This window comes from Lacerta agilis, chromosome 6 (assembly GCF_009819535.1).
Source record: "Lacerta agilis isolate rLacAgi1 chromosome 6, rLacAgi1.pri, whole genome shotgun sequence".
Taxonomy (NCBI): domain Eukaryota; kingdom Metazoa; phylum Chordata; class Lepidosauria; order Squamata; family Lacertidae; genus Lacerta; species Lacerta agilis.
In genome coordinates, this window is record NC_046317.1 from 89,857,990 (window position 1) to 90,001,855 (window position 143,866).

The 143,866-nt window shown below is 44.9% G+C and overlaps 3 protein-coding genes and 1 long non-coding RNA gene across 7 annotated transcripts; 2 read left to right on the forward strand and 2 right to left on the reverse strand.

The window, feature by feature from the left end:
• Positions 1–2,681: 2,681 nt before the first annotated feature.
• ZBTB46 (zinc finger and BTB domain containing 46) lies at positions 2,682–58,213 on the forward strand. 3 transcript variants are annotated; one of them, XM_033153790.1, is made up of 7 exons: positions 2,682–2,792; positions 3,967–4,216; positions 19,787–20,757; positions 32,581–32,862; positions 37,765–37,937; positions 40,050–40,101; positions 40,187–41,019. In XM_033153790.1, exons 3-7 carry the CDS (start codon positions 19,821–19,823, stop codon positions 40,747–40,749), a joined length of 2,007 nt encoding a protein of 668 aa, XP_033009681.1. In that variant the 5' UTR covers positions 2,682–2,792; positions 3,967–4,216; positions 19,787–19,820; the 3' UTR covers positions 40,750–41,019. The 3 variants fall into 3 exon arrangements, with proteins under 3 accessions (XP_033009681.1, XP_033009684.1, XP_033009682.1); XM_033153793.1 differs by lacking the exons at positions 37,765–37,937; positions 40,050–40,101; positions 40,187–41,019 and adding exons at positions 54,807–54,982; positions 57,395–58,213; XM_033153791.1 differs by lacking the exon at positions 3,967–4,216.
• Positions 47,505–47,731, forward strand: LOC117049118. The gene is made up of 2 exons (XR_004426915.1): positions 47,505–47,562; positions 47,610–47,731. It is a non-coding gene; the product is annotated as an uncharacterized LOC117049118 (long non-coding RNA).
• Positions 58,214–76,626: 18,413 nt separating the features above from the next.
• On the reverse strand, positions 76,627–118,420 carry SLC2A4RG (SLC2A4 regulator). Of its 2 annotated transcripts, XM_033153794.1 has the most exons (9): positions 117,914–118,420; positions 108,706–108,884; positions 88,423–88,532; positions 84,675–84,913; positions 84,177–84,277; positions 81,546–81,843; positions 80,687–80,812; positions 78,198–78,322; positions 76,627–76,791 (listed from the first exon to the last, which is right to left on the reverse strand). In XM_033153794.1, the coding sequence occupies exons 1-9, from the start codon at positions 118,250–118,252 to the stop codon at positions 76,680–76,682; spliced, it is 1,629 nt and encodes a 542-aa protein (XP_033009685.1). In that variant the 5' UTR covers positions 118,253–118,420; the 3' UTR covers positions 76,627–76,679. The 2 variants fall into 2 exon arrangements, with proteins under 2 accessions (XP_033009685.1, XP_033009686.1); XM_033153795.1 differs by lacking the exon at positions 80,687–80,812 and having other exon boundaries at positions 117,914–118,418.
• A 19,148-nt stretch (positions 118,421–137,568) lies between these two features.
• Positions 137,569–141,149, reverse strand: LOC117049254. Its single transcript, XM_033153995.1, has 3 exons — positions 140,996–141,149; positions 138,742–139,163; positions 137,569–138,171 (listed from the first exon to the last, which is right to left on the reverse strand). The coding sequence occupies exons 1-3, from the start codon at positions 141,147–141,149 to the stop codon at positions 137,758–137,760; spliced, it is 990 nt and encodes a 329-aa protein (XP_033009886.1). The 3' UTR covers positions 137,569–137,757.
• Between the last annotated feature and the right edge of the window lie 2,717 nt (positions 141,150–143,866).

Consider the following 143,866-nt stretch of genomic DNA (forward strand, 5'->3'; position numbering starts at 1 on the left):
CTACCACCCCAGTTTTCAACCAATTCCCCGGACTTTCACTCAGGATTCCCCCATGCCCACTGAGCATGCTCAGCTTTTATTGGCAGTTTCTGGGGTGTCATCCCATTAGTTTATTTTCCTCTATAGTGTGTGTGTGTGTGTGTGTGTGTGTGAGAGAGAGAGAGAGAGAGAGAGAGAGAGAGAGAACTTCTGCAAACCTCTGGGTTCCCCTGAGCATGCCTGGCACCTCCCTCTTCTGTTTTGGCTATGTAAGGGCTGGCACTCAGAAAACTGAGATCACTATTGGCATAAACAAGTGGGCCCTGTAACAAAATGTTGCTGTGCATCCCAGATGTGCATGTATTATTATTACCAGAGCTCTGTGGCTGAGGGGCTTAATCAGCATGAATGGCAGGAGTCTAGGCCAGGGGTCAGCAAACTTTTTCAGCAGGGGGCTGGTCCACTGTCCCTCAGACCTTGTGGGGGGCCGGACTATATTTTGGAAAAAAAAAAATGAACGAATTCCTATGCCCCACAAATAACCCAGAGATGCATGTTAAATAAAAGCACACATTCTACTCATGTAAAAACACGCTGATTCCCAGACCATCCGCGGGCTGGATTTAGAAGGCGATTGGGTTGCATCCGGCCCCCGTGCCTTAGTTTGGGGACCCCTGGTCTAGGCTTTGACTCCATGTGTGAAATTTAGCTTCTGAACATTTTAAAACTACCGGTAACTGCATGCATGTCAAATGAGCACGAGGCTTCTGAATGCAACTGGACTGCATGATTTGGAGGAAGTCTGATGAGGCAATTTGAGTAAATTGACCTTTTCTGCAACCCACAGAAACCTCCACCCTGCAGTTTGGACAATAAACTGCATTTGTTTTAGAATTTGCTGCAGCAGGTTTATAGGGAGCTAGAAAGTTAGAACTAAGTTAGAAAGAGCAGGAACAATTATCTCTTGTGGCTAGTTTTAGGGGTTGTGTAGCTGTAGCAGGATTTGGCACCAGTATATCCACTCTTCCATTCCTGACACTCTTAACCACAGTGGCATAAATTAGCGTATAGATATGAAAGGTGAACATTTTAAAAAAAGGTAATGGAAAGACTGAAGCATATTTTATTAAACTTCAGAATTCTATTATATGCTTATTCTCTGATGTATTTGCACAGAAAGAAAGCCATATTACTGTACTACTTTTTGCACTTCTTTTTAAAATCCAAAACTTGATTTCCCCTCCTGTAGGCGGGTGTTTTAGCCATCTCAGTATATGGAGTACTCTTCTTGAGTGTGTAAGTTTGGCTTTTATCAGGCCAGCTGTTTGACTTCAGCATTTTGGTTCAGCATGGACTGAATTTTGAAATTAAAAAACAAAACACAGCTAGGATCTGGGGGGGATACCAAAATTATTTTATTTGGCAAACACACGCACTTTATAGATCAGGAAGTTTTCAAAGTCGCACAAACAGGGTTTTTTTTCTTTTTTGAAGTTAGGAGAGGCTGAGAGTTGGTGCTCCTTGGAATATGTTGACTCGCGTTGATATACCTATATCAGTTCTGAACTTCTCGGCTGTTAATTTAAAGCTAAAAATTATTTTGTTTCGTGACACGTCAGGTATTTCTGCCATGTCGTGGAATTTATGTGCACAAGTTATTAGACAGCTTTGAAGAACTCACATTAGGGGGGGGGATTCCCCCCAATTTATTTATTTATTTGTTATATAAATTACATGTGCATTTGCTCGGGTGGGTGAATTCTACGAAACACAGTTGGCTTCCAAATTGTTATTTTAAACAGGCAGTTGCTAATATATCCAGATAATCTCTTCTCAACTCTGATTTTTGTGGCGGCTTGTGAGTTACTGAGCATCTGTTGGATCCCTTCTTACAACGCGCGTTTAAACACCATGGCATGATGCGTTTCATTTTTATTTCGCAAAGCCCCTCACGGCGAGGAGGAAAGCAGCTACGTGTGCGAATCCACCCTCACTTCGCTTAACTGTCCCCCTACATTAAGCCCTCGCCGCAATGTTAGAGGGCGTGAAGGACAGCGGTAGCAGGAGGGGAGGAAAGGCCCTGACCGTTGCCAGGGAGACAGAAGCCCCAACTTGCCCTTGGCAACAGTCTTGTCAGGCTCGGCTGTGTCCCATGATGCTCAGCGGCCTCCTTCTCTTCCCCCCCCCCCGCCCGCGCGCAACCAACCCTCGTGTCCGGCAAGCTTGACAGTTGCGCTCCCACCTCGCGCTCTCTCTCTCAATCCCCTGCCGGCGCGAGGGAGGCCGGGTGGGCGGGGCCGCAACCGACAGAAAGAAAGAGGAGAGGGGAGGGAAGAAAAAAAAAGACTTCGCGTGGGTGTGGCTTAGGGAGGCCTGTGCTCAGCTACACCCAATCAGCGACGCGGCTGCTGTACTTCTCCTTCCCCTCCGCTCTTCCTTTTCCACAGGAGCCCCGCCCACCCTTCGCTTGGTCACGCCCACTTCTAGTATTATTATTTTTTTGCCGGCTCGAGCGCGGCGGCCCCTCCCCCCTCCCCTTCTTGGGCCAAGTTGTGAGGGGGAAGTGGAGCGCGCGCGCCTCCTTTCCCTCAGGAGGGAGGGGGAGGGAAGAAAGCGAGGCGGGAGCGCGCACCAGCCCTCTCTCTTTCCCTCCCCACATATATCTCTCCCCCCCACACACAATCGTCCCCCCTCTCTCTTTCTCTTCGCCGACCCCCCCCTTTCCCACCCCCTTCACACAACTCATGAAGAGAAAGACGCGGAGTGTGACCGTGTGGAGCCAGCGCTCCGGCCGCGCTCCTCATGAAGCGCAGGTAAGAGAGAGAGAGAGAGAGAGAGAGAGAGAGATGGGCAGGCGGGCAGAATAAACAAACAAAACAATTAAAAAAAAATTCGCTTTCCATTTATACATTTTACAAGGTTATCAATGATATCATCATCACCCCTTTATTTCCTTCTTCCCCTGTGATCGACGGCGAAGACTTTCTCTTCCCTGAGGCGATGGTGGTTGTAATTGGGGGTGGGGGGGTAGGTTGTTGTTGTTTCCTAATAGCCTTAAGCGCTCTGCAAAAAACTTCCTTTTTATTTTTTATTTTCTTTTAAAAAACGCGCCGTTCCTACTTCTTAACCGCATTGGGTTGCGCTCCCGCTCGCGATACTTTTTTCTTCTCCTCTTTATTTCTAGGAAAAGTATGTTTTAAAAGACCTGGCAACTCGCTCCCTTCGGATCTCTGTATGTATTTATTTACGGCGCGCAGCAGCGCATGTTAAAAGTCTCCCATTAACCTAGTTCCCTGTAGGGAGATTTTTGCGTTTTTCTTGGTGGGGGGGGGGAACTTGTCCCCCCCACCACTACCACACACCCCTTCTCTACAGATAGTGCGGGGTGGGCGATACACGCACACACACACACACACACATATACTATGGATGGGTTTCCTTTGGGGGACAGCAGAAAAGAGAAATTGACCTTTGGGGGGCAGTTGAATGAGGGCGTCGGGTTCCCTCCTCCCCCACCTCCCCCCGCATCCTGCCCCTAATTGAAGGCAAAGGATACTCGTTTCGCCCTCCTCCCTCTCTGTCATGGATTTTAGCCCCCTCCACCGCCCCCCTACCCCTCGCTCGCCTGCCCAATGGGAGGTTCGTGGGGGCTGCGCGTCCTCCTTGCGCGCGGCGCACGCACGCTGTGCCTGTTCCCTGAGATATGGTGGTAGGGCAGCTGGGTAAAATCCCAGCTGGAGGGTGGGACATGGTTGGGGGGGGCGGTTTGCTGAGATGACTTTCCCACCCCCCTGTGTGTGGAAGGGGCATGGAGCTCCTCTGATCTTCCTTCACCTCGGGACATGATGCCTTATTTGGGGCTAGGTGGGTGGATAGATGGGGACAGCTCTGTGACTGGCAGGGTTTAACCCCCCTCCCTGCTTCTCTCCCACCCCCTCTCTCCTCCTCTTCTCCCCCCACCCCACCCCTCCCTCTAACCTCCAAAAGGGGAATTTTCCAGCTGGTAATTTCTGCTGCGTCAACACCCAGCTCAAGGGAGTGGAGAGGAGACAAGGGGGCATTTTAACAGCAGCTCCACTTCGTGAAATAGCAAGCCTTTCCATTCTGGTTTGATAATTTTATTTGAAAAGCAAACAAAAACCACCCCACAGCGTTTAAAAATAAGCATCTGTGCAAGTTGGACCCAAGAGCTTGTCAAGAGAGAGTGGCTCAAAACTGCTTGGAAGAAAGGGATGAGGTAATAATACTGGTGAAACATGTTGTATATTTCTCTTTCTCTTGCTTTCTCTTTCTGCCTCTCTAAAGCCAGGCCTGTTTGGGGTTATTTCTCCCCCTGAAGTCAGGCACCGATCGACTGGCCTTTCCTCCATTTTAATTACAAGCTGGAATATTGGTAGTGACCCTGTATATTTTTAAAACCCCTGTCTTCAGAATAATGCTTTCCCTGCCTAAAGCTGGAGGACTACATAATATGCTTGTGATAAGTAAGGGAATTTATTTGAAAATGTTGCATACAGGTAGGGAACATTTTATGAAGGGGGTGTCAACACCTCACAAGAATAATTTGTAGGGAGAGTAAAAGGTCTCCTTAAAAAAAAAAAAACCAGAAGTGATGGTAGAAGTTTTAAAGTTGTAGATTGCCTTTTTGTGTCTGTAAATAGGTTGTCAGTTCCGTAAAAGTCACGCAAGTAGCATCTGATAACTCAATCCCAGGCGACAAGGAATGAACCAGATTTCCAGGACAGTTAACAGTGGGAGGATTCCTTCAATTTAAAGACAGCTCCTTATTGCTTACTGTACTGCTGGAGAGCCAGAAATAGATATAAAAGAACGATTGTGTGCGGTAATGTATTTTGATGTGTCAAGAAATATAGAAACAAAGGGCAGTTTTACTAGGAGATATTTCTTAAAATTAGCTTTCTCTGTATTCAGTCAATGTATTTATTTAGCATGGATTAGAGACAAGGTTATTATCAGCAGTGTTTATATATATGCTAATAAGGAAGTGTGTTTAGCAAACAGTGTTTTGCAGGCACCTGTACTGAAGTGATTGTATGCATTTTAATACTTGAGTCATTTCAAATGTTTAGTTGCATTTTCTAAATATATGTTGTACACTAGCATTTTAAGTACATATACTGTAACTTGGTTCCCTACTTTTACTGCTTCTATTTTAAGGGGTTTTCTTCCAGAAGAGTATTCTATTTTGGTAAAAGGGAAAGCTAGACACGGCTTTCTTGCCACGAGACAGACAAAAGCTGCAGTTTTACACAAACTTTGGAAATTGCATGATATTCCCCACCCCACCCCATCCTGCCAGCTTGGTGAACTAAAGTTTGGCAGTTCATACTGTGTCACTTTAAATACAGTAGTATTTCAAGAATAAAAGGAAGCACTCTTAACATTTGATAGCCAATTCTGTTTTATTGATTGGCTGTGCTGAACTGAATTAATAGCAGTTGAATGCAGCTATTACTTGTCGAGTTCTCAGTCTTGTAGTCCTTTCATGATATGGGGTGTGTATGCATTTGGATTCTTAGACTTTAGAGCTTACTGTTAACCACAGTTTTCCACATAGTGAAAAATTATCCTCTGGTGTATTACATGTTAACAAAGGAGAGTCTTATGGGACAGGCTGGATCTACAAAACAGTATTCAGGTCTTGATTAACTAGAACTTGCATTTCTCCATCCTGAAAATAATGAGCAAACCTGACAGTGAAATCCTAATGCATGTTTATTTGGAAGTAAGTTTTGCTGTGTTCAGTTAAGCTTACTTCCTAGTAAGTGTGTTTAGGCTTGCAGTATGAGATACTAGTGTTGATTGTTATTTAAATGGATGATGAAAAGCTAATTTTGCTGTTGGTAGACTACTTAATGAAATCATATTGTTACGGCTATGATGTCCCATTTACCCCATGAAGCCATATCTAAATAAGTGAGAATGATATAATTATGCATTGTAAAGTAATTGGAGCTGTTTCTTCTCTTTCATATGCCATTATTTGCTAATTAAACAGACATAATAACTATTTTAATTAATGATATATGGCAACATACAGGTCAGAGTTTGGAATTTCAGAGAATAGAGGAAATGGGCCACATTGTCCCTATGGCTTGTGTTTTCTAGGACATCCATACAGTGGAGCCTATGTCCTTCTCTTCCAGGTTGTATATTAGAAAAGCTTTCTGAGTAGCTTACAGAAACAACCTTGGCATACTTTATTGGGTGGATAGCCTAAGCAAAGTGAGGCTTCAAACCTAACCTACTTACCTAAGTACCTGTGAGTAATCCTCATTGAATTGAATGAGACTTACTTTTGAGTAGACACTGCTAGGATTGCAGCCTTAATTACAAACTGTAGGTGCCTGCTTGGTCTGGTACTGTTTTGATATTGGCTGGACATACTCTAAAATACATTTCTTCTTGCCTTTACTTCCTCATGAAAGCTTTTGCTTTTTATTGCAATATTCACATTCCTTCAATGTTTTATTAATACAAGTATGCATAGTTTTTGATTCATAACTTTTTGCCTTTCTAGCTTCTTAAATCAAAATTATTTTCATGAACAACCCACATCTCCTGAGTAGTGATTCTTTTTTCAACGTGAGTTCTGTTTGCATCCTTTAGCAACATGGCTTTCCTGCATTATTTGTAGTGTGAACTAATCCTTGTTACTATATTCTTAATTTAATTGGTAAATAAAAGGATAAAAGGGGCTTAGTTTAAATCTCAAAAGGCTCCCTGAAATTCAAATAGTTATCCTTTACACTTATAATTCCCTGAACTCTGAAGCTTTGTACCTATGCCAGAAAACTTTGACACCCTACACAAGAGGATTAGCTGAATATTTGTTGTGTACTCAAATGGATGGTGTCTTACCTTAAACTAGGGAGTTTAAAGGTAAGACATAGTCCCAATCAATTGATCAAATTTTTCCCCAAATGGAAACAATGCAAATTAAAATTTTAAAGAAAGTATGTAGTAATTCACAGAAGCTAGCATAATGGATTTGCCAATAATAAATCCCACCAAACTAATATTATCTCTATCTTGTATCACTTTACCAGAAAACTTAGCAGACTGTGGGGATTATGTGGATGCAGTTTAGCTTGATTTCAGCAAAGCACTCGACAAAAGTTCTCTGTGATATTTTGGTTAGCACATTGGTTCAGTGAAAGCTGCACGATGGTACTGTCAGATTCACAGCTGGTTGCAAAACAGTATTTGAAGTGGAAAGGGATCTCAACATAACTGTTCCCAAGTGCCTTCTCAGACAGAGTCTATGGAGCTTAAAGATCTCCATAGTCTTCTGGGGAGTTGGGGGCAATGAAACAGGATGGACTATGGTGTAGCACAAGTTGGGTAAATCCTGAAACAAATATGGCTGAACACAGTTATGAGCATACAGTTGTGCTTACTATGTGGCAGTGGTTCACCTCTGCCACCATTGCAGCTTGCAGTAGGCATGCAAGAGCTTATACACACAGTGAAGGGGCTATTTGTATCTGTCCCGGAGAAGGAGATGATTGGAGACATTCTGTGACAAATTCGCTAAGCATTTTGGAGATAAATTAGCTTGAATCCATACAGAATTAGATGCTGCAGTTAGGACTAGTCTTGTGGATGTGTCCAGAACACCATCTGGTTAAGTTTTATTGAATCAGTTTCAGTTATTATGACCTGAGGATGTGGGCAAGCTTAAAGGGATTCAGCCTACTGTATGCTACCATTCAGTGGATTTGTAACTGGCTGACTGACCGAACCCAAAGGGTGCTCATCAATGGCTCCTCTTCATCCTGGAGGAAGTGACTAGTGGGGTGCCACAGGATTCTGTCTTGGGCCCAGTCTTATTCAACATCTTCATCAATGACTTGGATGATGGGCTCGAAGGCATCCTGATCAAGTTTGCAGATGACACCAAATTGGGAGGGGTGGCTAATACCCCAGAGGACAGGATCACACTTCAAAATGACCTTAACAGATTAGACAACTGGGCCAAAGCAAACAAGATGAATTTTAACAAGGAGAAATGTAAAGTACTACACTTGGACAAAATAAAAATAAAAAATGAAAGGCACAAATACAGGATGGGTGACACCTGGCTTGAGAGCAGTACATGTGAAAAGGATCTAGGAGTCTTGGTAGACCACAAACTTGACATGAGTCAACAGTGTGATGCAGCAGCTAAAAAAGCCGATGCAATTCTGGGCTGCATCAATAAGAGTATTGCGTCTAGATCAAGGGAGGTAATAGTACCACTATATTCTGCTCTGGTCAGACCTCACCTGGAATACTGTGTCCAGTTCTGGGCACCACAGTTCAAGAAGGATACTGACAAGCTGGAACATGTCCAGAAGAGGGCAACCAAAATGGTCAAAGGCCTGGAAACGATGCCTTATGAGGAACGGCTTAGGGAGCTGGGTATATTTAGCCTGGAGAAGAGAAGGTTAAGGGGTGATAGGATAGCCATGTTCAAATATACAAAAGGATGTCATATAGAGGAGGGTGAAAGGTTGTTTTCTGCTGCTCCAGAGAAGCGGACACAGAGCAATGGATTCAAACTACAAGAAAGAAGATTCCACCTAAACATTAGGAAGAACTTCCTGACAGTGAGAGCTGTTCGGCAGTGGAATTTGCTACCAAGGAGTGTGGTGGAGTCTCCTCCTTTGGAGGTCTTTAAGCAGAGGCTTGACAGCCATCTGTCAGGAATGCTTTGATGGTGTTTCCTGCTTGGCAGGGGGTTGGACTGGATGGCCCTTGTGGTCTCTTCCAACTCTATGATTCTATGGTCCGCAGTGTAGGTGCTTGTGGCAGGACATTCTCTGAAGTGGATCCACACCTATAGAATGAACTATCCTTCCATACCTCACCCTTACTTGCTTTCCACTGGTAGTTGAAGATGTACTTCTTTGTCTAGTGGGGCAGGGGTAGTGTTGAGATTTACTGTAGAAGTGGGTATAGGGTTTTGTTTTTGTTTTTTGCTGTTGCTGCTGCCTGCAATTTTTACTGTAAATTTAACTGATGGATTTTATTTTGTTTCTACAATGTTAAGTTTTGGGTTACCGGTAATTTTTTTCTTATATATATTCTGTTCTGGCATCTTTGAGTGAAGGAGGTATATAAATTATATATTGTTAGAATAAGTTTAAAATAAATAGTATTATTAGATAAGTACAATTAAGGGGCAGGATTCTCCTACAAGCCTCATCAGGGAAGTGTGATGCAAGGACTTCCACAAAAGTTCTTTCCCCCTGTCCCCCACATCAGAATTAGCTCGGGGAGGGGCATCGGGAGAACCTTCAGAACAGTTCATGGGAGGAGGATCATTCTGTCTGCTAAGCTGAATTACTTGTGCAGATGGAATGTTTGTCATAATGCAATGTTGAGTTCCACTAAGGCTTTTTTTGACTCAACACCAGCATTCACTTCCATATCCACATGGAAGTACTGTCTAGCAAAAATATTTTGATTGGTGTGTGGCATGATAAATCCAGGCTGCTACCATCAGGAGCCATAAATATTCTTAGATCTGCAGTAATTAGTTGTCTACTCATGGGCAAGTTTGTTGGTGTTTGACATGTCTGCTGGAGGTTTATACAGTACACATCTTTCTTTTATGTGGTCTTGGGTGCCACAGAGACACAAATTGTATATTGGGCAATCAGCAAGAAGCTGGTCCTGACTGTTGAAACTCCCGGCTGGGGGCCAGTGGGATCTGAGAAATCACAGGCTGATTAGCTAAACATCTGTTCCATAAAACTTGGTGGAAAACGTAATTAAAGAAGCATATAGAGGAAGAAGCCTTGCTGCATAAGGACCAGTGTGGCTTCCACAAGGGCACATAGTGACTAACCTTTTAGAGTTCTTGGAGACTCTTAATAAGTACAGTAGTTAATTTCATTCTCATCTGACCCATGCCTGATCTATTGGCCTTTACAGTCTCTGGCCATGGTTGAGGCAGAACTTGGGGACATCAGTTAAAGCTCAGTTTAACTAAGGCAGAGGATAGTTGGTTGGTAGGCCATTTTGGATAGGAGAAACTTGCTAGTTACCGTTGAAGTTGGATCTCCTGTGGTCATGCACTCTTGGGTTGCATCTCTGGCATTTTAATCTTCAGGTTGTAGTTTAGAGCAGCCGCAGACTTTCAAACAACTTTTGTGAGAAGGCTGAGACCTCTTTCAGATTGCTGCATCTCAATGGTTACTACAGTAGCAAACATGGTTTTTTGGATACACATCTGGTGGTGGAAGTTGATGTAGAATGTGGTGGCTGAGGTTTGCTGTCAGGGTCAGCTTCCATGACTCCATTCCTCTACATGCCAAAACTTAAGATTTGTTTTATCTCCCATTTCTGTCCTCTAATGCTTTCTATTCCATTTGCTTGGAGTACCATTCTCCCCCAACAGCTTCATGGGCCTTTTCTGTCTGATTAATCTCTTGCATTCACCTACCATTTTGTGTCAAATTTCATTTCCATAATTGTGTTGAAGTCAATGATGTCTTATACAGACAACTACCGGTAAGTGCGGCAATTTGCAAGCCAACTATAAAGAAGTTGACACACTGGGACCTGAATGCATTATGAACTGCTATCTACTTTTTCTTGCACTGCCAAAGAAATAATCTTTGTGTGACTGTGCTCTCTATGAACCAAAAGCTCACAGCAAAAGTATGTAGGATGAAGCACTGAAACTTCTGCTATCAGAATTTTACCAATGCTTTCTGGAAACAATATAAAATTGTAGGTGGACTAGGTATTTAATGAGTAGGGATGATACCAGAACTCTTTTGCTGGTTTTGTAGTATCTTAACTTTTTTTTCTTTATGGTAATATTCTTTATTAAAGTGCAAGGAATATAAGAAATCCAAATACTTCCCATTTTAAGTTTCATTTCTGTGAAGTGTAGGAATGTGGGAAGCTGCGTTACATCAAGTCAGATCCTTAATCCATCTGGCTTAGTATTGTTGACAGTGACTGGCAGCCATTCTCCAGAGTTTCAGACAGGAGCCCTTCCCAGTCCTATCTGAAGACATGAGGGGGTTGAACTTGGAAGCTTTTGCGTGCAATGTTAGTTCCTCTGCTGCAAACCTAACCACACTCACTTTGATGAAGTGCATACTGCCAAATAATCACATAGCTTAAAGTAAGCTAGTATCTTTGGCTAGCTTCTATTTTTAATTTTTAGTAATGGTTTAACAAATCTAATTCATCTCAAATATCAGGGGGGAGGTGGGGAAGAAAGGAGCATTGACTTCCATAATTGAATGTTGTTGTGCTTTGTCCAGATGTCTAATGGAACTTAGAGGACGTGGGTTGACTCTTATCTGGACATCTTGTGATCTCTCTTTCTCCCCCCACTTCTCTTTCTGAAGGACTGTTGCAGAATAGCTTTTGCACATAAATTCATTAACAAAATTCACTGTTAGTTTTATTGTGTGATCTCCATCCAACCATCCAGGGGTCTGCCTGCTTTTTACATATCCAGAAACTGTAGAAGGTACACTGGTAGTGGATAGAGAAAAATGAAAAATCAAACCAGAGCTGTAGAAATTTTCTGACTACAGACACCCATACTGCAGTTATATCATGCTCTATTGTTGCTCTGGCTTTAAAAATTTCACACATTGCCAATTGATCTGTTTAAACATATCATATTTCTACTAGAGATAAATTTGATTTGTGATGAAAAACAAAGTTGTGTTTCTAAAACTGGAATATACAAAATGGAATAATTGAACGTGAAATAAATTTTGATGAACTATTGCTAGCTTGGCCAGGCAAATGATGTTACTGCAGCAAACATTTGTGTCAGAATCCAATAACTGATTTCCCTGTAGGGGTGTTGAAAGTAAAGCATGGGTGGGGGAATAGTGCTGAAACTTCCACCCGTGTTTTGTTCTCCATGCTCACAGTATGGTTCTTTGAAGAGAACTAACACCCACCTGTAGGGGAGGAAGTAATTTTTTTAGGGGTGGGGGAGGGAGTATATATGTTGAAAGGGTTCAGGACACCCCCTTTCTGTTGGCATGCTTGCTTGCTTTAAATTGTATCCTTCACTCTAGGAAATTCATACAACCCACTTTATTAGACATACTGGTACTTTTGCCATCATAATCCCCTTAAAGGTGCATATCCACTTTAAATCCATAGATACATTGTTAAGTTCTTGGTTTGTGATGCAGTTAATCACTGTCAGCGTTTTAATACGAAATAATAAATAATTCTATGGAGTTTCCTAATTGTGTTTTTAACCGTATGAGTAACAACTGTACTGTACCTTGTTCCTCCTTGTGATATCAGCTAGTATTAAGATTAGATGTACTAAAAGTAAGATGCCTCTTTCATGTTAGGGGTAAGAACCAGAAAATTTGACCTGCAGAAGTTGATAGTCCATGCCTGAGGAAATTTTTTGGATTGCATTTTTCAAGACCTGTTCTTTCTCTTCATTAATTTAATTGCAGAACTGTAATCAAATTGTAACTGTATCTCTTCAGTTATATAGAGCTGAAGTTGTTTCTCATGTTTGATAGACTCTTTGTAGTTCTTTTGCGTGCACCGCACTGCACAATTCAGTAGTTCTGTTATTATGGCATTTTGTAGCATGGAGTGAAGCTTATTGAAGAGAAAGGAATTCATAAAAAAGATGAGCTGTGTTTGAATAGAATGTTGGGATGAAGTGGAAGTCCTACATTCTCTCATTACCACACTGGAAGGCATTGCTGTGGATTCTGATTTCACAAAAAGCCTGACTCTTGATGTACATTTGGCTACTGATATCAGCAAATACTATTGAATGGGACACAGAACTCCTGTTAAAACATTTCTCTTTTTCAGCTGGCCCTCTGTTTTTCTCATACAGTATTTAGAAACTTCTGCTAAGTGGTGGCAGTCTAGACTTCTGTTTGGTATTCCCACACAGATTACGTTCTTAATTGTGGTGAGAGATATGTTTTGTTTTCAGTTGCATTTTTACACTTTTCTGCAGTTTTGCAGAAAATGGGACAATTCACTTAAACTTGAAGGCAACTATCTTTCCATTATCACTGTAAAACAGATAACATGCAGTTCATTAAGGTCTCACCATGAGAAGTGTGCTTAGTTTCCAAGCATAGTAAAAAGCTCATTTGCTGAACCTCATTTCTTTGGATGCTCCAAAGTTCTGAAAAATCAGTGGTCATTTATGGGTAGATGTTTTCCTTTAGGACTTCCTCTGTCTGGGAAGCAATAGTATGAAAAACAGTGTGCTGCTACTGTGTATGAAGATGTCATTGGGACATATTTAAGTTTTAGTCTGCAGATTAAAAATTGCTGTCTAATCTGTCGGTTGAAACTAAGCAAAAACTCAGGGATTCCGGATTCTGGAAGGTCTGCCACCTTTGTAGCTGCACAGAAATGCTTGCTTCCTCATCCCTGAATCACATTTAACTGTGCTCATTTGTAATCTATGTATATACAGTTTGTAAAATCTGGACCGTCCACTGTACTGATGGAATTTGAATTTATTCCTTTGTGAAGTGATTGTAGTTGGAAATATTCTATACATTAGATTACTAAATTGATATTTTTCTAATGGGTGTTTACTTAAAAAGTTAATAGATAGATTGATAGAAGTTATCTCATGTTGCTTAAATACCTTCAAAGGCATTTATGAAATAAAATGTACACATTTATTTAATGTGAAGAAGTGTATCTGAAGAAGTGTGCATGCACACGAAAGCTCATACCAGGAACAAACTCAGTTGGTCTCTAAGGTGCTACTAGAAAGAATTTTCGATTTTGTTTTGACATTTATTTAAATTCAATTAAAAGCCAGGTTATCAAAAATACTGTTTTTATTACTAAAATGAAGGATGTAAATTAAGTTTATAGTATTGTGTCATTTGCATAAATTATTCCCTTTTGCAGATATTGAGCTACTTTGGTGCAATATTTGAGTTTTTAGCATAGAATCAAAGAACCTGGCCCTAATCCAAGGAAATTTAGTGACACAAGTCTCAGTAGGGATGCGGGTGGCACTGTGGGTTAAACCACAGAGCCTAGGGCTTGCTGATCAGAAGGTCAGTAGTTCGAATCCCCGCGACGGGGTGAGCTCCCGTTGCTCAGTCCTTGCTCCTGCCAACATAGCAGTTCGAAAGCACGCCAAAGTGCAAGTAGATAAATAGGTACCTTTCCGGCGGGAAGGTAAACGGCATTTCCATGCGCTGCTCTGGTTTGCCAGAAGCGGCTCAGTCATGCTGGCCACATGACCCGGAAGCTGTACGCCGGCTCCCTCAGCCAGTAAAGCGAGATGAGGACCGCAACCCCAGAGTCAGACACAACTGTACCTAATGGTCAGGGGTCCCTTTACCTTTAAGTCTCAGTCAGCCAACCTAGCAATGACTCATCTCTTAGTTTTCTTTTGCATGTTGGCTAAATGGGAAAGGAATAATTATTATAGAAGAGGACTAAATATAACCAAATGTAGAGTAGATACCTGAAGCAGCCAACACATACTGATACTGTATACACTTTCTCAGCTAAAGGACATTCAATTATGCTTACCAGTAACTCTGAGCCAGATGTGGTTAAGGCTGGTAAATACCTGGGGGTGGGTGATTGCATTGTATGATTAGCTGACTTTGTGTTTCCAAGAGAAATTATCTAGCACTAGGGAAGGAGAGGGAGACTAAGATAATGTGAATAATGTCAACAAAGAATTATCTGAAGACATTGGAAGGACACTTCTCGCATGGAAGCTGAATTAATAACAAGCTTAACTCATGACAGTGTAATAGAAAAATAAATTGGATCATAAAGTCATATTGTGTGGAAGCTACTTAACTGCATTCACATGTGTGATTAGGTGTTGGAAAGTTGGCAGCAATTTGCTGCTTGTGCATGTACTCTTATTCCTAAGAAGCATACAGAATAGATAATAACTTCAGCAGATAATGCATTTTAGTCAGACTTTCTTATACAGTGGTCCACCAGTGGGGTTCTGCTATTGAGGTGGAATTTCTGTTTCCTGTGTTCCCCCTGTGTGCCCCTAAAATCTCCTCATCTGATTTTGAGAGCATGTGGGAACCGAAGTTCTGTTGCATGAATGGGAGTCTGTTGTGCCAGTGGAGCTGCTTCATTGGAATATAGCCCACTTTATTTATTTATTTGTTTGGCTAGAGATTTCTGTAGACAGTTTATCCAAAAGTTTAAAATCTACAAGGCATAGTACAGGTAGGAAAAGGAGAATGTAAAATTTCATTGAAGGAAATTCATTTTAATGCGTGCATTTTAGTAGCTTTTTTAAAACAACGGAAAAGTATAAACAGCAGATATCAACTGAGCACAGAAAGTACATGGTATAAAATGGTTCTGTAAGTAACTTGATGATGAATTTAAAAGAAAATTGAATGACTAGTGTCTTACAAAGCTATAATTAATCTGTACACTCCAACCTTTTGGGGCTGATGAACACATCTGGAATTTTGAAGTGCTGTGGGCACCAGTCAGAAATGGCAGCTATGAGTGCATGGCACAACACAAAATGGCTACCACATCTAAAAGTGTAGAAAAAGAGGATCACAAAAAGTGGGCCTACTTCCATCAGCCCCCCCCCCCAAATCAATGGAGAAAAGGCATCTGTATCAGCCACCACAACATTTGCTCACAGAGAAAAGCAATTTGTACCTTTCCTCAGTTCAAAATGGAAGGGCAATGGTAGTGTTTGAAGGGGCGTGTTCAACAGGAACTGAGTGAGAAGAGCAAATACTGTTGTGCATTGTCGATTTTTTTGTGGGGATGACTATATTAAGACCTTCTATGGATGTGGCAGGAACACAGGAACCCATAGATAACACTTTGGTGACCACTGCTGTCAGATTTGGATTCGAAGAACTGGAAGTTTCTGAGATATACTTTTATTTGAAATGTAGTGCATTATCTCTAGTTCAGTAGCAACAAAACAAATACAATTTAGTGTTTGTCTGTTACTTTATGACTTGTTTTAATGGTTTGAACCATGAAACCTCTGAGAGTTTGTATATACAGTTAAATTTGAGAATGATAGTTTACCCTGAAAAAGGTATTTCATGGTATTTTGTGCCATGGGCACCTGCTAACTATTTCAGGGCACTTCCACATGATGGCATTGCTCTTCCATGTAGGCTTTTTTTACAACATGATAACAGTGTTATCAAAATGCCACAAAATATTTACTCCTTTATTCTGTATTTATCTTTTTTTTTAACAGAATTTATTGGCATTTTCACAAAACAACATAAACCCAACCCCCACACCTACAAATATCAAAACAAACACAAATACAAATACACATACACATAATGTCAGGATTCTTCTTCTTATCTGTATATCTTGCTATAGAAAAAAAAAAAAAATTCTAGTTCCGAATCTTGACACTTGACTTCCCCCGCCTATACACCTTCGGTTTTAATACAATACACTTTCTCCTTAACATCTTTTCTCCATAAAAGTTTAACTTATCTTGATATAGAAAGAAAAAACACCTTTGTCTTATCTTTTGCATTATAACCTAAAACTTAACCAAATATTCTTAGAGCTAAACTTATTTCTTCTATCATTTAGCATGCTGCTTTTAACTTAAATTCAATATCTCCTTACTTATTTAAAATAAACTTATTTAACAAACTTCACACTCCGATTTCGGATACCATGGCAGACCATCTATGTTATACAATGATTAATTCAACCCACTCCCCTTTTGTCCATTGTCTTCTCCTGTCTTTCACCAGAACCGAATCCCCTATTGTATGCTTCTGAATGTCCACAGATCCAGGTTACAACCACTACAAACCCTGCATCGAGCTCCAAGATGTTCATCCTCTGCATTCTGAGCTTCTCCGTAGCTTTGTACCAAAATTCTTCTTCTTGTAGAAATCTTAATTCTCTGTCCCTCGACCCCGAGCTGCCACCTCGGAATCTAGATATTAAAAAACTTTCCGTTTCAGGGTTTCTGCCACCCCCTGAAAACAGTCCCTGTTCCAATCGGATTTGCTCTGCCATCTCAGACCATCCTTCCAGCACATCTTCCAGCTCTTTGCAAAAGTCTGTTTCCATTGAGTAGATTTTTTGGAAAGCCTCCTCTGTGGAATACAGATTATTTCCATTTATAATCCCACACAAGACTCTTAATTTTCGATTAGCCAGCTCCAATTGAAAGACAGTGAGCTTTTCCTCTACCTCCCAGTCCTTCTGTGCCAGCATGAGCGCAAAGTCCAACATCTTCGGGGAAGGGAGGTGGGTATCAAATTACATTTCCTGTCTTTTTCCTCCTTTGTCTCAATTTTCTCCTGCGCAATTCCAAATCGCCGCCATTTCTTCCGAAGCCAGAGTATAAAGACCAAAACTTCAAATGGAGATATTTTTCCTCAATTAACCCCTGAGAGGGAATCTCTACAGAGTCAGTTTTCAAATTCCAAGCACTTTCAAGTGATTAGTGTAGCAGCAGTCACTTAAAGAGTTAATTCCTTCCAACCCCCGAAGGGAGAGAGGCGGGCTGCCTTTTCTTTTGATCCCAGAGCTTTTCCCGAAGTACAAAGAGTCAGTCAATTACTCACAGCTTCTGGTTTCTTAGCAACTTCTTAATGACAGGTAGAACAGAGACGCTCCTCACGGACTTTGCCGCCGCATGTAAACATCCCGGTTGGGGCATGTCCCCTGAAGCCCGACTCCGTGGTCCCTTCACCCCCACTCCCCCCTTACAGGGGGCGCGGGGGAAGGGTTCGGAGCACAACGGGCATAGCCGGGGAGCCCAGGGCGCGGGACGCTCTTCCCGCGCCCCAACCAGAGCCCTGCATGCGGCTGCAGGGCTCCTAACCCCCGGGATGAACTGGGTGCCTCGCCACCGAAGCAACCCAGGACCATCCGCAATGGCGGATATTCTGTATTTATCATTGCTTTGGAAATTGGTTTTTTTTTTTTACCTATTGCAAAGTAAATCCTGATGCTGCATAAAAAACTTGGATGCATGACCGATACAGAGTCCACAATAAACTACCAAATGGAAGCTTCCTTAAATCGTTCACACATTACTCTGCTTACAGGAAGGATGTCATTCTTATTCACTTGGCATCCCAGTAAAGAATCATCTATACACAAACCTTCAGGCCTTTCAGAAACCTTAAGGACTTATTGATTCAGAAGAATTACATGTTTGTATTACCTTTTCTTTATTCAGAAAATGGTAAATTATATTTACTTAAACAGTGTTTTACTGTCTTTAGCTTCCCCACCTTTATATAAAATCTGTTAATAATAGTGGAAAGTACCTTTGAGACACCTAAGTGCATGTGTGGTCTAAACTTGAAATAAGTAATACTATGGGACCTGCAACAGAACATTGCATCATGTGTAGCAGTTGCGGAACTGCATTTTTGAGGCCCTGAAGCTTGTCATGGGGGCCCCTTTGCAACCAGCAAAGCATAGCTGTTCCATGACAGACCACCATACCTTTACAACATCTCTGCTATTGACTCTCAAACTGTGGATTGTTGAAGTGTATCCCACAAAAAATATTACGACTCAAATTGGGTCTTCTAGACCCATTTTTTTAAAGCAATGTGGACAAAAGTCCTTTCTGGGGCCCCTCTGGGATTAGTTTCATAGCAGATCTGCCTCTGGTGTGGAGTGCTACTGTTCAGTGTTACTGTGTACCGTATTCTGTGGGCACTGACCACCCTTAGTCCTCCTTGGGGAGGATTTTTCTTAGGGTTTCCCCTAAAGATCTGTTGTACTTCTGTAAACCTTGGGGTTTCTTTAAGCTTGCTGACACCTCTTGTGTGCACATGGTGCCATTTTTTGCTGAACAAGCAACAGTTTTCATGCCTGGAAACTGGAAATAGATGTGAATGTTGTTGGCTTATTGGGGGATGAAAGATGCAAAGGGGAGTTGGCTGCTTTCCTTAGCTATTGTGGATATGTACCTCCTACTAGTCTCATCTTAAATATGTAAACTAGCTGAGGATGACGTGAATTCAGCTGTTTGTCTTGCAGGATCTAGTAACTTCTTTCCTGAGGAGTTTCTGCTATAGGATGCTTTGCCTCTGCAAACATAATTATCAACACTAGCTTGCTAGGATCTTAAACTTTGATACCTTAACACAGGGAACTTATCTCAGTCTCTTTCTCTGTAGTTGTGGTAAATACATCATACTTTCTCTTGATTAGTTTTGAAAGGTTAATATCCTGGCATGCTATCTCCAAAGCTTCAGGAATATTCAAAGCTATTGAATATTGATGGTCCAAGTTTACATATTCAGTGCAGGCTATTCTCTTGGGCCAAGCCAGATATGACCTCAAGTGCTTCTTTATATTTAATGTGCAGGTTTTTAAAAGCACAAATAGCATTAGTTGAAGGGGTAATAATTATTGTGTTTACAGCAAGCTGGTAGGGGGAATTTAACTCTTTATTCCCTTGCTGTGTGCCTAAGAAAATCCATTATCTGTAGTTGGTATTTGCATGGCCAGAAAATCCCCCATTGCTGCTAAAATGGGGGATTTTCTTCAGGATTTCAGCATTGGAAGAATGGGTTAAATTATTCCTCCCAGCTGCTGTAATCCCAGTAATTACCAACTCCCCCCACCTGACATTAGCATTTCTAAAAACCTGCCTATTAAATGCAAATCCAATATTCAAGTCAAGCAATGGACTCTCTGTTCTAAGTATAATGCCTTAATTATTGTTGTCTTCAAACTTGGAAAGATAGCTAAATGCCTCTCTGAAATTTTGTGGTGATTTAAATAGTATGACAGCCCCTTTAATGTGGTAATGCCTCTATTTCTCCCTTTACAGACCTGTGTGGAAGCAGTAGCACAAATATTTCTAAATGAATAATCGAAAGGAAGACATGGAAATTGCCTCCCATTATCGTCACCTGCTTCAAGAACTCAATGAACAAAGACAGCATGGCATCCTCTGTGATGTTTGCATTATAGTAGAGGGAAAGATTTTCAAGGCTCACAAAAACATTTTACTTGGGAGCAGTCGCTACTTCAAGACACTGTACTGCCAGGTGCAGAAGACTTCTGACCAGGCAACGGTCACTCATTTAGATATTGTAACAGCCCAGGGGTTTAAAGCAATCATTGACTTCATGTACTCTGCGCACCTTGCATTGACCAGCAGGAATGTTATTGAGGTGATGTCAGCTGCTAGCTATCTCCAGATGACTGATATTGTTCAAGCTTGTCACAATTTCATAAAGGCTGCTCTTGACATAAGCATTAAGTCTGATGCATCAGATGATTTTATTGATTATGAACTTGGAGCAACCTCCAGCAGTAGTACAGATGCTTTGATTTCAGCAGTGGTAGCTGGTAGGAGCATATCTCCCTGGCTGGCTCGGCGGACAAGTCCTGCAAACTCCTCTGGTGATTCAGCCATTGCTAGTTGTCATGAAGGAGGAAGCACATATGGAAAAGAGGATCAAGAACAAAAAATGGATAGCCATGATGACGTTTCATCCCAATCTCTGTGGTCTAGTGATATGGGGTATGGATCCTTGCGTATCAAAGAGGAACAGAGCTCTCCATCTCATTATGGAGGAAATGAGTTGCAGTCTGCCAAAGATAGTACAATGCAGAATACTTTTTCAGAACAAGGCGCTGCAGATGGATGGCAGCCTACTGGGCGCAGAAAGAACAGAAAAAACAAAGATACTGTGCGCCATATTACACAGCAACTGGGAGATGACAGCAGAACAAGCTCTCCAGTACCTCCTTTTCTATCTGCCCCAGGGTGGCCATACAGTAGTCGTGAAGCAAGTAAGATTTTTCTTTCTGTCTGTCTCTGTAGAATCATATGTGATATGTATAATCATTCATGTGAATGGATAATCATTTGTGGCATACTAGTTAAAAGGCCATAAACTTTAATGGTCCAATTAAGTGTATAGTAGGGTAAAGGATATGTCTTGTTTTTCACTTGAGATCCAGCTCTGAAGGCCTTGTGGCAGTTCCCTTATTGCAAGAAGTGAGATTACAGGGAACCAGACAGGGGGCCTTCTCGGTAGCCACACCCGCCCTGTGGAATGCTCTCCCATCAGATGCTAAGTAAATAACAACTATTTTACTTTTAGAAGACATCTGAATGCAGCCCCTCCTAAGCTGCTATATATCTCAGTGTGCTAATAACTGAATTTATTAATGAAAACTTGTGAAAAATAATTATATTAGGCCTTAAATGGATAAATTAACAAGAGAAACACAAATATTTCTGTACCAGAAAAAAACTTTTAAAAGCTGCATACAGTCATAACTCTTTTTGTGGCTGGGATACATTCCGGAGCCCCGGCCACTAGCCAGAAAGGATGCAGGGCAAAGTGCCATGGTCTGCGCACGTGCACAGAGTGGTTTGTGCTTCTGTGCATGCGTGAAGTGCGATTTAGCACTTTTGTGCATGTCTGAGCGGCAAACCCGGAAGTAACCCATTCCGGTGCTTCCAGGTTTGCCACGGACATTCACCGGAGTGGACATTAGACAAGGCGGACATTCGCGGAGGTATTACTGTGTCATGTTCTCTAAAGCTGTAGCAGTGGTACAAAGTATCTTTGAAAATGGAAATCCATTTATCATTTATGTAAAATAATGAACACATTTCCTGTTATATAATAGTCAACATCTCAATTTCTTGAAGATTTTATTCAGATTCTGTGTATTGTACTTGTGTCTTTTTATGCAGCAGTGTCATCTTGGGAAACTTTCAAGCTTAATAATGTTGTTTCATATACACGTCCAACAGGTAGATCACTGGACATCTGTGGTAGATCACTGGTACATCACTGGCTCCCCTCAACAGCTTTTGCTCCCCTATTAAAAGCTCAACAACTTTGACCTGAACCCCCCAAAAAGGGCTTTCCTTCCTAAGGAAGCACAGCAACTTTTACCCGAACGCCTAAAAAATGGGGCTTTCCTCCTCCCTAAAAAAGCTCAATAACTTTGACCCGAACCACCCAAAAGGGGGTAGATCACTGCCAGTTTTTAACTCTGTGAGTAGATCACAGTCTCTTGGGAGTTGGCCACCCCTGATATACAACATGAAGCATAACCATGTAAATTATGTGATAAATGTTTTCCTGTGGCTTTACACTGGCTCTTAGAAAATAAAATGGTTACTTACCGGAATGCTTTCTTCCAGTCTGAATTTTGAAGAAGGTTGATGTAACCCCTTTGGTAATTGTCCAGGGTAGTGTGTAGTCAGTGTAACATGGTTTTATTTTTTTTTATGATGAATGAGTTGGTGCTTCAAACAGGAGTGGAGCAAGGGGGTGGGGGGTGGGCCGCCCTGGGTACCACCCGGGGGGGGGGGGTTGACACTCGGGGCGGTGCCCCGCCCCCACGATCGGTGCTGCCAGCACTCATGGGGCGCGGCTAGTTTTAAGGCCTTAAAACTTGCTGCGCTGCCGCACAGTTGGAAGGGGTGCCGCTGTTGGCCGCTCACGCCTGCCATCTTGGGTGGACTGCGCATGTCCGCACATGCACAGTCCACACGGAATGCTGCACGCATGCCGTGACGTCACAGCACATGCGCGCTAGGGAGCGGTGCCGTGCCCCCAGGGGGGTGCCCCCGCCTTTGCCGCCCTGGGCAGCAAAGCGGCTCCCTATGCCCCTGGCTTCAAAGACATAATGATAATGACGCAGCCAGGAAGGTGTAATTTAAATTTTTAAAAGTGCATGCAAGTTTTTATCTTGAACATTCTGTTCCTTCTGATAATAGCTGTATGTGTGTAAATCCATTACCACAACAATTCAGCTCCTCTTCCTCTGAATTTATTACTTTAATCATGATTGAAGCTTTTCAAAATCTTCCTCATCTTTTCATCACAGAAAATATTCTAGATGTTTCTCCTCGTAAATTGGTTAGAATAGTACCTTTAAAATAGCATGAGTTTTCATGTGCATGCACACTTCTTAAGATTCTGAAGATGTGTGCATGCACACGAGAGCTCATACCAATAACAAACTTAGTTGGTCTCTAAGGTGCTACTGGAAGGAAACAAATTTTTCCTTTACATATAATGCTCCTCTTCCTCCTCTCTTCCTGTTTGGTCTATTGCTTTTGAATAGGTTATGCCCCTCAGTTACTGCATCCCAGTCATGAGTCTCATTCCACCACGTTTCAACAATGCCTTTTATAGCATATTTATCAAGTTCATCTTATTTCCCATGCTCTGTGCTCAGTGCATTTTTTTTTTGAATTGCTGAAAGAGTAGCATTATTATTTTCCTATTGGGTCATTCACATATATTAGGGATATAGTTTTATTTGTTGTTGTTCAGTCGTTCAGTCGTGTCTGACTCTTCGTGACCCCATGGACCAGAGCACGCCAGGCACGCCTATCCTTCACTGCCTCTCGCAGTTTGGCCAAACTCATGTTAGTAGCTTCAAGAACACTGTCCAACCATCTCATCCTCTGTTTTATAGGATTACATAAATAATAAACCACAGGGCTGTAGGATTTTGTGGTATTTAAGTTTGGCACTGTAGAGGTCAATTACCTTCACAGGAAGAATGGGAACAGTTGAAATCTGAAGAAGTGTGCATGCACACGTAAGCTTATACCCAGAACATAGTTGGTATCTAAGGTGCTACTGGACAATTTTTTATTTATTTCAACTGTGTCAGACCAACACGGCTACCTACCTGAAAGTTGAAATAAAGTTTTGTGTTACATAGTCTGCTTTTTTCTGGCATGTTCCTTTCTTTCCTTTCCTTTGAATACTCAAACATTACCTAATACAATGGTACCTCGCAAGGCGAATGCCTCGCGCAACGAAAAACTCGCTAGACGAAAGGGTTTTGCGATTTTTTTAGGTGACTCGCAAGACGTAATTTCCTGTGGCCATGACTCACAAAACGAAGGCGTTATGTTCCGTGAGGCATTCGTCCGCGAGGCATTTGTCTTGCGCAGTACCACTGTGAGAAGCAGCGCGGGAGCCTGAACCCCGCTGCAAGGAGAGCGGTGGCGGTGGCAGCGGGAGAGCGGGGAGAGCGAGCGGGGAGAGTGGGCAGCGGGAGAGCGAGGAGAGCAGCCTGCCTAGCAACAACACCTCCTCCTCCTGCTTGCAGCCTGCCCGACAACAACACTCTGTGAGGAGAGCTGCAGCGGGAGAGCTGGGAGAGCGAGCGGGGAGAGCGGGCGGTTGGGGAGCTGCGAGGAAAGCGGTTGTGGCGGCGGGAGAGCAGGGAGAGCAGCGTGCCTGACAACAACACTCCTCCTGCTGCTTCCCCTCAGGCACAGCTTGAGCCCAGTCAGGACGACAGTGCTGGGCAGCCCGGCAGAGGTGGAGTTGGGAGTCGCTGCTGCTGCTGCTGCCAACAACAGGCCCCGACCTTTTTTTGCCCATTGTTGTTGTTCAGTCGTTCAGTCGTGTCCGACTCTTCGTGACCCCATGGACCAGAGCACGCCAGGCACGCCTATCATTCACTGCCTCCCGCAGTTTGGCCAAATTCATGTTAGTAGCTTCGAGAATACTGTCCGACCATCTCATCCTTTGTCGTCCCCTTCTCCTTGTGCCCTCCATCTTTCCCAACATCAGGGTCTTTTCCAGGGAGTCTTCTCTTCTCATGAGGTGGCCAAAGTACTGGAGCCTCAACTTCAGGATCTGTCCTTCTAGTGAGCACTCAGGGCCGATTTCCTTGAGAATGGATAGGTTTGATCTTCTTGCAGTCCATGGGACTCTCAAGAGTCTCCTCCAGCACCATAATTCAAAAGCATCAATTCTTTGGCGATCAGCCTTCTTGATGGTCCAGCTCTCACTTCCGTACATTACTACTGGGAAAACCATAGCTTTAACTATACGGACCTTTGTTGGCAAGGTGATGTCTTTGCTTTTTAAGATGCTGTCTAGGTTTGTCATTGCTTTTCTCCCAAGAAGCAGGCGTCTTCTAATTTCGTGACTGCTGTCACCATCTGCAGTGATCATGGAACCCAAGAAAGTGAAATCTCTCACTGCCTCCATTTCTTCCCCTTCTATTTGCCAGGAGGTGATGGGACCAGTGGCCATGATCTTAGTTTTTTTGATGTTGAGCTTCAGACCATATTTTGCGCTTTCCTCTTTCACCCTCATTAAAAGGTTCTTCAATTCCTCCTCACTTTCTGCCATCAAGGTTGTATCATCAGCATATCTGAGGTTGTTGATATTTTTTCCGGCAATCTTAATTCCGATTTGGGATTCATCCAGCCCAGCCTTTCGCATGATGAATTCTGCATATAAGTTAAATAAGCAGGGAGACAATATACAGCCTTGTCGTACTCCTTTCCCAATTTTGAACCAATCAGTTATTCCATATCCAGTTCTAACTGTAGCTTCTTGTCCCAAATAGAGATTTCTCAGGAGACAGATGAGGTGATCCGGCACTCCCATTTCTTTAAGAACTTTCCATAGTTTGCTGTGGTCGACACAGTCAAATGCTTTTGCGTAGTCAATGAAGCAGAAGTAGATGTTTTTCTGGAACTCTCTAGCTTTCTCCATAATCCAGCGCATGTTTGCAATTTGGTCTCTGGTTCCTCTGCCCCTTCGAAATCCAGCTTGCACTTCTGGGAGTTCTCGGTCCACGTACTGCTTAAGTCTGCCTTGTAGAATTTTAAGCATAACCTTGCTAGAGTGTGAAATGAGTGCAATTGTGCGGTAGTTAGAGCATTCTTTGGCACTGCCCTTCTTTGGGATTGGGATGTAAACTGATCTTCTCCAATCCTCTGGCCACTGCTGAGTTTTCCAAACTTGTTGGCATATTGAGTGTAGCACCTTAACAGCATCATCTTTTAGGATTTTAAATAGTTCAGCTGGAATATCATCACTTCCACTGGCCTTGTTGTTAGCAAGGCTTTCTAAGGCCCATTTGACTTCACTCTCCAGGATGTCTGGCTCAAGGTCAGCAACCACACTACCTGGGGTGCATGAGACCTCTATATCTTTCTGGTATAGTTCCTCTGTGTATTCTTTCCACCTCTTCTTGATGTCTTCTGCTTCTGTTAGGTCCTTTCCACTTTTGTCCTTAATTGTGGTAATCTTTGTACGAAATGTTCCTTTCATATCTCCAATTTTCTTGAACAGATCTCTGGTTTTTCCCATTCTGTTATTTTCCTCTATTTCTTTGCATTGCTCGTTTAGAAAGGCCCTCTTGTCTCTCCTTGCTATTCTTTGGAAATCTGCATTCAATTTCCTGTATCTTTCACTATCTCCCTCGCATTTTGCTTGCCTTCTCTCCCCCGCTATTTTTAAGGCCTCATTGGACAGCCACTTTGCTTTCTTGCATTTCTTTTTCATTGGGATGGTTTTCGTTGCTGCCTCCTGTATAATGTTACGAGCCTCCATCCACAGTTCTTCAGGCACTCTATCCACCAAATCTAAGTCCTTAAACCTGTTTTTCACTTCAACTGTGTATTCATAAGGAATTTGATTTAGATTGTATCTTACTGGCCCCGTGGTTTTTCCTACTTTCTTCAGTTTAAGCTGGAATTTTGCTATTAGAAGCTGATGATCAGAGCCACAGTCAGCTCCAGGTCTTGTTTTTGCTGAGTGTATAGAGCTTCTCCATCTTTGGCTGCAGAGAATATAATCAATCTGATTTCGATGTCGCCCATCTGGTGATGTCCATGTGTAGAGTCGTCTCTTGTGTTGTTGGAAAAGAGTGTTTGTGATGACCAGCTTGTTCTCCTGACAGAACTCTATTAGCCTTTGCCCTGCTTCATTTTGAACTCCAAGGCCAAACTTGCCAGTTGTTCCTTTTATCTCTTGACTCCCTACTTTAGCATTCCAATCCCCTATAATGAGAAGAACATCCTTCTTTGGTGTCATTTCTATAAGGTGTTGTAAGTCTTCATAGAATTGGTCAATTTCAGTTTCTTCAGCACTGGAAGTTGGTGCATAAACTTGGATTACTGTGATGTTAAAAGGACTGCCTTGGATTCGTATCGAGATCAATCTATCATTTTTGAAATTGCATCCCAGTACAGCTTTCGCCACTCTTTTGTTGACTATGAGGGCCACTCCATTTCTTTTACGGGATTCCTGCCCGCAGTAGTAGATATGATAGTCATCTGAACTGAATTCGCCCATTCCCGTCCATTTTAGTTCACTGATGCCTAGGATGTCAATGTTTATTCTTGCCATCTCATTTTTGACCACATCCAGCTTACCAAGGTTCATGGTTCTTACATTCCAGGTTCCTATGCAATACTTTTCTTTACAGCATTGGACTTTCCTTTCGCTTCCAGGCATATCCGCAACTGAGTGTCCTTTCGGCTTTGGCCCAGCCGCTTCATCAGCTTTGGATCTACTTGTACTTGTCCTCCGCTCTTCCCCAGTAGCATGTTGGACGCCTTCCGACCTGAGGGGCTCATCTTCCAGCGTCATATCTTTTATATGCCTGTTGTCTTTGTCCATGGAGTTTTCTTGGCAGGGATACTGGAGTGGGTTGCCAGTTCCTCCTCCAGGTGGATCACGTTTGGTCCAAACTCTCCACTATGACCTGTCCATCTTGGGTGGCCCTGCACGGCATAGCTCATAGCTTCCCTGAGTAATTCAAGCCCCTTCGCCACGACAAGGCAGTGATCCATGAAGGGGTTTTTGCCCATAGGAACGCATTAATTAAATTTCAATTCATTCCTATGGGAAACCGTGCTTTGCAAGACGAAATTATCGCAAAACGAAAGGACTCGCGGAATGAATTAATTTCGTCTTGTGAGGCACCACTGTATATGTATTATTGAAAAGAAAGTAGATTGCTTTGGGAATTGACATCTACAAACACTCCCACCTGCACCTTTTTTGAAATGTTTTTGTACCTATAAGCTTATGCAATATTGATTTTCAGTTGACATTAGATGGTATCTGACTAAGTCATCACAGATCTACTGAAATCAGAGGACGTCACTTGATTTCAATGCCCTGTTCAGCATATGACTTACCGGTAGTTAAACATCACCCAGGAAGTCTTTGATTTTTAATCCACAAAAAGGAAGACCCTACTTTGGTGTGCCTATAGATGGAAGTTCATACACACGCTGTGTTCCTAGCTGGGCTTCCTTGGCAGATTTTAATGTGGATGCAGATGTTCAATTGAGCAAGAATTGTGGCTTTACTTTGTTGTCCTGTCACTCTGTTAGTATTGAAGGAAGAGTAATGTGAGCTGGGCTCTAAAGGAAACAAAAATGTAGTAGTACTAGTCAGGACAGAAAACATGGTACTTTATTTCAGATAATAAGGTTTATTGAAGTAAACATTTTGTTAATTTAAAAAAAATCAAGCGCTGCACAGGGCTGTATTTTAGTATAATACAGTTGGCTAAGTCTTACCACACAAACAGAATGCTCCTCTGAATGCCCTTGTCATAGGGATGATACATTGGTGATATTATCAAGGGAACATTCTTGGGGCTGATTCGGATGTTCTTTAAAGGTTTATTAACCCACTACATGGCTGTCCCTTCCACATATCGAGGCAAATGTGCAAAGCAACATTCTGCCTCTCTCGAACCCGCTGCACACATAGGCCAGAGTGAAATCTCTTGTATATTACACTATTCTCTTTTTAGTTTAAGTTTAAGTTTATATTACAGTATTACCGGTAATTTTTGTTTTTAATTTGATGGCACTAAGCAGAAATATAATTTTCAGAATGGCCCATCTTAAAAAGAGAGCTTTATTTTAAGGTTATTAAATCTGAGTTTCCAGTTAATAACTGCCCTGACTCTTTACAGTACCAGATGGAGGAGGGTTTTCAATTCGTATTCCTGCCATGTCTCAGGTACAGCTCCCACAATTTAATTAAGTTTTTCATTTATCTGTGTCAACTTCTATCAGCATTGTATCATAGTTCATGGACTTGCCCTTCTTCATATTGCAGCAGTAAATTTAATCTTGGACAGTACAGTTCTTGGTTCATCAGCTCCATGATGTGGGTGTGGAAGAAGAATGCTGAGGCAGGATAACTAAAAACAATTTTTCTGCCCAACCACCATGATAGGTTGCTGTTTACTATGTACTTGAAAACTGTTTGCCTTCCACCTGCTAAGTAAGGAGGTTGGGAGAATAGTAGTGGGGTGGTTCAGGGATTATTGAATGAAACTGATTTCCTAGATCTGGAATGTGGAATCTCAGGCCTAGAGGCCTCTCTGTTTTGCCCTCAGGACTCTCCTTAGGCTATGACCCTCTATAGGCCACACTTTGATTGAGTGCTTTTGTCTGGTTCAGTATGTTTGTGAACTGTGATAATGCCTCTTGCATACCTGGAAGGAGGGTGGAGATGTGGTATATGTGTATGTGTAGAAGCCTCAAACTTTTACATAGCTGGAATGGAAGCTCTCAGCCCATTTTTGCATCTGACCCTGCCTACCACTGCTATGTGGGTCTTAGAAGATAGGCCATGATAGAATATGGATCCTGTGCTGAACAAGGTTCCGCTTCCCTAACCTAGATCCTTTAAAAAAATCTGGGTCTGGATTCAGTTAGCCTGGTGCACTAGTGGCAACCAGTACAAGGACTCCTGCTAGTGCAGGGGGACTCTTCCCCCCCCCCCCATACACCCCCACAGCTCCAAATCCATTCTGGGTAGTCAGGAGACTCAGAACTGTGCTTGGAGGTAGGAGGGGAATTGTACCATCTGGCAAGTAGAAATGCATTCATTAACAGAACAATCAGAAGACCATGATGTGATGTTGGATTCCTCCCGTTTCCCAGCCTGGTTCTAGGGCTGAGGTGGCCTTGCTTTCCTGCTGAATGACTGTCACCTCTTGGAACCAGAGCAGGCAAGAGTTTTGTTAGACCTCAGTGACTTTTGGTAAAATTGAACATGATGTTATTCTGGTCTGTCTGATAGATATGGGACTTGCCAACAATGTTTTATGTTGGTTCTGATCAATTTTTTAGGATACAGTGGTGCTGACAAGCTGCTTCTTGTCTCCATGGCATGCAGCTTGCAGGGTTCCAATTTGTTCCAATGCTGTTATAATCTACATGGAAACACTAGGAAAATTTGTCTGGAGATTTGAGCTGGGCAGTCATTAGGTGTGCTGATTACATCTAGCTTCTTCTGATTCTAGGAAAGCTGTTGAGATCCTGACTCATTTTCTAGGTGATTGTAGGATGAGACCTGACGATAGTTCAGTTGGTAGATCATGCGACTCTTAATCTCAGGTTTTGGGGTTTGAGCCCCAAGTTGGCCAAAAGATTCCTGCACTGCAGGGGGTTAAACCAGATGACCCTCATTGTCCCTTCCAACTCTACAATTCTATGATTCTGTGAAACTAATAAAGTGAAACATAAATCGGATGATATGGATATTCTGTTGGTTAGCAAATTTGATGATGTCAAAATTGTTGCCCAGGCTCTTCTGAATGAGATTGTGCTGAATGAGGTGTGTGTGTAGCTTGGGAGTGCTTCCAAATCTGACATTGCTCCTGGATATCTCTAAGGTGACTGTGGCCAGGATTGTAGGCAAAGCTTTGACTACATCCAGGGTATAATCTTACAAAATCACAATTGTACAACTTCACTGTCTCACAGTTTGTTTCCAGGCTCAGTTCTCACAGTACTATCTTTGACCTTGAAGCTGTTTGGGGCTAAACTAACATTTCTAAAAGATCACCTCCTCCCATTTGAGCCTACCCACCTTCACAGTTATCAGGGGAGACTTGTTTTTTGTTCCTTCTATATCTGATGTGTGACCAGTGGTAGGTAGCAGCACCCAAACTGCCCAGGAGACTTGATTAATTTCCACTCTATCTGCAAGGCTAAAACAATTATGTGGGTGTATATTTTGCATTAAAACAATTGTGTGGGTGTACTGGTTCTTGGGGGAATCTGATCAGTATCTGCTCTGGTATCTTACAACTGTTTAGAAGATTGCTTTTGTTTTTTCTTTTAGATTATTTTGGTGGTGATTTTTTATTTTTGTTTTGTTTTTCAGAGAGAAGTAGTGTATAGATATTTAAATAATATAAATGAATAGGGCAAGATGGGTCTAAAACAAGATTTCTGTGTTGAGACATGCATACCGTTTGAAGCATGTACTAGTCCATTATTTTGGTCCAAAAATATCAGCCTTTTATGATAATTGAAGAATATCTTAAAATATGCTTTTACAGAATCATCTGATTTGGACTTGGTGTTCTAAATTGGTAACAGCTTCAGGTTTTCTGGAAATGAGTAAATGTGGCATTATTTCCCCCCTGAAATGTCTAATTACAGTATTTCTTAAACCTGCACCCACAGTTAGTTTTGCTACCATTTTGTGAACTATATAGGTTGTATCCTAAGTTACTCCTTTGTTCATGTTAAGGGAGTGGTTATTTTCACCAACTCCTCCCTGCTTCATCAGCAGCCCTTGTGTCATATCTCACTCACACCATTCCACCAATCCCAAGAAGCAAATTTTCAGGGGGCAGCAAAAAGAAGGAAGGAGCGAAAGCCCTGTGACCATGAACTGTGTTTATGAATAATATTTTTAAAAATGCAGTGTAAAAAACTTAATCGTTTATGTAATACTTAACATTCTTTATTTTAACAATGGACCCAAAGTGGCAGCTCAGATAAGAAAGGCCTTAATTCGGTTATAGAAGATAATCAGAAACTCCCTTTGGACCTTGAAGGGAAGGGAATTCATAACTATGCTGGCTTGAATAAATACAGGAATTGTGCAAGTGAACATTTTCTTGACTTGTCAAATGAGCTGCCTTGCACAGAACTGGTTATTATACCTATAAATATGGGAAGTAGTCAACTTACCTATTTCACTTATTTTCTCTATGGTTTTGGATGAATTTTAAAGTTTTGTGGACATGATTAATCTGCATACTTTGCCATTCAAGAATCATGTGTAGTATATAACAACTTGTTCTGGAAACTGTCAACATCTGCACTTAACAATTGGACAAACAATCTTTAACATTTTGATACTTGGTTTTTGAAAGTTGTTGCAAGATCCTGGAAACTGTCAACATCTACACTTAACAATTGGACAAACAATCTTCAACATTTTGATACTTGGTTTTTGATAGTTGTTGCAAGACCCAAGACATGTTGCCATTCTATGTAATTGTAATCCTTATGTGAAAGAATGGAGTTACAAACTTGTGGTTATAGCTTGACCTCTTTCTGTAGAGATGCATGTAATTGGGAAAAGATTAATATATTCAAAGGACAATATTCATAATGTTGTGAAGTTGCAATATGTTGTTTGAATAAATTGCAACTGAGCAAGTGTAAAGGGGGCATTAAGGTTCTGTTTGTCCATAATGATATTGCACTATTGAGTGCTGGTATAGAGTGTCTTCAGCAGCAGCCATATTTCCCTAGATGTTACTGCTGCTGTTTTAGCAGCAAGAGTGTATATTCTGCAAAATGAGTGCATAACTTTGCAAAAGTGTGTACTGCACAAATATAGCAACAGTTGTATTATAGCATCAGATGAAGGCATCATAAAACTGGGGGGGAAAGACAAAGTAATCTTAGCTCCTTCATTTTAAGCAGGCATATTGATTCTGATGCTGTGGAATGATGGACGGAGGATGTGCTACAAGTGTACATGTGGCTGAGAGGACTCTATTCTGATATGTTTACTAATGTTGGGTTTTTCTTCCACTTAGGTGTGGATCTGACAGGGGCAGAATCCAGCAACTCTGACAGCCGAATAGAGAGAGTGGACCTTTATGCAAATGTCGAGGAAGCACTCCTAGGAGGTGAAGCTGGTTATCTCTCTCAGCCTCTTACTCCAGAGAAGGAAGATGCACTCCAGGCTGTAGCAGTTGCTAATCTGCGGGCAGCCCTTATGAGCAAGAACAGCTTGTTGTCCCTGAAAGCTGACATGCTGGGAGAGGAAAGTTCTCTGCTCTTCGAATACTTGCCCAAAGGCACACATTCACTGTCTTGTAAGTTGCTGTTCCTTTGTACACTACTTAAAAGTTAAAAACATTCATAAAGGAGTTATTTAAAAAAAAAAAACAGTTCTAGGCACTCTTATTTTGTATCCTTGTATGCATCCCAGAGTAATGCAACCTTAATTATTTTGAGTGCTATGTATGTAGAGTCTTAACAAGGTGATGCTTGGGCCTAGTTCCCACAAACAGCAGATAAGTGGAATACCTATGCCTTAATTATACCATTTCATATTGCAGACGATGGGCTTGCACAATTAAGTGATGCTCCATACAGAAAAATACCCTGCACGTAGAAGAGTTATAGCCTTGCCTTCCTCCTGAAATGTTAGCTTTCTGTGCTTAGGTATCTTTTTCATGTGAGGCAGAGTAATTCAGTCATGCAAGATCCTGATCTGAAAAGGTAGCTAGACACAGGTTTTTACTATATTACCAGCAAATTTGTGACAGATGGCCCTTGGTCTGTTGGAAGTTGCTGGTCAGATAGTGGCATTCGTAAGTAGATGATAATTGGAATCTGCTCCCTATCAGCCTCATGAAGGGTAATATATATACACATGATTCGTAAGCATATATACACATGATTCATAGAGGGGTGAGGTGAGAGGAAAGTGAAATGCAAGAAGAAAAAGAAAGCAGAACAGTTAAAAGCAGAACAGACAATAAGGCAACATTGGTGAAGAATTGGTAAGCTAATTCACACATCCCACTGGAATTTTCTTTAGTTCCCTTATTGAAGTATGGCCACCTTAAGATCACTTACAGAGTGCTCTGATTGGTTGAAATGTTCTCCTATTAATTTTGGGATATTAACATTCTAAGCACAGAGTTTTGTCTATTTATTTGTTTTGTGTAGCCACTGATCTACATAGAATGCAGAAGGGCAGTGCTGACAAAAAATGACATATTAAAGCTTGTGTCTTAATAAATTTGTAGTGGTTAATGTGCCACAAGACTATTTGTTTTTACTTAATAATGTGAATCCATAATCTAGTCTATGAATCTAGGATGGTTGGCAGTTTTTTATTGGTGTGTTGCTGCTCATTTTGTTAGCTAATCAAATGCATACTTGTTTACCAAGCAGATAGGAAAAGGCATCCCTTTTTAAAGCCTTGCTCCATAATAAATCCTCTTGATATAGGATCAAAAACTAACAGATGGGGCTAAAGACACAATTAAGATGATTGTGTGTTCAGTATTTCCTAAATGACAGAAACATCATTTAATTTCTTTCACTATGGTACAAGTTTGGAGGTGGCAAAGAAGACAGTATGTGTGGGCCAAAAACACAGGGTGTTTGTTATCCAGCTAAGTCACACTCAGTCATGGAACAACTTCACTGTATTGATTGTATAGTTGTGCTCCCTGAATTTCACTTCTACTGAATAGCATGTTCTGCCGTTACCTTGGGGAATGGGGAGAGATATGAGGTAACCTAAATGGGATATCAAATGCAACTAAGCAACTAAGCCCCCCCACTAATATATATTCAACTGTTGCCTAGCACAAATAGGGTAAAACTGTCAGTTTTGTAGCTTTGAGACTACCTTGTGGCAGGCAGAATAACACTGTGATTTCCTCGTGTCATTTGAAATGTTTCTCAAGTGTTTATTGCATCATAGATTCAGCGAGTATGCTGAACGACTTTATATTTGTATTTCTCTTGCAATCCTAACATTTTAAATGTTTCCTGCTGCTTTGATATGATCACCCAGGGACTTGATGTGGAAGGGATGCCATGGCCATGCCATGTTGCACTCATGTCTTGCATGTGGGTTTTCTGTAGACATCTGATTGGCCACTGTGAGCACAGACTTCTAGAATAGATAGATAGGCCCTTGGCCTGATCTAGCAGGGTTCTCTGTATATTCTTGAAAACAGGTACAACTTAACACAATGTAGCTTTGGGTGATATCTTGAGTAAAGTTTGATTTTTGCTTATTTGCTCAAATTTAATATGCTGAAATTGAATTGTATATATTTATAATTTAATCCACTGGAACACATTAAGGTTGCAATCACAAGTAACTAGGAGTAACTCAGTGAAACCTGCTTCCAAGTACATATGCGGTAAATCCAAGCTCATCTCTTGTATTTTTTAGATTTATTTTTATTTATGTATTTTATAGAAACTTTCCAAAATTTGAAACGGTAAATTAGCACCCCCACTACCCAAAAATCTGATTTTTTTAATGGTCCTTATAAGAGGGCAATAGAGAGGAGGCTTTGAACTATTTCAAAAATACTTTGCTATTTATCAGTTAAGGTAGTCTTTGGAGAATCCTCTCTAGATGTGTCCACCAATTGAGGTACAGTGGGTGGTGACCAGGGAGAGCCTTCTCAGGGATAGCACCTTGACGGAGTAAGGCTTACATTGCACCTGCACCTATTTATTGTCAGTTTAATTTCCCAGACTTAAAAAACTATTTCATCCCTAACTGATTTGCTCTGATGTTGCCATTACCGCCTGCATTCAATTTTGCTGTATTGTGTATTTTTGTAAGTCAGATTCTGTTTGGAAGGTAGTTGTTGTTGTTGTTTAGTCGTTTAGTTGTGTCTGACTCTTCATGACCCCATGGACCAGAGCACGCTAGGCACTCCTGTCTTGTTGGTTGCTTCAAGAACACTGTCCAACCATCTCGTCCTCTGTCATCCCCTTCTCCTTGTGCCCTCAATTTTTCCCAACACCAGGGTCTTTTCCAGGGACTCATGAGGTGGCCAAAGTATTTGAGCCTCAGCTTCAGGATCTTCCCTTCCAGTGAGCACTCAGGGCTGATTTCCTTAAGAATGGATAGGTTTGATCTTCTTGTGGTCCATGCACTTGGAGGCGGTCCAACAGTTTTGGGGCTTTTGCAACAAAAGGCTTGTATTTAGAATAGGTTTATAATAACTAGGGCAATTAAACACTTGAGGGACTTCAAAATATTAAACTTTAATGGTGTCATTGTTTTATTTTTTGGTGGAATCTGTGTAATGATATTTAGGTATTTATCCTTTTAATAATAATAAAAATCATTGGGACTTTATGGGAAGTCAGCAGTGGGCCTAGTATTTGATAACATGACATAAAAATCATTATTAAAATAAGCAAATAAATTGAAAGCACCAAAATAAGTTCTTTATATGAGGCTGAAAGTGAGATGCGTCAAATTGCTTTCAAATCAATGTATTTGCAATATACTATTCAAGATTAAAACGTGGAAATTACATGTCTGGAAACTTTTTGAAATAATATATATAATCTGCTGTGAACCCAAGGAATAGCGTGTAAGACTTGAAACTTTTGTTACTTCATCCTTGCTGAGTGGCTTTTCAGTGGACTGAATAATCTCATGTATAAATTGGGTGTTTGGATGAATGTGATATGGAAACACTGTTGTTAATCCTTTGGCTCAGATGTGCTCTTAAGCATTTTTGCTCTTATTATTTATGATAGCTTTGTGATATGAAGTTTAGTGCCTCATGTTATTTTTTATGTCATCTCAAACTATTTATAGTGGCATTTTATGCATCAGGTTACATGTACATTTGACCTTAGGTTTTATAAATCAAGTGACAGTCAATGCATAACAACCTTCAATAGCTAAAGAAAAATGTTCGTGTTGTGGTCATTTTACAAAAGTACTTTTCGTATAACGTTTCTTGCTATACATTAATTTTAACAAGATTCAGAACATATATATTCTTTTGCTATGACACTGCTTTTTCATTCTATGCCTTCAATAGGATTGTACTTCTTTCTTGCTTTTGCAGTTCAGGATAAAAGTTCTTTATAACCATTTATAATCAGAATTTAAATAGTTTTGTGGTGTGTGTATAATGCTATCTGATAGCTTAATCATCACACAACAATTTATTTTGATACAAACATAGTTTTCTAAATACATTATTAGTAAGAAAATGTTCAATTAACTAGTTAATCATAGTACTGGTCTGGTAGCCTAACACAGGTTCAGAGTGTGCCTAACACAGATTCCTCTGTGTTACTCACCTTATTGCTACCATTTCAAGTCTTGGGATTAGGCTGTTAAGTCTAGTATTAAATAATAATCAGTGTTCTGTCATGTATGCTTAACTTAAATTCTGCAAATTTTTGAAAATAAATCGCTACACTTACTTCACTTTTGTGAATAGTGATGTCTTGTGTCCCCAGCATATTGTACTACAGTGCCCTCAACACAAAAATATACAGTATTTGTACCTTGCGTATTTGATTGTGAGATTACTGGTTATGTTTGAGGCTGTATTTCATTAGCGGTCCCAGAACTCTGTGAATTAACTCAGAAAAAATAAGACTTTTTGTACCATAATGCATTATTTTTGTGGGCTATGTTTAAGCTTGATGTGTGTTGTTTTTGTATTACTTTCCCTAACAGCAACAATGCTATTTATAACTAACTTAAACATGCTAGTCATTATTAGAGTCTGGTGTGTGCATGCATGGGTCTCCCACTGCTGGCTGCAGCAGAGCTCCATAGATTCCTTTTCCGATTGCATAATTGCTAATGAGATAACTGTTATGACAGTAAGAACAACCTAGTCCTTTTTATGTTTAAAAGAATTTTTTGAAGTTTTAAAGAAATGGCAATGAATTAGTCACATACAAATATCGGATCATTGTATCTTTTGAAAGTTGCTCTCATTTTTGTGCTGCCTTGTGTTCTTTTCTTGTTTTGACTTCCTTTAGTGACCATTATGCTGCTGTGTGATATAATTCCCACCACACTTTTGGGTGGGGAGGCTATTTAAAACAGTCAATGGGCCTGGAAACTCTGTGGCACTTCGTTCACTCCCACTGACAGAAGATTAAGCTACAGCTGTTCATTCCCTGCCTTTTGTAAAACCACCAGCTGGTGCTAGTTCATGTGGGTGAGACTCGTTTCCTGTGTTCCTCAGGGTCTGGCACCAACTTGAATCGTTCAAGGGGTGAATGTGATGGCAAAGTGGAAACATCAACTCCTCCTCCTCTGCCTTCATCACACCTTGCCACTCAGAGCCCCACTACCATCATCCCCTCTTCTGGTGAAATATCACCAGATACTGTGAAAAGAGCGATGCCTTCAACTCAGGTAATATTATAGTTATCTGGGGGGTAATGCTAGTTTTTAAGTGTTATAAAACTTACAACTGAAATTGTGTCGTCATGCTCCGTTTGCTATTCTTAATGTATCTTAGAATTTGGAATTATTCAAATTTGTAACAGACCTAGGCTATTTGTATTGTCCATAATGTGGTATTCTCCTTTACCTTTTCTGCTTTGTGAAATTCTATCAAAATACAAAAAATGCCCACAGTAATTTGTTCCTTCTGTTCCAAACAGCAGTGTGTTTACTGAAATATGTAATGCTAACTCTTGAAACACACTTAATGGTTTTGATCTTCAGATCCCTATATTATAGAAATACTTTCCTGAACTTCTTAAAGGAAACATAAAGGCCGGACTAGAAAAATACTTCAGAGTCCTAGCAACCAGAATCAAGCATGTACAGAATTGAGAGCTTCCTAAGGACCATTTATCCACTGTTTAAAAACTTGGGCAATAATTATTCTAAATATCAAAGAGCGTGGCAGGAATAATTTTTCTTCCTGTATCTGGTCTTGTAAAATGTATCATATATTCTTATTATTTTTAGTTAAACAACTGTTTCCCTGATTTTAAAAAAATGAAAGAAAACTTCATCATAACAGACAACTTGATGGAAGTATTCAGTGGTGATTACATCTCTACACCACCTGAACTAAATCACCCATTATGTCTCATAGGGAAGTACTGTGTAGCATACAAGAGTCTATTATACACCACCTTGCGTTCCTTAGAGGAATTGTGAGATATACTGTAAATCGATAAGTGAAATTGAGCAAATGATGGTAACCATTTGGCCTAGTCGGCAACTGCTTTTTAGTGCTTAAGATAACTATTCACCTTTCATGTCCCCCTGTTTTGTGTAAAATGAGATTTCCAGGCTGCTTGACATGATTTTCCTACACTGAACACTTTATATGAAATTGTAGTGTACAGTGTTATCTCGTAACATATCATGGCCTACTTCTTGGCTTCATAGCCTTTCCTTCATGGAGGTGCTTCGAAACAGAAAAGTATATGTTTGCCTGGCACCATAATTCTATATCATTAAGCACCAAGCAGTAACTTTCCTCTTTAACCAGGTCTTTGGCCTCTAACTATCTTTGGCCTCTTAGGTGTTTTAAATGTATTATTTTAATGCTTTTTTGTGCATCTAAGTGGGTTTTTGTTTGTAATTATTATTATTTTATTATTTGTACCCCGCCCATCTGGCTAGGTCCCCCAAGCCACTCTGGGCGGCTTCCAACATTAAAATACATTAAAATGTCACAGATTAAAAACTTCCCTAAATAGGGCTGCCTTCAGGTATTTTCTGAATGTCAAGTAGTTGCTTATCTCTTTGACCTCTGATGGGAGGGCATTCCACAGGATAGGTGCCACTACTGAGAAGGCCCTCTGCCTGGTTCCCTGTAGCTTTGTTTCTCGCAGTGAGGGAACCGGCAGAAGGCCCTCAGCGTTGGATCTCAGTGTCCGGGCTGAACGATGGGGGTGGAGATGCTCCTTCAGGTATACAGGACCGAGGCCGTTTAGGGCTTTAAAGGTCAGCACCAACACTTTGAATTGTGCTCAGAAACGTACTGGGAGCCAATGTAGATCTCTCAGGAGCCGTGTTATGTGGTCCTGGCAGCCACTCTCAGTCACCAGTCTAGCTGCCGCATTCTGGATTAGTTGCAGTTTCCGTGTCACCTTCAAAGGTAGCCCCACGTAGAGTGCATTGCAGTAGTCCAATTGGTAAATTGCTTTGAGTTGCCTTTGGCAAGAAAAAGCAACCAATAAATTTAATAAATAATGATGATGATGACATGGCATGCTTGTGAAGCTCTCATTTCTGTACAGAATCTACTGAACACAGATATTTTAAGATCACAAAATGAACAAATATACAGATACTTAGCAGTTTGGGTATATATTGGTTATATATTTTGAGCATACTTCTAGGTACCCAAATGAAACATTGATTTGAGTAACTAAATATTTGTAATGAAAATTTGCAGAAGGAGCAGAATTACAGCCAGATTTAGTCCTTTACACATGTTAAAGTAGAGATATTTTATGTTATCTGAGTGATCATTAACATAATTGCACTTCTCTTTTGCAGGTCACCTATGATGGATTTCTAACACTGTGGCAGTTAGATAGCTCTGAAACAGGTAAATGGAAAGACGGAAGACTGTATATTAATGATTCAAAGTATAAAACTTAAAATTTAATTTTTTTTGCATTTTCTTTTTTTAGATATAAATGTGTCACAATCTGAAGATGTGGACTTAGTCCACGAGGGTTTGTTCTTGGATTCTTCTGGCCACAAGAAGCTGAGCTGTGCTTTCTGCAGAAGATTTTTTGAATGTGTGGAAAAGCTGAAGGAACACATTAAGGAACACACTTTCCCCATGATTGTCCCTTTTGATGTAGTGGACTACTCCAGGCCAATACTGGCTAGCCTTTCTGAGCACATATCTCCAGGGCAATTTGCCCGTTTCCAGTGTCCAAAGTGTCCTGCTAGCTTCACACTAAAATCCAACATGGATCGTCATGAAAAAACAATCCACTTCAACAGGAAGAAGATGCAATGCCCTCGCTGCCTGAAATTGTTCCGAGACAAGACAGACTTAAACCGGCATCTTATGTCTGTGCACTCCAGCGAACGTTCGTTTATGTGTCTTTTTTGTGGCAAGGGCTTTGGTACCCAGAAAAACCTCAGTACTCATTTAAAAGTTTGCTATCTGGGTTCTACACCGCCAGTAGCTGAAGGGTTTCTGAATCGTATTGATCAAAATCAGGAATCTGATGATGAGTAAGAAAACTGTTGGGCAATGGAGAGAGTGAGACTAAACTCTTAGAAGTGTATTTCTTAGCTACTTGACTGGGTAGTGCATTCTGCTTTGTCAGCAGTCGCAGTGCTTGGTACAGTGTGAATGCTGAATCAATGGCCAGGTAATGAAATAAAGTTGTAAACCTCTTCCCCAGGTTCTATGGTCAGGATTCAGAGAGACATAAATATAGGAGATGCTTCAGACTTCAAGAACAAATATAATTTTGTTATTCAGCAATAATAATCTTAAGAGAAAATGCTAATGCTAAAGAAAACATTTTTGTAGTCTAAACAAGATTATTCTTACAGACAGCATCCCATAGTCCCAGGGTAGTTCTGTCTGAGTTGCAGTGTCTTCTGGGTAGATATTCACTTTTATATTTTAACAGTAGGTTCAAAGGATCAAAAGGTTTTCCATTCATTTTCTCAGCACATTATTTATTAAAAACATTTCTCTACCTCCTCCCCACATTATCTGAATGCAGTATACAGCAATATTAAAATATATATCAAAAATACAGGGAGAAAATGCAACTGAATTAGTAGGACAGAGTTATAATGTACTTGGATCAACCACCAGCAGAGTTCTGGCAGCACAGATGTGGTAGAACATCTGCCTTGCATGCAGAAGGCCCCTGGTTCAATCTGCAGTATCTCTGGCTAGGGCTGGATGAAACCCCTGCCTTAGACCCTGGAGAACTGCTGCTAGTCCATTTAGACAACATTGAGCTAGATGGACCAAAGATGTGACAATGTGAGGCACTTTCCTATGTTTTTAAAAGGCATATTTTAAATAGCTTTTTTAAAAAGCAGGATTGAAGTCACCTGCTGTTGAAGCCTGCTGGATTGGTTGCACAATTCAAATATCGGCAAATGAATGCAGTGGTACCTTGCTAGACGAATGCCTCGCTAGACGAAAAACTCGCTAGACGAAAGGCATTTGCTAGCGAAAGGGTGCTTTGCAAGACGAAGTTTCCTATGGCCGCGACTCGCAAAACGAAAACGTTTTGCTGTCCTCCCCCCGTAAAGATGCGCTTCCTCCGACCGTGCTTCGCAAGATGAAATTTCCACTATACGATAGCGGAATGAATTAATTTCATCTTGCGAGGCACCACTGTATCACATTCAAATGATGTGTCATGCAGTGATCAAGAGTAAATGTTTAGTGATATGCAAATGTCATGTTTATTGTAGCTGATTAAGAATGCATTATGCCTTTAAAAAAACAACCCAGTTATCTCATTTGCATAACTTATTGAAGCAGGACTTAAAGGAGCATCCCTTTTCTTGACTCCTAGCTTCACACCTGTATATATGAGGGGTGGAATGCTAGAAAGAGTAAAGTGGGGAAACCCAAATCAAAGAACAGCATCCCCTGAAATTAATTGTGATGTCAGGTGATTGATAGGTGTCATCTTTGGCCTGCCAGGGGTCAAGAAGATAGTGATCTGGCCCACTAGCCAAAAGAGGTTCCCCACCCCTGTACTAAATGGGCCACAATATTTTCAAATATCTTCACCCTCTGCAAATTGTGTGCAGCTGTAATGAGTGTTATGAATGTTGTAATACATCTAGATGAAAGTGGATTTGGACAGTTAGGTCCCATAGAATTACTTCAAAAATGTAAAAACAACAACAACAACCCAATTTCTCTAAAATCTGTTGTTCTTCAGTTGGGTAGGTTACACTTTTTTTGAATCCTAGAAATTAGGACAGTATGAATGAGAGACAGCCATGAATATACTAACTTGTTTTTGGTGTAGCTAAAAGATGGACCTGGCTACAGAACCGCCTTGTGATAACAAGCAAAAATCTTTGGCCATCTAGAGCACACCTAAAACTGAAAACTTGCCGGCAGGTGTTATGATTCAAGGAGAAATGTTTCCCATTAATAGCTGCTTGAGAGGAATATTATGTAGAAGCTTGGAGGGGGTGTCCAGAGAAGGCCCGAAGGCTAATAGTGAATAACTGGTGGATAGAAAAGGGAAGCCTCCAAAGGAAAAAAATGATTTTGAACATTACTTATCTATATACTCCCATTCTCCTTGTGGAAAAGAACTACAACTTGCTCCACAATGTCAGATTTTTAGCCTTCAGGCCAAAGGTATTTAGAATTTATTAAACTAGTTTCCCATCTTTGTGTATTGTTGCAAGCAGTTCTCCTTTAATGGCTGTATAAAAATATTTCAAGGTGCTTCAAAAAAAAATTTTGTTCAGTGTTCAAAAGGGAGGCAGGCATTCATTTCTCATGATAATAAGAATCATATCCTCCTTAGGCTATGTTATTTCCAATTACAATTCTGGAAATTTTTTCACTTAAAATTATTGCCTCTTCTCTGCTTGATTATTAGCTTACTGACTTTGCTTTGAACAACTGTAGAGACCTCTCCCCCTTAATGCTTTTTGTTATGATGTTGTTGTTGTTGTTGTTGGTTTTGCTTTTAATTTTTTGTTGGTCCTGTAAAAATGTCCTCTAGTAAAATCATTTTAAAAGTACTTTCCACACCCTAGTCTTGTTAGGAAGTCCTGCTCTTGGGGAAAGTCATCATTTTCTTTCTTGCTGCCTGTCAGCCCATGTCTTCCTCTTTTGCTTCTCCTCTAGGACTACAGACCTACAGATATGTTAAGCACCAAATCCCTATCATTTGTAGAATAGAATGTTGAGCAAAAGTATGTGATATGTGCATAGAAGCCCCAGTAATTGGTAGAAGTGACTTCTAGTTTCACCTACCTTAGTCTTAGCTTCAGGTGCAAACTGACTACCAAGGAGATAAGTTACTACTGATTCCTCAAAATTGGTTTCTAGAGGTTCCTTAATCTCTTCAAGTTGGGTGACACTAGAAATACAATTTCTTGCTGGGGGTGGGGGGCAGAATCCAAAGCCAGTTGGGGGAAAAACTGTATTTGGACCTTTCACCTTTTGAATAACAAAACCCTTCTAAACTCTCTTACCATCTCATTCTTGACTACCAAAAATTTGTGTTTGGCAGGGCATGAGCGTGCAAGCAAATACTTTTTCTCTTCCAATTAGCACAACTAGCCTGCCATTTTACCGTCTGGCAACTGCTGAATAATTTACTTTGCTCTTTGACAAACAGTAGGTCATGAGAGAAGAAAGCACAGCAGGGCAGACAGAGATCAGCACACAGGAGTTGAGAGGGAGAAAAGGGAAAGCTCTGAAGGAATAGCTCTTTTTTATTTGCTTGCATGATTCTTATTTTTTGCTAGTAAGGAGACAACGGATAAGGTGTTGAGGCTAAAACAGAATAGCTATCCATGAATATCTCCTGTGTGTATCCCACTGAATGCAGCACATCTTGGGTGTGTGTAAAATGTTCCTAATGGGTAGTTCCTACTAGGATTTAGTGTCCTCAAAAGACTGTGGCCGTTCCATGTACTCAATCCAGACAGGAGCAGTATAGTAATATTTGCATTATAACCACCACCATTAAAAAAAAATCATAAATCCGTGAGCTGGCTTTCTGTGGTTCAGTGTTAAACAATATTAAACAAAACAAAGATATAGAAATGGCAGGTTGCTGCCTAAAGATTCAGCATAGTCTTTACCCAGAATAAAAGACTTCAGGTGGCATCAAAACATAGACAAGATGATGTTTGCCACTTTCCAAAAGTTTCTAACAGTGCCCTGATTGATTCAGACGCTACATACTGGATTATGACCCCCTAACAGCCACACACACACACCTGCCAACTAGTCTTTTTTTAAGCATTAAGCTTGAAGGAAAAAGCCGGAATCCAGAAGCTAGCTCAGTTTTTCATTAATTCTAATAAGGGTATTATGATACTGTTTCATTTAGATTGACACTGCTTGGTTTTGTTGTCATTATTTATTAGTCACTTTTCTCAGAAAAAAGAACTCCAAGTGACTTCCAAAGAAGTAGTATAACAATCTTAAGTACACAAGTATTATACTGTATATGCGCAGATAGAACTCAATCCCTCCCCCACTAAAAGATAAGCAGAAAATTAAGATTTAAAAGCCTGGGAGAAAAGGAATGTTTTTGCCTGGCACCTAAAGACAGATAATGATGGTGCCAGTCATGCCTCCCTGTGGAGAGAATTCTGTAAAGGGGGAGCCCACCATTCTGAAGGCCTGTTCTTATGTGTATAATAAAACTGCCTATCTGTAGTGAACCAAGTAATCACTAGCCATCCTGCTTCCTCTTAAAAACTGTCATGTTATAAACTGAATCCATTGCTTGAATTTATAATCCCATTTATGAAAAATATTCAGTGTATAACAGACAGTGTATTGATACAGTAGACTTATTGATTCATGTTTGATGCTGGGTGTGTTCATTTTAAACTAGAAGATTGGGTGAATTTTTATGATGTATATGATTGTAGGGATTACTCTATTGCAGGCATAGGCAAACTCGGCCCTCCAGGTGTTTTGGGACTACAACTCCCATGATCCCTAGCAAACAGCACCAGTGGTCAGGGATGATGGGAATTGTAGTCCCAAAACATCTGGAGGGCCGTGTTTGCGTATGCCTGCTCTATTGGAAAGGGTTAGCTAAGGGGAGTCATTGGACAAGTACAAGTAATTTGAGAATACCACCACCCCGGAATTGTTTCCTTGTGTTTCCACTGTATCCTTGAGATTATAGAAAAGAAGTGCTATTTCACAGCAGTAAATCCAATGAAATTTAGCACATGCTTTGCTCAGTTAAGCAGGTGTGCTTTAAGGGCAGCAGCACAGTGAACATTCCTGCTCCATTATACATTATAATTTATGTATATTTTAAAACATCTTAACATTTAGTTCTGCTATGGTCCTGATTGTGCAAATCAAATTTAATTGATTAGGGCTGTGTTGTTATGCCCTCTTGAGGATAAAGGAGGCAGTTTTAACCTTCTGAGAGTGGTCATCATGTTGCAAATGAAGTAAAAGTTTATTATTACTGGTAGTAAGAAACTTGCGTGAGTAGTAAGTAAGGCTTCAGTCCTAATCCATTTACCTGAGAATCCGCCCCAGTAGTGCTTGCTTATGAGTATACATGGTTAGGGTTGTACTATAAATTGTAAAAGGTAAAGGTAAAGGGACCCCTGACTGTTAGGTCCAGTCGCGGACGACTCAGGGGTTGTGGCGCTCATCTTGCTTTACTGGCCGAGGGAGCTGGCGTACAGCTTCCAGGTCATGTGGCCAGCATGACTAAGCCGCTTCTGGCGAACCAGAGCAGTGCACAGAAACGCTGTTTACCTTCCCGCCAGAGTGGTACCTATTTATCTACTTGCACTGCATGCTTTCAAACTGCTAGGTTGGCAGGAGCAGGGACCGAGCAACAGCAGCTCACCCTGTCACGTGGATTTGAACCGCCGACCTTCCGATTGGCAAGCCCTAGGCTCTGTGATTTAACTCACAGCGCCACCCACGTCCCTATAAATTGTAATAAAGCTCCAATCTAGTGTGCTACAATTATTCTACCAAAGAGGTTTTCTATTTTTAAAAAAGTAAAGCCATAAAAAGTACCTCAGAAACAATACTTGAACACTATGTTTTGATAACAATAACACTTTTAACATGCAAAAGTATGCATTTTGTATGTATGTATGTCATAGCTGTCAACCTTTCCCTTTTCTTGCGAGGAATCCTATTCGGAATAAGGGAATTTCCCTTAAAAAAGGGGAAAAGTTGACAGCTATGATGTATGTATGTATGTATGTATGTATGTATGTATGAATATATTAGCAAAGTGAATGATTTCTGAAACCTTTAAAGTTTAACAGCACTACTTGTAAATAAATGTTCATTATTATGGTGCTATTTACAGAGTGTTGCTCTATCATTGTTTTGATGACACTGATAATGACTCTTATAATCTAATTGGGATGCAGTGCAGCAGTATCTTAACACAAACCCAAATGAAACGAATTATTCTTTTGTACAAATCCAGTGCTTGCAAAGGTAACTGGATAAAAGAAAGGTGGAATGGGTGGAGGAGTTCTTGACACCCCCCCATTCAGGTGAGGGGTGAGCCCGATTTCTTTTTTGACAAAGACAAGTTACGTACCCACTAGCAAATCAAACACTGCTTCAACAGTGAATCTTGCCTCTTCTACCATTCATTCCTGTTTTACACGACGACACCCATTTTTATTTTCTAAAGCACTGGATGCATCTGACCATCCACCATCTTAAACATTTTTTAAAATAGCTTTTATTAGAGCACAAAACTGGTCAGGGGATTGAAGTGGTATTTCTTGGTGACATGAAGGACACCAGCCAGTCAGTGCTGTTTACAGTTCACTTCTCTTGCAAATCTCTTGTATATTTTAATTGTGTTTATTAGACAAAAAGTATGCTATAAATGCCTGTACTATAGCACCTTTACTAAACTATTAAATACTTCCAGATATGTTTATTGTCACTACTGTGAAATTCAGAAATAAGCTGTGGAATGAATGTAATTTCTAGTGGTGCTCTATTTTACAGAGCTAGAAATATGTGCATATTTGAAGTGGGGATTGTTTTAAATAAAATTTTAATTGAAAAATGTATTAACTGTTGCCTCTCCTTGACCAATGCATTGCCACGTTTGCTTGAGGAGGAAAGTTCTTTTTGCTGACAAAGAAATTAATTATAAGTAATCCAAAATTTTAGGCAGTGAAGGATAGGCGTGCCTGGCGTGCTCTGGTCCATGGGGTCACGAAGAGCCGGACACGACTGAACGACTGAACAACAACAACAAAAAATCCAAAACTTTAAGCACCTAGAGTCCTAGACCAATAAAATACCAGTAGTACATAGTAAAGAATTTTCTAGTCTAGTTTGCTGGTCCTGATAACCTGGATACAGTAATGTGATTTCTTAAGGCACTTAAGGTCCCATCTGCCTTTCAAAAATGTAAATTGGTATATTGTATTTTTCATTTGGTTGTGCATATCTCTGTTTTATAGAAAAGATAAAAACAAGGTTTGTAAATAAATTAATACAGCAAACTGAACTTTCTTCCCTGGATTCTGCTGTGCTGCATTGTGGAGAACTCTGCTTTGGATTTTAACTAGTCAGTTAAGGCTGCAGTCCTATGCACACTTACCTGACAGTAAGTCGCATTGCATTTATAACTTCTGAGTAGACATGTGTAGCATTGCACTACAACCATGTCTAATAATGCCTACTTGAAATGCAGCTGCATGCAAGCTGCTCCCAATGGCAAGTTTAACTTCCCATGTAATATAATGTTTGTGTATTTCTATTTTCTGTGAGCCATCTCACAGACATGCAAATACAGTAAGTAAGTAAGTAAGTAAGTAAGTAAGTAAGTAAGTAAGTAAGTAGGTGATAGTTGGTGCATCTGACTTGTGATGCATTTTCACCACGTCTAGCTTAGCATGGATGGCCAGCATGGTTCTCTCCAGGTGTTGTTGGCCTTCAACTCCTATCAGCTTCAACCCACAAGGCCATTGGTTAGGGATGATGGGAGTTGTAATCCAGCAAAATATAAAGATCCATGGGTTCCCTATACCTGTTCTGCAACATTAAACCAGCCATGGGAGAAAGCTGTCTGACCAAGCTCATTTCTGTGGTATATGGAGGCTATGAGCAGAATTAAAAGCAAGCACTATCTTCATAGTTCCAACATGAATTATATCCTAGGATAGTTAACTTTAAAAAACAGCTCCAGCTGTTCCAGACTTTACAAATGCAGGGTGCACACACAGAGATTCTATTTCAATCAGAATTTCGGCCCAGTTTCAGCACAGAAACTGCCTTGGTTGCCCTCAGTCAGAACAGAAATGGGAAAGGTGTCCCTATTAATTCTCCTTGATCTTTCAATAGCTTTTGATACCACTGACTTTGCTATCCTTCTGGAGCAGCTGTCCCAGTTAGGGGGTAGGTGACACTGCTTTGCCCTACTTGTATGATCGTTTCGAGAGGGTGATGCATGGCAAGTGGTCTTCGGCCCCTAGAGGCTTCAGTGTGGAGTTCCTCGGGGTTCAATGTAATCCCCTTTGGTGTTTAACATCTACAGGAAACTGTAGATGTTTAAACTGTTGTCAGCAATATGCTGATGACATACAGCTCTACTTCTCCTTTACATCTGCAGGTGAGGCAGTGGATGTGTTGGACCGTTGTCTTGCTTCAGTAATGAACTAGATGAGAGCCAGCAAACTGAAGCTCAATTCTAATAAGACTAGGCACTGTTAGTGGGTGGTTCCCTAGACTGGATAGGTGGGAGCTTGCTTGCTCTTAAGGGGGTAACACTCCATCTGAAGGAGTGGGTACATTGCTTGGGGGTTCTCCTGGATCTTTTGCTGTTGCTTGAGGCTCAGGTGGCCTGAGTGGCATGGAGTGCTTTCCATCAGTTCAGCTGGTGGCCCAGCTGCACCCCTATCTGGACAGGGATAGCCTAACCTCTGCCGTCTATACACTGCTGACCTCTAGGTTAGATTACTGCAATGCGTTATGCGTAGGGCTGCCTCTGAAGAAGGTTTGGAAACTTCAGCTGTTGCAGAATTCAGCGGTCAGGTTGCTCAATGGAGCAATATTATACTGATCCTTGCCCAACTGCACTGGCTGCCAATTAGTTTCTAGGCCCAATTCAAAGTGCTGAATTGGACCCATAAAGCCTTAAACATCTCAGGACCTCAATAGCTCAAGGACCACCTCTACCCAAATGAACTGACCTAGACCCCGAGATCACCCACCACCTGAGGCCCTTCGTCATGTGCCTCCTCCATGAGAAATCTGAAGGGTGGCAACACGAGAATGGGCCTTTTCTGCAGTGGAATACCCTCCCCAGGGAGGCTTGCCTAGTGCCTTCACTGTACATCTTTAGGCGCCAGGCAAAAACATTCCTCTTCAACCAGGCCTTTCCCTGATTAACATTATGTGTCCTTTTAAATGTGTTGTGGAAGCAAGGTGGTTATTGTTTTGTTCTTGTTTTTATTATTTTGTGTTTTTTATTTTATTTTTATGCTGTGAACCACCCTAAGATCTTTGAATGAAGGACGGTATGCAAATTTAATAAATAAATAAAATAAATATATAAACAGTAGCTTTGAGAGTTGCTGAAGATGGTATGATTTCAGTAGCCATTGGAATGATTCACTTGCACACTCACTCACTCACTCACTCTCAGGTTTTTTGAAAGACTACAAAAACCTGAAAAACCTATGAATAGAGATTATAATCAGATGAGATATCCACAGTTTTAGCTGCCGTAGCTCTGTTATACGACCTTCTGCTCGTGGTTGGATTAATGAAGCTTTGAGAAATTAACCAATTACATGGCTGTCACTTTCTTTGTAAAGTTGCTTGTTCTGTGGCTGTGGCTGAATAGTTTTTAAAATAGCAGTGAAGTTGAAGTGCAGGCTGTAGGTAACCCTCAGTGACCTTTACTTGAACGGCTTATAGTTTGTTCATTTTGTCTAGACTTTTTAGTAACTGGTTTATTATGAACCTATCTAATACAAGCCATTTATTTTGTCTAGTCCACTGCTAGTGAAGAGGGGCAACTGGAGAGGGGCTATCACTATAACTTGATCCCGTTTGCTGAACACTACTTTATAAGAGTGAATTAGTTCAGTGGTGTTTGGATATTAAGAAGACAGGTTGTATTGGGTGTAGTGAGATGAATTTCTTAAACATTAAATAAGAGCAGGCTAAGAATTAGAATGCACAGTTAGATTAACTCTTAAACTTTGGTATAGAATTATAAATCCTTAAATATTTATTTTGACTGATAACGGGTGTTTGGGTGTGATAATATCGTACATCTATTTCAAATTGTGCTTGTAGTACTGCTTGACGAAATAATACAATCTTAACTTGGTTCTCCCTCTGTTGTGTGAATGGACTGCTGTTGCAGAAACTGATTTACTCAACTGGGTTGCAATATAGTGGTTCCCGAGTGTATATAAATTAAGAAAAACCAAGCATCTACCTGTGAAAGGAAGTGTATGATCATTCAATATTATTTTATTCAATTTACTTGAGATTTAACAGCCAAGGTGCTAAAAGCATCAGTTCTGCTGTCTCTATTTTCTAATCATGACTCTTTAGTTTCTACCTAGTTTAGTTTCACTTGTTTCCATTTGAAGCTTGTGGTGACTCACTTAATTTGAGAATTAGCAAATGGTCTGTTTAGGGCAAAATTTGACATTAAATGTGTTGCTCCTGTGAACTCACATCTCTCAGGTCCATGTTTGATGCTAATTAATGAACTTCCTGACACATGGCACCTCTGTTCAAACAGTATTTGAATAGAATGAAACCATTGGGAGGATAAGATAAGGAAACATGAACATTAGTGTTTGAAGTAGGTATATGTGCCAATCATGAAGGTGTTCCAGTTGAAAATGGTCTTTGTATGACATTCGGTGTGTATTGTGTGCAGCAGCCCTGAGACTCTCCCATGGTGACTGTTCTCTGTTCCCCTGTTGCAACTGCTCATCCCTTAGTCTCCAAACCTTTATCTTCATTCTCTCTTGCCTCCCTTCTTTTGCCAATAAACTCCCACCTCTTGTAAGGTGGACTATTTGCAGTTGTATATGCAAATTTACATTCTTTGTATAAGTCTTTAATTGGGATTCCCTTTTATAAAAGAGGAAATCAGCAGAATGCATACAGTCTGCGTATTGATCACAATATTGTTTGTTTCTTCTATGTAAAAGGCATTTTTCCTTCCATTATCTGTAGTGTAATCATCCTATGGAGATTTTGTTTGCCACCTTGATTTTTCCTGCAGACTCCCAAACTTGACCATTAGGACCCAAATCTTTGGTACTAGCAAAATTGGTTTTGTAAAATTTATCATTTTTATTTGTAAAAAAAACTTACACTCTGCTCTTTGTCCTGTGACTCCAGGTTAAAACATTAATTTCATAAAATAATAAATGTTAAGAACAAATAATAACAATAATAATAATACCTGTAACACAAATAATAGAATAAAATCAGCCTTTCACTTTCCTGAATTTAAGTGTCCCACTACCTTAAAAAGTCTGATGAAAAGACAAGTCTTCATCTGGTGCGTAAAGTTGGATAACATTGGTTCCAACTAAATCTCTAGAGGGGAGCTTGTTCCACTGCAGGGGTGCTATTATGGAGAAGGCCATCTGGGTTTAATCAAGGTTTACCATTATGATTTAATAGGTGATATTTTAAGATAAAGCAGTACAGAACAGAGTGAATATTTAGATAAAAAGAATATTGTGATATCTTAAAGACTAATAAATTTATTATGGCATGATGACATAATAAATTTTTTAGTCTTTAAGGACTTTGTTGTTTTTGCTGTTGCAGACTTACATGGCTATCCCTCTGGAAGTTGTTAATTTAAATAGATGATTACCTTTCAATAAATAAGATCCAAGCTGCTGTTTTCACCTGTTTAGTATAGTTAGTGCATATTCCACTTCCAACCTTATTTGGAGGGGGAACCATTTACCCAGCTGCTCTGTAGAGTCTGTTGGCAAATTAGACCCCGGGGCTCTCATTACTGCAGTTTCCCTAGAGTCTATCTGAGTGCTCATCTCTAAAAGCAGGACAACAAGGAGAAGCACTACTGATAGTCCAAAAAGATTATGTGAATTTTTCATCCAAAATATTCAGAAAGTCACAAAGGGGAGTACTACAATCCCAATAATTTAACACAAGATATTGTTTGCTATTGCTGGTACACTCTCTCTGTTTGCAGCAGTGAAAATGATTTATAGGTGGCTGCTATTAGATAAGTGTGGAACCCTTTTGTTGTTTTTTGGTCAACGCGTGATTCTGCATTTGAAAGGTTAACAGCGATGTTACCCCACAAGCGCCATTTCAATTTGGGGCAAGTCCAGGATTATAAAATGAGATCCCGCATGCAGTCGTTGGTGTGTTGCATTTACGGTTCACTGGCTCACAGCAAGTTATTTCTGGCCTGATTCCAAGCATCAGGTCATTGTTGCTAAGGCGAGCTCTGCCTGAACACCAGACACCTGCACATAGGACAAGTAATAGAGGATGTGCTTTAGCAAATAGTTACTTCTTTTTCTTGGTGTTTCATCAGACCTCGGAGATATAGAACTAACCATCTTCAGCTACAGCAAAGTATTTGACAGTCCCACCAGAAAAACCTTTCTGATGAAGCAGCTACTTGTTTCTGCACTGACACGGTGATAGCTGTATGGGTCTCTAATCAGTACAAAGCTGTTGCAGCTTAAATCAATACATTTGCTTGTACAGAATTTCAGACCTTGAGACTATCCTGCCCTAATAAGAAGCATCTGCTGTTGAGATTTTTTTTTTTGCTAATTCCTGCTATTGGGTGTTAGTACACACCACAGCAAAATAATATTGGGTATATGCTTACTTCATTCTTGGAACTGGCCAGGCCTTCTGGGCTTCACCATAGCCCAGCATGCACTGAGAGTGCAACCCTAGGCTAGAACACACCCAGTATTTCAGTATTTTTCCATGATAGTTTGTTACAGGGGAATATTAGTAATGTAGGTAAAGATTGATTCGGGTGGTTCCCCCCCCCCCCCGAAATTCATCTGCTTCCACTGGCATTTATTCATATTTTTAAAAAGAGTATGCCCTCTCTTTGAAATAGTGTAAATCATTTCAAGCCAACAGTCTTCTCAATGGTAAATCTTGGAAGCTTATTGTGGTTCCCGATATATTGTGTTATGAAACTGTGCAGATTTATTGAGATGAATCTCTGTGGCACAGTGGGTCAATGCATATGACTGTTAACCAGAAGGTTGGTGGTTGGAGTCCACCCGAGACAGTGTTCAAAACCTCCATTGTTCTAGGCGCATTTTGCGACCGGTTATTTCATTAGTGCAAGCATTTTCTGAGCTCTGGGCACAGTACTGTGCCTAAGATTTAAGATTAAAACTGCAGAGTAGAAAGAAAGGAGGACCTTTTTCTGCCTCCCTACTTCCAGCTACTCTCTGAAGACTAGAAAACACATGCTCTTAAGAATATTAGGGGAGTGGGCTGGGGAAGGACTATACCATGTGAAAAATGAACATAATATTTTCGCTGCAGTTCATTCATTTTCAGCTTTGTACTTTTGTTATAAAAAAAGTGCACCTAGGTATTCCATTCTTGTGCCCATAACCTAGGTTTAAGGTACTATTTAGCTCCCAGCTTTCATATCTCAGTTTCTAACGCTGCCCAAGTATGGTTGTGGGCAGGATTCCTGTATTGCAGGGGGTTGGACTAGATCACCCTTGGGATCCCTTCCAACTCTTCCTTTCTATGATTCCTGAGTAGCCTTCCTGTACCCATGAAATACACACAGAAGAGCACAGCTTGTCTTTATAAGAGTTGGCCAACTTTCCATGAGGAAAGACAATGAACCTTAACTTAGTGTTAGTCTATTTATAAAGGGTTACGTCTCTATAAGAACACTTCAGTGGTATACAACAACAAAAGGAACAACAATTAAGATGCCCAGTGCATACCTCCTGCTCTGTCACATCATTCTGTTCCATGTGGAGCAGTTTTTCTGTGATTCATCATTGTGATAGTTGTATCTGTCTTTATAATTGTATATTTTATTGTTGTAACCCACCATGGGACATTATGGTGAAGGGTGGGTAAGAAATCTTTTAAATTAATAAATAAATGTATGAGCTTTTGTGTGCATGCACACGAAAGCTTATACCAAGAACAAACTTAGTTGGTCTCTAAGGTGCTACTGGAAGGAATTTTTTATTTTGTTTTGACTATGGCAGACCAACACGGCTACCTGCCTGTAAATAAATGTAATTCTAATTAAATATGGGAATGGTCCTATAAATTTTGCTGTTGTTGTTCAGTCGTTCAGTCGTGTCCGACTCTTCGTGGTCCTATAAATATGGGCCTTAAATATGGGACTGGTGTGTAAGTCTATAAGATTACAGCAAGAATACTAAAAACCTTGCTACAAAAGAAGTTTCTGAAGCTTTGCCCTTGGTGCCCTTGATGCTCATTAGAACAGAGCTTTTCTCTTGGTCTGTTGGATAAGGAGTTAGTTGTGTGTCTGCTCAAGAACAGGACTGTGCTAGAGTTGTAACCTGCACTGTGTTGTGTTTCTCTTCCAGTAAACGAATTCACGGTGATCAGAAAGAAGTTCAAATGCCCCTACTGCAGTTTCTCAGCCATGCACCAGTGCATCCTGAAGAGGCATATGCGATCCCACACTGGAGAACGACCCTACCCTTGTGAAATTTGTGGGAAGAAATTCACCCGCCGGGAGCACATGAAACGGCATACCTTGGTAAGTTTGGAGCCTTTGGAGTTGCTCCGAAGGGCAGGGGACAGCTGGGAAACGCAGGAGGGGTTTGCGATTGAGAAAATGAAATGTGGTGTTTTACGTGCACATGTTCCTTTGTCTGTCCGTGAAAGGAAGAGAAAGTGAAAGTGAACTTGCAAGGCTTTGTTCCTCCCATTTTGTGGTCATTGCATGGAAAGAGGAATCAGCTGCTTGGGGAGCCCATATGGTTCAAAGGAAGAAGACATGTTTTAATTCAGGGAGATGGGATGGGTCGGTTGACACTGGGTCTCTTACAACAATTCTGTGTTTGGACACTGTCCATATGAAAGTGTTTGATACCAGTCATAGAAATGTAAGCCAGATCTTTCTCGTTGCATTGCTGCTATTCTTGTTAACCCTTGAGCCAAATGCATGATGGATTTTCTCACTATGAGATGTATTGAAGGGAGGTGTATGTATATGTTGTCCTGCTTTTTCTTATGGGCTGTTGGGCCCAACAAATTGTCATGACAGATGACAGTGATGTTTGTTAAAAGTCTGTAAGGATGTAAAGAAACATCATTGTCAAGCTGCGTATCGATCAGCTGGCAATCAAAATGCTTTTTAAGAGGTTGCATGCTCCGGAGCATCCACATACCCTAAAAAACAAGAAGGCGACTTCATATATTTCTGTGTGGACCTTATTCTTGCTCTTAATTTAGTTCAATGCTGTGTGCTCCTGCCCCTCCCACAGCTGAACTGCACATCTCCTGCGTTAGGACTAGCAGTTAACATACTCACCCACCCACTTCTATTATTTGGGTACAAGATATTGTACTATTATCCTCAGCTGCACTAATGCCACCTTAACATTCAGCAGATTTCCCCACCTTCTAGAAAGGCATTGGCTAATATGGGCTCTGGTCAAGTTAGTGGTTCCATAATTTGCTGTCTGAAGTCCAAGTGAAATTTGGGTTCTCTTATTATCAGAAATACAGACCGAACTGTCTCTTTGGTAGAGCTGGTCTTCAAACATTTTTTTACACCTTTTGGTAAGAGGATTGAAGGATAGAAGCCATGTACTTGAGTAACTAAGCTTTTGGTTGTGAAGGGGAAATACTGTACCTGCTTCCTTCTGTGTGGTGTCCAAAAGGTACATCAGCCTGTACTTTCTGCAGACAGCCTGTCTTTCCCCCAGCTGCCTCCTGATAGGACTTTCTTTTCCCCTTTGAGGGGAAAGTTTGTTATATAGTCAGCTGATACACCACTGTCTGCCTAAGGCAGGTGCAAATGCTGCATCTTAGTTTGCCAAATGGCGGCATTTATAGACAAGATGGGCAGCTAGCCTGCACTGCTGAAGCAGCAATATTGAAGGGGCTTCTGTTATCTGTTGCCATAGTACCCAAAACCCCACTGCCTTCTCCTTCCTTCCATGAATGCTTGTCCATTCGGATGAGTGCCCAGCCATCTGGTTGTGGGACTGGTTGCTCCCTGAGATGCCCCTTGATTTGCATCCTTTGGGGTGGAGTTAGTCATATGCCACTCAGTAGCCCCAGAGCTTCATCCAGTCTGTCTGTCTGTCTGTCTGTCTGTCTGTCTGTCTGTCTCTCTCTCTCTCTCTCTCTCTCTCTCTCTGGCCTGTTCTTCTTTTAAAAAACGTAAACATCTTATTTTGCTAATTGAATTTCAGGTACATTTTTATCACTATAATTATAAGGAGTATAAACTGTAGTTTGTTGTTACATGGTACCGGGGGTGGGGAGGAACCCCGCACAAGGAACAAATGTGGACTTCTTGCAGTGTTTTATTTTTGTCATTTCAAATGTTATTATATTTAATTTGTAGATTGCCTTGCCTTATGAGGCTCAGGGCAGATAATAACCATTACATTTGAAAACAAAACAAAATTAAATTAAATTAAAATAATCTACCCTAGTTTAACCCTAGACACTAAATCCTAGATCAAAACAAACATTGATATGGTACTTCTTCAAGATTATAAAATCTTTTTAGCCACTTTTGGTAGTATGGGTTCTGTGACTGATAAGTAAAAAGGGGCACACAGACAGGAGATTGTCAATTTTGAATTTTTGTTATGAACCTTCCAGTGCTAAAATGAGCATTGACTGATCATCCTAATCTGTGCAAGGGTAACTAAAATATAGCTTCTGAAACTCATAGCCTTGTTTAGAGGCAACACAGTGGCATGTTCTGCTTGTATGCTTTCAAGGTTTCCTGCATCTATTCCTGATGGTTGGCAGACAAAGTCACGTTAGAACAAAATGAAGAAATTAGAGACAGCTGCTTTAAAAAGAAAAACAAAAAAACTTCACTATTTGTTGCAGTGTGACCTAGCTGCCATTGCACCATAAAGTCTCTTACTTGCTGACCTACCTGCCTTAACTTTGTCTCCCCCCCTCCACTCCCCTTATCAAGGTCCACAGCAAAGACAAAAAATACGTCTGCAAAGTGTGCAACCGAGTGTTTATGTCTGCAGCCAGCGTGGGGATTAAGCACGGTTCCCGCCGCCATGGCATTTGCACAGATTGTTCTGGCCAAGGCATGGCCAGCCACTTAGATGCCAGCGGAGGAGATGGCTCCCCAGATGAATTGTACGGCACAGAGGAAGGCCCATATATGGAAGATCCTGACGACCTCAAAGCCGAAGGAGATGAAGACATGGGGGGTGACGATGACATAAAATGGAAAGATGACATAGAAATTTCACAAGACGACGTGATTTTGGAAGATGACAAAGATGACATTGACTCTCCACAGGAGAATGAAAACTCTGAGGATACTGACAAGGATTTCACATGGATTTCTTAGGGATTTTTGTTCTGCTCAATCTGTTTGGGATGGGGTAGGGAAGAGGAAGGTTGTGTTGGGAAAGCTCAAGTAGCCTTGCTAATGTCCTTGTGTACAAAATGTCTTGTGTATGGAGGATTTCCCCCCCCCCCAAGCAAACAAGCTCTTTATTTGTTCCCTCCAGACACTGTATCAGCAAACATTTCCCCGTAACGTTTCCACTTTCTTACCTGTTGCCCTTCACATGGTCCTGAAATGCTTAGAACCATGTCCTTGTCTTTCAGTGAGAGCCAACTAGATTGTATACAGGCGCCATGGAGCTTCCACCCTCAAATGTTCTTCTACTGTCAGCTTGAAATATGGAGGACTCTTACTTCTCAAACAATAATTACCAAAACATTTTTAAACAATTCTGCTTCCAGCAGCAAGGGATTTGCGAGAAGCTTACCCATGGTAAAGTCCAGGACGTGGGTGGTGCTGTGGTCTAAACCCCTGAGCCTCATGGGCTTGCCAATTGGAAGGTCGGTGGTTCGAATCCCCGCGATGGGGTGAGCTCCCGTTGCTCGGTCCCAGCTCCTGCCAACCTAGCAGTTCAAAAGCACGCCAGTGCAAGTAGATAAATAGGTACCACTCCGGTGGGAAGGTAAACGGCGTTTCCATGTGCTCTGGTTTCCATCACTGTGTTCTGTTGCGCCAGAAGCGGTTTAGTCATGCTGGCCACACAACCTGGAAAGCTGTCTGTGGACAAATGCCAGCTCCCTCGGCCTGAAAGCGAGATGAGCACCGCAACCCCATACGCTTTTGACTGAACTTAACCGTCCAGGGGTCCTTCACCTTTTTTTTCCTTTTCTTTTTTACCTTACCCATGGTAAACAGAGCAGTGTGAGCATTTCAGAACTTTCCCCTTTAATAATGCAACTCTTTCAGTAAGCCAGAGAGATCAATAGCCTTTCAGGTCTGTAGCCTTCATAGAACTGGGACACTTGCCCTCAGGTCAATTGAGCAAAGGATTCAGTTGCCCATTGGCATATGTAATATAAAGATACCCTCCTCTGAGGTTTGATTTGTGATGCTCTATGATGCAGGAATATTTGCTGCAAAAGTGTCCCCTAGTGGCCAAGTCTTGTAAATGCACTTTTCTTCTGGTGTGGCTGTCTTTCTCTCTTGTTCAGTGACATATGGCAATATTCAGCGTACCACCTTCTTTGCCAAGTTCTGCCGAGCTCTGTTAGGACGTACCCATGTGGGGTATTTTTTGTCAGGTCTTGGACACATTAATTTTTCACGGCAAGTGTACCAATCCCTGCTATCCCACACATTTGTGTCCTAGTTCCCTCAGAAGAATCAGGGATTGCTCTGCCAGGTGGAAAGGTAAATTGTCCACTACCAGTGGCAGAACTCTGGGTGCCAGTAAGGACAGCAGAGTGGGAAACAGGAAATGTGGCACAATGCACCCAGAAGCCACCTTGTGTCTGTCTCATTTGAAATTAAGAGGAACTGCACAAGGGCAATCGTCCTTTTCAATGCTCACCTCAGTCTTTCAGGTTTCTTTGGCAGCCCCAAGAGAATGGCACAAACTACCTAAATGACCCAAGTTCTTCCTTCTTTGGCCACTGATTCTGTGCTTCAAGTGTAGTGCCAGACCGTTTGTCGTGGGTGCATCTATGTCCCTGAATCTAGAAAAGCCGACTATGTATTTAATCACCCAACCAGATCTTCTGCATCTTGTTTTCCAGTTGTGGCTACAGGCTTTTACTCTGCAGCACCCACAGAGAAGTGTCTAGGGTCTTGATCCTAAGAACTGGCGAGTTGTATGTTTCATGGCTGGCTACCGCTGCTTTTCTGGTGCAGCCTTTCAATAGTAAACTGGCCTGTACATTTTATCTTTGGAACATATTTTTATGCAGAATAATGTGTGTGCTACCGATTGTGCTTGAAACCTGCCACAGGAAGCAGCCTTCAGAGCAAGGAAATTGAATATAAAAGGTGCTATTATTGTTATTTTTTGTGCAGCAAGGACAACAGGCTTCTGAGATTGTGTACAGATGATCATTTCTAAAGAGCAATGGAAGTGTCTTCTCTGCAGTGGAGTTCACTGGAGGGGCAAAATCTTACTAATGCCTAACATTTACTTCCAATTGCAGCTACTTCTCCATATAAGACAATGAAGGGCATGGAACCGTCTAGATCAGAATGAAACAGCACCTTGTTTTCATCAGTTAACTCCAAAATGAAACCTTGAATAGCAGACCATTGCTGTGAAAGACAGGGAGCAGATTCCACTTCCTGTTTTTTTATATTTCCTTTTTCTTGTAAAGAGAGTGTATAAGCATATTATTTAATGTACATTTTTTAAAAAACAACAACAACAAAACACATTGAAATTGATTTCGGAACTGTTCCACGGATGATCACTAGTGTTCCTTGTCATGGGCACTATCGCACTAGGTGCTAAGGAAGGTCACACGCCTTATGGCAGCAATTGCCAATCATGCTGCTTAGTGCTTGTTTTGGCCTTCAAACATACACTGCTTGAAGCACTACAGAAACCTGCAAACATATTCATAGAAAACTTTTTTTAAAAAAGCTGGACAGCAATTGCTAAGCCTATAACCAGGCATGTCCAGGTAGATCGGGATCTACTGTTAGATCACTGGACGTCTGTGGTAGATCAACTGTGGCTCCCCTAAAAAAAGCCCTGCATTCCCAAAAATTGGCTTTCCTCCTTCCTAAAAGAAACTCAACAACTTAGACCTGAACCCCCCGAAAGGGGGTAGATCACTGCCAGTAGATCTACACTGTGAGTAGATCACGGTCTCTTAGGAGTTGCCCACCCCTGGCCTATACAGTATGGCTTCAGATTCTCTGCAGGGCTATCATCTGTACACAGCCTGAGGTCAGAGCTTGCAAAAAATAACAGTCCCAAAACAAAACCCTACCACCATGCATGTTTCTCCTCTGGAAGAACATCAAAGCCAGCTTTTCTGAATCCAAAGAAGACAAACCCCAGTGGTGACAACCTTTCAATGTTAAAATGCCTTTCACTGGAGATATTTACCCTTCACTGAAGTGTTTAATGCAAGAATTTCCATCTGGTCTTGCACTAATGAACAGCTTCCTTTAAACAGCTTTGCTGGTTTAAACCACACCATTTCATTGACACTTGTTTCAGTGCTTTATTAATGGGTCATATCACTGTGTTAATGTTTCAGCCTCCTTTACTTGGATAAATCTCAGGCTAATAAAGAGAACTGAGAGGGGAATTCAGTCGTTTTATTTTTCTATGCACTTCTTTTCTTCCTCTCCATCCGTTGTCACTCCCCACCATTTCGCAGCACCACTTTCACTGGAGTATTTTAGGCATGCTGTCTTGCTGAAGTTCCTCCATGTTCTTAGTGCTTAACTAGCTCAAAGGGACGTTTTATTAAGTGAATGTGGAATGCTCTGCTGCTAGACAAGGGTACAGAATTGTTTTTATTTAGCCAGGGAAACATGGCCAATAACCAAATACTTTAATATTCTCAAGGGAGATTGCAGGACGGGGGCTAGAATCCAAGACTGTTCTTGCATTTGAGCTTGTTGTAAAGCCTCATTCTATTTCAATTGGAAGACAAATGTTTTAATATTGGACTTTCATAAACACCTTTCTAAACACTGCAGAAAACAAGCTATGCACAATGGAAGCCTTGGCCTTGGCTGTCCAAATGACAGAATCCCAGTGGATTAATAGCAGTTCTAGAAAATGCTGGATATGTGAGTTTCTCTTGACTCCCTTTTCATTGACATCATCTTGTATGGAACCAAGGACATCAGGATTTGAGGAGTCCTAGTGTTTGGGGGGCACACTCCTGAATTTAAGACATTCCATTTTCCTCCCACCTTGACTTGACAGTTGGATTTCACACACACACACACACAAACCCTTGCTGGCCATAACTGCAAAGTGGTTCCCTGCGTACTCAGTTTGGCTTGTTAGTACTTAAACCCAAATGCAGGAAACCTTCCATGGAAGTGAGGTGGTGGGGAGTAATTTTCACTTTCTCTTGAACCTTCCTGGCCCCTCCTTCTCTCCACTCTACCTTGGGAATTTTGGTTATGTAGACTGCCAATTCCATGTTTGCTGTCTTTATTGGTTCATATGTGGTGTGGTGATAGAATAGGGACAAAGGCGCAAGGCAATACCAGCACCTTCATACATGGTGCATCTTCTTCTTCTTTGGCGATCACTCGTAGCTGAGTAAGATTGTCTTCCATAAACACGGTATTAACAATGAGTCCGTAAGTGACTGTGGAGGCCAATTCTGGATCCACACGTCCTTCCACAGCGATGTTGCATCTATACCTAGATGATTCTCGAAAATATTAGGGAGTTATGAAAGTACCACTCACCCCGAATTGACTTTCCGTGTTGCCTTTCCCTCTTCTTGGTTAAACTTGATTTTGTATTCATTTTCCTCCCCCGCCCCCCCGGTGTTTGCTTTATTTAAAATGGTTTTCTTTCTCTCTTTAAATAGGAGCCACTTGGTCTTTTATGCATTTTATTAGTGTCATTTCTGTGCTATTTTGACTAAGTGGAAGCAACCAGACCCATGAAATGTGAATGTTTCAGCTTTCTCAGTGACAACATTGCACATGCTGTGTTACTTAAGTACACTGTATTTGTGTGTTGAGATCTCAGAAAAGCTGCAAAGATCTTGGGAACTTCTTTTAAAACGATTTTAAAGAAGCTTGAGCAGGTTTGTGTTCTTGTATGAGTTTGGTTCACTTCACTGGGTTTTGCTCAGGATCCGTTCCTGATAGTCTGTGCCCTCTTCTGTCGCTTTGCTAGTCAAGGAGTTTTATCTGGAAGTGGACAGCGTCTCCAACCCTGCAGGTAGGCACTTAATTTTGATTACTCAAATGGGTGTCTGCTGTGTGCTTGTCTTTAAACAAAGCCTACATGGCTTGTGATTCACCTGTAGGCTGCTAGAACAGGATCAAGGTCATAGAATCCTAGAGTTGGAAGAGACCCCAAGGGCCATCCAGTCCAACCCCCTGCCAAGCAGGAAACACCATCAAAGCATTCCTGACAGATGGCTGTCAAGCCTCCGCTTAAAGACCTCCAAAGAAGGAGACTCCACCACACTCCTGGGCAGCAAATTCCACTGCCGAACAGCTCTCACTGTCAGGAAGTTCTTCCTAATGTTTAGGTGGAATCTTCTTTCTTGTAGTTTGAATCCATTGCCCCGTATCCGCTTCTCTGGAGCAGCAGAAAACAACCTTTCACCCTCCTCTATATGACATCCTTTTATATATTTGAACATGGCTATCATATCACCCCTTAACCTTCTCTTCTCCAGGCTAAACATACCCAGCTCCCTAAGCCGTTCCTCATAGGTCAGGCATAGGCAAACTCCGGCCCTCCAGATGTTTGGAACTACAATTCCCATCATCCCTAGCTAACAGGACCATTGGTCAGGGATGGTGGGAATTGTAGTCCCAAACATCTGGAAGGCCAAACAAAATAGAAAATTCTTTCCAGTAGCACCTTAGAGACCAACTGAGTTTGTTCTTGGTATGAGCTTTCGTGTGCATGCACACTTCTTCAGATACTATCTGGAAGGCCAGTTTGCCTATGCCTGATCAAGGTCATGCTGGGCTGCTTTCATGCTGGGTAGGTGTGATTAAACATCAAGAAGACCTTTCTGAGGGAAAGAGCTGTTTGACAGCGTAACAGACTCCTGCAGAAGGTGATGAACTCTCCTTCCCTGGAGGCAATCCGTCGGGGATGCTTTAGTTGAGATCCCTGCATTGCAGGGGGTTGGACTAGAAGACCCTTAAGAGTCCCTTCCAATTCTACGATTCTATGAATTAGATCAGTGCTTTGTTCTGCCGAGGAAATACAGCAAGCCCATTTGGGGTCTAGCAACCATTGTAAACTGTGAAGAAGATACTGGCAAGGCTACAAAGTATCAGCTGATTGGAGATGATTTGATAGGTCTGGTGGTGTCTCTTAAGACTTCCTATAGCAGGCATGGGCAAACTTTGGCTCTCCAGATGTTTGGGACTACAATTCCCATCATCCCTGACCACTGGTCCTGTTAGCCAGGGATGATGGGAATTGTAGTTCCAAACATCTGGAGGGCCGGAGTTTGCCTATGCCTGCTATAAAGGATGTGGCTCAGATGAGGTGATGGGCTGCTGTTACTTTTCTATGGTCTTTCCCCCGCATTAGACTTTGGTAGGTTTGTGACTTGGAAGCTGCAGCTTATAGATCTTGCACCCTAGTACTAGAAATCAATTTCATTGATTTTAAGCATTTCATATGTGTTTAAAATTCTGTGGTAAGCACGTTGCAATTAACAATCTGAGCAGTGTTAACCATATTGAGCTCCTAATCATTTCATCTTCCTGTTATTATTTTGCTTGTACCTTTTTTAATTTATTCATGCTGCTTTGATCGTGATGTTGAGCTGGTCAGTCTGTTGGTCCACTGAGTCCAGCATTGTTTTCTCTGACTGGCAGCAGCTCTCCAAGACCACAGGCAGCAGTCTTCCCTTTGGCTCTGTTTAACTAGCATTACCAGGAATTGAACTCAGGACTTTTGCAAGCAAAAAATATGCATCTCCTGGGAGAGGGGAGTGGCAAGTTTCTAGCATTTATAGAACCTGAGCTATGAAACAAAACATGCATGCAGTGCTCTGCTCCTTTTAAGATTGGCGTTTTGTTTTACCAAAAAAGAAGAAATGGAATTGTTCTGCACACACGTGTATTTTAATCAGGGATTTAACTTCCTTGTAGAATGCTGCCCTGCATTTCAAAGAGGCTTGTGCAGGAGAACATCCCCCTACAGCAGGGGGAGCAGAAAGGTCAATTGGGCTCTTCTCATCTCATGCCATCGATCATACGACTCAATGGGCAGTGTGATTTCTGCAGGCTGGGTAACGTGAATTTTTATTTAATATTTTTGGGTTTATACCAGGGAGCTCTCCTGCATACATGTGTCTGAATTAAATGGGAGTTATTCAGGAGTGTGACTCCCATCCTTAATAAGCACAGGAGAGATGCCCCTGACTTGTTCCCAAAATTAGTACATTATGTTTTCCCTCTCTGGATTTGGCATACCTGGCCAAAAAGCTTGGCTACCTTCAGATAAGGCTCTTCACGATCATGCTCGTGCTTCTGATGTCACACACCTCCCCTTTCCTTTTTTTTAAGTAAAAAGAGAGAAGCTCTAATAATGAAGTTCAGTAACTGGAAACTTTGCAATATGATTGAAGATAATCTACTTTTAGTTCATTCTGTGACATGTGCAACTCTTAAGCCATACTGAACTGGGTTTTTGTTTTATTTTTTAAGGTTCTCTGTCGTATGGTTTGAATTTCTGCCTTGTTTATTTTCAAAGGATTCCTTCATAGTAAGGGATGCCGTGTGCGTGTATGTGGGGGCGTGTGCTTTCATATATATAAATATAAATATATTTATTTTTCAGCGTGCTTAAACCTGTCTACTAAAATGTAACTAAAGCAAACAAAACAGGGGCAGTGTTTGAACATCGTTGATTATTTTTTTTGCTGGGAATATTCTATATTAAACTGACTTTATATATTATTATAAACCTGTGTTTGTATTGCCGATGTTTATTATTTTGAGGGTGGGATATGGGGATTTTAGAACCCAGAAGTCAGTTGGGAAATGAGTGTGTGTTTGTACTGATTTTCTGTCAGTGTAGTTCAGGTAACTATGACCTTATTTTCTAGACGATCTCACACTTTCTTGTCTGTCTAGGCATGCCAGAGATCTGCCGAGCTGATTATATTTACTTTGTCGTGAGATTAACTTAGACATACTTGCAAAAATCAGTCTCTTTCAATAAATTGGGATATTGCTGCTAAAAGTATCCGTTTCTATTTTTAAGAGTCAACACACTTCTTACGATTTCCTGTTCTTGACCTGAGCTATTTGCAAATAGGGCGAGTGGGGTGTATGGAGACCTGCTCCTATAGCAGAAAAAAGTGGGCGAGAAAAAAATGAATACTTGATTCCCCTGCAAGCCCCAAAATTTGACAGATGGAGGTGTGCACATACATTCCCCTGCCTACTGTAAACAGGGAGAAGCTTGCAGCCATGATCCCTTGACCACCTGGTTCTTGAGCTCATGGTGACAAACCAACAAAGGGATGTTGGTTTCATAGGGGGTGACTCAGGGAACATGTTGCAGCAGCTGTGAAAAATGTGAATTCCATCTTAAAAGTCATTTGGAAAAAGGGGTGAAAATAAAACCTGCAATATCAACATGGTCACATGCCATGTAGATATGTGGAATATTGACACATTTGATACACACACCAAAATATGTATCTGGACCAGATCATGTTCAAAGGGATCGTAAGCGATTTAATAAATAAAGAGATCCAATACCTTGAAGCCTCCTTAAGTGTGAGAATCCCCCTTTTCTACTCTGGCTGTTAGGGAGCATTTGGTTTGAAAACTCACACGCAGCACTGAAAACATGGGTGTTAACAGTGCTATTCCCTGCCCAGTGAACATCCCCCATCCTGTCTTGGCATGATTCAGCACTGAGACCTGTGCCCATGAACTTGCTTCCCATACTTTCTCTCCCTGCGTAAGGAATCAAACATGGCTATGAAATATATTCAATACAGGGTGCGAAGGAGAGACCCATCGTGGGATATTTCAAGTGTATTTTGCTATGTAAGCTGTTCTGGGGGTGTGAAAAGAACTTGCACAAAAAGCAGCCTGATTATGAAGGATTTGTAAAGCATTTTCTTCCACTTCCTTAGGAATAAGTCAAAAATATTTTAAGAGTCAGGCATTTACCCGATTTTAAAAAATATGACCCCACCACCACCCTAGGTGTAAAGGATACATGACAATTTCTTCCTGCTAGCTTTGTTCAAGAAGGCTGAACCTAAGGCCTTACTGCACCGAGGTTTCAGTAAAGTAGTGCAATCTCGGCCTAGCTATCCTATACTATTGGAATAGATGCCTTCCCCCTTACACAAAACAAACCCATATATAGAAAAGTGTCAGGAAGAGAGCTAGAACACTTGTTCCTGATCTGCTAGCTTTCTATGCACAGGGAGCACTGTTGACCCAGAGGAGCAGTCCATTATTCCCATCACTCTTAAAACAGTTCCAGTGCATTTTTACGTTAGTGAGAAGTGCATTAACCCACTGTCCCAATTGCCAACTCATCGACTGTACAGTGGTACCTCTGGTTACGTACGTAATTCGTTCCGGAGGTCCGTTCTTAACCTGAAACTGTTCTAAACCTGAAGCACTTTAGCTAATGGGACCTCCCACTGCCGCTGTGCCACCAGAGCACGGTTTCTGTTCTTATCCTGAAGCGTTATTTCTGGGTTAGCGGAGTATGTAACCTTAAGCGTATGTAACCTGAGGTACCACTGTATGCACACAGCCCTTGTCTGCTTCCAGATGCACATCTAACCCTTTGCTGCTAGGGGGAGACAGATGTCCACCAGAACTTCCTTCTGCAACACGTGCCGATTGTGCAAGGTAAGCAAACTTTCGCCCTGCTTGCTCTGCAGTATTTTGCTTCTGCAAAACTGCAGGAGGGGTGAAGCAGATTGAGGCAAGCCTGAGTGCTGGCAATACCATACACAGCTAATCTCTCCCAGTTGGCCCTTGTTGAGGCATGGCCAACACCAGCCTTCGCTAACATGGCACACGGATGTGCTGACTGGGGCAAATGGGTACAGTAATCCAAAATGGCTGGAGGGGCAGCAGGTTGGCAAAGGCTGGTTTTGACCTATGAAAATCCTCAAAGCAGCTCAGGACTGCAATACCTCATGGTCAGCCTCTCTGCATACGAACCAACCAACCTGTGATCATCATGCGAGGACCTTCTGTGTGTGCCTCCTCCACAAGAGGTCCAGGGGGTGACAACATGAGAACAGGCGTTTTCTGTGGTGGCTCCCCATTTATGGAATGCTCTCCCCCGGGAGGCTCGCCAGCCACCTGTTACGTATCTTGAGGCTCCTGGCGAAATCCTTCTCTTCCTCCCAGGCCTAATTGCCTAATCAAACAATCCATGGCCTTTTAAAACTATGTGTGGGGGTGTACGTGTTATTGTTTGTTACTATGCTACATATTGTTATAAAGGGGACGCAGGTGGCGCTGTGGTCTAAACCACTGAGCCTCTTAGGCTTGCCAATCGGAAGGTCGGCAGCTTGAATTCCCACGATGGTGTGAGCTCCCGTTGCTCTGTCCCAGCTCCTGCCAACCTTGCAGTTCGAATGCACACCAGTGCAAGTAGATAAACAGGTACTGCTATGGCAGGAAGGTAAAAGATGTTTCCATGAGCTCTGGTTTCCATCACTGTGTTCCGTTGCACCAGAAGCGGTTTAGTCCTGCTGGCCACATGACCCGGAAAGCTGTCTGTGGACAAATGCCGGCTCCCTCGGCCTGAAAGCGAGATGAGCGCTGCAACCCCATAGCAGTGCTGTCAAATATCCCATTTCCCCCGGGATTCTCCCTTATTTCAAGCAGTTTCCCACTGCTCTCCCTTATTTTTTATTTCCCTTAAATTTCCCGTTTTTAATGGGAGCAGCTCCTCCCCTGCTGGCCAGGGACTGGGTGGGAAGACCTTGCCTACTTGGAGAGAAAAGCCTCAGCCCTCAAAGCAAGTGGGAGCCGTTTCCCATGCTTTCAGGGGAGTGTATTCCTCCCCCTGCATCAGCCCCTATCCGTTGCCACCGAGCCCCTCAGCCGGCCAATAGGGTTAGCTGGCAGGCAGAGCCTGGCTGCCTTTGAGCAGCTGCTGCTTCCTGTCCTGTTTTGATGGGATCAGACAAGAAGACGATGGGGCTCCATTGCGCGGAGCACATGGCTGCCCTCCTCTTTGCTGGCTGCCCTCCTCTTTGCTCCGCTCCGAGCCCGCTTGGAGTTTACATTGCTGCTCCGCCCACTTTTGCTTCTGGCTCCGCCCACCACTGATATGTGACTGTCCCCGGGATAAGTGAGACTGCTGATCCCTTATTTTCAAATCCAAAACTTGACAGCTATGCCCCATAGTCACCTTTGACTGGACTTAACTGTCCAGGGATCCTTTACCTTTTTATATTGTTATATTGTAAACTGCCCTGTGGTCTTTGGATGAAGGGTGGTACAGAAGTAATAATAGTAAAAATAGCAACTTCGTGTTGAAATTAACTGAATTGGGATGTCCACCTGGGAATAAACAAAGCAGACCTGACAGCTCTCCACTCTTAAGAAGGCAGCATTCCTTACAGAGTCAATCTGGAGAGTGACTCCATTCTTTTTCCATTAGATATCTACCGATCACTCCTCAATGCTGCTAAGATGATGCAGAAGTCTCTGGGTCTGAGCAAACACTTTTGAAAGTGATCTACATCCAAGAGCTCCCCCCCCCCCAATAAAAGCCACGCGTTGTCTCCCACTTCAAAAGGGTCAGTGTGTTTTAATGGTTGGACTGTTGGAATAGGGCCTAGGGTTCAAATCCCCACTTGGCCATGGAGCTCACTGGGTGATCTTGGGCCAATTGCTGCCTCTCAGCTTAACGTACCTCGCAGGTTTGCTTTTGGGATTAAACGAAGGAGGGGAGAAAACCATATACATCACCTTGAGCTCCCTGGAGAAAAAGACAGGCTATAAATGCAATAAATAACACTAAAACCCAGAAAGACCAAGACACGAGCATTTTCTTGAAAAAACAACAACTTTTTTCCCATCTGAATATCTGATAAAAGTCTCAATTTGATTGGCACGCTTCCTCTGATACCAAAGGTCACCTGAGCACAGCACAGCACACACATACAGACATACACGCAAACACACGGTCAGTACAAGAAGCGCCATCTCCACACTTCTAACATCCTGAAAGAAAAGGTTCCTTAAATTGGGGGGGGGCAGGGAAAGAAGAGAACTGTTTATTCCATTCTGGGCTGTGTAAATATCCTTCAAACCGTAGCAAAACAAAAATCCTAGTTTGGTTTCTTCCTCTTCTCTTGGCTTGTTTTTTTTTTAAATAAAAAAAAGCTTTTCAAAATACATTTCTTGCTGTGGCAGCACTTAGGAATGTTTTAGCTTGCTATTTTTACACACACACAAACACACAGTTTGTGTTTTGCTAATAGCGCCATAGTTCTCCCAGCTGAGTTGTGTCTCACAGGTGGGAGATCATTCTTGATCTCGAACAGGATTTGTCTGCCTGTGGCCCTAAAAAAACAGTCATCAAAACATGGGGAAGATACATTCAGTGTCAAAACTACACACACTCCCTAACTGCAGGTGCTCCAGCTAGAAAAAGGAAGTGCCAATTTAATCTCAGGGCCTTGCAACCTCCAAGGAAGGTTTGGGATACTGTGGCAAAATCGTAATACAGCAATAACGCCTAACACCCACAAACTGCTTCTGAAGCCGGCTGCCTCTGATCTGAGATTGTGATCAAGTTGACACACTGTCCAATCCTCATTTACAGACAGTCTAGTCCTGCCAGCGATGATTCCCAGAACCAACACGCATGTTCCACATTCCACTGATGCAAGGCCCAGCCGGCAATTTGACCCAATTTTGTTGCACCTGCCAAGAGTGATCTGCCCCACCTCTTTTTTAATGTGTTGTTTTGCTTTGCTAGAGATTGATATTCAAAGCCATGTACAATGCCATAAATATGAATCAAGTTAAAAGCATCTTTATGCTGGGGAAGTTTTACATGCATTCTCTGCTGCTTGCAGTTGCTAATGGCAAGGAAACCCTGTTCAGGGAGGTTGCGGAATGGTAACCTTTCCTCAGAGAAGCCAGAGTCCCTCACAAAAAGGAAGGTAGGGGAACATCCCAGGCACTGCAAGCTCTGTGTTGACCTCCAGCCACCTTCCTCGTCTCCCCACTAAGGACCTAATCTAACCCAACAGCTCTTGACCAGTAAGAACAGAGGGCATTCTTGGCTGGCACGGTTTTGGCCAGACCAGTCTGGCCATTAAAATGGCTTTTATAGAATCATAAAAGACCTGGGTGGATGCTAGACTTGGCCTACACACGCAGCAGTAGCAGCAGCTTGTAGAAACCGGAGTTGAATGCACCCCATTGTAAAACAACTCCCTGCAAGTGGAAATTCAGCATATTGAGAAGGGATCTCACGCAGTCCTGCTCTGTGCTGGGCTAGCTTTTTACCTGCAGGGAGCTTTTAACAGATAGGATGCCAGTCAAAAACCTGGTATTTCCCCCTATTCCCCAAGACCCCTTTATTCTGTTTTATTTGACTGCCCTTAAACATTGCATGTTTGAGGATTTAGTTAATGGCTATAATTGCACTCAAATGTTAAAATGTCCAGAAGGTATGCAAAGGGCAGAACCTAATTCTGGGAATTCAAGTGGGGAAACAGGTATTTACGGAGCTTCACCAACCGTATCTGGCATTGTCAAGATCCAACAAATACAGTATTGGGCACTTACTGCAAAAAAATTTTTTGCAGGGGTGTGTGTGTGTGAGAGATTTGTGCAAACTCTCTTGAAAGTGATCTAATACACAGCAACAAACCTGACTTGGGGATACGATAGCTGGTCACACCACTGCCAAGAACCAGAGATTATTCTCCCAGCATGTCTGACTGCCTTTTCCAACTGCCTACAGCACGGGGGGTGTATACAATGTAGAACTAAGGAACTTGTTCCATCAGCACACAGATTTAAACTAGTGCAACAGATCCACCCCCATGCTCTCTCCTAAATATGCTCTGGGTTCCCACCACCAACCATCCAGAGAAAAATTGGGATTGTGTGCGGAAGGGGATACAGAGGTGGTCAATCTAGTGCAAAAGTTTAAATCTTTGCACAGATGTAACGTTAGCTGGATATCACCGCTGGGCACTGCAAATTTTACTTGAGGAAAGGGCAACCGCTGATCTCTCCCACCCCACTTTTTATTACTTGCACGAGTTTTTTCTATCTCTCTTTTTATAAGGCTTACGGTGATTTAGAAGCAATGGTATTTTAGCACAGGGCTAAAATGCCACCGATAAATATTTAAGGTTAAGATTTCAAACTGCGAACATGCCAGTTGAAGTGCAAACACCCACCGAGTGCTCGAGGCGTCTCGGCTGCGTTTTAAAAGTGTTTGGCTTCTGCTGAAATTTCTGAGGACAAAAACCCTTCCCACCGGGGGTGTTGTTAAAGACGGGGTGGCCCAGGAGGCGCCAGCCTTTTGCATCCGACCATGGGGCTCCCATCTATCCCCCAATCTGAAAGTCAACATGTTTGTGCTCCTATACATATTAACTATCATATGCAAATTTCATGCACCTGTGCCAGGCCCTGTCCAAACTTGCGCTTCTCCCAATGCCTAGGAAGCAAGGTTCCAAGCCATTTCCCCCAATGTCCTGTTCCTTTCCCTGGGGAAAACCCAACAAACAGCCATCTGCAGAAAACCCGATTGCAGCTTGCTCAACTGAACACTGCAGAGAGGAAGTGCAGATAAGCCCTCATCTCAATTGGATTTAACCCATAAGAAACTAGGCTGCCAATACTCTTTTAATATTTTCTTTTGCCATATGAAGTTAAAGCAGAGGCTTGCTGGTTTAAGTAAGTTGGGGGAGAGGAGGAAACGGAGTGAGGTTGCCAACTTTAAAAAAGAAATATTGCCTTTACTTCTGTGCCAGACGCAGCTGCTTGATCTTCAGGTAGCAAGTATTCCCTCCAGGCTGGGAAAAGCTTCACCTACTGAGGATCAAATAAATACTTGCAGGGGGCAGAGTCGTCTACTTCTCCACTTGGCAGCCAACAGTCTTAAAGCACATTCTGGCTTCAATCCAGTTTTGGTTTGCATTTTACAGGTGAAACTCGAAAAATTAGAATATCATGGAAAAGTCCATTTATGTAAGCATTTGTTTTCATTAGCTACTGGAGTTTAATATATGAGATAGACTCATGACATGCAAAGCGAGATATGTCAAGCCTTTGTTTGTTGTAATTGTGATGATTATGGCGTACAGCTGATGAAAACCCCAAAGTTGAAATTGTTAATTTGGGGTTCTCATCAGATGTACGCCATAATCATCACAATAATAACAAATAAAGGCTTGGCATATCTCGCTTTGCAGGTCATGAGTCTATCTCGTATATTAGTTTCACCTTTTAAGTTGAATTACTGAAAGAAATGAACCTTTCTACGGTTTTCTAATTTTTCGAGTTTCACCTGTGAATGTCAGGAAATATGCAGGGCAGGCCAGAGAGGAAAGGTGTCCCTTTCTGAGGAAGGCAGATCTGAATCCTCAAAAGCCCCGATTCTACCGGAAAGATTCAAATTCCGCAGCCCACTTTACAGCTTCTGAGACCTAGAGGGCATGGCGTGTACACTAGATCCTTTTGAGTCACTACATTGCCTTTGGCAACATTCTAGGCAGCCTTTCTCAACGTTAGGTCCCCCTGTGCTACGTTGTTGGACTACAACTCCCATCATTCCTACTTAGCAGGACCAGAGAGCAGGGATGATGGGCAGTTCCAGCATTGAAAAAGTCTGTTCCAGGGCAAGTGTCATTGGCGCAAAAGTACCACTTGACCTCCAGCCACAAGGTGGCAGTCTATTTAACAGAGAAGGGTGGGGGGCTCATCCCTTGACAAGCCAAGTTCATACGACTAGGATTGTTTTCAGTCTTCTGCTGCTGGCATTTATAGTGGCTTGAAACGGTACAGCCCAGGAACAGCTGTTCCGGGTTGAACATCTATGGTTGGTCTCATGTTCTAACCACATTTACTCAGAGGTAAGGCCCATTCACTTCAGCTGGGTTCACATGCAAGTGCTTCCAAGCAAGTCTCAGACCCTTGGAGCACAATCCTACCCACGCTTACTCGGAAGTAAGTCTACATTCAATTGGAGAGCTGCTGCCCTAATCTCTCTAAGGTGGGGCACCCGAGATTTCATACAATAAAATAATCTGAAATTTTTAACAGATTCCAAAGCTGCTTTTATATATATTTATATATAAAATAAAGCTTCCTGAACACACGCACACACACATACACACACAGTTTCTTGCCACGCAGCACAATCTGACTGCTTAGTCAGAAGCAGGTCCCTCAAGAAGGCTTCCTGCTACATAAGCACACAAAGGACCGCAGCCTTCGTCTCCAAAAGGCCACTTTGAATAGGGGTGATGGGAAAGGGGCTGATTATCTTCCAACGTTCACAACAATTGTGGCCGACTCGGGAGGACTTTGTCCATTTTCCACTGCAGGCAAGAGACTGCACAGCAAAGCTTTTTTAAAAATGGGGGGCGGGGGGGGGGGGGAGAGAGAACTACCACCTCTCTCACTAGCCAGTGCAGTTTTGCTTAAAGTGAGAGGGAGAGAGAAAGCTGCAGGGTGGGGAGCGAGGTTCGTTCCCTCTGCAAAAATGGAAGCCATACTTTTGGAAAGTTAACAGGATAACCTCCCCAACCACCCAACGTTCACCTTGTGTATTACGCCGAGGCAGGCCTTAAAAATGCAAACTTTGCTACCATTCCATTTCTTAAAGAACATCATACCCAGGAAAAAAAAACAACCCTCAAATCCTTGTGCAGTTTGGTGTAGTGCAAAGAGTGGCGATCCAATGAGGCATTTCCCGGCAGTCTGGTTCCCAAAGCTGATCGTCCTCATTTCCAAAGCATGAGGATGATAGGCGCAGAGGCACCTTGGAAATGTGCAACACATGTGCAAATGCTGCTGAAATAAGGCAGCGGCGCAAGGATGGAGACACATTCCTGCCGCTGCTTGTCGTATCAGCGCGGTTCCCTCTGGGTACATTTTGGCTAAAAGCAGATTTTATCTGAGGACCATGGATTCCCATTAATAGCTACCAAACTTTACAAGGTCTGTCTTTCAGACAAGTAGCTATTTTAGCTGCAAGAAACATCTAAGGGGTTGAAGTGTGGCACGAAAAACAAAACAAAAAAAAAAGGGGGCAAAACATTTAAAACCATAACAGGATTAGTTTGGTTATAAAGACTTGGCTCCTAAAAAAAGGGGGGGGGAGGAAAAAAATTCTAACAACCTAGCTAAATATTTATGGAGATGGATGAATTTTGGGTAAGAATATCAACATGTTTTACAGGTGCGATACTTGAGAAAAAATAAAATCAATGTTCACTTTCCCAAATTAAAAAAAAAGGTTTAGGAAACAGCTGCAATGAGGACTTCCACTGCACAAGAGCGACCCCTCCCCACCCCAAATGAAAGGGAGACCCAAGACACTGCAGGAAGTGGGTGGGCTGGGGAGGTTGTGTAGAGTTCTCCAGAAAGGTCATGCCTTTGCACTGTGTGTCCAATGACACAGGTGCAATGGACTAATTCCATTCAAAGCACATCATTCTGGCATCTGGTGCATTTAAGTGCAAGCAAGCTCATCACTGCTTGGTTCGGACCCCACCCCACCCCAAGAACGGCTACAAAATGGCAATTACTTCCCCCACACACACACACAAAAAAGCCGCAGCAGTTCAGAAGGTGGAAGGGAGATTGAAAAAAACAGACCTAAATGAAACCTCAATGTTCGACATTTGGCAAGTTTCCTCCAAATAAGAAACTCAGAAAATCCTGATTCCAAAATTCAAATTCGAGCCAGAATTGTCGGGTGGGAGGGAGTTGCGAGTCTCGTCACTGAAATTTCAACTTTGCCACCCGCATCCGGCACCCAAGTCAAAACCTGCCGCAGATCCATTTCCTGATTTCCTGCCAGCACACACAAAATTCGAGAGAGTCTGGGATTGCACAAGTTGAAGTGTTCCTTTGTGTGGTCAGAGTAACTTGTGATGCAAATTCATTCCGGCTCTTCTTTGGGGGGGGCGGGGAGCAGGCTGCCTTTCCCGTGCATAGCTTATTTCTTGCAAGAGACCAAGGTATTCACAAATCCACCATGGGACCAGGTTGCAAAAGTCCGGACGTTTCCTATAAATGCAGCCTCCTTCTCCGTGCCTTGGAGGGTGGAGGTGGAAGAGAGAAGGCAGGGGAGATAAAACTTCTCAGGCTCCAAGGACACCCTACAGATTCCCACACACACACCCCACCCCTGCAACTGCACCAGAGTCCTAGATTAGACTCGCTACTACCTTCAAAATCTATACAAAAACAAACACAAAACACCTTTCCGTTTCTGAAAATTGTGTTGCAGCCAATACAGCTTAAGGGGCTGGAGATTGGGGCATTTCCTTTATGTCTTATGCCTGATTCGCCAAGGTTCGGCAGCTTTCTCACAGGGCACTGCTGGCTGTCCCCCTCGCCTCAGACCCTAGAGAGCAGGGGGGGACGGGACCCTCCCCAAGGGTTGCTGGACTCCAACTCCCATCAGCCCCAGCCTACGTGGCCAATGACCAGGGTTGCTGGGAGCTGCAGTTGAGCGTCTTCTCGCAGGCTAAAGGTTCCCCACCTCTGACCTTGAGGCTACAAAGGAGAGGAGGTAAGGATAAAGGGAGAAGGAAAAGAAATAGCTTATTTCAAACAGAACCCACCCACCCCTACAGAAAAAAGGCTCGATCTTCACATGTGCGGATGTGGAAAAAGCTGCCATTTGACCAAGAAAGGTTGGTGGCAGGTATTTTTTTAAAAAAAGGTTAGGAGAAAAGAGCACCAGAGTGTTCCTATTGTGGGGGTCGAGAGGGCCTGCACGGGCCGTGCACACAGCTTGGGAAGGGCAGGGGTCCCTTCCTTCCTCCTTGCAAAGCTACGCTGCCACCGTCCGCAGCAGACTCTCCTTCTTCCTGAGCCAAGGCACAGATGGGAGTCCCCACCTTGGGTGGGGGCAGGGTGGGGGAAGAGGGCGGTGCTGCCAGGAAGGGGGCGGACAGCCAGGGAGGTCAGGCTGGAAGGCACAGAAGTGCAAATTGCGCGACGAGGAGGAGGGGGGGGGAGAGCCCAGGCGGGCGTCCTCCCCGGAGCTGGGCCCGCAGGGAGACTCGGCTCAGTCGACAAACCGCTGGCAGGCCTTCTTCCAGCGACAGGCCGTGCACCACATGTTGCGGTTCTCCATCCCGTACACTTTGCGGCACTTCTTGGCCTCGCCGCGAGGCTTCCTGCAAAGGGGCAGAGCAGAAAAGGCCGTTGAGGGAGAGGGCGAGAGGAGGAGCTGCCTGTGCGGAGAGGTCGAACGGCCGGCCGGTGCTTCCTCGAGGGGTCAGAGCACAGGAAGCAGGAGAGGTCGAGTCTCGGTGGCAAAACGCCCGTTTCTCTAAGGCAGAAGATCCCAGGGTTTGGCCAAGGTGAAATGTAACCCTTATAGGTCCATCTATCCAGAAAGCAAAACCAAAAAGCAATCAAGGCTGCTTCTACAAGGGACATCTACAGTGGAATAGACTGGCTTTGTTCACTTTTTAAATTTTATTTTACAGGATTATCTGCATGACCTTGCAGGCGAAGTATGCTCCTCTCCTGTTTTGCCTTCTGATTTTCTCCAGAACGCAGAAAATCAGACCTTTCCCCCACCCACGACTTTCTCTAGGTTTTTTTAAAAAAACATAATGGAACAGCTGAGCACTTTTGCCAGCTGAAGATGGCAAGTGGCCTGTTTCCTCCCTCTAGGAACCGACTCCATCACTTTAACCCTTCACTTTCCAAACAGTGCTGCTTTTATTGGAAGTTTCTTTTCACACACACCCAAACTTCACCACGGGGTGCGTGGTGACAAGTGCAGGATGGAGTGAGAGAGGTTGGGGTGGGTGGGTGTCCAGAAGTTTTTAACCCTTTCCTCCCACCTCAGCCCCAATGAAAACCCCACCATCACCAGCACATTTGGGGATGGGAAAAGGTGGACTACCTACAGGTGCTTATGTGGGTCCTCAAAGTCTGGAAGGAGAGTTGCTATTTCATGGGAAGCTTAAAGCAGAACAGATCTCAATTGGGCATTGCTCAACTTTCTCTCTCCGGAAGCACCTCAAGTGTCAAATGGTTCTCATTCTACTCCGGAGGCACACATGCAAGTTTCAATGTTCAGTATGCCAGAAACAACTCCTTTCCCCTTAAATGCACCCTCACCCTAGATTTCTCGCAGAGCCTGCGAGAAGCCAAGTTACAGGGAACCAGGCAGAGGGCCTTCTCGGTAGTGGCACCCGCCCTGTGGAACGCCCTCCCACCAGATGTCAAAGAGAACAACAACTACCAGACTTTTAGAAGACATCTGAAGGCAGCCCTGTTTACCGAAGCTTTTAATGTTTGATGGATTGTTGTGTTTTAATATTTTGTTGGGAGCCGGCCAGAGTGGCTGGGGAAGCCCAGCCAGTTGGGCGGGGTATAAATAAATTATTATTATTATTATTATTATTATTATTATTATTATTATTATTACTACTAGTAGTAGTGTGAAAACCAAAACCTTTTAAGAGGCTAAGGGGAAGAGATGCAAATTTCCGTTCTATTTTCAAAACAGAGACACCAAAACGTGGATGGGGGGGGCGTAAGCAAGAGCACCACCTGGCCAACTCACCTTGTCCCCGTGGCAGGCTTTGGCATGGAAGAGGGCACTGATGGGTGCCCCTTGGCAGCGGGCACAGGAGGGGCCTGTGGGCGCTTTTCTCCTATGTCAGCAGGCCGGATAGGGGTTAGGCAGCCCTGGGGGGGGGGGGGGAGAGGAGAAAAAAATGTTATTTTTGTGCATCGTGCCCTAACTGTGCAGCAATCAGAGCAGCAGCGATACAACTCTGGGGCCGGGGGGGGGGGGGCCAGCAGCAGAGGAGGAGACAGCTATCGAAGGCTGCTAACTCATGACAGCTATGCTCTGCCTCCAGTCACAAACAGCAATGCTTCCAAATTCGAATCCTGCTTGCAGCTTTCCCACAGGCCTGCGGTCGGCCACTGTGAGAAGAGGATGCTGGATTGGATGGGCCACTGGCCTCATCCTGCAGCGCTCGTCTTATGTTCAGAGACCAACACGGGACCAGCTGCATCTTCTGCCGCCAAAGACGTACCCCCCCCACCAACGCAACGAGGGGCATCTAAATTAGAGGCAATGATGGGCGGTGACTACCACCAATGGATCTCTGTAGCCAGCAGCCTCATTCATTTATTTATTTCAAATAATTGTAGGGTTGGAAGGGCACCTGGGGGTTATCTATTCCAACCCCCTGCAGTGCAGGAATCTCAGCTAAATAAATATAATTAAGAACTCTGGCCAGATGTTTCAACCAAAAAGATGCGTTTACTTGTAAGTAAATACAAATATAGTATCAATCCTGTTAAGAATTACAGTCTTAAATGAAGAAATAGTTTCACATTGAAAAATCCCTTGAAAGTCTCTTAGAAGTTGATGTAAGGGCTTCTACAATGGGTGTCAGATGTATAACGAAACAACTGGAGACCAGGGAGACCAGGACAGGGCCCCGTTTCGGTGTAGGTAGTTTGGTCCATTTATTAGAATGATACTTTAAAAACTTCTGTAATTCTTTTGATGTTGCTGAATGATGACCTTTATTAAATCTTATTTAGTGAATGATACTTTAAAATCTTGTTTAAAACCTTGATATAATTCGTTTGATGCTGTCTAATAATGATCTTTGTAAAATCTTAATTACTGAAACTTGATGTACTCCGTACTATCTAATATTATTTGATATTGCCAGCTGAGGAAGGCATCTACGCCGAAACGGGGCCCTGTCCTGGTCTCCAGTTGTCTCGTTATACATCTGACACCCGTCGTAGAAGCCCTTACATCAACTTCTAAAAGACTTTCAAGGGATTTTTCAATGTGAAACTATTTCTTCATTTAAGACTGTAATTCTTAACAGGGTTGATACTACATTTGTATTTACTTACGAGTAAACGCATCTTTTTGGTTGAAACCTCTGGCCAGAGTTCTTAATTACATTTATTTCGGAATCTCGGCTAAAGCATCCAGGACAGATAGCCGTCCATTTATACTTTATTACATTCATATACCACCTGTTCTTCTAAGGAGTTCAAAGCGGTGTACACGGTTCCCCCCACCCCCACCCCGCCCATCGCAACGACGACCCTAAGAGGTAGGTTAGGCTGAGAGATGGTGGCTGGCCCAAGGTAACAACGGCCAGCGAGAGCTTCATGGCTGAGCAGAGGATTCGAACCCTGATCTCCCAGCTCATAGTACAACACTCTAACCCAGGGGTCAGCAAACCTTTCAGCAGGGGGCCGGTCCACTGTCCCTCAGACCATGTGGGGGGCCGGACTATATTTTTTGGGGAAAAAATATGAACGAATTCCTATGCCCCACAAATAACCCAGAGATGCATTTTAAATAAAAGGACACATTCTACTCATGTAAAAACACGCTGATTCCCGGACCGCCCGCGGGTTGGATTTAGAAGGCGAATGGGCCGCATCCAGCCCCCGGGCCTTAGTTTGGGGAGAAGGTGCAACAGGATTGGAAGAAATTTAAGGACTATTTAAAAAATCGTGTAAAATTGGATATTTGAGCAGAATTAGCTTGGTGAATTGGCTTTAGCTAGTTGATGTTAGATAAAACTGTATACAAGAAGTATTGTTATGAACGATTTAAATGTCTAAGAATGTTTTAGGATATGTAATCTAAGTAATGAACTATATTTGATTAATTAATGTCTTGAAGACTATTAAGAAGAGTGGTTAATGTTAAGAAAAAAGATACAAAGTTACTAAAGTATATTGATACTGAACGCAGTTGAGGGAGCGGGGGAAGTCCCCCCCCCCAAAGAAGATAGAAACTAGAATTAAATAATGATAGTTTATTGTTTCTGTTTATGTAGGTATGTATAAGTTTTCTTTTATTTTTTGTGGTTTTTGTTAGATGTGTTTATTATGTTTTTTTTTATTGTGTATTTGTGCATGTATTGTGTCTTTGTTGTTTAATGTGAAAATAATAAAATATCTTTAAAAAAAAATAGTTTGGGGACTCCTGCTCTAACCACTGCACCACACTGGCAGAGGGGAGGGGAGGAGACGGATGTGGCCCTCTGGGTTACTTACCGGGGGGCTTTTAAAAAGGACAGGGGGCAGAGGTGGGAAAAATGTTGGCTGCTGCCATGATATGCTGATTTCCATTCCAGTGGGTGGCGCTTTCAGATCAGCCAGCACGCCGGCAGGACCCGTTGCCTGGAAATCAAAGCAAAGTGGCATTTTCTCGTTTTGTTTTTAGAAACCAGCAGGTCACCAAATTTTGAGGGTTGGGGGGGGGACACAGGAAAACCTGGCTCTGCCCCATATCGGGGCTCCTGAGTCGTCCTTATGCGGTGAGCATTTCCCCCAGCTATTCATATCCAACCCCCACTAAACCAGGGGTGGGGGGTGTCCGGCCTGGGCGGGCCAAATGCTGTCCCCGACCCCACCCCGGTTTCTCCCTGCAGCCCTTTCCCCTCCCCAGGGGCCACACCCTGTTCCGAGTGCTTTTGCATGGTTGAAATGAATCCTTGACAGCCAGGGGTGGCAGCGTAGTAGTTAGAGTGCTGGGCTAGGACCCTGGGAGTCCCGGGTTTGAATCCCTGCTCAGCCGTGAAGCTCGCTGGGTGGCCTTGGGCCATTCGCTCACTCCCAGCCTAGCCTACCTCGCAGGGTTGTTGTTCTGAGAATAAAACGCGGGAAGAATACGCAGGATACGAATGTAATAAAATAATATCGCTTGTCTGGAAGCAAGATAGAGAGGTATGTTACGCGTAGAAGCCTCTGACCTTTGCATAGCTGCAACTTTTGCTCTGTCCCGTTCTGCCTCTCTGGGCAAGCGGCCCCCAGAAGGTTGCGCATGAGGTGATATGGCCCCCCGCCCCAAGCTGAAAAAGGTTCCTTGCCCCTGCCCCAAGCTCCAGCCAGCGCTCCATTCCGGAGAGCCCACCTGGTACGCATGGTCGGCTTGGATGTGGCAGACGCTCGTGGGCGCCGACTGGCTGAGGATGGCCATGTGCGCCAACTGGCTCGGGTGAGGCGCCGCGGAAATGTCTGGACTGAACGAAGGAGCCCCCGGCTCTGGCTGCTGCACCTCCTCCAGGGTGGGAAAGGCCGGGGGCACAGAGGAGGTGGGGGAGACGGGGGTCAGGCTGGACAGGCCGTCCGTCAAGGAGTCCACGTTGACGTCCAGCTCCGTGTAGTAGAAGTCTTCCTCCCCGTCGCTCTGATCCAGGTCAGCTTTCCTTCTGGCGGAAGTAAAAAATAATAACTATGTTACTAAACTAATAATACCAGCCCATGCTGGCCCGACTGAATATCTTTCCCTCGGCATTTGTCAGGGGTAGATATCAGAATATTCCCAGAAACAAGAGATACTGCAGATGTCCCCTGAATGTCCCGGACACTGTGGAGCATATTCTCTTTTATTGCCCACTACACAGTACGCTGCGTGAACGTGTGTTGTCCCCCCTTTTGGACGGTTTGAAACCGCAGCACGGTGGAAGTGTTGGATTCTGTCTCTCTGACGTTGACCAAGGGGTGACTGCGGGGGTAGCCGAGTTTTTGGCAGCAGTGCTTCAAGGAGTACTTTAACAGGACGAAATTCTAGATTTTACTAACACACACATACAATCAGCCTATGAGTTTAATTGTTGTTTCTTTGTGTATATATATTTTAAAGTTCCTGTATGTGATTCTTTCTCTCGCGATTTTACATGTAAATGCCTAATAAAGGTTTGATAAGTGTAAGTGTGTAATAATAATGGAGGGGGGCCATCAGCAGCCACTGGAATTAGGGGTGAAGAAAGATCGCGCATGAAGCGGGGCCAGTATTTTAAAAAATGAGCTCAGCTGGATAATTCTACTGGTGGATGCTGATGGTGTCTCCCTTCTGCGATCACAGCCTTCGGCAACCCGGTGCCCTCCAAATGTCTGGCACCATAAATCCCATCAGCCCCAATCAGCACAGGCTGGTGGGACTTCTGGTCCACAAAATCTGGAGGGCGCCAGGTTGCCGAAGGCTCTCAGTTTATCACTACCTGAAGGTTCCTGATACACGTCCGGTAGCACACGTTTAATTTTTCAGCTTTCCCCCCTTCAAATTCCAAAGATGAGGGGGTGCTAAGAAGTTGTAACGCGACTGGGGAATTCGAAAGGTATTTTGGTTCAATTAATACAATTTAGTTTTCTGCTTGGTGAGTAAAACTGCATAGAAATAATTCAAAATGATTGACAAGTACTTCATTTATCATGACCTAACGTTTTCAGAAGGTGAAATTAAAATACTTTTCGAAAACAGTTCCTGTGCTCCTTCATCAAACGTAGACTTAACCAGCTAAATGTTGTCCAATCACAAAAATAGATTTGAGTTCCTCACACCCAAAAAATGTATTTTTAAAGACTCTCTCACCGAAGAAATTTTCAAAACTCCCCCCCCCCCAAATGTCCTAATGGCCAGATCAGGTCTCTTGTCACCTTTAACTGAGACTGCAAAGTCCAACCAAGCTAAGCCAGTAGTTCTCAAGCTTCCCCCCCCCCTCTGGGCGACACTTTCAGAATAAAAATTTGCTCGCGCCATACTGTTTTTATTGCTTGATTCATTTTTTATTGATACATACATTGGAAAACGTAACTAGGATTGTCCTCGGTATCATTCGATACTCTCGCTCTCATTTTGGAAATATATTTATACATATTCAGCAAAAAATAAAAAACTTTTTTGATAAAATACTATAAGACACTGAAATGTGTACAGTAATTATTTATTTCATTGCCCTTTGAGAACCACTGTTCTAAGCCATGAAACATCCTGGTCCCCGAACCACAAAAGACTTCATAGGTCAAAGCCAGAGCTCTGAATTCGGCCCAAAAACGGACTTAAGAGCCAGCGCAGCTGGCATAACACGGTTGATAATCTAGGAGCCACACTGTACTAACTGCAGTTTCCCAACAGTCTTCAAGGGCAGCCCCAAAGTATAGCACATTGCAGTAATCTAGCCTAGTGGATTCCACAAGAACATGGGGGCTTGAAATCTATGTAGCAGCGGTTGAGGCAGGGGAGTAGACTCATAATCTGGTGAACTGGGTTCGCTTCCCTGCTCCTCCACATGCAGCTGCTGGGTGACCTTGGGCTAGTCACACTTCTTTGAAGTCTCTCAGCCCCACTCACCTCACAGTGTTTGTTGTGGGGGGGAGGAAGGGAAAGGAGAATGTTAGCCGCTTTGAGATTCCTTCGGGTAGGGATAAAGCGGGATATCAAATCCAATCCAAACTCTTCCTATGTGTCCTGCCATGAAGTTTTGGCTCTTCCATGTTCCTGATGCCCTCCAATACTTAGCTCCCTCCTGCCACCAGTGCCTCTGCACTTACTTCTCTAGTTGCTTCTACAGAATATGCGTTACTGGTTGCAAATACGCAAGTCCTACACACATAACTCTTTCCCCTCTTCATCTTCCCACTTCCAAAAATGGGTTTAAGCGTGCAAACATGTCAACATTTCGCCCCACTCCAAACCCAACCTGCCCATGGTGCCAGCAACTGAACGGGCCCACAAGGCACGACCAGGGGTGCCCAAACCTACCCCAGATGGGTGGTCCTGATGTGCTTCTGCATCCCAGAGGAACTGCTCAACACCTTCCCGCAGTTCTTCCACAAACACTTGAACATCACCTTGGTGGAGTTCTGTGAGAAACGGGAGAAAGGACCATTTTCAGGGCCACCTCGGAGTCTCAACGCCTATCCTGGGGACTAGAAACCTGTTCAGCCCTGGAAGATCGGGGCTAAAAGGCTACCAAGCCGCCGCAATCAGAGACTTGTAGGATCACAGATTATGCGTTAATCTGTGGGTTGAGCTCAACAAGCCTGACAATAAGAGATGTTCAGCAGTAGAACGGTCGCCCTTGGGAGGTTGTGGACTCTCCTTCCTTGCAGGTATTTCAGCGGCGGTTGGGTGACCACCTGTCAGTAATTCTTTAGCTGAGATTCCTGCATTGCAAGGGGCTGGATTGGATGACCCTTGGGGTCCCTTCCGACTCTACGGTTCTTTCCCAAGATGCCACCCTTGCCCCCACTCTCTCACCTTCCTCTTCCTGGGGATGGGGTCACCAAACAGGAAGTGAGTCGCCTCGGTCTCCTCCAGCTCCGACTGCAGCGAGGGAAGGAAGCTGGCGGGAGCATCCGTGGACAGCGGTGGAGACGGCGTCGAAGGGGTGGAGAGGTCACTGGGAGGGTCCCAGCTCCAGTCGCCGCTGTTGTTACTGCTGCTGCTGCAGCTGGAGGACATGGCCGGAACTTCCTTCCAAACATCACCGTTGGTTTCTGCCACGGGGTAGAAAAAAATGACGTCAGAACTGCACCTCACCACACTCACTGGCCACCCCAAGCATGCCTAAAACACCAAAAACAACCAGGTGCCAGAACCATTTTCATTCTGAGGGCCACATCCCTTTGTGCAGAACCTTCCGAGGGCCGGATGCCAGCAGGGCCAGAGTGAAGAGACAGCAGGGCAGCTGGTGAAGCAGGCTTCGTTCCAACCATGCAAAAGTCAGAACACCTCTTTCCATGCTCCATCCCAGTACGTTTCTGAGCACAATTCAAAGTGTTGGTGCTGACCTTTAAAGCCCTGAACGGCCCAGTATATCTGAAGGAGTGTCTCCTCCAAGGGTCTTCTGCTGGTTCCCTCTCTGCAAGAAGTGAGGTTACAGGGAACCAGGCAGAGGGCCTTCTCGGTGGTGGCACCCGCCCTGTGGAACGCCCTCCCATCAGATGTCCAGGAAATAAACAACTATCTGGCTTTTAGAAGACATCTGAAGGCAACCCTGTTAAGGGAAGTTTTTAATGTTTGATGTTTTATTGTGTTTTTAATATTCTGTTGGGAGCTGCCCGGAGTGGCTGGGGAGACCCAGCCAGATGGGTGGGGTATAAATATGATGATGATGATGATGATGATGATGATGATGCAAGCGGAGATCCTGGTGAACAAGGCTAAGCCGGGGGTGCAAAGAGCTTGGCATGGGCCAGGCACCCCAAATGGTCCCGTGGCAGCTTAAAAAGTAAAAAATAAAAATCGTTACAAAAGCTGCAAGTAGCCTTGTCAGCATGTAACACCTGGACTCAGAGATCTAGCCGATTTGCTACCAGGCTGGTTTCAAGGTATGCAAAGCCTTGTTTGACAACCTGTTTTGCCTTCTCCTGCACGCGAAGGCAGGCTCCGGCAGATTGGACGGGCGAGACCAATAGTGGGTTCAATGGTCAAGAAGGAGGTTTCTGCTGAGGGAATAGATCATGGGAATAGTCAACCTGAGAAGGGAGCCCATCTAGGAGAAAGAAAACTCAGGTCCTAAACCTCCGCCGCCTTGCAGGACATCGTCGGGAGAAGAAAAGGCTATGGAGTAAACCCTACACAAATCCAGAGTGGAGTCCCTAAGGCGGTTGGATTGTGTCTCGTATGCTTCCTTCTGGCAACTCCTGCAGCCCAACTGGTGCCAAGACGTCTTGCTCTGCTTTCCTTTGGACCCCCAAAACAAACCCGTGTTGCAACAAGAACTAATCGCAACAATACAAACACAACACGTAGGCTAATAGTTAGTAGAAAATATATGATAGAATAATTATATCATTCAAATTATAGGAGTAAGCCAATAAAAGTTCATATGTACAATACAGGTGAAACTCAAAAAATTAGAATATCATGGAAAGGTTCATTTCTTTCAGTAATTCAACTTAAAAGGTGAAGCTAATATATGAGATATCTCGCTTTGCATGTCATGAGTCTATGTCAAGCCTTTATTTGTTATAATTGTGATGATTATGGCATACAGCTGATGAGAACCCCAAATCAACAATTTCAACTTTGGGGTTCTCATCATCACAATTATAACAAATAAAGGCTTGACATATCTCGCTTTGCATGTCATATATCTCATATATTAAACTCCAGTAGCTAATGAAAACAATTGCTTACATAAATGGACTTTTCCACAATATTCTAATTTTTCGAGTTTCACCTGTATAACAGAGTGGTAGCGAGGACCGTCAAGCTGTGTGTTCAAATCAGATGTCTAAGGACAGTCTCACAAATAGTTTTTCAAAAGCATCAACAGAAGACATCTCAAAAGTAAAGTCTCTCAATAGCTTTTCAAAAGTTTCGACGAAAGACGTCTCAAAAGGAAAGTGTCTCCAGAATGATGCTACTGTTTCGTAACAGTCTTCATCAGCCGATATTTTTCAACAGAATTTGTAAGATTCATGCGAAGGATCAGTGCTCACTAGGTATCTACTCTGTTGAAAAATATTGGCTGATGAAGACGTCTTCCGTTGAAACGTTTGACATCTGTTTTGAAGACACGGCTTGACGGCCCTCGCTACCGCTCTGTTATACTGTACATATGAACTTTGATGGGCTTATTCCTATAATTTGAATGATATCATTATTCTATCATATCTTTTCTACTGACTATTAGCCTACGCGTTGTGCTGGTATTGTTGCGATTCCTTTGGACCCCATCGGCAAGGCCAAGAGGGCAGCCCAGGACCTTCCTACACACTGCTCAGGCTTGCGCTCCAGGGAAGTCATTTCGGTGCAGCAATCTGACTTCACCCCCAAAGGTGCACTCCATTGTCTCTTAAGACAAGATCGCCTTTCCCGTATGCGCCCACTTCAATCGAAGTTGGCACCGTTACAGGTGCATTTGTAAAAACCCAGTCTTTTAGTGTGACAGCACCTACACTTTAGGATTCCCTAACTACTCCTTTCGGCACCCTGCTATCTAGATGTGAGCTCCCGTTGCTCGGTCCCAGCTCCTGCCAACCTAGCAGTTCGAAGGCACATCAAAGTGCAAGTAGATAAATAGGTACCGCTCCAGCGGGAAGGTAAATGTCGTTTCCGTGCGCTGCTCTGGTTTGCCAGAAGCGGCTTAGTCATACTGACAACATGACCTGGAAGCTGTCTGCGGACAAACGGCGGCTCCCTCGGCCTATAGGGCGAGATGAGCGGCGCAACCCCAGAGTCGGACATGACTGGACCTAATGGTCAGGGGTCACTTTACCTTTATCTAGATGTTCAGAAAGTTCATGTGACTTTTAATCTGTTTTTATTCTAAAGATAGAAATTTAGAAAGAACTTGGAAGAAATATTAGACTGCAGATTTAGAATTAGGTTAAGTGTTAATGAAATGTGAAATAATGAATTAAGCAAATAATTTAAGAAATAGGTAAGATTTTTTTTTGGAAAATATGGTTAGACAATGTTAAGAAATTACTAGAGATGAAGGACAATGAACAAGGGAAGACGTGAGGAAGTCTAGCAACCATGTTAAGGAAAGAAACACTTTTAAAGAATTTTTTTTCGTTTTTCATTTTTGTAGTTTTGTAGTATGTATATTTTGTTTTTGTAATTGTGGTGTTGGAAGTTGTTGTATTAGTATGTGTTTTGTGGATGTTTTGAAAAAAAATTAAAAAATACATTTTAAAAACAATAATCTGTTTTTATTTTATTTAAGCTTTCTTCTGTTGTCACTTCTTCTCAGTTATCATTTTATTGTTTTATCTTTTTCGCAAACTGATTTGAGGATTTTTTAATTTATTTTTTTACAATCAAGCAGTGTATATATCTATATCTATAGTATTTGAAATATAAATCATTTGGCAGACACGGCACAATGGATCAAAAGTCGGCCGCACATGTGCCGCGAACCGTAAAACGCGACATGCTGCAGAAACCCAAACGGGGTAGAGACACCTTGTAAAATTACCTGGGACAATATTAGGAAGCAGGCATTGCTCATCTCAAAGCCCAACCTCCCCTCTCCTCCCCGTCTTTGCAGTACCTGCGCTGAAACCGTTGGGTGGGTTGTTAAGCACAACCGGGCTGGTGGACAGACTCGTGAGGACGGCAGCCGCTATGACCTCGTCAATCCCCGCCTTCTCAGACAACTTTCTGCAGGAAACACAACAACAACAACAACACATTGTCAAGAAGAGCAATTCCGGCATAAATCCCTGCACAGAACCTGCCACAGCTGCTCACTAGGAGCGGCCTTCATGCAAGTGAAACACTGCTGTTCCTGGAATTAAGTCTTTTCTCGCCCTCAAGGATTATGCTTTCTGTATTATGGGGGTTTTTTTATTTAAAAAAAAAGGTCACAAAACAGCGTTTATACACAACACATATTTATCCTCCGGTTTATCAACCAACCGGTCCCCCGTTTCAGCTTACAGATCAATCGCTTAAAAACAGAAGTTCAACAAAACATTGGTATGTTGAGATGTGCGAACAGCACGGGCAAAGGGATTGAGGCCCGCGGGGGTCAGAAAACCTTTTCAGCTGGGGGCCGGTCCACTGTCCCTTAGACCTTGTGGGGGGCCGGACTATATTGGGAAGGGGGGGGGGAATGGACGAATTCCTATGCCCCACAAATAACCCAGAGATGCATTTTAAATAAAAGGACACATTCTACTCATGCAAAAACATGCTGATTCCCGGACTGTCCGTGGGCCGGATTGAGAAGGCGATTGGGCCGCATCCGGCCCCCGGGCCTTAGTTTGCCTACCCATGGATTAAGTTCTCAGGAGATTTTGCACTCTGCAGAACCCCCCTCCTAAAAATAAAAAATCCCTTTGTTTTTATGTCCCGTCCCGCCCACAACCTTGACCTTCCACCTTCGACTAGTCTCCTCTGAACAGGACTCTCCCACAACACCCGACCCAAACAGTCTGTTTCCACATTTGCCTTTAGATACAACCACAGCCTCCAAAGACAAGAGAGGAGCACATGAGGCTTAAAACGGAACACCCACATTTGTGCATTTTGCGCCCACCCCCTGCGGTGATGTCACCGGGTTGCCGAGAGAGCAGGGCATGTGTGTTCCCTTGGAGAAGTTGGACTTCCTCCGCCAACAGTACAGGGAGCTCCTGTACTAACGTAAACAGGCGCCACGGCCAAATCTGCCCACCCCTTCCACCCTCCGGCGTTCTCGCTTAACTGAAGGTCACGCCAATTGGCTGGCGAGGCGCCCACCCAGCCAAGCGTGACCACAAAAACAGCAACAGCGCCAGGGAGCTCTTCCTAAAGCGACGCTAAAATAACTTTTTGCAGAGACCGGGAGGAATCGGCAGGCTAGAAGCAGCATAAACACAGCAGGAGGAGAAGCGGAGGGCCAGGATGCCTCGTGCAACAGGAGGGGTTTGTTTTTTTAGGGGGGGGCAGGTTCTGCACAAGCCCCAGCTGAAGCTGAACCCGGGGTGTCTTTATATAAATTACATGGAAAAAGAAGGCTTCCAGAGCACTGCTTGGCTTAGCGTAGACTAAATCCCACTGGGAATCAAGACTGTTTCTCCAAGACTTACCATCTAAATACAGTTATCTTGGGGGGATTGATTTACTAAGTACGTTCGTGGATAGCGCGAAGTCACAATTCGAATTAAGGAGCGAAGCCAAAGCTGTGTAAAGAAGGCTTGTACTATCTACGTAGAAGTTAATTTGAAAGTATTTGTTTTTTGAAGTTAGCTCTATTTTTTTGTTTTTATTCTTTTTCTGTTTTTTTTCCTTTTCCTTCCTCTTTTCTTTTTTCTTTTTTCCATTTTATTTATGTATAATGGATGTATCTATGTGTTTGCAATAAAGAATTCTTTTAAAAAAAAATGAAGCTGAACCCATCACTAGTGGGGCGAGAAGGTGTACCTGTGCACAGGGCTGACCTGCTTGTTAAGTTTGTTCCTGCAACACATTTCGCGACGAAGAAAGCTCACATCAAAAATACAACCGCCGCCAATTCAGTGTTGGAAACCCTAAGATTTATGCTAGGCACTAAATGGCTCCTGAAACCAGGCTTACAGCCGCTAAAATGGAATGTTCTAGTTCAGGGGTAGCCAACCTAAGGCCCGTGGGCCGGATGCGGCCCAATCGCCTTCTCAATCCGGCCCATGGACGGTCAGAGAATCAGCGTGTTTTTACGTGCGTAGAATGTGTCCTTTTATTTAAAATGCGTCTCTGGGTTATTTGTGGGGCCTGCCTGCTGTTTTTACATGAGTAGAATGTGTCCTTTTATATAAAATGCGTCTCTGGGTTATTTGTGGGGCCTGCCTGCTGTTTTTACATGAGTAAAATGTGTTAAAATGCGTCTCTGGGTTATTTGTGGGGCCTGCCTGCTGTTTTTACATGAGTAGAATGTGTCCTTTTATTTAAAATGCGTCTCTGGGTTATTTGTGGGGCCTGCCTGGTGTTTTTACATGAGTAGAATGTGTCCTTTTGTTTAAAATGCATCTCTGGGTTATTTGTGGGGCCTGCCTGGTGTTTTTACATGAGTAGAATGTGTGTTTTATTTAAAATGCGTCTCTGGGTTATTTGTGGGGCCTGCCTGGTGTTTTTACAAGAGTAGAACATGTGCTTTTATTTAAAATGCATCTCTGGGTTATTTGTGGGGCATAGGAATTCATTCCTCTTCCCCCCCCTCCAAAATATAGTCTTGCCCACCACATGGTCTGAGGGACATGGACCGGCCAACGGCTGAAAAAGGTTGCTGAGCCCTGTTCTAGTTGACATTTGGGGGCCAAGCGGCAAGAAACTTGTATCGCAGGTAGAATTCAACAGGGTGTGTGCGGGGAGGAAAGGCAAGATCCAGGGATCCCCAGACATTCACCTCCAGAGGGTGGAGGTGTCAAATGCCACCCTGGCGCCCGGGCATCTTCACTTGGTTGGAAGCGGCCGATAGATTTCTACCGCTGCCGCCAGTACCTCCTCCAAGACAAACAAGTGCAGAAAGCAATGAGCACATGGGCATTTCGTTGGTCAGTACTAGAGTCCCAAGTTTGGCTTCTCTTCTCTTTTCACCTCCCCGAGCGACAGCAACGACTACCCTGGGTTTGGGAATAAGCCCTGGCCCTGAGACCCTGGGAGGAGATGTGTGTATGTACGGTGGTGGGGAGTTTAGGCCGCCCAAGTCGCACAACGACAAACAGAATTCAGGCAATGCCTGAATTCTCCTGCTCTGAGCCTGTCTGCCCACCCATCCACATGGATTTCTCCTTGAAGGCATGGCGCTCACAGACTCTCCCCGCAGGTCACCACACCAGGTGATGAGGGCTGCACAAAGCTGGCTAATAGCTCAGCCAGTAGAGCATGAGACTCTTAATCTCAGGGTTGTGGGTTCGAGCCTCACGTTGGGCAAAAGATTCCTGCATGGCAGGGGCTGGACTAGATGACCCTTGGTGTCCCTTAGAACTCTACAATTGTATGAATCTGTTAACATTCAGACACTGGATCTCCTTTGCTGAACACAGGAGGGCTTGATCCACATCAGGAAGAGAGAACCTCAGATCCCAGAAGACAGATGTGCGGCAAGTAGATTCAAGGTCCATCAATATTATATTTTGGGAATGATTTATGTTCTTATAGAGCTGCATTTTTATACTTTCTGGATGTACCATGACCATGTTATAAGGTAGTTTGTGTTCTCTGTGATATATATATATGCAGGTGGCACTGTGGTCTAAACCACAGAGCCTAGGGCTTGCCAATCAGAAGGTCGGCAGTTCGAATCCCCGCGACAAGTGAGCTCCCGTTGCTCGGTCCCAGCTCCTGCCAACCTAGCAGTTCGAAAGCATGTCAAAGTAGATAAATAGGTACCGCTCCGACGGGAAGGAAAATGGCATTTCCATGCGCTGCTCTGGTTTGGCCAGAAGTGGCTTAGTCATGCTGGCCACAAGACCCGGAAAAACTGCAGACAAACACCGGCTCCCTCGGCCAGTAAAGCGAGATGAGCGCTGCAACCCCAGAGTCCTTTGCAACATAAAAACAAGATTCCAAAGAATCTCTTGGACTTCCCTCCTTCCCTTTGTGGGTGATATTGTTAATCATTTCCTCCTGCATCTTTTATGACAATCCTAACCTTTTACATCACCATTATGTCCAAAATTCACCATTAAACTACCAAGTGTTATTCCAGTCCTGCTAACAGTTTTAACTGTTTACAATGGTTTTTAAGATAAATTATAAATTGCCCCCAATCCTTATTAAAATTTTGGTCTTTTGTGTTCTATGTTATAAAATACACTACTAGAAGTCATTTCTTTTTGTTTTCCAACGTTATTTCTTATCGGTAAAAAAAATTCGGTGTGGCCTGAGTCCATTTTTATTGTCAAAGTTGGCCCAGAGAAGAAAGTTTGAGAACTAGGGACTAGCTGCACCCCTTTGCTCGGCCCATTTTTTGCCCCTGTTCGCATTACCACTGAGCAGGCCAGGATGTGATTCCTGCCCCTTTCCAACATTCAAGCATAAAAACACTCCGTAATAATAATAATAATAATAATAATAATTTATTATTTGTACCCTGCCCATCTGGCTGGGTCTCCCCAGCCACTCTGGGCGGCTTCCATCAAATATTAAAATACATTTAAAATATCACAGATTAAAAACTTCCCTAAACAGGGCTGCCTTCAGGTATTTTCTGAATGTCAGGTAGTTGTTTATTCCCTTGACTTCTGATGGGAGGGCGTTCCACAGGGCGGGCGCCACTACCGAGAAGGCCCTCTGCCTGGTTCCCTGTAGAGCCAGTGTGGTGTAGTGGTTAAGAGCAGTAGACTCGTAATCTGGGGAACCGGGTTCGTGTCTCCACTCCTCCACATGCAGCTGCTGGGTGACCTTGGGCTAGTCACACTTCTCTGAAGTCTCTCAGCCCCACTCACTTCACAGAGTGTTTGTTGTGGGGGAGGAAGGGAAAGGAGAATGTTAGCCGCTTTGAGACTCCTTAGGGTAGTGAAAAGCGGGATATCAAATCCAAACTCTTCTTCTTCTTCTTCCCTGTAGCTTTGCTTCTCGCAGTGAGGGAACCGACAGAAGGCCCTCAGCGCTGGATCTCAGTGTCCGGGCTGAACGATGGGGTTGGAGACGCTCCTTCAGGTATACAGGACTGTATAATGTGAGGTGTGCATTCTAAGCTGGTGGGAGGTAGAGAGAGGGGGGAGAAGCAAAAGGAGCTCTGGTAATTCAGTTCTGCTGCATGTATGACCTGCCAAGCCAGCCGTAAATTCGAACCGGCGAGAGAGACAGAAAAGCTTCTGTTTCTCCGGCAAATGTCACAAGACAGGAAACGCCGCAACCGGCTTTGCGACTTCAGCATATGTCGCTGCACTTTCTCGCCGCGGCAGGGACACACGCTCGAGAGCCGGCCGTGCCATTTGGCAAACAGCTTACCTTGTAGCGCAACGACACACGCGCAGGTTCGAAAAGGGGTTGGCTGAGTTCAGGCTTCCGTGACGCACACGCAGACCCCATTTCATTGGGACTTTGGTAAGGGAAAAGAGAAGTCGAGCCGCACAAGGAGTGCCAAGTGTGTCACTCACTGTTCCATGGATGAGCAGGGGGGAAACCCTTCAGAATGTAACAGAGGGCATAAAGGGTAACAGTAAAGGGACCCTTGACAGTTAAGTCCAGTCACGAACGACTCTGGGGTTGCAGCGCTCATCTTGCTTTACTGGGCGAGGGCGCCGGCGTTTGTCCACAGTTTTTCCAGGTCATGTGGCCAGCATGACTAAGCCGCTTCTGGCGAAACCAGAGCAGCGCATGGAAATGCCGTTTACCTTCCCACCGGAGCGGTACCTATTTATCTACTTGCACTTTGAGGTGCTTTTGAACTGCTAGGTGGGCAGGAGCAGGGACCGAACAACGGGAGCTCACCCCGTCGCGGGGATTCGAACCACCGACCTTTCGATTGGCAAGCCCAAGCGGCACAGTGGTTTAACCCACAGCGCCACCCGCGTAACTAGGGTTACAGTCACCAAAACGGAATTCCTACTTGCCGTTTTGAGGCCGGGCGGCTTGGAAGTCATTATTTTTCAACACAACTTTTGGGCTCCTGAAATTCAGTCCGCTTGTGCCGATAAAATAGAATGGGTACAATTCTACAGGATGTGTTGCTAGTGTGTGGACACAGGCAAAATCCTAGGATCCCCAGGCACGCACCTCCAAATGGTGGAGACGTTAGGTACCATCCTGGCACTCAGCCATCTTGACTTGGTCACAAGTAGCCGATAACCAGGTGCTAAAGGCGCCTGGCGTATTTCAAACCCTGGGAGAGCCCTGCAGCTAGATTGGGCCAAAGGAGGGCCAGCATCCTGTTCTCATTGTAGCCAACCAGGCACCTATGGGAATCCTGCAGGCAGTGCAGCAGAGCTCTCCCCATCTGCTGTTCCCAGCAACTGGTATCCAGAGGCATACTGCTTAAGACAGCCGAGAGAGAACGCAGGTATCCATTGATAATAATAATAATTTATAATAATAATAATTTATTATTTATACCCCGCCTTGATAGCCTTTTGGTCCATGAATTTGCCCTATCCTTTGATGCCAGACAAATTGATGACCATCTTGTAGCTGCAAATTCTATAGTTCAACTATAGTATGTTCTTTTGTCTGTCCTGAATCTTCCAGTGTTCCAACTTCATTGGATTCTCTCATTATGAGAGGGGCAAAACCCTCCATCTACTTTTTCCACGTTCTGCATAATCTTATACTTTGCCGCTCGCCATTTTTTCCCCTAAACTAAAAACCCTCCTCAAGTGGTAGAAGGAACCCATCCTTCACAGGGTAGTAGCTGCTCTAGCTTTCTTTTCAAAACAAGTTACAGGTGGGTAGCCGTGTTGGTCTGCCATAGTCGAAACAAAATAGAAAATTCTTTCCAGTAGCACCTTAGAGACCAACTGAGTTTGTTCTTGGTATGAGCTTTTGTGTGCATGCCAAAAACAAACTCAGTTGCTCATACCAAGAACAAACTCAGTTGGTCTCTAAGGTGCTACTGGAAAGAATTTTCTATTTTGTTTTCAAAACAATGCTGGGATGCTAGTCCTCATGACTGCCGCGTGCACAGGCCATCTCAGAAGCCAGAAAGGAGTACGATTTCACATAGCTGTCAGAAGGTGTATAGTGGTATTTACCCGTGCCTAGAAAAACCGAGTTAGAATCATGCAAAAATATTAAAACACCTGGAAGTCCACACTTTGGGGCTGGCTTTGGCAGACAAGGAAAAAATTGTGGCTGCTAGGCTTCTGCCCCTCCCCTTTGCTGGTTAGGCTGCTGAATAACCAAGGAAGATACCTTTCATCTGTTGCTTGCAAAAAATCAGTGTGGAGAGAACTTGTTTGTCTGGCTGCAGAGCAGCCAATTCACTCCAGGTGCTTCTGCAACAACAGAGCCAGACCTTCCACTAAACCACAAAGCTAGGAGGAAATGTGGAGGGCTGGGGGTGGGGAGGAAGGCTAGTCCATTGCCACACTCCCCAGCACACTTGCTCTGGAGAGAGAGAGAGAGACTCTAGAAGCCGCAGAAATATATTATGCAAAGTGGGAGAAGCTATGCAAAACTAATTTCTGCTACTTGCAGAATTTGGCTGTGCTCAGCACAAAATCTGGATTGCCTGGGTGCAATTTTTATTTATTTATTTTTTAAAAAGCAGGCAACACCGTGCTCACACATTCCACGTTGCAGAGGCTGTCAAAGCCATCTTGGGCTTGCAAAATGGAATGGACAATGGGAAAATTCTACGGAAGAAGAAAGAAATAAAGGTGCAACCATTGAGGGATGTACATTGTCATGACAATACTACAATGTTACAAGAGACAAGACAGAAACAGAAGCCAGTTTGCTTTGACTTTTGGGTTCAGGGTTTTGAGAGGGTTAAAAAAAATTGGACATGTTTATGGATATTTTTCTCTTTTCATGGTTTTGACAGATGGATATGGATATTGCGGTAATGGAAAATGTTAATAATTATTAGCCAAAATTTTTGAGACCAGAGGGAGGGAAAGGGGTGGGGGGGAAGGAAAATTTAGTTAAACAAAACTCATTTGAATATTGAAAATTTAATTATGGCTTTAGAAGAGTTCAGAAGTACTAAGAGGTCGAGTTAAAATTATAAGCAATTAAGTCGGATGAATAAATATTTTTAAAAGTGATAAGGAGGAAGGTCAAAGTGTGCAAAGTAGAATAGATGATGAATTGGAAAACTGGGAAATAGGTTTTGATTTAGAATTCAACAGGGGGGATCTGAGGAAGTCAATTGAGGATGAAATTAAGGAAAGTAAGAATTTCTGGCCCAGGCAAAGGGCCAGGTTTAAGCAATGATTTACACAAGTTATTTGGTTAAATTTGAAAAGATTGTGTAAATGCTCCAGTGAGAGGGGGGCTTAGTTATTCGCTCCCCTTGGGTGGGAGAAGGGGGAGTATGAAAAAATTTAACCATGTAAATGTTTTGTGTTTTAAATTGTAAAAACCCTATAAATTTTTAATTTAAAAAAAAAGCCATCTTGGGCTTGCGGAAAGGCCCGTTCAAGGAAGTTTTGCTCAAATAAGGGGTCAAAGGACTCCCACGGCAGAAAAGCAAGCTGCGGCTCTAAAAAAAAACACACACACACACACACACAACCCCCAACCAGTGCACAAGTGTAAACAATGGCATGGAGGCTCCTCCCTCCCCAACTCACAGCCTATCGCCTCCTTCCTGCTGAGCCACATGAGCCAATGGGAACGCCTGAGTGATTTGACAGCCTAGTGCAAAATCTGGGCTCCCCTCCATCCCGGTGATGGAGAACCTCTGCTCTCAACTCTCCCACATGACTTCCTGCAGCAGCAGCTCATGATCCCAGAATGGACAAACAAATAATGCATTTCTCTCTTCCCTCCGGGAAGCGGCTGCCAAACATCCAAGCTGGAGAAAGCAAAGACCAGAGATGGAACTTCCCGTTACCAGCCCTTTAGCAATCAACCATGCAGGCTTTTCACTTAAAATAAGAGGCCCCCACCTGCAACAGTTCGTTTTGGGTCCTGCAACATCTGCCACGGCTGCTTTGGCTCTTAAGACCATTATTTAGGACTGGCGGCTGCAGAATAGATATGGCCCTGCTATCCAAGGACACTAGAACACCCCAGCTGGTTAGGTGATGCCAAGATCACAGGATTTGACCCCGCACGGGACAGCTGCATATTCCTGCATTGCGTGGGGGGGGGGGTGGACTAGAGGATCCCTCAGGGTCCCTTCTGTGATTCTATGCAGCTCTGCTGGATGAGGCCAATGGCCCACCTGGTCCAGCATCCTGTTCTCACAGTGGCCAGCCAGATGCCTCTATGGCAGGCATGTCCAAAGTCTGGCCCGGAGAGATGGAAAATAACTAAGGTTGCATTGACACCATGCATATAAACATGGATTTCCCAAAATAATTCTGGGAACTGTAGTTTGTTCAGGGTGCTGTGAGTTGTTAGGACACTCTTGCAATACACTTGAGTAGCATACATAAACTCCAGATGGAACAAAGTTAGACTTTCTGGGCTCTGTGAGGCTTATTTCCAGGCAGGTGTGGAAAGAGTTGCAGCCGTAGTCTTACTGAAACAATAATAAGTATATCTTCGTTCTTGCCAGTAGGAAAAACAGGAATGATGAATGTTTCGATGAAAAAGGAAAAAGAGAGAAAGGGTTACCTGGGCTTAGGAACAGTATGAAAGAATGCAGAGATGGAAAATAACAAAGGATGCATTGACACCATGCATATAAACATAGATTTCCCAAAATAATTCTGGGAACTGTAGTTTGTTCAGGGTGCTGTGAGTTGTTAGGACACTCTTACTCCTCTCCCAAAGCTACATTTCCCAGAGTTTGTAGGGAAGAGGGATTGACTGCAAAACCACTCTGAGAATAGTATATCTGGGGGAGGAATAACAAACTACACTTCCCAGAATTCTTTGCAGGGGGAAGCCATGACTGCTTAAAGTGTAATCACAGGGCTTTAAATGCATGGTGAGAGTGTGGCCTACATTCAGAATAGCTGGTTGTCACCAAAGTTTCCATGTTTGCTCGGGAGCACGTTCCACCAAGTTCAGGCATGTTCAAAGTCCGTTTTGGGGGCCTAATTCGGCCCTTTGGCCGGGCATTATCCGGCCCCTGTGGCAGTTAATTTCCTGGGGTAAAATTCTAAAAGAAGGTCAACAATTTTAACCCTAAAAAAAAAGCTCAACAACTTTGGGGGGAAATCCAAAAAGATGCTGAACAACTTCGATCCTAAAAAAGTTCAACTTTGGCCCTCGCATGTTCATCAAATCTGGCCCTCTTTGAAAAAAGTTTGGACATCCCTGCTCTATGGGAACCCAGAAGCAGGATCCGAGCGCAAGAGCACATTCCTCTTGTGGTTTCCAGAAACTGCCTCCAACTGTGGCTAGCAGCCCCCTCTCCTCCAGGAATTTGCCCTAGCATCTTCTATAGCAATCTCAAGTTGGTAGCCACCACTGCCCTCCTGTGGCAATGAGTTCCACAGTTTCACTATGCACTCATCTTCCCTGAACGTTCCAACATTCAGCTTCTTTGGCTGTCCGCAAATTCTAGTGTTATGAGAGAGGGAAGGGAAAAAAGCCTACAGCTTAAATCCGAAAATGGGAGAGAGCTGGAATCCTGATCACCTGCTGTGACACAGGGGGGATTTCTACTGCTTTGCAACTCCGCAACAAGTGTTCTCATCTGTAAAGAGATGCCCAAACATGATTCAGAACACGCAGACCAATCCTGTGGCAAGTTCAACGGAGCTTACTCCCAGGTAAGCGTGCGCAGGAATGCAATCACAATCTTGATAAGCCAAGATAACCTCACATATGAGACACAAGAGTAAGCTTTGGGATAATCATAGAATTATAGAGTTGGAAGGGACCCTAACGGTCATCTAGTCTAACCCCCTGCAGTGCAGGAATATGCAGCTGTCCCGTACGGGGACCAAACCTGCAAACTAGCGAATCATTTGAACCAAGGCGAGGCCACATTCCCAACGAACATTTAAAGCAGCAGCATACCACTTTAAAGAATCAGGGTTTGCTCCGAAAAATTCTGGGAGCTGTAGCTTGCTCTGGGTGCTGAGAGCTGTTAGGTGACCCCTCTTCCGCTCCCAGAACTACAGTTCCCAGAGTTCCCCGGGAAGAGGAATGAACAGTTAAGCCACTCTGAGAATTGTAGTCCTAACAACTTTCAGCGTCCTTAAAACTATAACTCCCAGGATTATAACGCAGATCTACTTTGCTTTAAGAAGCTGAGGGTATGTATCCATGGGATTAATGCCCACCCCTTATTTAACCTGAAAGGAATATATATATATATATATATATATATGTGTGTGTGTGTGTGTGTGTGTGTGTGGCACTACACGCCACTTTCTGGAAGGCACACACAGGTCTCTGCCCCGAGGAACTTACATGTCTTCCATTCGACACAGGAGAAGAAACAGTTCAGGGCAGGTAGGTAGCCGTGTTGATTTGCCATAGTTGAAACAAAATTAAAAAATTCCTTCCAGTAGCACCTTAGAGACCAACTAAGTTTGTTCTTGGTATGAGCTTTCGTGTGCATGCACACTTCTTCAGATACACTGAAAGTCACCAGACCCTTATATACAAACTTAGTTGGTCTCTAAGGTGCTACTGGAAGGATTTTTTAAAAAAAAATTCTTTTCAACAGTTCAGGGCGGTTATTTGTTTGCTTATTAAATTGGCATGCCGTCCTCCATCCAAAGAACTCAGGGCGGTTCGCAGCGTAAAAATACAAAATAAGAACAAAACAGACCCATAGCACCCTTGTCCTCCCAAGTAATGCGCACTTACGAACGTTTAGGAACTTTGGAGTTAAGGATTTATAGAAAAGGTGGGTTTGGGGGGAGGGATTTGCAGTGGGGGGAAAGAGACAAGAGAGAGAGAGAGAGAGAGAGAGAGAGAGAGAGAATAAATTGCTTCCTTCCTTCCCCACCCCAAACTCTCCAGGCACACAAAAAGAAAAGGAAGATGAGACTGTTCTACCCGCACAAACACACCCAGCCCAGGTTGACAAGAGAAGCCAAGCTGTTTTCTGCCACACAGCAATGCCTTAACAGGTCTCTCTAGACCACTCTGCATTGCAGGCGCCCAGAGGCAACACTCTGGGGTGAACGGCACTCCGGGACGGCTGAGTATCAAGTTATCCAGTCCTTGGAAGGGAGGGTTCAGTCCTTCCGCCCTGCACTGGTGTGCACATGTACACACACACAGGCACACACACAGGCACGCCCCCCTCCCTCTCTTAGGAGCTGCCACAAGCCTACAGAAATGCACTCCTCAGCCAAAGTCCGGGAAGGGGGTGGAGAGGAAAGAAGAGGGAGGAGAGGAACAAAGGACGTTTTGCAAACGGGTAGTTTTGGCCCAGAGGTGGCTTCCTTCCTGCAAAAGCTTGTATGGTGCACAACTCCACCATTCAACAACCCCCCACGTAAACATAAAAATGGCATCACTATCACAGAACTGTAGAGGGGAACCCAACGGTCATCTAGTCCAACCCCCCCTGCAACGCAGGAATTTCTCAACTACAGCATCGCTGACAAATGCTTAAAAAATGCTTAAAAGCTCCTTCCAAGGGAGACCATTCCACTGCTGAACAGCTCTTGCCATCAGAAACTAGTGCCTGCTGTTTAGTCGGAATCTCCTTTCTTGTAACTGGAAGCCATGGGTTCGAGTCCTGCCCTCCGGAGCAGGAGGAAACAAGCTTGCTTTAGGTCTGGATTGCCAGGTACTATTCTTTATAAAGCTGAGTTGTAATGAAAAATGAAAAGACTTGAAAGCTGAAGTGTTCTCACAATGGACCCACTGCAGGAACCAGCAAGCAGGGCCCGAGGCATAACTGCCCTCCCTCCGCTTCTGTGTTTTCCAGCAACCGGGATTCGGAAGCATTGCCTGCTGACGAGTGAAACATGTGCAGAGTGCCCATCCTAATGCCGGCAGAGTGTGCCAAAAGAACGGAGATGAAGAGACAGCTGCTTTAGCTAAAGTGTATTGCAGTTCAATCTCCTTTCAGCATACAGGCTATGCTCTGGCCAAGGGGCGGGAGCCAAGAGCAAACCTTAAACACAACACCATAAACCTAAGACATTGGTGCCTGCTGCTGCCAATAGGTAGGCTAAAGGTAAAGGGACCCCTGACCATTAGGTCCAGTCGTGTCCGACTCTGGGGTTGCAGCGCTCATCTCGCTTTATTGGCCGAGGGAGCCGGCGTACAGCTTCCAGGTCATGTGGCCAGCATGACTAAGCCGCTTCTGGCAAACCAGAGCAGCGCACGGAAACGCCATTTACCTTCCCGCTGGAGCGGTACCTATTTATCTACTTGCACTTTCGAACTGCTAGGTGCTTTCGAACTGCTAGGTTGGCAGGAGCTGGGACCGAGCAACAGGAGCTCACCCCGTCGCGGGGATTTGAACCGCCGACCTTCTGATCAGCAAGCCCTAGGCTCTGTGGTTTTAACGCACAGCGCCACCCGCGTCCCTTGCTGCTGGCAACAATATACAGTAACTTTGGGTACCATGCAGGTACCTGAAAACTCACTTCACAGCTTGCCAAGTTGGCTTTTCTACCTGTCTGCTTAAAAATACGGACTGTGTTGCCAAGATCCGGACGCGGGCAATTTGTCAAATGCAGTAAACTACCAATTGCAGATGGATATGCTTCAGCATCTACACAATCTGTCCCTTCCCCCCCCCCTTTCTGTTTTTTGAAAATCAGTTGTCATGGGAGTCTATGCATTCCTGCCGTTTGGCCGTTCCAAAATTCTCCAACGAAACTCTCTGATCTCCAGCTGCAGAGGCAGGGCATCGCCATCCCACCAGGTGGCGCTCCAGCCACGGCCGCCTTGCTTAACAGCAGCCCTGTCTCTCCCCCCCCCCCCCCGCAAAGGAAGTGGCAGCGTAGCAGCTCCTCCTCTGCCTGTAATCCAAGAAGATTAAACACACACATAATTGCTGCCTGGTTTAAGGCTTATTTTTAGCCCAGGTGCTTCCCCCGGCACAGAAAGTGACGCAGCCTGCCGGCGTGCACCGCACTGCCAGCTCAGGAAGCTCACAAGCGGCACCGCTGGGCACAGCCTGCACGAGCCTGCTGCAGCCAAGGGGCTGACAGCTTGTGCAGGAGGGGCAGAGGAAGGGGGAGTTCAGAGACCTGGAGGCCTTGGGAACTTGAATGTGGAGATCAGGGCGGATAAAAATCAAATATTTTTTAAAAATAAATAAATAAAATCCAAAAAAAAATAATTTAAATTTGATTTAATAATAATAATAATAATAATAATAATAATAATAATAATAATAATAATATCTTTCTAAAGATAAAACAAAATAAAAAATTCTTTCCAGTAGCACCTTAGAGACCATGCACACAAAAGCTCATACCAAGAACATACTCAGTTGGTCTCTAAGGCGCTACTGGAAATAATTTTTTATTTTGTTTCGACTATGGCAGACCAACACGGCTACCCACCTGTAACTTTCTAAAGATAGTTTTCTATTTAAGTTACATTAGACTCCAAAGGCTATTCATCAGGAAATAAGGATTTGTTTTAAGTTTTTCATGTGTGCTAAGAACTCAGTCTAAGTTCTTTTTTATATATATATAAAAATGTTGAACCACATCAGTTAACGAACATGTTTACATATGCTATAATGTTATTGCTGCGGTTAAATAAATTGTTTAAATTGTTATTAAGGAAAGGATGGTTTTTCTCCTTCCAATAAAGTACAGCAGAAAAGTTGTCCAAATATAAACAGTTAACTTATTAACCCCTCAGGAACCCAAATTCTGCAAGCAGAAAAGCAGGATTCTGCAACCCGCAGAACATCACACAAGTTGAAGAAGTTTGCGAGACGTCTTCTCCTGCATATAATTTTCATTTAATTAATCAAAATTAAACCTATCAGCTCCTCAAGGCAGCTCACAATCGCAGGTTAACACAAAATGCCACGTGGCAATCAGAGGAAAAGCACAGCCAGGCAAGCTCACAGTATGAAGCGGGGGGGGGGGGGTTGTAGGAAAATATTAATAAAACACTTGGCAAACCGGAAAAAAGCCTTCACAATGTACCAGAATGCTATTTGACCTGGGGCCAACTGGGCACACTGAGGCAGGGAGTTCTACAACCTGGGAGCCACAGCCGTGAAGGCCCTGTCCCAGGTCCCACACAATCAAGTCTTTGATGGCAAGAGAGAAATCTGTTGTTGTTGTTCAGTCGTGTCCGACTCTTCGTGACCCCATGGACCAGAGCACGCCAGGCACCCCTATCCTCCACTGCCTCCCGCAGTTTGGCCAAACTGTCCAACCATCTCATCCTCTGTCGTCCCCTTCTCCTTGTGCCCTCCATCTTTCCCAACATCAGGGTCTTTTCCAGGGAGTCTTCTCTTCTCATGAGGTGGCCAAAGTATTGGAGCCTCAGCTTCAGGATCTGTCCTTCCAGTGAGCACTCAGGGCTGATTTCTTTAAGGATGGATAGGTTTGATCTTCTTGCAGTCCATGGGACTCTCAAGAGTCTCCTCCAGCGCCATAATTCAAAAGCATCAATTCTTCGGCAATCAGCCTTCTTTATGGTCCAGCTCTCACTTCCATACATTACTACTGGGAAAACCATAGCTTTAACTATACGGACCTTTGTTGGCAAGGTGATGTCTCTGCTTTTTGCTCTGGCACCCGGGATTTCAACAGAAATGTCACCCACTTACTTTCAAGCGCAGCTTCACGGCCATAAATCAACATATCCAAGCCCTAGATAAATTGTTGTTTTTTCGTGGAAAGGCACTCTCTCAAACTCTGCCCCATACCCACAAAATCGAACAAATACAAGTGTAGCACCCCAGTCCCCTGAAAGTTCAGAATCAAATACTTTGGACGCTGACTAACGCTCACATTTTCCAAGGATAAATCTGGTCCTTTCCAGAGCTGCCGTCCCCCTCGTGCAACCGACTTCTGCTTGCCTGACGGAACTTCCCCTTCTGGGCACCCTCAAAACCTTCCCCAAAGGGTTGGGGGGGGAGGTCCCTAAGGGGAGGGGGAAGTCCCATTCCGCATGGGGAACTCAGCTCGCAAAGCCCGGGACATTTTCCGAGGTGGAGTCGAATATAAATGAAGCAGAACATTTGTGTAATATAACCAAGGAGCAGGAATACACTGTGAATATATTCAGCTAAGCTTTCTAGTAACGTTTTGCATCTCACGGACGTCTCATCGTTACGTACAGGCGACAGTTCTCTGCGATGGTGAGTCAGCTGCGTTGAACTTGGCCAGGGGTGCCCAAACTTTGTTCAAAGAGGGCCAGATTTGATGAAGCGAACATGCGTGAGGGCTGACCAAAGTTGTCGAGCTTTTTATAACAAAATAAAATAAAAAATTCCTTCCAGTAGCACCTTAGAGACCAACTAAGTTTGTTCTTGGTATGAGCTTTCGTGTGCATGCACACTTCTTCAGATACACTTCTTTGTGCATGCACACGAAAGCTCAGACCAGGAACAAACTCAGTTGGTCTCTAAGGTGCTACTGGAAGGATTTTTTAATTTTATTTTGTTTTGACTATGGCAGACCAACACGGCTACCTACCTGTAACTGAAATATGAGGTATTACTATGTTTTTTACTCTATTCATACTTTTATTCCTCTTTTTTTCTTTTCTCCCCCCCCCTTTTGGTTTTTGCTTTATTTTTGTTCTTTTCTATGTACAGGTGAAACTCGAAAAATTAGAATATCGTGGAAAGGTTCATTTCTTTCAGTAATTCAACTGAAAAGGTGAAACTAATATATGGGAGAGACTCATGACATGCAAAGCGAGATATGTCAAGCCTTTATTTGTTATGATTGTGATGATTATGGCATGCAGCTGATGAGAACCCCAAATTAACAATTTCAACTTTGGGGTTTTCGTCAGCTGTACGGCATAATCATCACAATTATAACAAGCAAAGGCTTGACATCTCTCGCTTTGCATGTCATGAGTCTATCTCATATATTAAACTCCAGTAGCTAATGAAAACAATTGCTTACATAAATGGACTTTTCCACGATATTCTAATTTTTCGAGTTTCACCTGTATACTCTCAATAATTTCTATGTTTGTTTGCTGGTATTGCATGTATTTTAAGACTCTACTTGTTCAATAAAAAAAATTATATTAAAGAAGAATTTGCTGCGCTTTTTTTAGGATTTGACCACAATAAATAAACTGCCACAGGGGCCGGATAATGCCCGGCCGAGGGGCCGGATTAGGCCCCCACAACGGACTTTGGACATGCCTGAACTTGGTGGAACTTGCTCCCGAGTAAACATGGAAACTGCGGCGAAAACCGGCTATTCTGAATGTAGCCCACACTCTCACCATGCATTTAAAACCCTGTGATTACACTTGAAGCAGTCATGGCTTCCCCCTGCAAAGAATTCTGGGAAGTGTAGTTTGTTATTCCTCCCCCAGATATACAATTCTCAGAGTGGTTTAGCAGTCAATCCCTCTTCCCTACAAACTCGGGGAAATGTAGCTTTGGGAGAGGAATAAGAGTCTCCTAACAACTCACAGCACCCTGAACAAACTACAGTTCCCAGAATTCTTTTGGGAAATCCATGTTTATATGCATGGTGTCAATGCATCCTTAGTTATTTTCCATCTCTGCATTCTTTCATACTGTTTCTAAGCCCAGGTAACCCTTTCTCTCTCTTTCCTTTTTCATTGAAACGTTCATCATTTCTGTTTTTCCTACAGGCAAGAACGAATATATACTTAGGGGCAGCAACCTGCAGTTTCATCTCGGACATGTGATAAATTTAGAATTATTGTTTCAGTAAGACTACGCCTGCAACTCTTTCCACACCTGCCTGGAAATAAGCCCCACAGAGCCCAGAAAGTCTAACTTCCTTCCATCTGGAGTTTATCTATGCTACTCAAGTGTATTGCAAGCTGTCTCGATGATCATTCCATCAATAGCCAGGATATAAATTTTCTAAATAAATTAATAGAAAACATGCAAGATTTGCACCTTTTAAAATTCCATAAATATACCATACAGTACAACCGTAGAGCCTGACTTAAGTTAATTCACTATACACCAAATGTTGAAAGGAAATTTAGATATGATAAGAAAGGGTGTATTTGCATAGAGTCAACTTCCCTTCCAAAATCTGATTCTCCAAACACCCCTTGGGTTTTTCCATATGTCCAGAAATATTATATATTCATTTTCCACAAATCAAAACAACTATAACATAATTACCTTAAAAAAATTGAAAATACATAATCACTTCCAATCATACACATATAAATTTTTACATCTTATCTTTCCTCACTTCCTCAAATCCCTCTTTGCTGAATTGCATTATAATACATGTTTAGCAGTCTTCCAAATTCATTATTAAACTTTCAAATTCATCAGAATTAAACTCCTTTTTTATCATCTTCCATCTTTACTATCTTAATTTTCCACTAACTACTATTTACTTTTAAACCTAAGCCACTGCTTACTTCCAAAATCTTTTCTATTTTTCGAAATATTACATATCTCCTTCTACATTCCAGGGTGCTTCTTAAGAACCCAGCAAGGTAATTATTTACTATTCGTTCATTCATTCATTCAAAAGGATCACGGAGCAGTTTACAACATAATAACACAAAATTGTGCAACATATTAATAAACAAAAACAACACACACTCCCACACACACTTAAAAGTTAAAAAAGCCGCAGGTGTCAAGTGTGCGGTGTGCACTTTGAACATTAAGAGTGTTTCTTCATATTATTAACATCAACGGAGGAAAAAATATCAGCTGTGGCATGAAGCCGGTTGGCATGGCCACGAGACTGGCAGATATTGATAATGGGGGCAAATTTCAACACAGAGAGGCATGGCCTCCAGAAAGCAATTTCATCCTACCCTGGCTGAAGAGCACCCCCCCCCCACCGTGGCCCCGATTCTGCAAAGCTCAGCAGCTCCAGGTAAGAAAAGGCAGGGTTCTAACCCTTCTACGCTCCCATCAGAACAAAAACCACCGCCTTCCGACGAATCGTAGCCACAGTCTATGTTCCTTAACCACAAATCCAAAGAGAAAACTCCTTTTCAGACGCCGCAGACGGATAAGTGTGTTTGGTTCTGGTGAGCTGGGAGGAGTGAGAAGAGGGAATAGAAACCAAGGAGGGGAAACGTAAAGGTGTGTCCTGGAAAAGGCCGTCCGGGATTCCGGAACGGAGCACTCGGCGTTGCAACACCTCTTGCCAGGTGTGAGGGCAAAGAACCTCTCCCAGGTCCCTGCTTCAACCGGGGGGGGGGGGGGGTTGAATTAGAGCATGGGTAGGCAAACTAAGGCCCGGGGGCTGGATACGGCCCAATCGCCTTCTCAATCTGGCCCGCGGACGGTCCGGGAATCAGCGTGTTTTTACATGAGTAGAATGTGTGCTTTTATTTTAAACGCATCTCTGGGTTATTTGTGGGGCATAGGAATTCGTTCATTCCCCCGCCCCGCCCCAAAAATGTAGTCCAGCCCACCACAAGGTCTGAGGGACAGTGGACCGGCCCCCTGCTGAAAAAGTTTGCTGACCCCTGAATTAGAGGCTGAGGCCCTGGCACATACACCAAGGACACTGAAAAGTTGAGAACAGCAGCAGTGGCTGCTGCACCCAGCGGGGCCCCATCCTGATCAACACAGGAGTCAGCAAACTTTTGTGGGGGGCCGGACTATATTTTGAGGGGGAAAATAATGAATGAATTCCTATGCCCCACAAATAACCCAGAGATGCAATTTAAATAAAAGCACACATTCTACTCATGTAAAAACACCAGGCAGGCCACACAAATAACCCAGAGATGCAATTTAAATAAAAGGACACATTTTACTCATGTGAAAATACGCTGATTCCTGGACCGTCCGCGGGCCGGTTTTAGAAGGCGATTGGGCCGGATCCAGCCCCCGGGCCTTAGGTTGCCTACCCATGGTTTAACCGAAGGGGCACCTAGCAAGCCGTCCTGGAAAGCAGGTGTCAATATGTTCGCAGTGGAGTTGGAGAAAGCTATGTCTGCAGCAAAATCAAGCTACGCTCCTCGGCTGCGGCCACCAAGCTAGTTTTCAGGGAAATCTCCCTGGAAGGCCAACAACATGACCGGAAGTTTTTCCCAAATGCAGCAAAGCAATCCACTGCGAGAGATAGATAAGATACCAGCCCTTCAATAACCTGGTGCATTTTCCTTCCAATTCCCACCGTTCGATGAGCTTTGCAATAAATGAGACTCAGGAAGGAACTACCCCCTCCAGAACCCCCAAATAACTTTTCTCCAACGGCCCTACCTTTGCCTGGGCACTGGGATGTAGGCTGATTGATGCAGGGGCCCCTGGTCCAGCAGTCGGAGTGCCGCCTCCTCTTCCTCCGGCCGCTTCGGCACAGAGGGATCGGACAGGTGCCTCGGCCTCCCATCGATCGGCTCCGCTTCCGCCGGAAGCCCCTTCCCACTGCAGTGGGCAGGACTCTGGAAAAGGACACAAGAGGCTTTTGAGGCCGGGCGCAGGTAGCAATTCAACAGCAACAGCTGGCCATAACCCGAGAAAGAGAGAGAGAGCTGCCCAGCTCCTTTCAGCCCAACAGCATCGCTTCCGCCACATCCCATTATGCGGCGGCTAGTTCCGCAGATCGACGTCACACAGAAGAAGAAGAAGAAGAGTTTGGATTTGATATCCCACCTTATCACTACCCAAAGGAGTCTCAAAGTGGCTCACATTCTCCTTTCCCTTCCTCCCCCACAACAAACACTCTGTGAGGTGAGTGGGGCTGAGAGACTTTCAAAGAAGTGTGACTAGCCCAAGGTCACCCAGCAGCTGCATGTGGAGGAGGGGAGACACGAACCCGGTTCCCCAGATTACGAGTCTACCACTCTTAACCACTACACCACCAGGTCTGGGCCCCAACATAACTGTGATGAAAATGTCTGAGTTGAGTTGGGGTTTTTTACACATGGCCTTGTATTATTTCTGTGGTTCTGCTTGTATCGGTGTTCCTTTTTTAAAAAAAACAAAACCAAACTTTCCCCCCCCCCTCCCGCCGCCATGCACGTGAACAGCCAGGAAGGGCTTGGCTCTGGTTCTTAAAGCTGGGGAGCCCTTGGCTTTATCTTAGATAAACAGAGCAGGTGCGGACAAAAGCAGCCAGGGAGCTTGCCCTTATTGCAACTGAAATCCAGGCCACCCCAGCCAGCAAAGCCCGTTCCGTTCAGAACTGATAAGCGTGTCCTAACATGGAGGACGATTCCTCTTGTGCACTCGCACTAAAAATCTACTCACACCAGGGAACAGGAGCACAGCTCAGAAACAAGAAGGAACAGTTATGTTGCACCTCTGGGGGTCTATCAATCCATCTATCTTTAAGTGGATAGGCTTTTGAGCTCAGTAATCCTTTAGAACACCAATCCACTTCTGCAGAGATTGACCAGGAAAGCCAATAGTCAACCAAACAGAGGATAGCCACTGCTCCCTTTGCTGTGGCTTTTATTTTAAGTTCTGGCTCGAAAGTCTAATAAATGCCACAAATATTGAGCAGCTTCGCTTTAAGGAAACAGGGGGGGGGGATATTAATAATAGTAACAACAACAATAATTTATTTATTTATTTATTTATACCCCGCCCATCTGGCTGGGCCTCCCCAGCCACTCTGGGCGGCTTCCAACACAATATTAAAATACAATAATTCATCAGATATTAAAAGCTTCCCTAAACAGGGCTGCCTTCAGATGTCTTCTAAAAGTCTGGTAGTTGTTGTTCTCTTTGACATCTGGTGGGAGGGCATTCCACAGGGCGGGTGCCACTACCGAGAAGGCCCTCTGCCTGGTTCCCTGTAGCTTTGCTTCTCGTAATGAGGGAACCGCCAGAAGGCCCTTGGCACTGGACCTCAGTGTCCGGATAGATTGATGTGGGTGGAGATGCTCCTTCAGATATACTGGACCGAGGCCGCTTAGGGCTTTCAAGATCAGCACCAACACTCTGAATTGTGCTCAGAAACGTACTGGGAGACAATGTAGATCTTTCAAGACCGGTGTTATGTGGTCTCGGCGGCTGCTCCCAGTCACCAGACTAGCTGCCGCATTCTGGATTAGTTGTAGTTTCCAGGTCACCTTCAAAGGTAGCCCCACGTAGAGCGCATTGCAGTAGTCCAAGCGGGAGATAACCAAAGCATGCACCACTCTGGCGAGACGGTCTGCGGGCAGGTAGGGTCTCAGCCTGCGTACCAGATGGAGCTGGTAAACAGCTACCCTGGACACAGAATTGACCTGCGCCTCCATGGACAGATGTGAGTCCAAAATGACTCTCAGGCTGCACACCTGGTTCTTCAGGGGCACAGTTATCCCATTCAGGACCAGGGAGTCCTCCACACCTGCCCGCCTCCTGTCCCCCAAAAACAGTACTTCTGTCTTGTCAGGATTCAACCTCAATATGTTATCCGCCATCCATCCTCCAAATAATGATGATGATGATGATGTAAGCTGCTCTGGGAGCCTTACTGGCTGAGGAGCATGTTAAAGGTAAAGGTAAAGGGACCCCTGACCATCAGGTCCAGTCGTGTCCGACTCTGGGGTTGCGACGCTCATCTCGCTCTATAGGCCGAGGGAGCCGGCGTTTGTTCGCAGACAGCTTCCGGGTCATGTGGCCAGCATGACAAAGCCGCTTCTGGCGAACCAGAGCAGCGCACGGAAACACCGTTTACCTTCCCGCTGGAGCGGTACCTATTTATCTACTTGCACTTTGGCGTGCTTTCGAACTGCTAGGTGGGCAGGAGCTGGGACCGAGCAACGGGAGCTCACCCCGTGGCAGGGATTCGAACCGCCGACCTTCTGATCAGCAAGCCCTAGGCTCTGTGGTTTAACCCACAGCGCCACCTGGGTCCCTTGAGGAGCATGTTACAAACACTCTAAATAGACACAATAATAAATGTACCTTCTCTCCCCACCCCGGTCTTAATTCCTGTCCTTCATAGCTTATCTGACTCTGCACTAAGACGACACCAAACTGGAAAACCCTCCGGCGCTTGGCTGCCACCCTGCAGCAAAAACTTGCTTGTTGACAGAGGGCATCTGCTGGTATGAACTCAATGCTGCAAGGAGTCAGCTTTCTTTTTTTAAAACAGGAGAGCGAACCAGGGCTGCATCCGTCTACGGAATCCGACCACTGCAGCAGACTGGACCTCTCTGGACCGACCTCAGCACCAGTTCCAAAGTTCTGACCGGCGATGTAGGCGGCCTTGCACATCCAAGTGGCGGTCGTACAATTCTAGAACCTCAGCTTTCCGAGAAACTCAACTTTATCAAAAAAAAATTAAAAGCACACCACCAAGTTTCTGGGCCTCATGTCTACGAAGCTGGCGGAACCTGTTGCATGTCAGGTTAAGGCTGGAGAAAGGATACAAAGGGGAAACTCCAAGGAAGTGTGCAGAGCCGTCTCATCCATAGAGGCCGGTGGCGCGGCGCGCCAGGGCGCCCCCGTGAGCCCGCCGGCATACCGGGCTCCCCCTCCCCAACCCGCCCCCGCCCCCACGGGCAGGCGGGCACTCGCGCGCCGGCGGGCGGGCTGTAAGCCGCCCGCCCTCGCCTCCCGGAGCCCCAGCTGGAGCGCTGAAGCGGCGCGGGGCTTTGCGCGACCTTCCAGCACTCCAGCTGGGGCTCTGGGAGGCGAGGGCGGCCGGCTTGCAGCCCGCCCGCCGGTGCGCGAGCGCCCGCCCGCCCGCCCCTCATCCTCCGCCCGCCGGCGCGCGAGCGCCTGCTCCAACGCCACGCCCCTCATCCCCCGCTCGCCCCCTCCCCCCTCCCGAGGGGCGGCCAGCGCGGGAGGGTGGCGGGCGGAGAGGCGGCAGGCTGGGGGCGCCGAGGGATCGCTGCGCCAGGGCGGCTGATCCCTCTAAGACGGGCCTGGAAGTGTGTATGGCTCTGCCTCCAGCCAATTATTCCACACCATCTTCCCACCTTTAAAAAAAAGCCCAGGAGAAAATATGCAGCACCCACCTACTGGACATTCAGTGGTACTGTTGCCCTGCCAAAATAGGAGCTAGAATACAGATGAAACTCGAAAAATTAGAATATCATGGAAAGGTTCATTTCTTTCAGTAATTCAACTCAAAAGGTGAAACTAATATATGAGATAGACTCATGACATGCAAAGCGAGATACATCAAGCCTTTATTTGTTACAATTGTGATGATTATGGCGTACAGCTGATGAGAACCCCAAATCAACAATTTCAACTTTGGGGTTCTCGTCAGCTGTGCGCCATAATCATCACAATTATAACAAATAAAGGCTTGACATATCTCGCTTTGCATGTCATGAGTCTATCTCATATCTTAAACTCCAGTAGCTAATGAAAACAATTGCTTACATAAATGGACTTTTCCACGATATTCTAATTTTTCGAGTTTCACCTGTATGTAGTCCAAAACTGGTTTGAAGTCCATATTGTGATATCGGTTTCATGATTTTAGAACTGGATATACATTATGAATCATGGTGTGCAAGTGAGTGTTGTGCTATGCAAAAATCACAATGCGGGGAAAACCGTGAAGGCTCCATCCTTATTTCAGACATTGTGACATATCGATATATTGTGATGTTTAGCTGGTGATATATTAAGATGCTGAAAAACATCGCCCAGCTCTACCAGGGAGGATGGAAGTTAGGGGGCAACAGGCTGAAAAAGGGACCCCCCCCAACACACACACAAATTACTTTGGGGGAGGATGGAGAGAATTAGAAAAAGAGTATTTTGATGAAGGGCTCACCTTCAAAAATATTTGTACTAGTAGAATTGTAATGTTTTCAACAACACACCAGAGCACTGTCAAATAAACGTTTGGCTTATGGTGTTATTATGTTTGGCATATTAGCATTAAGGATTTAATAGGGTTGCTTATATTTATAGGTGTGTGAGGATAAACACACGTTTTGTGTGTGTGTGTGTGTGATATTACACAGTGGTACCTCCTTTGAATTATGCTGCTGGAGGAGACTCTTGAGAGTCCCATGGACTGCAAAAAGATCAAACTTATCCATCCTTAAAGAAATCAGCCCTGAGTGCTCACCGGGAGGGCAGATACTGAAGTTGAGGCTCCATTACTTCGGCCACCTCATGAGAAGGGAAGACTCCCTGGAGAAGACCCTGATGTTGGGAAAGATGGAGGGCACAAGGAGAAGGGGACGACAGAGGATGAGATGGTTGGACAGTGTTCTTGAAGCTACTAACATGAGTTTGGCCAAACTACGAGAGGCAGTGAAGGATAGGCGTGCCTGGCGTGCTCTGGTCCATGGGGTCACGAAGAGTCGGACACAACTGAACGGCTGAACAACCACCTCTGGTTTGAGAACGGGATCCTTGGCCTAACCCTGTCTAGATTACTGCAATGCATTATACATAGGGCTGCCTCCGAAGACAGTCCGGAAGTTTCAGCTGGCACAGAGTTCAGCAGGCCAGGTTGCTCACCGGGGTTTGAGCATATTACACCCAATTCAAAGTGCTGGGTTTGACCTATAAAACCTTAAACGGCTCAGGACCGCAATGCCTCAAGGACCCCCTCTCCCCATATGACCTCTCCTCCGTGAGAGGTCTGGAGGGCGGCGACACGAGAACAAGCCTTTTCTGCAGTGGCTCCCCATCTGTGGAATGCTCTCCCCAGGGAGGCTCGCCTGGGACAACAACAACAACAACAACAACAACAACAACAACAACAACAACAACAACAACAACAACTTATTTCTATCCCGCCCATCTGGCTGGGTTTCCCCAGCCACTCTGGGCGGCTTCCAACAAAAGATTAAAAATACATTAAAAATCAGTCATTAAAAACTTCCCTAAACACACACTGTACGTCTTTAGGTGCCAGGCGAACATGTTCCTCTTCAACCAGGCATTTGGCTGATTTAATATTCTACAGTGTGTATGTGGGAAGGGGGGGGGGGCTAAATTGTTTAGTTCTTTTCGTTTTAGTTATTTACTTGTTTTTATCTTGTATTTTATTCCGTGATCCGCCCTGAGATATTGTGGTGAAGTGTGGTATATAAAGTTAATAAATTAATGCAAATAATAAAAATAAATCAACTTCCAGTCCAAAATCCTGGAGTGGCGCAACCACACCGTGACCAGGAACGGGGAGCCTCTGGCCCTCCAGATGTTACTGGACTCCAACTCCCATCAGCCCCAGCCTGCAGGGTCAACGGTCAAGGGTTCGGACAAGTGTGGCCTATCAGCAGCTGGAGGGCCACACATTCCTCATCCATGGCATCGGCACCATGGAGCTGAATGGACCAGTGATCTGACTCTGCATAAAGTAAGATTCCCGGAACATGTTCAGGAAGGATTCCCAAGCAACATGGAAGCCCCAGTTCATTGGAAAATCCCTCCCAGCCCCCTTTGGCTCTTGAAATTTGCCTGCTTTAAGACTTGTGCATGCCCCCAAGTGATGTCCAGAGGCTGGAAACAAGGGAGTGGTCTTCTTGGTGGTGGCCCCCAATCTGCCTCATGTGGGAGAGAGTTCCACAGTTTAACAATGCGCTGCTCAAAGGAGGACTGTCTTTTATCTGTCCTCAATGCTCCAACCTTCAGCTTCCTTTTACAGCCACGATTTATAGTGCAACGATGGAGGAGAAACTTTTCTATTTCCACCTTCTACATGCAGAGCATACTTCCACACACCTCTACCGTATCCCCTCTTATTCGCCTTTTCTGTAAACTAAAAAGTCTCAAGACACTGCAACCTTTTCTCACTCCACCAGCTGGGTCATTTCACTTGCCCTTTTCCAACTCATCAAGACCCCTGTTGAGATGAGGTATTCAAAATGGGGCACTGCAAACTGCAGGAGGAGAGAAGGGGCTGGGCAAGGTGGGCCACCGGCCTGGTCCAGCAGAACCTTTTCCTACAAGGGACCACCAGGGCTCATCTAGTCCAACCCCCCCCCGGCAAGGCAGGAATAATCAAGGCCTAACATTTGCACCCGTATAGTTAAAGCTATGGTTTTCCCAGTAGTAATGTACGGAAGTGAGAGCTGGACCATAAAGAAGGCTGATCGCCGAAGAATTGATGCTTTTGAATTATGGTGCTGGAGGAGACTCTTGAGAGTCCCATGGACTGCAAGATCAAACCTATCCATTCTGAAGGATATCAGCCCTGAGTGCTCACTAGAAGGACAGATCCTGAAGTTGAGGCTCCAGTACTTTGGCCACCTCATGAGAAGAGAAGACTCCCTGGAAAAGACCCTGATGTTGGGAACAGGGGCGTCGCTGGGGAGGGGCGGTAGGGGCGGTATGCCCCCAGTGACAGGGTGAGCGGCGGCGGGTGAGGGTGACAAGCGGTGGCCACTCCCGCCACTCCCACGCGCCGCTGCTCCCTCCGTCACCCCAGGAGCAGCGGCGCTGCACAGACGGGGTGCTCACTCGGCCAAGCGAGCACCCCGTCCGCTGCTCCTCCCGGGGTGACCGGTGGTGCGTGGGGGGTGGGGGGGCCGCAGCTTGTCACCCCTGCGCGCCGCCGCTCGCTCCGTCGCCGTGGGAGCAGCAGCGCACAGTGTGTGCGGTGCTGCTGCTCCCGGGGCGACGGAGCGAGCGGCGGCGCGTGGGGTGGCGGGCGGCTTCCTCTCCCACCACTCCCACGCACCGCCGCTCCGCTCCCTGCCCGCTGGGCTCAGGGAGCGGAGCCCGGGGGAAAGGACAGGGGCAGGCCAGCTGGCCCAACCGCTCTCCTTTCCCTGGGACGGCTCCGCTCACGGAGCGCAGCGGGAGAGGGGTGGGCCAAGTGGCCCGCGCGGAGGCGTTGTTCCGTGCGCATGCGTCATGCGCACGGAGCGATGCCCCGCCCCCATGGGTGCCGCTGGGCTTGCCGCCCCCAGCAGCCCAGCGGTTAGCTACGCGCCTGGTTGGGAAAGATGGAGGGCACAAGGCGAAGGGGACGACAGAGGATGAGATGGTTGGACAGTGTTCTCGAACTACTAACATGAGTTTGGCCAAACTGCGGGGGGCAGTGGAGGATAGGCGTGCCTGGCGTGCTCTGGTCCATGGGGTCACGAAGAGCCGGACACGACTGAACGACTGAACGACAACAACAACAACATTTGCACCAGCCTTTGCCAAGCAGATTGCCCTGCAGGTGTTTTGGCTTCCAACTCCCACGAGCGCCAGATTCTGCCCACCGCCGCCTCCGAATCAACTCGCCCTTTCGGACTCCCAACAGGACTCCAAAAGAGACGCCTCCCCGCCCCCTGCACGGCGCACGTGTGATTCCCCAGCCAAGCGCTCCGGAGGCGGGCGCTGCCGTTCCCCCACCCACAAATCGAGGCAGATCCCACCCACCACGGCAGGCGGGCCCTCCCCTCCAGGCCCAGCGCGGTGCCAGTTCTGCAGAATGATTGATGGCCCGTCCCTCCGAGCAGCTCGCGCCCCGCCATGCAGGGGTGGAGACCCGATGGGGCGGGGATGGGCTCGGGCGGAAAAAGAGAGAGAGAGAGAGGGAGAAGGCGGCTCTGCAGCTCCGCTCCACGTCCCGGCCCATTGCAATTCCCTCCCCTCGATCAAAACTTTCAGCGCAAGCAAAGCAAGCAGCAAGAGGCGCCATCTTTTAGCGGAGGGGAATCAAACTTTCCGCCGGGGCTGCTGCGAGGCCGGGGGCGCCTTTCGGGTTTGCCAGCTCGACCCGATGGCGCGCGCGCTCTTTGCAAGCGCAGCGGGGCAGGGGCTCGGCGCTGTCACGGGCCCTTTTGCTTCGGGGGCCTAGCGGAGCCCCCAACACAGCCCTACTGTTTAGAATTGACGTCCGAGCAAAGCACTCCAAGGATCGCACTGCGCGGCTACTAGTCTCTGCTGTCCCCGCTCCAAGCAGATCCTAGGCAAAAAAGAGTGCGCGCGCGGTTGCCGTCCGCAAAGAAGCCGGGTCTTTCCAATCCACCCGGGACTTCTTTTTCGCAAGCAACCGCGGTGGCTCTCAGTGGCTTCGTGTAAGGGCCGCTCCTCCAGCCCACCCTTCCTATGCAACTTCCCGGTCCCACCCTCCAGCTGCCATGCATGGCTCTGCGTGGTTCCCCTTCCCCCCCCCCCCCGTTTGCAAATATAATGCACCCCCCTCAACTGAAATCCGCCTCAAAGTTTCTAAGCGTCTCTTGCCAAACGGGTTGGGGACTCTCCTTTTTCCGATCTCTGCAAATTTAATATTCCTTACACACGCCCCGTACTCCTGGCCTCCCCTGCGCAGGACAGCCGTATCTCTTTCCCCGCCCGCCCCCCGCCCCAAAAGTCCACGAAGGAAGCAGGAGCGCCGCGAAGCCCTCAGCCGTCGAGTCTTTGCAACTTCAGCTAGTCGCCTGCGTCTCTCGCCCGCCCGCCCTCCGGCCCTCCGTGCTCCTGTGCGCCATGGCGGGACACACCCACCCGCTTCTCCTTCGGCAGATCCGACAGCGCGCGGCCAAGGCCGGGAGCAGCAACACGGGACGGGACCAGACGGGGCGGGAGAGAGAAGTTGCCGCCTCCCCCCGCTTTTTACCTTTTGCAAAAGCTGGAGCCTGCCTTTGCTGCCGGCCGGGGAGCTCCTGCCGGCGCCGTCCTCGCAGCTCCTGCGCCGGGACCTCCTCCGGATCGACGCCGGGTCTTCCACCAGCACCGTGTAGACAGCGTTGCTGGACGTCTCGGAGGAGGAGGAGGAAGGGGGGTACGGGGAGGTGAGCGGTTTGCAGGAGGCGGAAATCACCCCGCAGCACAAGCCGGGCGCCGGGGGGCTGCCGTCGGGGCAGCAGGGTCCCGCGGACGTCAAGCCGGGCGGCGGGGAGCAGATCCTACCGCCGGAGGAGGCGAGGCGTTTGAAAAGACGCGGCTTGGGCTCCATGACTGGGGTGAAGAGGGGGGTGTGCCGCAAGCCCCCTTCCCCGCAGAGGGCGAGGGGGGGCCGCCGCAGAAGCTTTGCGGGGTGAAGCCCCCCGCGCTGCCTCCGAGACTTTCCCTCCCGCCAGCCAGCCAAGCGAGAGAGAGAGAGAGAGAGAGGCTCCCCCCGGACCACGCCCCCCTCTCCTTCCCCACCGCCTGCTGCCCGCGCTGCCTTCGGCTTCTCCTCCTCCTCCTCCCGCCCCTCTCGGAGCTCGTGCAAGCGGAGGGAGCCGGGTTAAAAAAAAAAAAAAAACACGCACACGCGCGCGCACTCTCACACACACACACATTTCTCTCCGCTCCCCTCTTCGCCGCGCGCCATTGGCCCGCTCGCTGTATCAACATTCCGAAATGGAACGGTGCCCGGAGCCGGCTCGAGCGCCGATTGGCCGGCCCGGCGTTGCCAGTTGCAAACCGGGAGGAGGAGACGGAGGAGGCGGCGTTCTAAAGCCGGCACGCCCCCTCCTCCTCCGCCGCCGCCTCCTCTTGCAAGCGAGTATTAAAAAAGAAAAAGAAAAGGAGGGCTGGTTGGCTGTTGGTTTATCTATGTGCATTTTTTTTTTTAACATATATGTGTGTGCAATTTCTTTCTTTCTTTTTTTAAGCCGCGCTGGTGGAGTCAGAAAGGGGAGGTCTCGCCTCGGGGAGGGGAAAGCCGGCCTTTCCGCCGCTCGCTCCAGCGGCCATCTTCGACGAAAGGGGGGGCGGAGGCGCCCGGCAGCGAGAGAGAGAGAGAGAGAGAGCGGCGGCCGGGAGACCGACCGAGAGCCGCCTCTGATTATTAAGATGACGGTTGCTGCTGCTTGAAGTTGCAAAAAAGAAAGAAAGCGGGGAGGGCACGCGCCGCCACTTTTAATAAGGATTTTGTGGGGAGCGGGGTGCTCACGGCCGCCGCTTCCTTGCGATCCAACTGGGACTTGGTTTTTAGCGAGACTGTGTGATAGCTGCGCGCAGGTGGTGGTGGTGGGCTGCCGCAACTTGAATCCCCACCGCCCAAATCCCTGCACGCAGAAAAGCAGCAAGTCAGGCCGGGACCCCTCCTCACTGGCGCGCTCGCGTCCTGCTGCGCTGCTTGCTGTTTGTTTCGTACTGAGGAGCAACCAAACTGCTCCTCTAAAGCGATGGAAGCTCAGGCGCAGGTTCACAAACTGTTGCTGTAGACCTGAAAGCCACCTTACATTTAAAGCACTCTGATAACAACTTTAAAGAGTCGTGGCTTCCCCCCAAAGAATCATGGGAAGTGTAGTTTGTTCAGGGTGCTGAGCGTTGTTAGGAGAAATCCTACTCCAGGTGCTTTCAACCTTTTTGAGTCCACGGCTCCCTTGACCAATTACCTTCTTTCTGAGGCACCCTTGTGGGGCTCAGGAGCCCAGTTATGTGGTCCCCCCCTTGCCTTCAGAGCTAGCAGCCCCTCACCCTTTTTCGAACACTCTCCCTTGTGGAGTGTTCCCTCGGCCTCATCTCTTCTCCCCTCTCCTTGGGAGTCCTCCCGGCAGCTGCCCCCCCCCCCCGGGCCCTGCCCCTAAGAGAGCTGCCTCCCAGAGGCACCATTCACCCAGGGAGCTTGTAGCCAGAGGTGCTGCAGCAAACAGCTGCGCAAGCCTTTGGGATACAGGTGGGTAGCCGTGTTGGTCTGCCATAGTCAAAACAAAGTAGAAAATTCTTTCCAGTAGCACCTTAGAGACCAACTGAGTTTGTTCTTGGTATGAGCTTTCGTGTGCATGCACACTTCTTCAGATACACTGAAACAGAAGTCACCAGATCCTTAAATATAGTGAGGGAGCGGGGGAGGGGTATTACTCAGAAGGGTGGTGGGAATGAGTGATCAGCTGATAGGTGTGGAAAACCTGTTGACGACTCTTAACCTCTTAAGGGCTGCAATTAGTCTTGCAGGGAAAGGCAAGGGGTGAGATGGCTAAAGATAGCTTGTTATGTATAATGAGATAAGAATCCAATGTCTTTGTTCAGACCAGGTTTCTCCATGGTTTTAAGTTTGGTGATTAGTTGCAATTCAGCCACTTCTCTTTCCAGTCTATTTCTGAAATTTCTTTGTATTAAGACAGCCTTTGGGAGGCAGAGGGGTGAGAGGGCATCAGAGGAGGAAGGGAAGGAAAGAGGGACACCCAGGGCATCATTCAAGGCACCCCAGGGTGCCATGGCACACTAGTTGAAAGCAATGGCCCTAGTCCCTCCAGTGCGTGGAATAACCCTTAATCCCTCTTGAGAGTTGTAGCTCTCAGAGAGGAAGAGGGACTGTGACTATATTAAGTTACAACACAGTCGTCTACTGAAGATCTGGCAGCTGAGGGCCACATTCCCTCATAGGAAACTTTCCAGGGCCACATGCCAAGGGGAGGCAGGGCCAGGGATAAAAATGAGCAAGCGCCGTTTCCTGCGCACTTCCGGGTCAGTGTGGCACCAGAAATAGGTTTTGTGTGTGCGCACGGGCCTCCGCAGACCCGGGAGTGCGCCAGAAATGACGCATGCGCACAAGCTATTTCCGGCACCGCGCCGATCCAGAGATGGGCAGTCGTGCCGGTAAGAGTGGGCGACGGTCGTTGCGCACTGGATAATTGGCTCGCTCGGGCTGTATCTGAACCATGGGCCTTAGTTTGGGCACCCCTGGCCTAGGGCTTGCCGATCTGAAGGTGTGAGCTCCCGTTGCTTGGTCCCTGCTCCTGCCCACCTAGCAGTTCGGAAGCACGTCAAAGTGCAAGTAGATAAATAGGTACCGCTCCGTTGGGAAGGTAAACGGCGTTTTCCGTGCACTGCTCTGGTTAGCCACAAGCGGCTTTGTCATGCTGGCCACATGACCCGGAAGTTGTCTGCGGACAAACAAACACTGGCTCCCTCGGCCAATAGGACGAGATGAGCGCCGCAACCCCAGAGTCGTCTGCGACTGGACCTAATGGTCAGGGGTACCTTTACCTGTGTGTGTGTGTGTGTGTGTGTGTGTGTGTGTGTGTGTGTGTAAAAATCTCTTAAGTGGTTTGCGTAAAAAACAATGAAAATGCAACAAAATTCAACAACTATTCTTTTTAATAAAATAAATGAAATGCAGCAAAAAAAATGCCTCATTCTAGCCACACAAAAAGTTTCTACAGAGAGAGAGTGCTCCTTCCCAGAAAGCAAGAGGCATTCTCTTTAAGGTTGCCGGGTGAAGAGCACCCCAGAATCTGAGATTCTAGGGCCCAAACTTGAGACCTAGGTGTGGCCCCTTGTGATGTCACAGGGTGGCCCCTAGAGATGGAGGTTAATTGGGAGAGGGGAAGCGGAGGAGAGCAAACCCATCAGAGTGTCTATGCTATATAATTTGCAGCTAGCTCCTTCCAGGCTGAGGTTTATAAGCTCTGTGCATAGTCTCCTTAATAGATAGATAGATAGATAGATAGATAGATAGATAGATAGATAGATAGATAGATAGATAGATAGAGAGATATTAAAGGCACCCTCGCCCACCTGGAAATTCAAGCCCTCCAACAGCTGCCTGAAGTGGGCTAGGCAAACCTGGAGACTTCAAGTCAGACCTGAAGGTTTGGCAACCCCAATTTTCACTGTTGAGGGACAAATCCCAGTCAGGGAAAAACACTCCAGGAAGGCACAGAGGAGTCTGGTGAGGGCAAGGCATGTTGTGGGGGGGGGGGGGCGAGACATGAGGGGCAAACAGCAAGGCCTTGGGGGAGGAATGCATCTCCCTTTCCCACTTTTTAGGATTTGGTGCAAGCTTTACTAAGCTGGCAGAAAACCAGAGGTGCCACCGCTGTGAAAAATACGCTGGCAATAACACATGCTGCAGGCAGAACTGATGTTGCCGCCAATTTCATTATTATTTTAAAAAAATCAAATCCCAAAAGCATTAAGGAAAGCAAGAGAGTCAGACAAATTTGGAGAAATGTGGTATCGTTTTATTAAATTCACCACTAACAAAGAAAGCGAGTTTATTCCACCTCAAAGTTGTGGTGATTTACGGATAACTGATATTTATGGATAACTGATCTTGGCTTCTTCTCCTCATTTCTTATCTGAGTCCGAATGTCTCGTTTCTTTGGTTTTCCCTTCTTTGTCACTGTTATCCAGATGATATCTTCACCCTGTGCTCTTGGCCTTGCATCTTACCTGTAATCTGTTACTGTGCCGTTATTATTGTTTGTTTGTAAAACTTAGTAAAAACTTTAAAAGAAAATATCACTGTAAAAATAATAATAAATCAGATTTCTAGCTCTCGCCAGAGTCACCCCAGACATATCTGAACATGTGCAAGGACCCGTTGCCAAAATATCCCATAATTTCTGGCAAGGGGCAGGAGGAGAGGGCGAGGAAGCTCCTTGGCGGCTTCTCCTCTGGCCTCTGATCACATTCTCATGCCTGCATGCTCTTAAAAGCAAATGATCAGGATCTGGCCCTGGTAGCCCGACAAGGGACAAATTGCTGACCTACTTCCCAAGACTGTCGCAATGAAAAAGATCAGGAAGCACTTGGCATGGGTTGCTCCTGCTGTTTTCAACACACACACAAGCAGACACACAAACAGACACACACACAGTGCTACGCACATGATTCCTAGCAGCACATTCCAGCTAAGAGGTTGGAGGCCACAGTTCCTTCACGATCAAGTGGGTTAATAATTAAGAATCGTTATCTAGGTACTGTCGGTAGTTCCCAAAGTTGGCGGCTTGTCTTGTTTGAGCAACTCATGCATCCCCCCCCCCGCCCCAACCCGCATTCAGATTCAACGATGCTTTCATGTTGCTGAAGAGCCCCCATCAATACCTTACCTGGGAGCCAGCCAGAATTGACCCACCGACAGCTACGCATCTCGGTTGCCTTCATCTCTGCAGTGGAGTGCCTGGAACCCAGTTTCGGGACTCCAAGCCAAAAGAATAACACTTGCCAAGGGAACGGCATCTCGCCGGCCACTATTATAACAGGATCCCTTATCCAGCAGGCTCTTAAGTTCTTAATGGTTTGCTTCGTACACAGGGGGGAAACTGAGGCTGGAGTCGCCGGGCTACAGTTCCGATCACCCACCAACAGCCATCGGCAAAAGGACTCTGCTGCACAACCAACGCTGCAAACCTATAACCATTATTTACCTTGGAGAAAGACTCGTTGAATTCAATGGGACTTACTTTTGAGCCGATGTGGAAATGCTCTGTTAGCATTGATCGGGAACAGAAGCACCGGGGTCCAGTTTTGCTTTTCGGTTCATTTAAAAACTCTTAAGGATAAACAGCCACGATTACTCAAGAATTAGACAGTTGTGCCACCTCTGCGTCGGTTTAACCCGCCTATAAAATGCATACATCGAATGCAATCCGAATATAGCTTTCTTAATGTCCTCTAGTTACAGGTACCGTAGGTAGCTGTGTTGGTCTGCCATAGTCAAAACAAAATAAAATAAAAAAATTCCTTCCAGTAGCACCTTAGAGACCAACTAAGTTTGTTCTTGGTATGAGCTTTGGTGTGCATGCACACTTCTTCAGATCGTACCAAGAACAAACTTAGTTGGTCTCTAAGGTGCTACTGGAAGGAATTTTTTTAGTTAATGTCCTCTAGTTTGCCCCAGAATCAATGGGCCTAGCTTTACAAGACAAAAGATGTGAAATTTTTAATATGCTTTTGCTTCTTTCCCTTTTTTTTTTTTGCTTCTTTCCCTTTTTTTTTCTTTCTTCCTCCCCCCCTTCCTTTTTCCCATCCCCTCCTAATCCCACTCTTTTTTATCCTTTTTCGTTTGTCTTTTGACCCTCTTTTTAGGATTATTCTTTTAATATTGTTAAATTATGTACGGGTTGTATATAGAGGTGTGTGTGTTTCCTTTCTGTGTGTGTTTTGAAATTGTTATGTATTCTGTTGAGTTATGTGTATGATTTTGCTGTATAATAAAATTTAAAAAAAATTAAAAAAAAGAAAAAGAAATTTTTAATATGCACTAATGTTGCTTTTGAATTATGGTGCTGGAGGAGACTCTTGAGAGTCCCATGGACTGCAACAAGATCAAACCTATCCATTCTCAAGGAAATCAGCCCTGAGTGCTCACTAGAAGGACAGATCCTGAAGTTGAGGCTCCAAGACTTTGGCCACCTCATGAGAAGAGAAGACTCCCTGGAAAAGACCCTGATGTTGGGAAAGAAGGAGAAGGGGACGACAGAGGACGAGGTGGTTGGACAGTGTTCTCGAAGCTACTAACATGAGTTTGGCCAAACTGCGGGAGGCAGTGAAGGATAGGCGTTCCTGGCATGCTCTGGTCCATGGGGTCACGAAGAGTCAGACACGACTGAACGACTGAACAACAACAACAATGTTGGGTAAAATGGAGCGGTCCAGCTGTTGACCAGGGTTAGCAGGTGACATCAGTACTGATCACAAACACAACTTGCCTTCAGGTAGATTCCGGCTCGGCTCATGGCGCTGGAATTAACCTATAAGGATCTGAGTCTAAGGTAGCCCTCGCCAACCTCATAGAAGGCATTTCATAGACCTCTGACAGAATCACAGCATTGGAAGGGACCCTGATGATCAAGAGTTTGGGTGTAATCTTCGACGCCTCCCTCTCCATGGTGTTGCAGGTTGCAGCAACAGCCAAGGTGACATTTTTCCATCTCCGCCGTATCAAGCAGTTGGTCCCTTACCTTTCTCGCCCTGATCTGGCCACTCTGATCCATGCGACGGCCACCTCCAGGCTTGATTGCTGTAACTCGCTCTACGCGGGGCTGCCCTTGAAACTGACCCAGAAACTCCAGCTGGTGCAGAATGCTGCAGTGAGGCTCCGCACGGGGTCCTTGCCATGGGAGCACATTCACCCAGTGCTATACCAGCTGCACTGGCTCCTAGTGGAGTACAGGATCAGATTTAAGGTGCTGCTTTTAACCTTTAAAACCCTATACGGCCTAGGAACCTTTTACCTACGCAACTGCCTCTCCTGGTATGTCCCACAGAGGACCTTACGGTCTGCAAATTACAACACCCTGAAGATTCCGGGCACCAGGGAGATTAGACTGGCTTCGACCAGAGCCAGGGCCTTTTCGGCTGTGGCCCCGGCCTGGTGGAACGCTCTCTCACAAGAGACCAGGGCCCTGCAGGATTTGACACCCTTCCACAGGGCCTGCAAGACAAAGCTGTTCCACCAGGCCTTTGGTCAGAGTTGAGTCTGACTCATTTTCTCTTTGTGTAAGAACAAGAACGAAGGTTTCCCAGCCCACTCACAGGTCCTTATAATATCAGTGGAAACAGCTGGTAACAGCCTTCAATTTTAACCTGGGGATTGTAATTTGTCCAGTTTTAACTTTAATTTTAATTAATTTTGGGGTGCATTTTAATCGATTGATTGCTTTTTTATGCATATTGTTTTATTTATATGATGTTAGCCACTCTGAGCCCGGCTCCAGCCAGGGAGGGCAGGATACTATTATTATTATTATTATTATTATTATTATTTTTATTATTATTATTATTATTATCTAGTCTAACCCCCTATAATGCAGGAATATGCAGCTGTCCCTTACGGGGATTAAACCTGCAACCTTGGCATCATCAGCACCACGCTCTAACCAACTGAGCTATCCACCTGGTTCCCTCCAGATGTTTTAACACATGCTGGCTAGAGCTGATGGGAGTTGTAGTCCCAAAATCTGGAGGGCGCCAGGTTGGCAAAGGCTGATCTAAGTGAATGCTTATCCACACTTCCATTTGCCACGTTGCTTTCCCCTGGGGAAACACACACGGTTTAACGCCGAATGGGAACAAACGGCAACAGAGTTTGCCATTTGTTTTGATTTACCTCTAAGGAGCGGGTTTTGCGGGGTTGGGGGGGAAGAGGCGGTACAAAGGTAAAACTGCTTGGGCCCTTGCTTTCTAAGTACAGGACAAGCAGGAATGTGGACGAACCCATGGATAATCCCTCTACCCTAGGAAGCAAGCATGCTAGAGAAAGCATTCTCCCTGACACCCTAGCTTTCTATGTGCAGGGAATGTTTAGAACACGGAGGAGGAGCATTCCGTCATGTGAAGTCCCACTGGCAATTTAAAGTGGTCCATTCTAGGTAGGTAGTGGTGCATCCCATATTTGGTCATCAAATATGGAATTAAATCCGGGGGGGGGGGGCGGGAATCAGTGGCCATGCTGGTTTAGAATTGGAGTCCAACGATACCTGGAAAGCCATAGGCTCCTCACCAGATCCCCACCCTGTGTTAAAAGATCTTGCCCAAACTCACCCTTCAGATCAAAAACTGACACTTAAAAAACACACCCCAAAACCACCTAAATGTACCCGTTTGCTGAACAGTATCCCTGCAGGGCACGTAGCCCGACATCTGAATACTGTATGTTCTTTTTGGTCTCTCTTAACTTCCTATTATACAAATTTCTGCTGCGACTGGAGCTAAAAATGATTGTGTTTAAAGGCAATACGTGCTTCCTGTTAAAACTCCAGTGAACTGTGTTGGTTCGTGATTCTGCTTCTGGTAAAAAAAGAAAAAGGAAAGAAAATTCTTTTAAAATCAAGAGACGTAGTAGAACTGCTGGTTGTAGCCAGCCAGGGGGTTTATTTGAATAGTTTGTGTTTATTTTGATTTATTTAGGCGGAATGCTGCAAGCTTCGACAACGCTGCCTCCTAATCCCATAGGATGGATCCTCCGGGATCACCCCCAAAAAGTGGCTCCAACGAGCCACCCAGCACCCTGCTTCCATTCGTGGCAAGCCCAATGCTTAACTTCAGAAGAGTCTGGATGCTGGATCAAACCAGTGGCCCATCCAGTCCAACATCCTGGAAGTGGGTTGTACTAGATGACCCTTGGCGTCCCTTCCAACTCTACGATTCCATGATTCTATGATCCTGCTCTCTCATTGTGGCAAACCAGGTTCCCCATGTCAAAAGGGCAGCAGCAGTGCTCTCCACAGGCAGGGCACAAAAAGCCGCAGCCCTCCCACCAGGCTTGCCCGTCAGCAGCTGGCCTTCAAAGGTAGACTGCCTCTGAACCTGGAGGCTCCATTTTGCTTAGGGAAGAAGAAACCCAAGCACAGGGGCCAAATACAACATTTCTTTCAGCCCTCCGGTCTTTCCCAAGCCACACCTCTCACCTTGCTTCCCCCCCCCTCCGGGAATGTTTTTGCCTTGCTGGACTATGCCCTTCGGGTTGGTTCGTGTAGGGAGAGGCGATCCTTGAGGAATTGCTGTCCTGAACCGCATAAGGCTTTGTAGAGCAAAACCAGCACTTTGAGCCACAGCTGGGGCCACAGCCAACAATCTGGCCCCCCAAGTCTGCGCAAACTGCCCTTTCCAAACCGTCTTCAAAGGCAGCCCCATAGAATCATAGAGTTGGCGTCAACTAGTAGCAGGGTGAATTCGATTTAAATCAAATCAATTTAAATCACGATTTAAATCACCAGTCAGTAAGACTTGATTTAAATCTCTTTTTTTACAGAAAGACTCATTCTTGCTGTTATAATCTTAATATTTACAGCCAGATGAAGGTTTCATTCTTGGAATAATAAATTTTCAGAGTAGTTTTCACAGTTATGTCAAAAATTACTGATTTGGTTATAGTATTAGAAATACATAGATCAGTAATTATGAAATTATAGAAGTGTGCAAGCACACGAAAACTTATACCCGTAATTCAAAAGCATCAGTTCTTCGGCGATCAGCCTTCTTTATGGTCCAGCTCTCACTTCCGTACCTCACTACTGGGAAAACCATAGCTTTAACTATACGGACCTTTGTCGGCAAGGTGATGTCTCTGCTTTTTAAGATGCTGTCTAGGTTTGTCATTGCTTTCCTCCCAAGAAGCAGGCGTCTTTTAATTTCGTGGCTGCTGTCACCATTTGCAGTGACCATGGAGCCCAAGAAAGTAAAATCTCTTATGTTGTAATTGTGTTGCATAGACGACTTAATTTAGTATATCCCTGCACAGCTGAGCCACCAGTCAAAGCTGATGGAAGGCACTTTGAGTCTCAAGTGACAAGGAACCCAGAAGTACACCGAAGCTACCTACAGTACATGCTCCTTCTTAGAGAGTGTAACCTTACCCAGAGGAAGGCACAACCCATTCATCCTGTTGAGGGAACCACCCACTAACCGTGCCTCATTCTTGCCCAGTCTTGCCCAGATTAAGTTTCAGCTTATTGGCATCCATCCAATTACCGAGCCAACACATAGATCTGGCATATCTACCGCCAAACCTGCAGATGTAAAGGAGAAGCAGAGCTGCGTGTCATCAGCACATTGCTGATAATGGCAGCAAAAGGATTAAACACAGTCTCTTCTGCCTTTCGCAGCAACCCAGCTACAAGTGTAGGGATGGGGGACAAACTCGGTTCAGTTTGCATTTGAAGGCAAACGTATATATTTTGCACTTCGTGAAAGAACGTGCGATCCAAAGCGCAGATACGGTATGTTTCAAAATGTGCACTTATATGGCTTTTGCAGAGCGGTCCTCCAGCCAAGTAATGTGCACGAAACCACACACGCCGAGGCAAAGCATGCATAAAAGCACATATAATAGTGGGCCCAGAATACAAAAATGAATTACATTAGGGGGGGATGGGTTTGCGGGAATGTGCTTGCTACGCACAATTGCATACACAAATGCGCATCAGGGTAATTTTGCATGAAAAGGCAGATGGATTTCATAAGGAATGTTTAAAAAAGATTTGCAAATGTGTGTGGAAATGTAGAGAACTGGAGATTGGGGAAATGAGAAACTGAAATGGACTGATTTGCCCATTCCTGTTAATTGCGCCAGGAGCAGAAAAGGTGGTAAAAATTAGTGCCAACTGCAACAAAAACCCTGTTGTCGGACAACTTTTAAAGGTCCCAAGGCGGCAGATCTCCTCCTGCTGCATCTTCTCATCCGCTGTGGCTGCTGGTTCTGGTTTCTGTGCAGTTCAAGTCCCCCCCCCCCCCGCCGCCTCCCTCAGCCTGTACAACTCTTCGTAAAGTTTTGCTTCATTCATTCCCTTTTGCCAGCTGGCTCTGATCAAAAAGCTTTTAATATTACGAAACAAAGACTTTTGGGTGGGGGGGAGAAGAAGAGAAGGTTGAACAGGCTGCAAGGAATCACTAACCGGCCCATCCTGGAAAGAGTTAACAGGACAGTGGTATGTTATTGGCCAGCAAAGCAACCGCCCCTTTGGGATCCTGGCTTATTCCCCCCCCCCCAACCTTCCTTCCACCTCCTCTTCCCCTTTCCCTTAAATTATTATCAGGCTAACAAGTCTGGGCTGTTCTTGAGCCAGCTCGGGGTGTCAACTTGCAAACTGCTCGCTCTTCCTTTTCCTTCCTTTTCCTCCTTTCCTACTTCTCTTTCTTTCTTCCAAATCGTGTTTAATCTTTAACTCAAAAAATGCTGATCTGGCCCTTTTTTTAAAAAAATTATTTTTTAAACATCAATTTACATATTACGCAATCTCAGCAAATACAGGCATTTTGCAAGAGAGGGTAGTGCAAAACGGCAATGGACCTTGCCGGCGGTTGCTCTCCCCACATCCTGGCTCAGAAGGTTTCTACACTCCACCCCCCCCCCAACACACCTTTCACCCCCAAACCGCAGCCTGAGAAGACCGAGTATGGAAGTGTGTTTGTGTGTGTGTGCCCTTTTTAATGGAAACTATCCGATTTGCAGTTTCTGAAGCAAAAGCACATCTTCCCTTCAATATTCACACTTATCTGCGCTTCGCAAGGTCGCTCTCCAACCGAATAGCGGGGTTGAAAATGCACAAGTTAGTGAAAATAAATGCTTTCGATGGGTGAAATTGCCTGCAGAAATGCGTTCATCAGAATTCTGACAAATTTCTGTGAAAAAAATTGCAAGCTGGCAGAGAACTGAAATGAAGACTGGGAATGTGGGAAACAAGGAGAAAAGGAAATTGGCAGATTTCCACACACACACACACACACACACACACACCATTCTGTGTGTATGGCAGGTCCTGCATTTTTCTCCATTGCAAACCCTTCACTAGCTTCTGACGTTGGAGCCACGCAGGTGCCCTTTGTGGCCTCATCTGTGCTCTTCCCACAGCGCAGCCAAGCCACAGTTGTTGGTGTCATATCATGCAGGGCCGGCCCTGCTGTTAGGCAGAGGGAGATGGCCAACTCAGGTGGCAGGTGCTGGGGGGCAGGCACAGAATGGCAGGGACGTATCGGAGGACAGAATTCGGCAGGCTATGCAGCTTGACTTGCTAGCCTGCTAAATTCCCATCACCTCTGCAGAGAGAAGATCCAATTGCTGCTCTGATCTGCTTTTTATACATGGGATTATGGGCCTCTTGTCCCTTGCCTCAGGCAGCAAAATGCATTGGGGGCAGCCCTGATCTGAGTCAAACAGTTATGGTCCACCTAGTGGGGAACAATGTGGATCCTGCTTGCGGGTTTCCCATGGGTATCTGGTTGGCCCCTGTGAGGCAAGATGGGCCACAGGCCTAATCCTGCAGTCTCTTCTTATGTCCTAGACTCAATACCCAGCATCTCCAGGTGGAGTTGGGAAAGTCTCAGAAACCTTGGAGTAGCATAGGGCAGCATAGTTGGCGTAGCCGTAGACAATATGGCTTGATAGACTAATGGTCTGGCTCGGATTAAGGCAGCTGCAGATGTTCCTAAAGCCGCTTCATGTGTCCATCCCATCCTTTAAGCTATTGCATGAGAGCCAGTGTGATGTAGTGGTTAAGAGCGGTAGACTCATAATCTGGGGAACCGGGTTCGCGTCTCCGCTCCTCCACATGCAGCTGCTGGGTGACCTTGGGCTAGTCACACTTCCTTAAAGTCTCTCAGCCCCACTCACCTCACAGAGTGTTTGTTGTGGGGGAGGAAGGGAAAGGAGAATGTGAGCCGCTTTGAGACTCCTTCGGGTAGTGAAAAGCGGGATATCAAATCCAAACTCTTCTTCTTCTTCTTGCATGTTGACGGGCGGTTGATGATGGCACCCATTCCCCACTATTTCCCAGGCGTATCTGAAATCTCCTTGCCCACATTCTTGGCTGCCCCGCCCTCCCTACTCCCTTTCTCAATGCCCCCTGGTCCTCCTCATCCTGGCTCGAGTGATGGGCCCGAGATGCCCTCCTCATTGACCTTTCGCAGGGCACAATGTCAGATGTTATTCAGAGTCACAAGACGAGGGGTTGACTCAAACTCCGTTCCAGCAGCTCTCCGGGACACACAAGCACAGTTGTTGTTCGGAACAACACCAATTTGTTCCAGTCACCCGGCTAGCACTTCTCCCGCTCAACTTCCATCCATGCGGTGACTCGGTGGATTACAACGAGGGCATGAAAAAGAAGTGTCTTGCTTGGTTCTCCTTGCTGGGTGCCCAGCCAACCTTAGAATCATAGAATCATAGAGTTGGAAGAGACCCCAAGGGCCATCCAGTCCAACCCCCTGCCAAGCAGGAAACACCATCAAAGCATTCCTGACAGATGGCTGTCAAGCCTCTGCTTAAAGACCTCCAAAGAAGGAGACTCCACCACACTCCTTGGCAGCAAATTCCACTGCCGAACAGCTCTCACTGTCAGGAAGTTCTTCCTAATGTTTAGGTGGAATCTTCTTTCTTGTAGTTTGAATCCATTGCCCCGTGTCCGCTTCTCTGGAGCAGCAGAAAACAACCTTTCTCCCTCCTCTATATGACATCCTTTGATATATTTGAACATGGCTATCATATCACCCCTTAACCTTCTCTTCTCCAGGCTAATCCTTGTCTCTGCAAGAAGTGCCTAGCTGCTCCGTCAGGTCGATGGACCATCCTGTCCAATGCCCTGTTCTCAAAATGGCCAACTAGATGCCCTAATGCCAAGCTTGGTTCTCCGGCTGTTTTTGAACTGCAACTCCCATCATCCCTAGCTAGCAGGACCACTGGTCAGGGGTGATGAGAGTTGCAATGCAAAAACAGCCAGAGACCCAAGTTTGGCAAACCCTGCCATGGTAAATTCACAGCAGAATTCTCCCCTCCTGCAGTGGAGCCAGAGGCCCATCTAGCCCAGCATCCTATTCTCACAGTGGTTGACCAGATGCCTGTGGGAAACCTGCAAACAGGAACCAAGCACAAGAGAAAATCTCCCCTTCTGTGATTTCCAGCAACTGGTATTCAGAAACAGGGGCGGAGCAAGGGAGTGCGTTGGGGGCGGGACGCCCCGGGTGCCACTCTGGAGGGTGTGATACTCGGCGCCCCCTGCGACGCCCAAGCCAAGTCCCGCTGCCCGGTAAATAGCGCACGGTGACAGCTTGCTCACAAACCTGCTTGGTGCGCGCTTTCCTTTTTCCAGCTGGGGTGGAGGCGAGGGCCGGGCCAGGGAGGGGCATCACTATGTAGCGCCACATGCGCATGCATGATATGGAGCAGCGGCGGCAAACCGCAAGCAAGCTGCGTAGTCAGCCTCGCTCCGCAGCTTGCTCACAAACCTGCTCGGCTGCCTCACTCCGCGGCTTGCTCGCGGTTTGCCAGCTCCGCCGCTCCGTAGCGCACATGCGCAGCGTCACAGTGACGCTGTGCTTCACCAAGTGTGATCCAGAGGAGGGCAACCAAAATGGTCAAAGGCCTGGAAACGATGCCTTATGAGGAACAGCTTAGGGAGCTGGGTATGTTTAGCCTGGAGAAGAGAAGGTTAAGGGGTGATATGATAGCCATGTTCAAATATATAAAAGAATGTCATGTAGAGGAGGGAGAAAGGTTATTTTCTGTCTCCTCCTTTGGAGGTCTTTAAGCAGAGGCTTGACAGCCATCTGTCAGTGTTTCCTTCTTGGCAGGGGGTTGGGCTGGATGGCCCTTGTGGTCTCTTCCAACTCTATGATTCTATGATTCTACTAAAAAGGTGGCAGCCACCAGGATGTTAGAATATTAGAACAGAATGACATTCTCCATTTCCTTTGGAACAGAGTGAGTGGAGACAAAAGCAGCACCGTTTTTCCTACCTTCTTTCTTTATTCACTATTTTGCAACTTCACAGGTGCACCATCATAACCAATGATGCAACGGATCACATACCTGCAGGTTAAGTACAGCCGCCTGAGCAACAGGCCATTGTAGGACTGCATTTATTGACTGAGCATCTTTGACACAGAAGCGCTAGAAACACGGAATGTACATAGTTTAACAAACACCCATAATTTTAAACAGGGCTTATTAAAAACAAACATGGCGGCTGAAGGCACCGCGCTCCCCACCCCACCCCAGTAAATCACAGCCGCCAATTGGGCATAGATGTTAAGGGAGACAGAAATGAGATTCTGGACAATTCTCCTATAACTCAGTAAGAGGTGATGCCGAGCAAGTGCTCATTCTCAGCATTGGTCCCCCCACCAGCAAAACTCGCACACTTTACAGCAGGTGTGGGGAGCCATGGGCCCATCTAAATGTTTCTGAACTATAGTTCCCATCAGCCCCGGCGGGCATGGCCAGTGCCCAGGAATATGGGAGTTGTAGTCCAGCAATAGATGGAGCGCCAGGTGTTCCACAAACACACCTTTCAGCAACCTGGCACCCTCCGGGTGTTGCTGAACTACAACTCCCATCTGGAGGGTGCCAGGGTAGCGCCAGCTGCCTTACAGGATTTCTGATTGCGGAACACAGTATACATACATGAAGTTCAATCGCCACTTTTTTCTATTTACGGATTTATTCTAGGCACAGCCAAATTTTTCTTGTTGAGCCTTGTCTCATTAGATAAGTGTTAAAGCATTCCCGCTCCTTTTGGACTACATCAATCGATTTATTCCTTAATGATTCGTTCCTTTTTTCGAGTTCCGGGTACTCGCGTAACTTTAAATTCCCATTCTTCTCTAGCAGGGATCCGTTCATTTTTGCTTATACCAAGATGAAGACATGAATTGAAATATAGGGGGGAACTGCATTAGGTAGATAGAATGAATCGTGGTCAGATAGATGGAAGTCGAGAATAAATAGAAAGTGATTTATTCCAAAAGGGAAAGGACTTTGTTTGAGAACTGATGTTTTGGGATAGCGTTGTATAGTTAATTTCACTTCATTTTTGTTCATGATTCCCCTTTTTTCTTATTGTTTATGTTCTTTGCTTTGTTTCTTTGTTTTCTGTAGATTTGTTTGTCATGTCGAGTCTTGTTTGTATTTGCACAAAAACTCAATTAAAAAGAAGAAGTTCAATGGCCACTTATATAAATGCTAATTAATAGTTTCCTGCCCACCTAGCAGTTTGAAAGCACATCAAAGTGCAAGTAGATAAATAGGTACCACTACAACAGGAAGATAAACGGTGTTTCTGTGCGCTGCTCTGGTTCGCCAGAAGCGGCTTAGTCCTGCTGGCCACATGACCCGGAACCTGTACGCCGGCTCCCTTGGCCAGTAAAGCGAGATGAGCGCCGCAACCCCAGAGTCGTCCGCGACTGGACCTAATGGTCAGGGGTCCCTTTACCTTTTTCTTAATTAATAATTGCATTATAATTGCTATATTGCTGTATTAGAGTTAGCATTACAGGGACAGCTCAAGGATAGCAATAGGTATTCTCAGGATTCCGATGCCACAGCACCCTCTGGTGGTGGCTAGCCTGAAGTGCTACAGAAGCTTTAACTGTGGCAGCCTTCTCCAAGCTGATGCCCAGCTGTGCGGGCTGGGGCTGATGGGAGTCATAGTTCAAAACATCTGGAGGGCGCCAGGCTGGGGAAGGTAGAATCAGAGGCTCCCTCCACCTAACATACGTGTATTTCCCCAAATACTTCCTTCCCTCGCCCCAGACAATGAGCAGGTAGCTCCATTGCAATTATGGAATTGCCCACTTAATATTGATATGATCTGGCCCTCGCCTCTCCCATTGCCTGGCTAGTGGGAATCCTAGTATGTCTTCATTTCTTTCCTCCTTTAGGATATGTAAGGGAAGGGGATTTTGATTTAGAAGCTGCTTAACTTTCTCTCTCCGAGACTCTGTGCGAACTGAAGCACAACCCTTCCAGAGAAATTCACACACCTCCGAATTTTGCAATGCAGCCCAAGAAATGGATGCAGAATTGCAAATATGCAGGTTGCTGAAAATGTATGGATCGGTGAAAATTAACATACAGACATGCATTCTATTAGGGGAGATTGCTTTGCAAAAATGAGCGCAAAATTGCATACACACGCATGCATATATTAGAAGAATTTGGCATTGAAATGCTGACTGATTTGCATGAAGACTTTTTCTTCTTTTTTTTAAAAAAAAGCTGACTGATGTTGAACTGTGGAGAACTGAATTTAAGATTTGAAAAATTAGAAACAAAAATGGACAGATTTGCCCACCTCTGCTCAGGAAGGAAGTCTTCCTGGGCATAGCTGTCAACTTTTCCCTTTTCTTGCGAGGAATCCTATTTGGAATAAGGGAATTTCCCTTAAAAAGCGCGGGGGGGGGGGGAAGTTGACAGCTATATCCCTGGGGCTGGAAGACGATGATGACAAAAAGTCAGGAGGGAGGCTGATGGGGGGGGGGGGAATGGCATGACATGGCAAGAAGACTGAAGACAGCACTTCAAACCGCAACATTTTGTTGCAGACCACACCTGCTTTTCCAAAATGCATTTGGAATTGCAGGTATTTAGCTACCTGGTATTTGCTGCAGCAGCAAATGTTATTAATCTGCTGCTACCCATTTTTTCTTTTAATTATGCTGCTTTCTTCATAATTTTTTTTGGGGCGGCGGCTATGGCTTATTGCTACAATGTTACGACATAGCTGATGTCAGATTGTTCTCTTTAATTTGTAACTTTTAATGGATAAAATGGTAAATAGAAGTGCCAATTATTTTCGCTGCCTGGGAATCTCCACTGCAAAGTGGAAGCGGATCTAACAGAGCATCTTAATTTGGCTCTCGAAATGCTCTCCTGGAACCCCAACCGGTCCCAGTTTGGGAATCAATGCTCTGAACCCACAACAGGTCAATAATACACACATGCAAGGAAGAGCGGCTAAAAAAAAATGTTTAGAGGAGATGGTGGCGCTGTGGGTTAAACCACAGAGCCTGGGGCTTGCCGATCAGAAGGTCGGCAGTTTGAATCCCCGCAACGGGGTGCGCTCCCATTGCTCGGTCCTAGCTCCTGCCCACCTAGCAGTTCAAAAGCACGTCAAAGTGCAAGTAGATAAATAGGTATCGCTCCGGTGGGAAGGTAAACGGCGTTTCCGTGCGCTGCTCTGGTTCATCAGAAGCAGCTTAGTCATGCTGGCCACATGACCTGGAAGCTGTACACCGGCTCCCTTGGCCAATAAAGCGAGTTGAGCGTCGCAACCCCAGAGTTGTACGCGACTGGACCTAACAGTCAAGGGTACCTTTACCTTTAAAATAACAGCACACCTAGCAGACACAAGAGATTTAAAGGCTGGACCAGGGGAGGAAATGCAAGGACCAAAATGCAGGGACCGACAAAAATATACACATAATAAAATGGGCTCTAGTAGTTTAACAGTTAAAGTACCATTCAAGGTGGCTCTGCCGGAGGACACAGTCAAACACCAGTTCAAGAGTCTATTTCATTCCCATTCATGCCCCTTAAGCTATCTTTTCATTCATTCAAAACTTCCCTGAATGCTACATGATCTTAAAGCAACACAGCTGTTCTCCTGGGTGTCTCTGTTGCTTTTAGCCAAGGAGGCAGGCGCTGCCTCTTGAGAAAAGACCTGGAAGGCAGAAAGCCATGGGAAAGTCCTTTGTTGCAACAATTAGTACCTAGATTTGCAAGGGATGGGGAAAGGAAGGGGGGATATTTTTGCAGAAAACTTAGCAGTGCTTAAAAGAGGGGAGGGAGGACGAGAGCTCTGTTTTCTCTTTGCAAGTTGATGAACTTCTATTATTCATTTTTCCCACCCCTTCTGAAAAACAACAACTTTGCAGCAATAAGTAGGGAAATGGCAGCTCTCTGGATCTTGGACTGCAGCTCTCATCATCATTCCTGGCCCTTTCAATCCATGACAACTCAGATCAGAAGGGGAAGTTCCACTGAGGCTCTTAGAGCTTACTCGCAAGTAAGCAGATGCAGCCAGACACCATTGATGCTCTTCATAAAGTTCCTAGTGAATCTGCAAAGATTCTCTGAGTGTGAAATGTCACCCAGCACTGATGTTCTGCTTTGGCAGTTCTTAAGGCTAACAGCTCACCTTCCTCTCCTCTCTCTCTCTCTCCCCCCCCCCCACGATATTTTAAGGCTTTTTAAAATTGGTCTTTGTCATTCTGCCAGATTAATTGGTGCCGGTTGTCATATAAGCTCCCCGCAAACAAATTGAGAAGAAACGCTCAACAAATAGCCTAACCTTTGTGCAAGCGGATAAAGAGGAATGGTCAATAAAGCATGTCGTCTGGAGGTGCCCCTTGTCAGTGTCTGGCATGCAGCAATCAGCGTTTCGGGGGCATCTCCCAGTTAACATGCAACCGCAGTCAGCGTTTGATGGTTTCCGAGGGCTGGCATGCAACGGCATTTAGTAACATTTGAACAATGTCCACTTAACTCATTTACATCCGCTTGAATAGGTAAACCAAACCAAAGAGTCAGATTTCAAAATGGGCTAGCATGTTTTGATTCTGAAACTGAAATGCCAAATTTTCGATGCTTTCGTAGAGGTTTTCTGCTGGGGCGTTCCTGTTTGGCTTTCTTTTCCTCCTTGAGTTTTCCCAGTAAGTATCTACAGCCTCATAAGCTGGCTCTGTGCTTGGCTTCATGCCGTTGCCCAACCACGATTCACAGCCAACGGACTCATAGCAGGGTTCAATAGCGGGAGGCTGGAACAGTGAGGGCTGGTGCCCTGCCCTGCCATCTGATTCCTGATGGACAGGTGCCACCAGGGCATTTCCTAGGCTCATCTCCCCTTGGGGTGGTCTCTCTCCACTGTGCCTACCACAGCCCTCGATTTTCTTCTTCTCCTTCTTCCTCTCCTTGCGCACCACTGAATACATTTCTTCTACCTACGAGAGAAGCAGACATTAGGGGGGGGGCGTCAATAAAATGGCTTTGGGGGTCAGTTTCGTGCACCTTTGATCCTATGAAAGCCCTCGAGGCAGGACAGCTTTTCTCTTGTTATTCTGCACACAGGGGATACCCCAGTGCATGGGTGGATTCGATAGATAAATTAATAATGATGATGATGATGATGATGATAAATAATAATAATACAAAAATGCTGACAGATTTTCACAAGGACTTTCATTTCAAAAAACAAATTGCAAACTGGAAAAAGAGACATAGGGCAGATCTACACTGGTCGGTTATAACGTTAAAAATGTGTTATAAAGATGTGACACTGGAGGGCGCTGCAGAGCAGAGATACGTTGAGAATGGGAAATTGCAATGAGAGCTTTATTGTGTTTTTTTAATAGCCTTTAACAGCGTTTATACAGATCAGTGTAGATCCAGCCATTAATTGACAGATTTGCACTTCCCTCTTCCAACCCCAGTATAGTTAAGAGCAATGACCCCCCCCCAAATCTGGTGTGGTGGGTTACTTCAATTGCACAGAGATGGGAGGTCTCTTATACCTGCACTGCTTGAGCAGCGTGAGGTGTCGTTGCTAGAGATCCCTGCTGCGATGCTTCAGAGGCCCCCGCCTCCATCCCTGCCTGCTGGTGGGCCTTCATCTTCTTCCCTTTCAGAACACAGGCGTACTCGGCTCCTGTTGCTCGGTCCTCTTGCCCCTTAGCATCCTCCTCCTCCTCCTCCTCCTTCGTGACAGGGCTCGGTTCCTCCATCACTTCCTCCGACGCCGTCATGGATTCATACAGCACATCCTCGACTCGGATTTGGAAAGTCAGGTTTGAGTAAGTCTGGTCTGGAGACAGCGGGTCCTCTGGGGGGATCCGGGGCAGCCCCCTCTGGGGCAGGATGATGAAGCTGCAGCTGGATATTGTCCCATCGTCTTCACTCAGTGAGTAAGGGATGTTGCCACCGGTTGACCTCAGATCTAGAGGAGGAGGATGCAAGAGACTCCAGGATCAGAACTGAAAATGACCTTAACAGTTTGGAGAACTAGGCGCAAGTTGACAAAATGAATTTCAATAGGGACAAAATTAAGGTTCTGCATTTAGGTAGAAAGAAATATAGGATGGGGGACACCTGGCTTAATAGCAGTACATGTGAAAAGGATCTAAAGGGTCTTGATGGACCACAAACTTAAGGTGAGTCAACAGGGTGATGCAGCAGCAAAAAAGAGAATGCTACTCTAGGCTGCATCAACAGGGATAAAATTTCCAGGTCAAGGGAAGTCATAGTCCCACTCTGCCTTGATCAGACCCCACCTGGAGTCCCGTATCCAGTTCTGGGCACCACAATTTAAGAAGGATGTTGACAAGCTGGAAGGTGTGCAGAAGAGGGCGACCAAGGTGACCAAGGGTCTGCAAACCAAGCCTGATGAGGAACAGTTGAGGGAGTTGGGTATGTTTAGCCCGGAAAAGAGGAGACTGAGAGAAGATATGATAGCCATCTTCAAATATCTTAAGGGCTGTCACATGGAGGAGGGAACAAGCTTGTTTTCTCCTGCTCTGGAGGGTAGGATTCAAACCAAGAAAGGAAATTCCGAGTAAACATTTGGAAAAGCTTTCTGATAGCAAGAGCTGTTCAGCAGTGGAACTGTCTCCCTCTGGAGGTGGTGGACTCTCCTTCCTTGGAGGTTTTTAAGCAGAGGTTGGATGGCCACCTGTCGTGGATGCTTTAGCTGAGATTCCTGCATTGCAGGGGGTTGGACTAGATGACCCCGGGGTCCCTTTCAACTCTTTCCCCCTGCCCCTGGGGACCTAAGCTGGGTTTCCCTTTCCCCAGCTACCCCTTGCTCCTGCAACCACAAAAGTGCCCAGCCCTTGCAAAGGGATGCTTTAGGATTTGTTTGTGCACAGTCAAAATTGTATGTGCCTAGTTATGCCTGTTGTAAGGACTCTCAGTTGTTGCTCCTGAGGAAACAGGCTGACTCCGAACTTCTACAAACTAAGTTCTTTATTGTGCAGATATTTACAGTGGAGTTACAGTAAAGACGTCCAGCTCATCCCTCTGCAGAGTCTGGGAATGTCCGTTTCCAGTTTTTAGTCCAACATAAGAGGCGCGGGATCCTGAACCCCCGCCTCCCCCTTCCACGTCCTTCCTCCCTGCGAAATCAGGGCACGGGAAAATGTCCCTGTTCCCCGCTTCCTGCTTGGTGCTGAAGCTCTCTGATCCTGTCACAGCCGCTGCCCCAACTTCCTGCTTCCATCTCCCCCTCCCCACTGGAGGAGCAATCGCTTCCTCCGCTCGGGGGGTGGTTCCCTGTATCGCAAATTACCTGGGAACGCTACCTGCCTGGGCTGGGGGGATTTCCTGACACCTGTTGATATCAGGTGATTGTCTCCTCTGTACGCTTTCTGGTGCCTGCTAAAAACACTCTTGTTTGGTCAAGCCTACCCAGTTGCTTAGAGTTTTAATGTGATGTGAATTTTAATCTTTTTTTTAGTCTATTATTGCAACTTTTGAAAAGTCTGGAATTACTATAGTTAGTTTTTCTTAGGAGTGATTTTGTTTTTTTTGTTTTTTTGGTAAACGGCTTGAGGGTTGCTGTTGTTTTTTTAACAATCAAGCGGTGCATAAATTTTTATGAAACAGATAAATGAATAGCCAAAACAAGCTTGGGAAATGACTCGTATATTATTTGCAGTTTGCAGTAGCCAGGGCAAATGCTCCTTTGCTTCCAGTCTTTTTGTTGCCTCTCAACTTGGAATCCAGAGATTTGAACTGGATGCCAGAGTCTTTGGGAAACGTGCGGCGACTTACCGGTACTTTTTGCCTTGGAATTTGCACTGTTCAGTTGCTGCGAGTTGACGACCGTCAAGAGCTCCGCCTGCAAAACAAGAAGTTGTGTCTGGGCGGTGGGCACAGTGGCATAGGAAGGGGGGGTACGGTGGGTGTGAGCCGCCCCGGGTGTCATCACTGAGGGGGGTGACAAAATGCCAAAAATATGTGTTTCTGAAAAAATAACTGCCGCACCCATCGCACGCCCCTTCCTATGCCTCCACAGGAGCACTCCCTCCTCGAGTGATTTCCAGAAACCAGGAGCATTGCTGCCTCCAACTTTGCAGGTGCTTTTGAATTCTGGTGCTGGAGGAGACTCTTGAGAGTCCCATGGACTGCAAAAAGATCAAACTTATCCAACCTTAAAGAAATGAGCCCTGAGTGCTCACTGGAAGGACAAATCCTGAAGTTGAGGCTCCAATACTTTGGCCACCTCATGAGAAGAGAAGACTCCCTGGAAAAGACCCTGATGTTGGGAAAGATGGAGGGCACAAGGAGAAGGGGACGACAGAGGATGAGATGGCTGGACAGTGTTCTCGAAGCGACTGGCATGGGTTTGGCCAAACTGCGGGAGGCAGTGGAGGATAGGGGTGCCTGGCGTGCTCTGGTCCATGGGGTCATGAAGAGTCGGACACGAATGAATGACTGAACAACAACAACAACAGCCGTGTTGGTCTGCCATAGTAAAAAAAAAAAAAAATCCTTCCAGCATGCACACTTGTGTATCTGAAGAAGTGTGCATGCACACGGAAGCTCATACCAGTAACAAACTTATTGGTCTCTAAGGTGCTACTGGAAGGATTTTTATTTTTATTATTTTGTTCCAACTTTGCAAGCAGAGCACACCACGGGCCTGAACCCCACATCTCTCTTGAGGGGGAGGCGGCAGGCAGACTGCCTGCAAGCTCCACGCTGTTTTTTCAATCAGCACGGGGCTTGTGTCTGCCCGCTGCCTCAGCCGCCCTACAGCTCGCCCCGCCCCGCTCACTTCGCCCCCGGCTGCAGGGCGTCCGCACCACCCTGGGCACCTGAGCAGCTAGCTACGCCGGTGGGTGGGCAGCTGTCTGCATCCCTGGAATTGCAGCAAATGCAGCACACACACCCAATCAAGTAAATAAATAAAAATACTTAACTAAAAGTAGAAACAATCAGAATGTTGTAAATTGAAACGCTCGCTGAGGTCACTTGGATGATGTTGTGGCCAGGGCCGGCGCGTCCATTTAGGCGAACTAGGCAATTGCCTAGGGCGCCAAAATGGAGGGGGCGCTGGCCAGGCTTGGGCAGGACGGGCAAGCAGCAGCTTCTCCGCTACAGCAGAGAAACTGCTGCTTGCCTTTCCACCCCCCACCTTCCACTAAAGCAGGCTTTGGCAGGGGGTGGGTGGAAGGTGGTTCGCCTAGGGCGCAAGAAGCCCTAGCACCGGTCCTGGTTGTGGCGCATTCTAGCGACGCAACTGGCAACCCAACTGAGCAATAGCATGGCTTCTGCAAACCAACCAATTGCTTCGGAGGTAGCTCAGTCCTGCCCCACCCTCCAAATCCCTGCTACGTCCATGTGCGCAAAGGATGTACTTGTTATTGGGGAACCAAACGTAGAAAGGAAAGAGCTCCACTCACTGCTTCCTCCAACGCCACACCATCTTGTGGGATTACCCTGTTCTTCTCTTTCCTGGATGGCAGAAAAAGAGATGGAAAAAATCATTTACGGGGCAGTTTAGCAACACCCTGGTCAGCTGGTGGGACTACAGAAGGTCCACGTATTTTTGCTGGACTGGATAGCCATCTGATCAGGAGGCCCATTCCACACAATGTAGGAACCAGGCCTTTTCTGTGGTGGCACCTATTCTTTCGAACTCTCTCCATTTAAACACCACACAGATGCTCTCTCCATCCCCTTTTTGTTACCTGCTAAAAAAAAACCCTTCCTTTTTTTTGGCTAGCCTTACAAACCTCTGTCATTTTCGTGTCTCCCCATTTCACCTCCCCCCCCCCCAATAGCATATCTTTTTTCTGAACTCGGAATCTTCAAATGCTTTAGTGCTGGAGTGGGGAACCCAACCCGGGGGCCGCATTCTCTTTTGGGCAACTTTCTGAGGGCCACATGCTAATAGGGGTTGGGGCAGAGGTAATTGCTTGAAATGGAAGCAACAGACGTGAATCTTGGCTTTCTATAGAAGGCTAATTTCTAAGCACACTCCTCTCCATGCAACCAGTATTGAGATGGTTAATTTTGCACATGTGAAAGCTTCTGGATGAACAAAACGCTTGCATTGAAATGAAAATTCTCCAGTTCCAAAATATGGTTCAAAAAGCCTCACTTACAGAACTCAACTTAAAAACAAATAAAATTACATTCACTCAGTCGCATATTTCGTATACTGCTCCAAGCATAAGGCATTTAAACTTAGCTTACATATAGTCACATATAAAACAGCTTTATTTGCAAAAGCCGCTAAAAGTATTTGTGCTAGTCACATAAAAGACAACGCTGAAGATTATGCAGAGGACCCAGTTAATTTGATTTATTGTAAATAGCTGCTTATTTCTGGATTTTTCTTAATAGGTTTTACTGGATTTGCTGGTTTTGTAACTGGATTGGTAATGGCTTTTAGTCAAATACAATAAATGATTGATTGATTGAACTTAGTTTACAGATAACTTTCATTCTGAGCTAAAAACCTTTCTCCGCTGTAGCCTCTTTTAACTTTTTGCTGGAGACAGAGACAAACACATCCATTCTCTTCAGCGCTTTAGAACAAAAAGGCACCGCACCCAACACCAATGCCTATAGATTAGCACATGCATAGACTTGAAATGCTCTATCTTTCCTGCGACTATGTGCTGTTGATCATCC

Bases quoted from the DNA above. Each gene is read 5' to 3' on its own strand.
- ZBTB46 (XM_033153790.1), top strand. From the start codon at position 19,821: ATGAATAATCGAAAGGAAGACATGGAAATTGCCTCCCATTATCGTCAC. The intron at 32,863-37,764 runs GTAAGTTGCTGT...TGTGTTCCTCAG, and splicing joins AGGCACACATTCACTGTCTT to GGTCTGGCACCAACTTGAAT. The intron at 37,938-40,049 runs GTAATATTATAG...TCTCTTTTGCAG, and splicing joins GAGCGATGCCTTCAACTCAG to GTCACCTATGATGGATTTCT.
- SLC2A4RG (XM_033153794.1), bottom strand. From the start codon at position 118,252: ATGGAGCCCAAGCCGCGTCTTTTCAAACGCCTCGCCTCCTCCGGCGGT. The intron at 108,885-117,913 runs GTAAAAAGCGGG...GTCCTTTTCCAG, and splicing joins GGCTCCAGCTTTTGCAAAAG to AGTCCTGCCCACTGCAGTGG. The intron at 78,323-80,686 runs GTAAGTAACCCA...CCCCCCCCCCAG, and splicing joins TCCTTTTTAAAAGCCCCCCG to GGCTGCCTAACCCCTATCCG.
- LOC117049254 (XM_033153995.1), bottom strand. From the start codon at position 141,149: ATGACACCCGGGGCGGCTCACACCCACCGTACCCCCCCTTCCTATGCC. The intron at 139,164-140,995 runs GTAAGTCGCCGC...CTCCTCCTCTAG, and splicing joins TTCCAAGGCAAAAAGTACCG to ATCTGAGGTCAACCGGTGGC. The intron at 138,172-138,741 runs GTATAAGAGACC...CTTCTCTCGTAG, and splicing joins ACGCTGCTCAAGCAGTGCAG to GTAGAAGAAATGTATTCAGT.